Source organism: Schistocerca cancellata, chromosome 4, assembly GCF_023864275.1.
Source record: "Schistocerca cancellata isolate TAMUIC-IGC-003103 chromosome 4, iqSchCanc2.1, whole genome shotgun sequence".
Taxonomy (NCBI): Eukaryota; Metazoa; Arthropoda; class Insecta; order Orthoptera; family Acrididae; genus Schistocerca; species Schistocerca cancellata.
The window spans coordinates 429,046,232-429,190,410 of record NC_064629.1 but is presented as its reverse complement, the minus strand read 5'-3'; positions in this window follow the sequence as shown (position 1 = coordinate 429,190,410).

The following is a 144,179-nucleotide window of genomic DNA, read 5'->3' as shown; positions in this document are numbered from 1 at the left end:
TCTGTCGCCTCATGACGATAAAAGGGTCATCTGTGATTACGGCATTGAAACTCGCCCGTACTTACACTACTCACTTGTAGCGAGAGAAGGGGCGGGTGACTCTGATTGCGAGGGAGAGAGAGATAGTGAGAGAGAGAGAGAGAGAGAGAGTGAGGGAGAGAGAGAGAGAGAGAGACGGTGAGAGTGTCTGCAGAGTAGTAGTATGACGCTTTTATCATACTGTAAATACTGGATGAGAGTGTTTTGTAGTGTGTATCAGCATGCGTACTTCCGTGTATGTCTGAGTGTGTGTGAATGTGTGCCAGCCTGTGTTAAGTGTGCATGTGTTTAAATATTATTTATTCTATCAAAGAAAAAACAAAAAATCATAGAATACATAAAAAACTAAAATAAAGCCATTTATATGAAAAAAGTCTTTATATATATTTGTATATTTTTTTGCTACTATTACTAGTCAATGGCTATATGACTGAAAACAGATAAAATTTTTACAACTCTTATAATCAAATAGAAGAAGACGAAAATACAATTTTCGCAGTTCTTATCTGCTTTGATCTTAGTAGTAAATGTAAGTTTCACCTGCCGCTAGCCATCCAGTCAGAACTAGTTTTTTAAGAATGTGATTTCCATCAATTAAATTCTTTATACACTCCTGGAGATGGAAAAAAGAACACATTGACACCGGTGTGTCAGACCCACCATACTTGCTCCGGACACTGCGAGAGGGCTGTACAAGCAATGATCACATGCACGGCACAGCGGACACACCAGGAACCGCGGTGTTAGCCGTCGAATGGCGCTAGCTGCGCAGCATTTGTGCACCGCCGCCGTCAGTGTCAGCCAGTTTGCCGTGGCATACGGAGCTCCATCGCAGTCTTTAACACTGGTAGCATGCCGCGACAGCGTGGACGTGAACCGTATGTGCAGTTGACGGACTTTGAGCGAGGGCGTATAGTGGGCATGCGGGAGGCCGGGTGGACGTACCGCCGAATTGCTCAACACGTGGGGCGTGAGGTCTCCACAGTACATCGATGTTGTCGCCAGTGGTCGGCGGAAGGTGCACGTGCCCGTCGACCTGGGACCGGACCGCAGCGACGCACGGATGCACGCCAAGACCGTAGGATCCTACGCAGTGCCGTAGGGGACCGCACCGCCACTTCCCAGCAAATTAGGGACACTGTTGCTCCTGGGGTATCGGCGAGGACCATTCACAACCATCTCCATGAAGCTGGGCTACGGTCCCGCACACCGTTAGGCCGTCTTCCGCTCACCCCCCCAACATCGTGCAGCCCGCCTCCAGTGGTGTCGCGACAGGCGTGAATGGAGGGACGAATGGAGATGTGTCGTCTTCAGCGATGAGAGTCGCTTCTGCCTTGGTGCCAATGATGGTCGTATGCGTGTTTGGCGCCGTGCAGGTGAGCGCCACAATCAGGACTGCATACGACCGAGGCACACAGGGCCAACACCCGGCATCATGGTGTGGGGAGCGATCTCCTACACTGGCCGTACACCACTGGTGATCGTCGAGGGGACACTGAATAGTGCACGGTACATGCAAACCGTCATCGAACCCATCGTTCTACCATTCCTAGACCGGCAAGGGAACTTGCTGTTCCAACAGGACAATGCACATCCGCAGGTATCCCGTGCCACCCAACGTGCTCTAGAAGGTGTAAGTCAACTACCCTGGCAGCAAGATCTCCGGATCTGTCCCCCATTGAGCATGTTTGGGACTGGATGAAGCGTCGTCTCACGCGGTCTGCACGTCCAGCACGAACGCTGGTCCAACTGAGGCGCCAGGTGGAAATGGCATGGCAAGCCGTTCCACAGGACTACATCCAGCATCTCTACGATCGTCTCCATGGGAGAATAGCAGCCTGCATTGCTGCGAAAGGTGGATATACACTGTACTAGTGCCGAGATTGTGCATGCTCTGTTGCCTGTGTCTATGTGCCTGTGGTTCTGTCAGTGTGATCATGTGATGTATCTGACCCCAGGAATGTGTCAATAAAGTTTCCCCTTCCTGGGACAATGAATTCACGGTGTTCTTATTTCAATATCCAGGAGTGTATGTATACATATGTTCACTTGACTGTGGAAAAAATCTTTATACCGAGAAATATGTGTTCACCTGCTTGTTGTAGTGGAAAATGCCTAGAGCCACTTACTTCAATGAAATATAATTTAAATTGCTAGCGGAAAATGTTTTAGAGCCACTATCTTGAACTAAAAATAAGTTTGCCATTAGTTAAAAAAGTGTTTCCGGTGGAACTTCACTAGAGATATTATTTACCTTGTAAGATACTATAATTACGCTCTAGTACCTCTGCTTTAGTTTTATATATATATATATACGGCCAAAATTCAAACTTTCGTTTAGTACGACATGGATTCCCAAGGATTCACCTGTTACCAGTTGTGGAGGAGCATGTAGGAATGAGCGTCTCCCCTATTTCCGAACTTCTTATGGTCTACATGGTTGCAAGCTGTGATTTGCATAGCAAGAACGCTCTGTCCCAACATAAATTACCATTATTTTCAGTCAAATTTGCCTCTGCTTCTGGTTTTAAGATCAGTTCTGTGGCTTATTATCTTCCAGCCAGTGGGCCACATTCAGGCCAACTACCAGGTCCAAACATCCCTCCGCCATAGAAGGCAGTCACTTGAGACCATGGCCACCTGTTGCATCAGTTCTTTAACACTCTCTGTTTTCAGCACACGTTATGGAGGATGTTGCACCACAGAATGTTCTAGTTTGTTCTTCAGTAAAATGTATGACTAATAGTGAAGTTTTTGTGAGCAGCCATCTATCATCATCCCGACAACATTCCACCACCTCAACTCAGACCTCCACATGTAAAACTACATCTACATGGATACTCTTCAAATCACATTTAAGTGCCTGGCAGAGGGTTCATCGAACCACCTACACAATTCTCTAATTTTCCAATGTCGTAAGTAGGGGGACAAGGGGGGTGTCAAGTCACTCTGCATTGTTGCCAAATATATTCAAGATCGCGGTGATGACGTCATCCAAGATGGCCACATGTAGACTTGACAACAGCGCATGACGTCATCCAAGATGGCGGCTTTTGGCGGGAAAATAGACCAATTATGCTATGTCCACTAGCCTAACCTCAAGAAAAATGGCGGCAATTTTGAATTTTGGCGGGAAAATAGCCCAATTGTCCTACGTCCACTAACCCAAGCCACCAGAAGAAAAAATGGTGGGAAGTTTAATTCCAACACGATAATGCATGCAAAAACCGTACTTGTCTTTATTATTATTGATTATCATTTATTAACGTTCATTATCATTTATTATTATTTATTATTATTTATATCATGCACGTGTGAATGCAATCCAACTGTGTTACTTCATACCCTTGCCACCAGAGAGCGCCACCAAGACATTATTAAAGATGGTTGATTTTGGTGGGAAGAAAGCCAATTGTGCTACCTCCACTGAACTACCATTACCGTTCTCCTGCACATTCAGTCTTCGCTGAGCTGTCGTTGCCATGTGTTCGATCATAGATATGGATGTGGGTGATAGAGCAGCCTTCAATAACTATATTTCATGTAGACATTCTAGGGAGGACTGTACCCACAGTTCACTACATGAGGTGTGGAAGCGTATGATAATGGAGGAGTGTCGGAGCAATAAGTACAAGAATTCTGTTCAGCAGATTTCGGCATGCAGAGGGATGGGGCGAGGATGCATCCCGTAACCAGCATATGCTCATGCGCATGCGCAAACTGCAGGCTTATTTACCATCAAACATTCACTCTTCCAAAACGCAAGAGACGTTCAGTTGACACCAATTCGCTTCGGCGTAAGCATATTCGTATACTACGTATATACCATTGAAGACCATCCTGCAGAATGTGTTCAATCGATGAGATATTGGTGTTTGACCTCGATGAGCTTAACAGCAGTGTAGTTTGCAAGCATACAGCCGAGGACTGCCCCCATAACCTCCTACATGCTGAATGGAAACGTGCATTAATCCTGGAACATATGAATAAGAACAAGAACACAGTCCTCCAAATAAATTCCCTCCAACGAAATGCTTTATAAATGCATTACCCATCTCATGGAAACATCTGCTACTGTTGGAACTGTCTACCTTTTCTAAAGCCCACATATAAGCTCCCAGCCCTCGAGAGATGACTGCCTCCGATCCAGCAGAGCGACGAACTGATCTAGTTCACGAGTTCTCTGCTAGAGGGCACTTCTATAGGTCACGTGTTCACGTCATTCAACCAATAGCAGCACAGCATCATGATGACGTAGTTGGCTTCTATATAAGGAGCACTCAGCAGCTCCTTCATCTCTGTTCCAGTCGGTCAAGATGAAGCGTCAGTCACCACCACAGCAGAATAATAGGAGGAGCAAGCAGCACCAGTAAAGTAAGTCCCCAAATTATTATTATTATTATTATTGCTCTTATTATTATTTCTCTACCAACATCACATCATTTTTATGGATATTCGTCTTGGTCCTCCAGCAGCTCCACCCATGACGCTGGCATCAGCAGGTCCCAGCATGTGCCGGTCCACGCACGTGAAGGCCTCGGACTCGTCCACGCAGGATCCTGTAGCCCAGCTTCTCAGCATGCTGGAGCACGATAGCCAGGTGTTAATGTCGGTGCCAGAGGCTGTCCTTGACGGGGCTTCACAGTACTGGGCTCTTTCATACGCGCCGTCCGCTGATCATAATCTCACAATGGACATCCCACCATCAGTGCAAGAACAGCAGGCTAACAGCGTTGGTGTGGATGTCGTGGATGAGAAGATACCGACCGCCGCTTTACCTCATCCTTTACTATTCGCCTCAAGCTATATGTTAACAGTTAGTGGTTCAAAACGTATCCATGTAGGACTTGAAGTTTCACAATACGGTAGCCTCTCAACTGTTTTAGTGCTGGAAAATGTGCTCAAAAATATTAAAGTGAAATATTCTGACTACAAGTGGGATGAACTGTGTCGTTTAAAAACACACATCAAGAATCATATGACTACCGAATATTATCCATCCCACTCTTACCAGGACATGTACTGTGGCAGACTAACTATGAGTATTCTATCAATGTATGATGATGCTACACTAAAAATTAAAAGTGCTGATAGTTATAGTATTTTCATGCATCAACCTACTGTTGATAACTTGTTCAATTTAGACATGGCTCTAACTAGTACGATAGAGAGACTAAATAGATGGTGCCCATGTGTTCAGGCAGTGTACACCGACATCATTAACTGGCTTCACAAATATAGCATCCACATAGATGATATAGAACATTGTTTTAGTATGTGTATAACACCAGTGCCCAAGTCTTGTGTTATTCCTCGAATAAGTGTTGAAAATGTCGAACTCAAATTGACTGACGGAATACCGGACTATTGTAATTCACCCATAACATTACGAGATATACGTGCTGAATTTCAAGCATACAAGAAGCAGCTATTTTCCAAATACTGTACTGCTGCTACACCGCTTAAAAAATAATGTACTGATTTTTTCTCACGCTCATCATATTTGTAAATATTTTAATAAATAAATATATTATTTTATAATATAAAATTTGTCATTGCGTGTTTTTCATTTGTTAAGACAAAATGTCACCTATGTTAAACTATATGACAGCCTTCCCTTTAAATATACCACCTCTAGTTCATTCTATTGTGTAGCCGTTGTAGCTCAGTTGGTAAGGTGATTGCGCTATAGTGACTACACACAAACACATATTTTTATTCATATAAAAGCGTATTCCACACCTTGACCTACCAAAGTAGGTATCATGGCGGGCTGCGTGAAACACCCTCGCCTCAAGGGCTTTGTTGTAGGTGACTGGTCCTGTGATGATGACCAAGACTAGATGACCAACAAGAATGGACCAATCCTTCCTGTATTTCAAAACACAAGACAGCGTTCGAGAAATCGTACTTACCAAATTGGTCGGCTGAGATATTCACAGTATCCAAAGTGCAGCGAACCAACCCTAGGACATATATCTTAAAGGATGGCAAGGGCGAAGAAATTGCAGGATGCTTTTACACGGAGGAATTGCAGAAGAGTTCTGAACCAGATGTATTTCTTATCGAGCACGTGATAAGTTGTCATGGGAATAGAGCACTGGTTAAATGGCTAGGATTTCAATCATCAGAAAACAGTTGGATCGAAGCTGACATGTTAGTATGTAACAGGGAGAGTAGACCTCTATCTCCTCAGTAGTGTACCATGCACGATAGGAGGCACATCATAATAAGAGGTGGAGGTGGTGTTCTCGACAAGTTGCCTGTTGAATTGCACATTCCCGGATATAACTTCTGTGGGCCTGGAACAAAGCTTCAGAAGCGCCTGGCACGAGGCGATAAAGGTATTAACCCAATAGACGAAGCCTGCCTTGAGCACGACCTCGCATACGCAGCAAATAAGGATCTCCCAGCACGCCACGTCGCCGGCCGGATATTAGCAGATAAAGCCAAGCAAATACGGCGAAGAAAAGATCTCGGAATAGGCCAAAGCGTTGCTGCATTCGTGGTTGATAAAACCATGCATGGAAAAATTAAGTTGGGCTTGGGTGTGATGAATTTCAAACGAATTATGAAAGCAGCGCGAACAGCTTTGCGAGCGAAGAAAAACAGGAAGAAGAACAACAAACCTAGTTGTTTGAAAAACTGTATTCTCACCTCGATGTCTGCAGCTAAACATGTGTTGAATAGTGGGAACAAGAACAAAACACGGCTTCAATTAAACCACCTAGGGTCCTACCACTACCAAAGACTTCGGGGTGAATTATCCCGTTCCTCGTTCCAGCCCTAGCAGCCCTGTCCGCTGTAGGTTCACTCACAGGCGGGGCCGCAGTTGTCGCCAAAACGGTCAAAAACGCACAGAATGCACAAGCCCAACTAGAGGAAGCCAGAAGACATAATCGCGCTATGGAGGCAGCAGCTATCGGAAAAGGCCTCTACTTGAAACCATACTGGAAAGGACTAAGTCTCTTCACAAATAAAAAAAAAAGCCCGTTAGTTATCCTACCCGACCGAGCGCTCACGAATAAAGATCTAGTTAAAATTCTTAAACAAAAACTTCACCTTCGTGGATTCCGTGTCGTATTTATGCGGAATACATTACCGAAGACCATGTGGTGGACTAATGAGTGCGGAATTGTAAATTTAGATGTTGCTGGGGGTCCAGGGACCCACTGGGTTACGTATGTTAAGAAAAGTCCAAATACAGTTCAGTATTTCGATTCATTCGGCGACTTATAGCCACCTGAAGAATTAGAACGCTACTTCACCAGCAAAAGATGCGTCTTCTACAATGTCTGGCGATATCAGGACTTTAACACATATCTCTGTGGTCATCTCTGCGCTATGTTCCTCATCACAGCGACGGCGAACCCCCTCTAGAATGCGTCATCGTCAGATCATGTGCGCGAGATATAAAAGAGCTGTCATTGAACACATGACCATCATTTGATGTTTAGATGCAATGTCGTACACTCTGACTTTAAAAGAGCGAGGATCAGTTTTACGCGCAAATTACTTTCCGCCGATTGATTTAAGTGCAGGGGACTGGAGTATTGCACTGATTGGTCTAGAGACGTATAACAGCATTCCAAATATTACACAGAGCAACAATATACTACATCTTGAAATTGACGGCCGGAAGGAGATTCTACAAATACAATCTGGTGCCTACGATATTGATGATTTAAACGAACTCTTAAAACAGTCAGAAAAAGGCATTGAACTACAGGCAAACATTAATACCCTTCAATCTGAAATACGGACAGAGAGTGCTACGATTGACTTTACACAGAGACATTCAATTGGTCCACTACTAGGTTTTGCGAAGGATCGTGTTTTGGTGAAGGACGGAAGTAAATTTTGCGCATCAGATCATGCTGTAGATATACTCCCAGTGAGTACATCCACGTTGAGTGTAATATTGCCACAAACTCATACCTGAACGATAAATTGATTCACTGAATTTACGGATTCCTTCCTACAGTCGGCACAGGGTATATATATATATATATATATATATATATATACTTAAACCTAGCATTACCCACGTGTTTCCCATAATGTGTACTACAAATTGGGGGCCTAGTGTATGACTAACACAAAGATATACGGATTTCGTTAATACTACATACTTTTTAAAGATATATTTATGTGTAAGAAGGGTCCTAAACCCCAATATATAAATATGACACCCGATCCACCGACAAGACACAAATTTTTGCGCTAAGATTTAATAAATAATTTTAAACAATTACGGAATTTGTTAGAAGAAATCACTTAAAATTACAAATATATTTATTTTGAAAAATTTTATAATATGATGTACATGACAAGATACAGTATTCTGAAAAGGTAGGCAAAAAGTACCCCTTCCTTCTCCCTTGGTATTGCGAGGGTTAAATCAGGTAGTGTTAACGGAATCCGATTACGAAATGAGACACTAAAAGAACTATTGGAGCCCGCATCTCGTGGTCGTGCGGTAGCGTTCTCGCTTCCCACGCCCGGGTTCCCGGGTTCGATTCCCGGCGGGGTCAGGGATTTTCTCTGCCTCGTGATGGCTGGGTGTTGTGTGCTGTCCTTAGGTTAGTTAGGTTTAAGTAGTTCTAAGTTCTAGGGGACTTATGACCACAGCAGTTGACTCCCATAGTGCTCAGAGCCATTTGAACCATTTTTTTTTGGACTATTGGAGAGCAAAATAACTGATGATGGCCGAAGTTGAGAGGATGTAAAATGAAGACTGACTATAGCAAGACAAGTATTAATGAAAAAGAGGAATTTCCTAACATCGAATATAAATTTAAGTGTTAGGAAGTATTTCTTGAAGTTATTTGTATGGTTTCCAAGGTGCTGCTCCAGGCGGGTGTAAAAATGAATGTGCGCAATGGAAAATACTGAACCCGAAAAAAAGATTTGGCCATGTCTGACTACCCCCTGAAGCAGATCTTAGGATCTCTTAACGGTGATATTATTTCCTCCTTCTTGCTCTATAACATATAAATTAGACCATAAAAATAAATGAATGATTAAGGGAACTAGTAAGTACTAAATATTAATTGTTCCTGCTTATACATTTATTGTAGATTCAAACCCCTTAATGTATTACAAATTTTTATATATCGATATGCAATGGACATAAAGAGTTACAAACGAATTATCTGACTAATATTATTAATCAATTGCCCCAAATCTGCCCCTATTGATGGCTACGCCAACTAATATAAATAACGCGAGATGATTGATATCATCTACGTCCCAAACACTAGAAGACACTACTTTCGAAGATGATCTGCAGTGGTGTGAAACCTCAGCGGAAATGAAAGTTACGCGATCAAAGCTGTTCATCTTTATGGACGTAATAAGCTGAAGCAATTTGCAATATCACCGAATGTACTGCGTGCCGTGCGTCGGAGTGATGGTTCTCGTACATGTCTGCGAAGATGTAAGAACTCCAGCCACAAAATAAAAAACTCTTTCAAACACTAGGAGGGCAGATGGCGGTCCTTTGACTGGTATAATCTACTACTATCTTCTCCTCTCTGTATTATACAGACAAGAAACACGAAATCGCAGCCACAAGGACGGATGTCAGATAACGTCTCAACGTGAGTATAGACAGGAGAAGTGCTCTCAATCACAGAACGCAGCGTACTCAACAGCGACTCTCTACCTGGAGGCGAAGTGTAGATTAGTATAAGTTAGCAACACCTTCGGTCACCTACAGCAGCTTCTCAGTGCCTTGTGCCACTATATCACGCAAATTAAGCCTTAGTTATTTTTCCCGCATTTGTCCTATAATGATAAACGAACTTTGCTACAGTATTTGAATGGTGACACCTTCCCCCAGCTCGAACATTGTCCCCCTGAGTTCCACTGCTAGTCCTCGAAAGTCAGTTCTGTCATGATGATTGATGAGAAAGTCTAGCCCTGGGATTGCACAGCAGCCCTCGCCTTCATCACGCATTACACTGCAAGTGTTGTCACTTTGGAAATCTCCTGATCAATTGGCACAAGCTGTCAGTAGGCTATTTATGTTTTCTTATAAGAAACTAACTATGATGGATTGGAAGAAATGCATTGAGAAGCTATAAAAAAATGGTTTGGCCAAAAAAGTAGTGTACAGTGGAGAAAAACTATTTTTGAAAGAGGATATGAACAGAATACAGAAAGCATGCTTGGATAGGATTTTTTTGGTGGAAACAAATGTTGAAATAAGAAAGAAAAGATCTATGGCCTGAAGTTTTGGGTTGGACTGCAGTACCAAATGTTACACTGAAAACGAACCCTGTCCTTTCCTTTTGTGTTATCCCACTATGTGTTTGTGTACTCTTGTGTATTTGTGGTTTTCCTCTCTTTATGTGTTTAGCTAATAAGAGTTATGTTGTAGAATTTTTATGATAATATGTTATTTTCTTTGTAAAGATGTTTAGACATTTTGTATTCTGTTCTGTTTTAATGCTCATGTGTAAAGTTTATGTTTCAAAAGTTATTCTGATCTTTTATGTATGTACTCATGTCACAATTCCTGTAACACTGATGTATATGTTATTCCGATTCTTTTGTAAAGCCTGTACTAAAAATGTTATCTGTATTGCTATGTTCTTTAATGATGTATTTTGTACCTTTGTAATTGTATTCTTATGTTATAAAATTGTAATTGACACCAGTTCATCATATTATTAACTTGTAAGTTCCATTTCACTGCACACGTTTCTGCTGGTCATACTATATGGACAATATGTGAGAAGTAGGGACTGTTAGTGTTTGCATGTGTGTTAATAATTCAGCAAGGGACTGGATAACAGTATTGCTGGTTCTAAGGACAATTCCAAAAACTTTGTGAGTGCACAAGTGGTGATTGTGCACCTGCACAGTCACAACAGATGGCTGCTGACCATCTCTACAAGGACTACAGTGGGTCTGCATCTTTGATGACCCACCAATACCATTATTTCTACAAGGACTACAGTGGGTCTACACCTTTGATGATTCATCAGTACCATTATTTCTACAAGGACTGTAGTGGGTCTGCACCTTTGATGACTCACCAATACCATACTCTCTACCAGGACTACAGTGGTCTGCTCTGTGATGACCTTCCTACCAATATTCTTCAAAACTTGGACTGACTCTGCTGTGGGTTTGCTCTGTTGTGGCCCATTACCTGTCTGCATGTCAAGAGTCAGCACTGTCTTTCCGTTGGAAGGACAACACTAATTCTTCAAGACTGCATGGAAATCCACTACTTCTGTGTGCATTGTCTTTTACTGCTCAGACTTTGAGAAAAGAAACGGCAGTTTACTGTGATGAATGATCAGGACTGTCTTTATGGACTGTGAGAAAATTTTACCTTTTGACCAACATTGTATCAATAAGTGTGTGCCTTTGATTTCTTTGTTATTGTAGTTATGAAAAAAATTTTCAAATCTGTATTGGCCACTGCCCAAAACAATTTATAAAATTTTTTGTGGGGAGCATGGGGGCTATGTAAGCAGGTTGTTTATGTTTTCTTATTGGCAACGTTACGCAGCGCTCTGTATGAAAATCACTGGCTGTGCTGTGTGCAGTCTGTGGCTAGTTTGCATTGTTGTCTGCCATTGTATTGTTGGGCAGCAGCAGTTGGCTGTTAACAGTGTGTAGCGTTGCGCAGTTGGAGGTGAGCCGCCAGCAGTGGTGGATGTGGGGAGAGAGATGGCGGAGTTTTGAAATTTATAATACTGGATATCATGAACTGCTATATATATTATGACTATTAAGGCAAATACATTGTTTGTTCTCTATTAAAATCTTTCATTTGCTAACGATGCCTATCAGTAGTTAGTGCCTTCCGCAGTTTGAATCTTTTATTTAGCTGGCAGTAGTGGCGCTCGCTGTATTGCAGTAGTTCGAGTAACGAAGATTTTTGTGAGGTAAGTGATTTGTGAAAGGTATAGGTTAATGTTAGTCAGGGCCATTCTTTTGTAGGGATTTTTGTAAGTCAGATTGCGTTGCGCTAAAAATATTGTATGTCAGTTTAAGCACAGTCATGTATAATTTTACTAAGGGGACGTTTCAAAGCATTTCCTCTTTCTTCCCCTCCCACCTTCTCAGAAGGCAGGGCTGTCACAGATGGTGCCGAATTTGCGGCCTTCGGAAGTACCAAAGGCGTCTGTACCATTTCAGTACCCAAAACATCTGCAATACAGTCAGCCTTATCGATAGATTTCTGTGTCACCTCCTAAGTATCTACAACAAAATTACTGTCGGCTGTAGCACTCTGCAAGACACAAAATTCATCGGCACATGCACTTCCCTCCACATCTGGTCCAGGCTGTAGAAATTCGCAACCTCTCCGCCAGGGTATACCTCACTAATTATGCAAACAACAAACGAGGAGAACAAAGCACTATGACGACAAGGACACTTAATCTAATTCTATCCTAACACTTACTGTAACTTAACTTCTCCACTTGAGAGGCTACTCATAACTACTACTTTACAAAACTCCGATTTCTCGACAAAACACATCTTTCCCTCCTAAGAAGCTATGCATGGTTAACACCTTATACACTTCCAGACAATGAGCCACACTCATTGATGTTAACCAAAAATAACGTTCATTTTTTACATATTTTCAGAACAGAGTCTGAGTTTACTTGTCACATGTCACACACGAAAACAGAACTAAAAATCTGCTTATAGGTGCACTGACTCGACGTGATACTCGCAAGGGAAAAGAAAGAACAATCAGTGTATTCATCCACTGCATACTGATGCTGTGTGTCGACGAAACTGCAATCCTGAGGTTGTCGAAAGTCATCGTGGCTGGTAAGGTACCCCTGTCACTGAAGTATAGGGGTCACACACTCCTGACATCAAAATGTGGAGGTCCAGGATGGATGACCTCTACACAGGGCAGTCTGAGTTGAGGTGGTGGATTGTAGTCTGGTTGATGATCGATGACTGCTCATAAAAACTTCACTATTACTCACACATTGTACTGAAGAACAAACTAGAACATTCTGTGGTGCAACGTCCTCCATAGTGTGTGCTGAAGACAGCGAGTGTTAAGGAACTGACGCAACAGGTTGGCATGGCCTCAAACGACTGCCTTCTATGGCCTAAGGCTGGTTGCACCTGGTAGTTGGCCCACAGGCTGGAAAATCCTAAGCTCAGAGTACTGATCTTAAAACCAGCAGCAGGATCCCACTGTTAGTGGAGGCCAAATCCCATGGTGGATGCTTGTAGACTCATGTCGCCTCGTGGAGCGGCCTACACTTCTCCTCTTAAATAGTAGCTACTAGACTGAGACACCTTTGACTGAAAATAATGGTAATTTACGTTGGGACAGAGCATTCCTGCTTTGCAAATCACAGCTTGTACTCATGTAGACCATAAGAAGTCTGTTGATTGGGCAGCTGCATCAAACTAGTCTTCAGACTGAAGACCACAACAACAACATTGAGCAAGTGGGTGGGAGGGACAGGTAGGCTTCTGGTCCACAATTTTGCAAGTTCTTTACTCGGAGAACTCATGAGTGAAGTTGATCTCGTGTTATTCAGCGCCCTCGGCTTTTGACATGGCAAAAGACGTTTCTATATTTCTCTAAAGTAACGGCGCTGCTCATTCTCGTATAGGAAAAGTTATTTATCTCATACTACTGGCCGATGCAACGAGCTGAGTTAGCGGTTCTTGTATTATTTTGTTGTTGTAAACAGAAGTGTCTCTGGTATGACTTTAAACTGCACCCATACATGGAGTGACCACAGTATAAGTGCTCCTCAGCCAGCAATAGGAACAACCTCTCTGTTAGGTGGATGAGAGAGTAGAAGTTGTGAGCTGTAACTGTTACCTCGCCTGCTTGCGAAGGTGGAAGAAAGATAGGGAACGTAAAGAAAATAGTCGTTATCACCTACCACTTACCAGCAGGTAGTCAGCTCAGTAATGTCAACTGAAATTAACCGACCAGTGCTTATTGATTCCTATTGTGTTTTCCTATTACTCCAGGTTGGTGTTCGAGAGAAACGTGATCGGTCAATCGAATTATGCTATATAGTTAATTGAATACCAGACTTCGTTTATGAAAGACTGTAGGTTCATTCGTCCACCATAAAAGTTCTCATAAATTGCTAATCAGTGTTTGGATCGCACCTATGGCGGACGGGCTCCACGTCAGCAGTTTTGCATTTCTTTTACGAATAGCTGTATACGAAGCTGATCAAGACATTGATACAGAGAGATATGTTTAGTTTGTTCAATTAATATATCTGAAAGGTATTAATTTTAATATACTCAACTGCGAGAGGCGTTTGAAAAGTCTGTGTTAAGTCCGAGAGATGCCACCACCGGCGCCTATCGATGTCATCTTTAGTTAGTAGCATCTTTGCAAAGAACGCACTCCAAGTTTCAGCCATATTGCTCTATTTCTTTTTGTTTGGCACTCGGGTGAATCAAGGAAGTCGAGTGATTGTCAAAAAAATGGAAGAAAAAGAATTTCGTGTGGTGATTAAACTTTACTTTATGAAAGGCAAAGCGTCTCAGGAGACTAAAGAGAAGCTTAATAAAAATTACCGGGACTCTGCTCCTTCGATTAGAAAAGTTTATAAGTGATTTCAAAATTTTCGGAGTGGCCATATGGGCACAAGTGATGCTGACCGTTCTTGACACCCTGTGGATGTTACCACTCCAGAAACCACTGATAAAATCTATGATACGGTGATGGATGACAGAAGAGTTGAGGTGCGTGAGATTGATAGTGCTGTGGGCATCTCGAATAAACGGGTACATAATATTTTGCATGAACATTTGGACATGAGAAAGCTATCCGCAAGATGCATTCGGCGATTGCTCACGCTTGACCAAAAACGGAATCGTGTGTAGTGTTTCAAGGATGGTTTTCAGCTGTTCAGGAAGAATCCGCAGGAATTTGAGCGTCGTTTCGTCAATGTGGATGAAACATGGATACATTACTATACTCCTGAGACCAAACAACATTCTAAACAATGGGTTACCAAGGGAGAATTTGCACCAAAAAAGGCGAAGACCATTCCTTCCACAGGAAAGGTTATGGCCACTGTCTTTTGGGATTCGCAAGGAATAGTCCTCACCTACTGTCTGGAAAAGGTGAATATTATTAATCGTTGTTGGACCGTCCTTTTCCATCACGACAATGCACACACCTCAGCAGTTGTGGTCGCAAAATTAATGGAAATAGGATTCCAACTAGATTTACCCCCCCCCCCCCCCCCCCGGCAGTTCACCAGACTTGGCTCCCTCGAATAACTACTTGTTCCCCAATTTGAAGAAATGGCGGGTGGGACAAAGATTTTATTCAAACGTGGAGGTGATTTCAGCAACTTTAGGCTATTTTGCAGACTTGGACATTTCCTATTATTCGGAAGGGATCATCAAATTAGAACAGCATTTGACGCAGTATATAAGGCTAAAAGGAGACTATGTTGAAAAGTAAAAACGGGTTACTCCAAAAATGTAAGCAGTTTTTATTTTTGTACGACCTTTTCAAACGCCCCACGTATATTATTCAATTGATGAAAGGAGAAAAAAGAAAAATGCAGTAAATGCAGCAGGCAAAAAAGAATATAATCTCAAAAATGAGATCGACAGGAAGTGCAAAATGGCTAAGCAGGGATGGTTAGAGGACAAATATAAGGATGTAGAGGCGCATATCACTAGAGGTAAGATAGATACTGCCTACAGGAAACTTGAAAAGATCTTTGGAGAAAAGAGAACGACTTGTATGAATATCATTAGCTCAGATCCAGTAATAAGCAAAGAAGGGAACGCAGAAAGGTGGAAGGAATATGTAGAGGGTCTATATAAGGGCGATGTTCTTGAGGACATTATTATAGAAATGGAAGAGAATGTAGATGAAGATGAAATACAAGATATGATACTGCGTGAAGAGTATTACAGAGCACTCAAAGACCTAAGTCGAAGCAAGGCCCCAGGAGCAGACAACATCCAATTAGAACTAATGACAGCCTTGGGAGAGCCAGGCCTAACAAAGCTCTGCCATCTAGTGAGCAAGATATATGAGACAGGCGAAATACCCTCACACTTCAAGAAGAAAATAATAATTCCAATCCCAAAGAAAGCAGGTGTTGACAGATGTGAAAATTACCAAACTATCAGCTTAATAAGCCACGGCTGCAACATAATAACACGACTTCTTTACAGACGAATGGAAAAACTAGTAGAAGCCGACCTCGGAGCCGGCTGTAGTGGCCGAGCGGTTCTAGGCGCTACAGTCTGGAACCGCGCGACCGTTACTGTAGCAGGTTCGAATCCTGCCTCGGGCATGGATGTGTGCGATCTCCTAGGTTAGATAGGTTTAAGTAGTTCTAAGTTCTAGGGGACTGATGACCACAGATGTTAAGTCCCATAGTGCTCAGAGCCATTTTGAACGTTCATTTTGATCAGTTTGCATTCCGTAGAAATGTTGGAACACGTGAGGCAATACAGACCCTACGACGTATCTTAGAAAATAGGTTAAGGAAAGGCAAACCTACGTTTCAAGCATTTGTAGACTTAAAGAAAGTTTTTGACAATGTTCACTGGAATACTCTCTATCAAATTCTGAAGGTGGCAGGTGTAAAATACAGGGAACGAAAGGCTGATTATAATTTGTCTTGAAACCAAATGGCAGTTATAACAGTTGAGGAGCATGAAAGGGAAGCAGTGGCTGGGAAGTGAGTGAGACAGGGTTGTAGCCTATCCCTGATGTTATTCAATCTGTATATTGAGCTAGCAGTAAAGGGAACAAAAGAAAAATTCGGAGTAGGAATTAAAATCCATGGAGAAAAAAATAAAATTTGAGGATCGCCGATAAAATTATAATTCTCTCTGAGATGGCAAAGGACCTGGAAGAGCAGCTGAACAGAATGGACAGTGTCTTGAAAGGTGGATATAAAATGAACATCAACAAAAGCAAAACGAGGATATTGGAATGTAGTCGAACTAAATCGGGTGATGCTGCGGGAATTGGATTAGGAAATGAGAGACTTAAAGTAGTAAAGGAGTTTTGCTATTTAGGGAGTAAAAAAACCGATGATGGTCGAAGTAGAGAGGATATAAAATGTAGACTGGCAATGGCAAGGAAAGCGTTTCTGAAGAAGAGAAATTTGTTAACATCGAGTATATATTTAAGCGTCAGGAAGTCGTTTCTGAAAGTATTTGTGTGGAGTGTAGCCATGTATGGAAGTGAAACGTGGACGATAAATGACTTGTACAAGAAGAGAATAGCAGCTATCGAAATGTAGTGCTACAGAGGAATGCTGAAAAACGATGTGTAGATGACATAACTAATGAGGAGGTATAGAATAGAATTAGAGAGAAGAGAAATATGTGGGACAACTTGACTAGAAGAAGGGATCGGATGGTAGGGCATATTCTGAGGCATCAAGGGATCACCAGTTTAGTATTGGAGGGCAGCGTGGAGGGTAAAAATCGTAGAGGGAGACCAAGGGTTGAATACATTAAACAGATTCAGAAGGATGTAGGTTGCAGTAGGTACTGGGAGATGAAGAAGCTTGCACAAAATAGAGTAGCATGGATAGCTGCATCAAACCAGTCCCTGGACTGAAGACCACAACAAACAGCAACAAGAGCTTCAGGATAGATGCATGCATAACGAAAGCTGAACAAAAGACGATACGAAACAGGAGGGCATCTCCCAGCTGATCACAGAAAAAATGTGAAGGCTTCTTTGTTCTTCATCATCGTTGAAAGTATTACATGTAGTTATTAACATTTGTAGACTTTCTGGTACACACATATTTCATAAACATAAAGAAAGAAAAATTTTCTTGGTGTCTTACATTTTCCTACGATGCATTTGACTACGATTACATGAGTAGTAATTCAAGTCGTCAGTACAACAAAGTACAATATTGCTGTATACAAGGAAAAACAATGCACAGTTTAACATGTTTTAAATAAACAGTTTGACAAATAATTTTGATTGGCACGGGAGATATGTGTACAAGATAGTCTAACTTAAAATTTGAGAGGTATCATTGTTCTGAGGATAAGAGGTTAAGTCAGTTTAGGGACGTGTTTGCCTGTGGGAATTTATGCAGCCACTGCTGGAGTGACGTCGCAGTTGGCTTGTATGATGTCAATTGGTCGGTGACGACCGGCTGAGTGTGAGTTCTGGTTGTGCACTTGGTAGCAGAAGTGGGCATCGCGGCGCGGCCCGTCCAGGACCGTAGCCATGACAGAGGTGCGAGCCTGGCCTCGCGCTGCAGGTTCATCTGGGGCAGCCTCATCGAGATCCTGCGGGCCGCACGGTGCGGAGTCGAGCACAGAGGCCCGGCCCGCGAGCTACGGCCGCACTGTACTACAGCACTCTTGGGCAGCCGAGCGAGTCCCTGACGTCACCCCAAGGGTCGAGCAGTGCTGTTGCGAAAACACTTCTATGCCACGGGCTCAGCAGAGTTGCGAATGGAGCCGCAGCCCACGGGCCAAGGCGTCACTGCTCCACACTGAGCGAGACCGTGACGTCACTGTACTAGTGCTGTGCGCAAGCACTGGTGTGCTGCGGTCTACTGACCGTTGTTGCGAGCTACGGGCTACGAGCGGTCAGTAGAGCAGTGTTTAGTGGAGTGGTGGGATTTCTTTATTTTTTTCGTATCGCACAAAATGAGCGCAGAAACTAAATGTGGTCTGCAGAAGCAGGATCGCATGTAAAAAAAAAAGGAAGTAAAGGAAAAATCAACCAGTGATGAGTAGAGAACCACACAGCTTGAAACGAATCTTAGACGTTCAGTTTGGACTGTGTCAAAGCCTATTTTGGATGGCGTTAGGAAAAACGTTCGTTTTGTTTGCCGTTCGCTGTGTGGTGAAATTTAGTCTAATGCTGAAGGGTCAAGTGGCACTTCGCACATTTCTCGCCATCCATGCGTGTCTAATATACAAGGGTCTTGTATCGACGAGAAACGACTTCCTAAACCTGCTCAGGAGATAACTGTCGATAAATGCGCGGCTATATGTGCACGATACGTAAGGTCATACGGAGCAATAAGATGTGAAGGTCTTATGGGTCTTGTTCAGATGTTAAGCGACACTGCAAAGGCAATTACATCTCACCCCGCAGCTGAGTTGCGGTACATGGCAGGAAGTGTTAAAAGCCTACGACATATAATTATGCCTGAGGTAATTGCTCATATAACAGAAGGTGAATACTCAGCAACTACGGACATGTGGACTTCTAGCGCGAGAAGAAACTGTTAGCTGACATATACTGTCTCCTGTTTTATTGACTGGACTCTCTGATCTAGCATTTTGTTTACAACCCAGTTTCCAGATGAATCAAAACGGTCGGTAGTATTCTAAGAGAAATGTTTAGTCGATTAATGTCTCATGGTATCCACACTCTACGTGGAAAGAAATACAGCACAGGTCGGCCGGAGTGGATGAGCGGTTCTATGTGCTTCAGTCTGGAACCGTGCGACCGTTACAGTCGCTTGTTCGAATCCTGCCTCGGGCATGGATGCGTGTGATGTCCTTAGGTTAGTTAGGTTTAAGTAGTTCTACGTTCTACATTGTCGTTACACTGCGCGATATATTCACGATTGAATTGTTAATGCCATATGGTAAATACAGGCCTACGAAATAAATTTAATGCGAAATATATATGCGCCAGTTGTACATAATACATGGTTTTTGGATTGTGGCGAAAGAACGCGTCACTTACGTAACAAAAAGTAATCTACTTAATGCTCTTGATAGATAACAGAGCCACTCTAACGATACTCGCTGCAATAAGCAGCTGACAATGTTAGAATGTATTTGTGCAAGAACCTCTCTGAGACGGGAGAAATAGCCCAAAATGAAGGAACTGATATTACGCTGATGAAAGAACTTTTTACGTTATGTATGCTATTCGATTACTGTAATTCTTATACGCAATCGTTTATTTTATAGCTTTTAAAACATAAGGGTTTTTGTAGCTCTTCAAAACGGCGTCCAAGGAATTAGAACTGGGGAAAACACTTGCACTGCACCTTCTGTTGACATGCACAATGACAATGTTAAAGCATTTGAGACAGGCGCCCCACGATAGAGAAGCTTCTGAAATCGGACTTTTACATAAACGCCTAAATTATATTTAAATGAAAACGTATTTGTCGTGACATACTTTGAGGTAGCAACTTTCCTCTGGCCACCATTCGTCATTTAAAAAGGATATCTGAAGATAAGAGGCATAAAGTCAAGAAAATGATTTCCCTTTATTGCTTCTCCAACCGTCTTATCTCTTTGTTCTCGCTAGTGGGTTCGAACAGAAGTGGGTTACCTTTCGATCTAGAAATAGTTATCTCAATGTACTCTGCTCTTCTGGAAGTTACAAAAATAACATTTAATGTTCTGAAATAGGAGAGACGGTCATTCCTACATGTTCCTCCACAACTGGTAACACGTGAATCCTTGGGAATCCATGTTGTCCTAAATGAAAGTTTGAAATTTTGGAACTTATTCAAAATAAACCTAGCAGTACCAACGGATTTTCCGTAACGTGTACTACAAAAGGGGGGCGTAATATATGACCAACACAAGGATATACGGATTTCGTTAATTTTCGTTGTCTTTTACGCACACTATACTTTTTAAAGATATACTTATGTGTCAGAAGGCTGTGCATGGGATGTTAGGTCGTATGGAACTATAAGAGGTGAGGGTCTTATGGATCTTGTTCAGACATTAATAGACACTGCAAAGGCCATTATATCTCACCCCACAACTGTGTTGCAGTACATGGCAGGAAGTGTTAAAAGCCTACGACATATAATTATGACTGAGGAAATTGCTCATTTAACAGAAGGTGAATACCAGTGCGAGAAGAAATAATTACCTAACATGTACTGATTCGTTGCACTGCGAGATTATTCACTATTGAATTGTTCCTGCCATATGCTAAATAGAGGGCTATGAAAAAATTTTGATGCGGAGTATATATGCGTCAATTGTCCATAAGTTGATGGTCTTTTGACTGAAGCGAAAGAACACGTCAATAACGTAAAGAAAAGTGGTCTTCTTAATGCTCTTGTTAGATAAATGTGCCAGTCTAACGATAGTCGCTGGAATAAGCTGCTGACAATGTTAGAATGTCTTTTATGCTAAAAACTCTATGAGAAGGGAGGAATAGCCCGAATTGAAGGAACTGATATCACGCTGATGAAAGAACTTTTTACGGTGTGTATGCTATTCTATTACTGTAATTCTTATACACAATAGTCTATTTTATAGTATTTAAAACATATCATTTGGAACTGGAGAAATCACATACCTTCTATTGGCATGGACAATGACAATGTTAAAGCATTTGAGTCAGGCGCCCCAGAACAGCGAAGCTTCTGAAATCGGAATTTTACATAAACGCCTCAAATTACACTTAAATGAAAAGCTATTTGTCCAGATATACTGTGAGGTAGGAACTTTCCTCTGGACACCATTCGTCATTTAAAAATGATATTTGAAGAAAAGAGGCGTAAAATCATGAAAAGAATACAACAGTTTTCCATCCTCATACATCTCTAATCCCAGAATACACTCTAACGATATTTCCCTTTACTGCATCTCCAACCGTCTTTTCTCTTTGTTCTCGCTAGTGGGTTCGAACGGAAGTGGGTTACCTTTCGATCTATAAATAGTTATGTCAATGTACTCTGTTCTTTTGGAAGTTACAAAAAAAATTTAATATCCGGAAATAGGAGAGACGTTCATTACTACGTGTTCCTCCACAAATGGTAACACGTGAATCCTCGGGAATCCATGTTGTCGTAAATGAAAGTTTGAATTTTTGCCGTATATGCACTGAAATATCAATTTTGCTGTCCTCAGGTGAAAAGAGGAGAGGAGTAATGAGACTGCACGTGTATTCACAGCCCCACTCCATCAAAGACCAAATCTTGTTGAAGCACATAAATTCTGCTACTCCATCTGCTGGATTCCTAGTTGTGCAATTTGAAGATGGGAGTGAGACATTCGGGTAGCCTACACTCGATGTCATTCAACATCTACACCGAACAAGCAGTAAAGCATACAAGGATAAATTTGTAAACAGAATTAAATATCAGGAAGAAGCAATAAACATTCTGAAGTTTACCAGTGACACTGCAATTCTGTCAGAGACAGCAAAGAACTTGGAATAACAGTTGAGTGGAATAGATAGTGCCCTGGAAAGGGATAATAAGATAACTCTCAATGGAACAAAATGAAAGGTAATGGAACGTATTCGAATTAAACGTAGCAGTACCAACGGATTTTCCTTAACACGCACTACAAAAGGGAGGCGTAATATATGACCAACACAAAGATATTCGGATTTCGTTAATTTTCGTTGTCCTTTACTCTCAGCATACTTCTTAAAGATATATTTACGTGTAACAAGTGTCCTAAACCTGAAAATATGAATATGACACCTGTTCTGAAAATTCACATCCACTGAATAGACCTAAATTTTTGCGTTAAGTTTTACTGAAAAATTTAAAACAATTACGGAATCTTGTAGAAGAAATCATTAAAAATTACAAATATATCTTTAAAGTATAATGTATATGACTAGATTACAGTTTTCTGAAAAGGTAGGCATAAAGTACCCCTTCCCTATCCCTTGGTATTGTGAGGGTTAAATCAGATAGTGTTAAAGGAATCTGATTTCGAAATGAGACACTAAAAGGACTATTGGGCAGCAAAATAACTGATGATGGCCGAAGCAGAGAGGATACAAATATGAAGACTGAGTATAGCAAGAAAAGTATTAATGACAAAGAGAGATGTGCTAACATCGAATATAAATTTTAGTGTTCCGAAGTATTTCTTGAAAGTGTTTGTATGGTTTCCAAGATGCTGCTCCAGGCGTGTGTAAAACGGAATGTGCGGAATGGAAAATACTGGGAGGGAAAATGAAGATTTTCCACTGTCTGAGTCCCCCCTGCAGCAGATCTTAGGATCTCTTCACGGTGATATTATTTCATCCTTCTTGCTCTTTAACATATAAATAACAACATAAAAATAAGAGAATGATTAAGAGAAGAAGAAACCGTTAAGTATTAATGTTTCTGCTTATACATTCATTGTAGATTAAAACCTCTTTATATGTTACAAATGTTTACATGTCAATGTGCAAAGGACATAAACAGATATAAATGAATTTCCTGACTAATATTATTGATCAACTGCCCAAATGTGCCCCTTTTTATGGCTACACGATATAATTTAAATAACGCGAGATCACTGGTATCATCTACGTCCCAAACACTAGAAGACACTACTTTCAAAGATGATCAACAGTGGTGTGCAAAGTCAGTGGATATGACACTTAAGTGATCATAGCTCTAATAAGCCGAAGCAATCAATATCACCGAATGTACTGCGTCCCGTGCGTCGGAGTGATGGTTCTCGTACATGTCTGCGACAATGGAAGAACTCCAGCCACAAAATAAAAAACTCGTTCAAACACTAGGACAGCAGAAGGCGGTCCTCTGACTAGTATAATTTAATACTATCTTCTCCTCTCTGTTTTCTACAGAGAAGAAACGCGAACTGCCAGTTACAAGCACGGGATTTAGATGTCTCAACGTGAGTATAGACAGTGCTCACCTAAAGCAACTTCCCAGTGCCTTGTGGCACTATATCATGCAAATGAAGCCTTAGTGATTTTGCCTGCATTTATCCTTCATGACAAACGAACCTTGCGACAGTATTTCACTGGTGACAGCATCCCACAGCTTGAACATTATCCCCCTGAGTTCCAACGCACATCAGCGAAAGTCAGTTTCGGTATGATGCTTGATGAGAAACTCTAGCCCTGGGATTGCACATCAGCCTTCTCCTGCATCACGCATTAGACTGCAAGTGTTGTCGCTTCTGCCAATCTCCATATCCACTGGCGCAAGCTTTGTCGGCCCGATCATAAACCTTGCAAAAAATTTCCTCTTTCTTCTCCTCCCACCTTCTGAAGAGGCAGTGTCGTCACAGATGGTGCCGAATCTGCGGCCTTCGGAAATACTAAATGCGTCTGTACCATTTCAGTAACCAAATCATGTGCAATTCAATCAGACTTATCGATATCGTTCTGTACAACCTCCTAAGTACCTACAACAAAATTACTGTCGGCAGTAGCCCTCTGCAAGACACAAAACACATCGGCACATGTATTTCCATGCACATCTGCTCCAGGCTGCAGATATTCGCAACCTCTCCGCCAGGGTATACCTCACTAATTATGCAAACAACAAACGAGGAGAACAAAAGAGTACGATGACAAGGACACTTAATCTAGTTCTATCCTAACACTTACCGTAACTTAAGTTCTCCACTTGAACGACTACTCATGACTGCTACTTTACGTGCTTAAACGCAGTGAGCCACATTTATTGCTCAAAATGAAATAAATTGCCGATTAAAAACGGCAGAAACTACCACAAAACTCCGACCTCTCGACAAAACACATTTCCCCCTCCTAAGAAGCTACGCATGGTTAACACCTTATATACTTCCAGACAATGAGCCACACTCATTGATGACAGGCAAATATAACGTTCATATTTAAACATCCTCAGAACACAGTCTTAGTTTACTTGCCACATGTCACAGATGAAAACAGAACTGGAAAGTTGCTAAAAGGTGGGCTTACTGCATGTGATACTCGCAGGGCGAAAAAAAGAACAGACAGTGCAGTCACCCACTGCACGCTGAAGCTGTGTGTCGACGAAACTGCAACACTGATGTAGTCGACAGTCATCGTCTCCAGGGAGGGTGGCTGGTAAGGTTCCCTTGTCACTGAAATTTAGACGTGACGCATACTTCTGACATCAAAATGTGGAGGTCCAGGATGCATGATCTCTACACGTCGAAGTCTGAGTTGAGGTGGTGAATTGTCGTCGAGGTGATGATCGATGGCTGCTCATAAAAACTTCACTATTAGTCATACATTTTACTGAAGAACAAACTAGAAAATTCTGTGGTGCAATGTCCTCCATAGTGTGTGCTGAAGACAGCGAGTGTTAAGGAAGTGACGCAACAGGTAGCCATGGTGTCAAACGACTGCCTTCTATGGTTGAAGGCTGGTTGCAACTGGTAGTTGGCCCACGGGCTGAAAGATGCTAAGCTTACAGCACTGATCTTAAAACCATCAGTGGGGGCCCGCAGTTAGTGGAGGCCAAATCCCATTCTGGCTGCTTGTAGCCTCATGTCGCCTCGTGCAGCGGCAACACCTCTCTTCTTAAATAGTAGCTACCAGACTGAGACACCTTTGACTGAAAATAATGGTGATTTATGTTGGGGCAGAGCATTCCTGCTTTGCAGATCACAGCTTGTACCCATGTAGACCATAAGAAGTCTGTTGATTGGATATGTAGTTACTGGCCTACCAACACCTTTCTGTTGTGTCGTCGTTATGGCGGTGCCAGCCCTTTTCCCGGAGCACAATGTGGGAATCTGCCAGTGGAATTGCTGCACCTGACGTAATGGTGTTTGGTTCGCTCTTAGTTGGCCCACTCCCAAGATCTTTTGCAACACCCATTGCAACTATACAATTTTACTCAGTAGCGCCAAAAAATAGAGGTGGCACTGCAGATCGAACAACTGATAAGAACTGGGGTAAGCAAGAAATTTATGGCACAACTTCGTTTCATAGCGCATATCCTGAGGCATGAAGGACTTGTCAGTTTGGTAATGAAGAGAAGTGTGTATATGTGTGTGCTAAGGGAGGGAGGGGTGTTAAAACTATAGAGGGAGACAAAGTCTTGAACACAGTTAGCAGGTTCAAACTGATGCATATTGCATTAGCTATGCAGAGATGAAGAGCCTTGCTCAGAATAGACTAGCTTGGGCAGCTACATCAAACTAGTCTTCAGACTGAAGACCACAACAACAACATTGAGCAAGTGGGTGGGAGGGAGAGGTAGGCTTCTGGTCCACAATATCAGAAGTTCTTTACTGGGAGAACTCATGAGTAAGGTAGAACTAATGTGATTCAGCGCCCTCGACTATTGACATGGCAAAAGACGTTTCTATATTGCTCCAAATTACCGACGCTGCTCGTTCTCGTATGAGAAAAGGTATTTATCTCACACTATTGGCCGATGCAAACCACTGATGTAATTGTTCTTGTAGTATTTTGCTGTTCTAAACTGATGAGTCTCTGGTATGACGTTAAACTGCAACCACACATGGAGTGACCACAGTATAAGTGGTCCTTACCCAAAAATACCAACAACCTCTCTGGTAGGTGTATGAGCGAGTTGAAGTTGTGAATGTAACTGTTACCTTGCCTGCTTGCGAAGGTGGAAGGAACATAGAGAATGTAAAGAGGATAGTCGTGTTAACCTACCACTTCCCAGGAGGTAGTCAGCTCAGTAATGTCAATTGAAATTTACCGAGCAGTGCTTGTTGATCCCTGTTATGATTTCCTAATGCTCCAGGTTTGTGTTCGAGAGAAACGCAAAGTTACAGATGTGGCTCCAATGTAATTTTCCTAAGGCAAGTGCATAACGCGATTGGTCAAGCGTATTATGCTGTATAGTTAATTGAGTATCGGACTTCGTTTCTGAAAGACTGTAGGTTCTTTGGTGCACCATAAGAGATCTGATAAATTGCTAATCAGTAATTTTATCCCACCAATCTCGGACGGGCTCCACGTGAGCAGTTTTGCATTTCTTTTACGAATAGCTGTATACAAAGCTGATAAAGACATTAATACAATGTTTAGTTTGTTAAATTAAGACATCTGAAAGGTATTAATTTAAATATACTCAAATACGAGGGTCGGTTGAAAAGTCTGTGCAAAGTCCGAGAGATGGAACCACCGGCGCCTATCGAGGTCCTGTTTAGTTACTAGCATCTTTGAAAAGAACGCACACCAAGTTTCAGTCATATTGGACTATTTCTTTGTGTTTGGCATTTGTGTGAATCAAGGAAGTCGTGTGATTGTCAAAACATGGAGGAAAAAGTATTTCGTGTGTTGATTAAACTTTACTTTACGAATGGCAAAACGCCCCAGGAGACTAAAGAGAAGCTTGATAAACATTACTGTGACTCTGTGTCTTAGATTAGAACAGTTTATGAGTGACTTCAAAATTTCAGGAGTGGCCATATGGGCACAAGTGATGCTGAACGTTCTGGACGCCCTGTGGAGGTTACGACTCCAGAAATCATTGATAAAATCCATGATATGGTGATGGCTGACAGAAGAGTTAAGATGCATTAGATTGCTAGTGCTGTGGTTGTCTCGAATGAACAGGTATATAAAGTTTTGCATGAATATTTTGACACGAGAAAGGTATCCGCAAGATGCGTTCTGCGATTACTAATGCTTAACCAAAAACGGAATTATGCGAAATGTTGCAAGGATGGTTTGCAGCTGTTCAGAGGAATCCGCAGGAATTTGAGCGTCGTTTCGTCACTGTGGATGAAACATGGATACAGTACTATACTCCTGAAACCAAACAACAATCTAAACAATGGGTTACCAACGGAGTATCTGCACCAAAAAGAACGAAGACCATTCCTTCGGCCAGAAAGGTTATGACGACTGTCTTTTGAGATTCGCAAGGGATAATCCTCATCGACTATCTGGAAAATGTTAAAACTATTACAGGTGATATTATTCATCGTGAATATTATTCATTGTTACTGGACTGTCCTTTTCCATCACGACAAATCACCAGCACACACCTCAGCAGTTGTGATCGTAAAATTGATGGGAATATAATTCCAACTCGTTTCACATCCGCCCCCCCCTATTCCACAGACTTGGCTCTCTCGGACTACTGTTTGTTTCCCAATTTGAAAAGATGTCTGGTGGGGCAAAGATTGTATTCAAACGAGGAGGTGATTGCAGCAGTTATTTGCTATTTTGCAGACTCGGACAATTTGTATTGTTCGGAAGGGATCAACAAATTAGAACATCGTCGGACGAAGTGTATAAGTCTAAAAGCAGATTCTGTTGAAAAATAAAAAAGGTTTACAGCAAACATGTAAGCAGTTTTTATTTTTGCACGGACTTTTCAAAACCCCGTCGTGTATTCATAGTTCTTAAGAGCTAACGAGATAGATGCATACATAACGAAAGCTAAAGAACAAAGGACGATACGAAACAGGAAGGCATCTCCTAGCTGATCGCAGAAAAAGTGTGAAGGCTTCTCTGTTCTTCATTGTCGCAGAAAGTATTTCATATACTTATTAACATCTGTGGTTTTCTGGTATACATGTATTTCATAAACATAAAGAAATAAAATTTTCCTTGGTGTCTTACATTTTCTACGATACTGGCTGTTACATGAGTAGTCATTCAAGTTGTAAGTACAACAAAATTACAAGATTGGTGTATACAAGGAAAAACAATACTCAATTTGATATGTTTTTAATAAACAGTTTCACAAATCATTGTCATTGGCACAGGAGATACTTGTACAAGATAGAATAACTAAAAATATCAGAGGACTAATTGTTCTGAGGATAAGAGGTTAAGTCAGTTCAGGGACGTGTCTGCCTGTGGGAATTGATGCAGCCACTGCTGAAGTGACGTCGCAGTTGGCTTGTATGGTGTCAATCGGTCGGTGACAACCTGCTGAGCGCGAGCTCTAGTAGTGCACTTTGTAGCAGAGCTGGGCATCCGCCCAGGACCGTAGCCATGACAGACGTGTGAGCCTTGCCTCACGCTGCCGGTTCAGCCGGGACTGCCGCATCGAGTTCCGACGGGCATTAGGGTGCAGAGTCGTGCACAGAGGCCCGGCCTCGAGCAGCGGCCGCACTGGACTACAGCAGTCTCGGGTCGAGCGAGTCCCTGACGTCACCCCAAGGGCCGAGCAGTGCTGTTGCGAAAGAACCTGTATGCCATGGCCTCAGCAGAGTTGCGCATGGAGACGCAGCCCACGGGACGCGCCCTCACTGCTCCACACTGAGCGAGCCCGTGACGTCACTGCAACAGTGTCGTGTGCAAGCACTGGTGTGCTGCGGCCTACGGACTGTTGGTAGTACTGACCGCAGTTGCGAGCTATGGGCTATGATCGGTGAGTAGATGCATTATATCTCACCCCACAACTATGTCGCGGTACACGGCAGAAAGTGCTAAACGCCTACCACATATAATTATGCCTGAGGTAATTGCTCATATAACAGAAGGCGCATACTCTGCAACTACAGACATGTGGACATCCAGCATGAGCGCGAGAAGAAACAATTATCTGACATGCACTGTCTTCTGTTTTATTGTCTGGACTCTCAGATCTCGCATTGTCTTTACAACCCAGTTTCCAGATGAACCAGAAAACTGGCGGTAACAATCTAAGAGAATTGTTTACATGATTTATCTGAGCACTATGCGACTTAACTTCTGAGGTCATCAGTCGCCTAGAACTTAGAACTAATTAAACCTAACCAACCTTAAGACATCACACACATCCATGCCTGAGGCAGGATTCGAACCTGCGACCGTAGCGCTCGCTCGTTTCCAGACTGTAGCGCCTAGAACCGCACTGCCACTCCGGCAAGCTGTCCCTTGGTATCCAATGATTTTAATGCGCAGTATACATGCGTCAATTGTCCCACTGATCAAGGTACCAACATTGTCGCTGCACTGCGCCATTATTTACGATTGAATTGTTCCTGCTATATGCTAAATACAGTGCTACGAAATAAATTTAATGCGGCTTATATATGCGACAATTGTTCATAACTTCATGGGCTTTTGACTGCGGCGAAAGAACGTGTCACTTACGTATAGAAAAGTGGTCTTCTTAATGCTCTTGATAGATCACTGGGCCAGTCTAACGGTACTCGCTGGACTAAGCAGCTGACAATGTTAGAATGACTTTGTGTGAAAAGCTCTCTGAGAAGGGAGAAATAGCCTGAACTGAAGGAACTGATATCACGCTGATGAACGAACTTTTCATGGTATGTATGCTATTCTACTACTGTAATTCTTATACGCAATCGTTTATTTTATAGCTGTTAAAACATAAGGGTTTTTGTAGCTCTTCAAAGCGGCGTCCTAGGAATTAGAACTGGAGAAATCACCTACACTGCACCTTCTGTAGACATGGACGATGACTATGTTAAAGCAATTGAGTCAGGCGCCCCAGGACAGTGAAACTTCTGAAATCGGGCTTTTATATAAACGCTTCAAATTATACTTAGATGAAGAGCTGTTTGTCCAGAGATTCTGTGAGGTAGCAGCTTTCCTCTCGCCACCATTCGTCATTTAAAAATGATATCTGAAGGTAAGAGGCGTAAAGTAATGGCAGATGTAAGATGTAGGATCCATTTATTGCTATGGTAATAACTCATCAGTGGCCAGTTCCAAAGAGAACTGACGACTCCCGAGGTCGTTCACAGAATTAAGTTCAAGCGTCATACGTTCAGAGTCGATGTTCCTTCCCTTAAAGCATAGCCGAATACATGAGAATACTTTGTGAGATAGACCGATCGAATCTGTGAGAGACCTTGGCGGAGCCCTGAAACTGAATAAAATAGATTAAATACCTTCAACAACAGGACCTCTGGTTTTAGTTTCAATAAACTTTCATATTTAGAGTGGGGATCACACTGGTGCTGTTTGCAAAATGATGTATTAAAGAGCTTTTGTACTTTTACCATCGGATAAGCCACGAAAACGGAATTCATTCATCAAATTCCACAAGAACTCAATTATGAGAGAAAGTAAAGAAGTTTCCTTTGTGGTCAGATGTCGATGACAGTATTGCTCCAATAGACGTGTTGGAAAGATATTTAAATCAGAACTGCAAAATGGAAGAAAATGTGGCTTCTTACTGGAAAACGAGCTGCCAAAACTTTCCTACTCTTCAGAAAGTCGCCGGAGGAGTATTGTGTATACATGCATTTTGTCTGCTTCTGAGAGAAATTTTAGTTACACTGATTCTTTACTCAGCGCAAGTCGATCACTTTTAGCTACATATATGTTGATGATCTTTCTAACTGTAGTAACTCTATCGGAGACAAATGAGTGAAAAAGTATGCTGAAACTCTTTTCGAATATTAACATCCCTTCTCCGTCGTATATATTGATGGAAACATTTTCGTTTATTGCAGGTTTTTTTGCATACGTTTGATTTATGTACACTGGTTTTCAAAATAATTTTGAATTTTTAAATGACTGAACTCTAGACTCATGGGGAACATGCTCACTTCCTGACGTCTGGTTACTTTGTGCACCGCCAGTGTTATGTTTTACATGTTTCCTTTGCAATGCGACGTATGTCATTGCTTGATTATAGGTAACATCAACTGTTCCAGCGATCAGTACGACCGTTGCAAGCACACGGGTTACTGTTGCTGTTGTTGTGGTCTTCAGTCCTGAGACTGGTTTGATGCAGTTCTCTATGCTACTCTATCCTGTGCAAGCTTCTTCATCTCCCAGTACGTACTGCAGCCTACATCCTTCTGAACCTGCTTAGTGTATTCATCTCTTGGTCTCCCTCTACGATTTTTACCCTCCACGCTGCCCTCCAATACTAAATTGGTGATCCCTTGATGCCTCAGAACATGTCCTACCAACCGATCCCTTCTTCTACTCAAGATGTGCCACAAACTCCTCTTCTCCCCAATCCTATTCAGTACCTCCTCATTAGTTATGTGATCTACCCATCCAATCTTCAGCATTCTTCTGCAGGCACCACATTTCTAAAGCTTCTATTCTCTTCTTGTCCAAACTATTTATCGTCCATGTTTCACTTGCATACATGGCTACACTCCATACAAATACTTTCAGAAACGGCTTCCTCTAACCTAACCTGACCTAACCTAACCTACCCTAACCTAACCTAACCTAACCGACACTTAAATCTATATTCCATGTTAACAAATTTCTCTTCTTCAGAAACGCTTTCCTTGCCATTGCCAGTCTACATTTTATATCCTCTCTACTTCGACCATCATCAGTTATTTTGCTCCCCAAATAGCAAAACTCCTTTACTACTTTAAGTGTCTCATTTCCTAATCGAATTCTCTCAGCATCACCCGACCTAATTCGACTACCTTCCATTATCATCGTTTTACTTTTGTTGATGTTCATTTATATCTTCCCTTCAAGACATTGTCCATTGCGTTCAATTGCTCTTCCAAGTCCTTCGCTGTCTCTGACAGTATTACAATGTCATCGGCGAACCTTAAAGTTTTTATTTCTTCTCCATGGATTTTAATACCTACTCCGAATTTTTTTTTGTTTCCTTTACTGCTTGCTCAATATACAGAATGAATAACATCGGGGAGAGTCTACAACCCTGTCTCACTTCCTTCCCAACCACTGCTTCCCTTTCATGTCCCTCGACTCTTATAACTGCCATCTGGTATGCTGGTGTGTTACGTTCATGTGTGTTTCCCATGATTAATGAGATGGAGAAAATGAGCTGTAACATGGAACAAAGCGTTTCCAGATCCATGTTCATATAACATATTTTGTTCGTCTACGTGTGAGGAATGTGTCCTGCAATTTCTGCGCACGTTTTTATTACACCCTGTATATGTGTGTCTTACTAGCATTCTAAAAACCCACGAAGCCACGTAGATGACGCTGAGACAAGTAACTAAACATGAGACACATGGGTCGCAAATGTCGGAAACACCCGAAAAGTTGACGACAAATATTGAACACGTGACGTCCGCAGACGATGTACCTCGCCGCATGTGCAGTGGTTGTGCTTGTTGATCCAAATCTCGCCATTAGAGTTGAAACGTCCCCTTAGAACAATTTATGCACGACTGTGCTTAACCTGACACACAATATTATTTAGCGCAACGCAATCTGACTTTCAAAAAATCCCTACAAAAGAATGGCCCTGACTAACATTAAACTATACATTTCACAAATAACTTACCTCACAAAAATCTTCATTACTCGAATTACTGCAATACAGTGAGCGCCACTATTGCCAGCTAAATAAAAGATTCAAACTACAGAAGGCACTAACTACTGATAGGGATAGTTAGCAAATGAAAGATATTAATAGAGAACAAACAATGTATTTACCTTAATAGTCATAATATATGTATAGCAGTTCATGACAAATTACAAAACTCCGCCATCTCTCTCCCCACATCCACCACTGCTGGCGGCTCACCTCCAACTGCGCAACGCTACGCGCTGTTCACATCCAGCTGCCGCTGCCCAACACTACAATGGCAGACAACAATGCAAACTAGCCACAGACAGCACACAGCACAGCCAGTGATTTTCATATAGAGCGCTACGTAACGTTGCCAATAAGAAAACATAAACAGCCTACTTACATAAAGAAAACATAAACAGCCTACTTACATAAAGAAAACATAAACAGCCTACTTACATAAAGAAAACATAAACAGCCTACTTACAGAGTGCCTGCACATTGCACCAAGTAAAACATTGGCGTCGGTGTGGCTCCGAGCCTGCGTGTATTACTATGGCGCATGAGGCTGTATGTTCGAATCTTTCGTGTAGCAGAAGTACTTTTTTTATTTCGTTAGACAATTATATGTTTGTTCTGAGTAATATTTATTATCTCATTTACAAGTCTCGCAGTCTCCGCTGGTTTATTGCAAAGTACAGCACAACAAAAAGCTAGCGCATTGCCTCACAACTAAGAGAGTACAAGCTTCCAAATTGTCACGTTACCAGTAAATAACCTACTTTTACTTTACTAAATAAAGTCTGTAAACAAAAAAAAGAAGGGTAAAAAGGAAGAAACACAAAATAAGAACAGCTTTTGCTTGGTTGCAGAGAGGGCAATAATTTTCTAACTTCTGCGTTTACAACAGATCACATTTACAAAAGGTGTTCGAAAAAGAAGCGATGTGCAGTAGTGCCCCCGCCCCCCTCTCTCTCTCTCTCAGCAGTAGTGCCCCTAAAAGTTAGAAACACATTGCGCGTGTTACTGGATGAGGAAGGTTCAACGTGTGGCACAGCTGCAGTGCTGTTTGTAGCAACGTGGTGACTACATCACAAGAGAAATCATTTTGTGTGTTGGAATTTGCGTCAAGTCAATTCATTGTTGAAGTGCAACGTGCATTCCGCCGTCGATTCGGAAAGAAGCCGCCTCTGCACAAGCAGATTTATGACTGGTACACGAAATTCTGGGAAGGTGGTTGCATATGCAATGGGAAGAGCACTAGTCGGATACCCAGATCTGATGAAAATGTCGAGGGCATCCGAGATGCCTTTACACGGAGCCCTCGCAAGCCTACAAGACGTGCTGGTCCGGAACTTCAACTTCCTCAAACAACGTGTTCTGAAACTACGCCTGCATATGAAGCCTTCCAAGTTGCAGTTGCTGCAGCAACTGCATCCCGGCGACCGTAAGGGGAGGTACAGATTTTGCATCTTATTTCTCCAGCACATGGCAGAGGACACTTTTTCCGAACGGCTCATCTTTTCAGAGCAATCGACGTTTCATCTATATGGTAAAGTAAATCACCATAGCGTCAGAATTTGGGGTCCATAATCCTGGCCTCGTCGTCGTCGAACCCGAGAGAGACTCGCCGAAACAATGTGTTCTGTGCCGTTTCTGTTCATACGGTTTATGGACCTTTCTTTTTTGCACAGGAAACTGATTGGAATGTCATACCTGAACGTGTTGCAACATTGGTTGTTTCCTCAACTTCACGAAGATTCCAGTAATTTCATTTTTATGAATGACGGCGCCCCGCCTCACGTTCACCTTGAGGTATGGCGTTATCTTAACAACACCATCCCACGGCGTTGGATTGGAAGAGGTGGACAACGAGAGCTTGTGCGTTGCTTTTGGCCTCCCAGGTATCAATTTTTGCATCATTCCATGCGTAGTGAGTTCAGCAGAATTTTGTGCTGGTGAAATCGGCAGGTCAGCTGAAGGTGGAACCGTTGCATTTGTCATCTTTCAGTATGTAGCTGAACTATGTTACTTTCATCTGGCGTAATCATTTCACACGCTGAAGCATTAATGTCTTCCATAATAGTGTTGCTTTCAACTTCACTGCTTTCTTAGTTCGAAAATATATTACTAAGATTTGCTTCGTTCATTATTTGTTCCTGCCTCCTCTTCACCATAATGTTTAGAAATTAACAAAATTCAATGAAGCGTTTTTTGCTTTAAATAGCGTTAACTCGCAGCGGAAAATATTAATACTATCGTTGAAGGATGACTAAAGCACAACTACCTTTTGCTTCAATAATGGAACACGCTATTACGCGCGAGATGGGTATAAGTCGTACTTCTTACATCAGCTAAAATGCGTATTGTTGCGTTCGCTGTTATTAGCTGTAACTGTATAATGTGAAAATATAAGGCCACCTAAGGTAGGAAGAATAATGTACTGCTGAATTTCTGAATAAAAGCGTAAGAAAAGCATCCTAGCACTCGATAATTTTAGCAATGAAGCGCAATACTAGTTCATCTCTTACCTCAAGTATTTCCGTAATGCTAGTTGTAATCACCTACCACTTCCCAGCAGGAAGTCAACACAGTAATGTTAACTGAATTAGCCAAGTATTGCTTGTTGATTCTAAATCTACTCACATAATCCGCAAGCAAGGGTCTAGTGCGTGAGGAGGGTACCCTGTACGATTACTGGTCATTTCCTTTTCTGGTCCACTTGCAAACACAGCAAGAGAAAAACGACGATCTGTACGCCTCCGCTCGAGTCCTAATGTCTTTAATCTGATCTTCGTTGTCCTTACGCGAAATGTACGTTGGCGACAGTGGAATCGTTCTTCAGTCAGCCTCGAATTCTGGTTCTCTAAGTTTTCTGAGAAGTGCTCCTCGAAAAGAACGTCGCTTTCTGTCCAGCGATTCTCACTTGAGTCCCCGAAGCATCTCCGTAATACTTGGGTGTTTCGAACCTACCGGTAATAAATCTACACTCCTGGAAATTGAAATAAGAACACCGTGAATTCATCGTCCCAGGAAGGGGAAACTTTATTGACACATTCCTGGGGTGAGATACATCACATGATCACACTGACAGAACCACAGGCACATAGACACAGGCAACAGAGCATGCACAATGTCGGCACTAGTACAGTGTATATCCACCTTTCGCAGCAATACAGGCTGCTATTCTCCCATGGAGACGATCGTAGAGATGCTGGATGTAGTCCTGTGGAACGGCTTGCCATGCCATTTCCACCTGCCGCCTCAGTTGGACCAGCGTTCGTGCTGGACGTGCAGACCGCGTGAGACGACGCTTCATCCAGTCCCAAACATGCTCAATGGGTGACAGATCCGGAGATCTTGCTGGCCAGGGTAGTTGACTTACACCTTCTAGAGCACGTTGGGTGGCACGGGATACATGCGGACGTGCATTGTCCTGTTGGAACAGCAAGTTCCCTTGCCGGTCTAGGAATGGTAGAACGATGGGTTCGATGACGGTTTGGATGTACCGTGCACTATTCAGTGTCCCCTCGACGATCACCAGTGGTGTACGGCCAGTGTAGGAGATCGCTCCCCACACCATGATGCCGGGTGTTGGCCCTGTGTGCCTCGGTCGTATGCAGTCTTGATTGTGGCGCTCACCTGCACGGCGCCAAACACGCATACGACCATCATTGGCACCAAGGCAAAAGCGACTCTCATCGCTGAAGACGACACGTCTCCATTCGTCCCTCCATTCACGCCTGTCGCGACACCACTGGAGACGGGCTGCACGATGTTGGGGCGTGAGCGGAAGACGGCCTAACGGTGTGCGGGACCGTAGCCCAGCTTAATGGAGACGGTTGCGAATAGTCCTCGCCGATACCCCAGGAGCAACAGTGTCCCTAATTTGCTGGGAAGTGGCGGTGCGGTCCCCTACGGCACTGCGTAGGATCCTACGGTCTTGGCGTGCATCCGTGCGTCGCTGCGGTCCGGTCCCAGGTCGACGGGCACGTGCACCTTCCGCCGACCACTGGCGACAACATCGATGTACTGTGGAGACCTCACGCCCCACGTGTTGAGCAATTCGGCGGTACGTCCACCCGGCCTCCCGCATGCCCACTATACGCCCTCGCTCAAAGTCCGTCAACTGCACATACGGTTCACGTCCACGCTGTCGCGGCATGCTACCAGTGTTAAAGACTGCGATGGAGCTCCGTATGCCACGGCAAACTGGCTGACACTGACGGCGGCGGTGCACAAATGCTGCGCAGCTAGCGCCATTCGACGGCCAACACCGCGGTTCCTGGTGTGTCCGCTGTGCCGTGCGTGTGATCATTGCTTGTACAGCCCTCTCGCAGTGTCCGGAGCAAGTATGGTGGGTCTGACACACCGGTGTCAATGTGTTCTTTTTTCCATTTCCAGTAGTGTATATTAGCCCGCCTCTGAATTGTTTCGGTGTCTTCCATTAAACCGACCTCGTACAGATCCCAAACACTCGAGCAGTACTCAAGAATAGTTCGTACCAACGTCCTATTTGCGGTATTCTCCCAATGAACCGAAGTCGACTATTCGCCTTCCCTACTGCAGTATTTATGTGCTCTTTCCATTTCATACTTCTTTGCAAGTCACTCCTAGATATTTAATCGACGTTATTGTGTCAAACAGCGCCTGCTGATACTGTACTCAAACATTATGCGTTTGTTTTTACAACTCATCTGAATTAACATAATTTTTCTGTATTTAGGGTTAGAAGCTATTCATCACACTAACTAGAAATTTTTTCTAAGTCGTATTGCAGCCTCCTAGAGTCACTCAACGACGACTCCTTCCCATATACCACAGCATCATCGGCAAACAGCCACAGACTGCTGCTTACCCTGTCCACCAAATCATTTATGTATGTATAAAATAACTGCGGTACTAACACAATTCCCTGGGGCATTACTGACGATACCCTTGTCTCAGATGAACATTCGCTGTTGAGGACAACGTACTGGATTCTGTCGTTAATGGTCTTCAGTGAGATACCGTGTCAAATGCATTTCGCAAATCTAGAAGTGTGGAATATGCCTGTTTCCCTTCTTTCATAGTTCACAGTATATGACGTGAGAAAAGAGCAAGCTGAGTTTCACACGAGTGAGGCTTTCTAAAACCCTGATGATTGGTGGACATATGCTTTTCGGTCTCTAGGAAATTTATTGGATTCGAACTCAGTATATGTCCTAGATTTCTGCAGCAAATCAATAGGATTTTGCAGTTCCGTTCTTTTACCCTTCTTGTACAGAGAACTCACCTGCGTTTCTTTCAAGTCGCTTGGCACTTTGTGCTGGTTGAGAGATTCACGATAAATGTAAGTTAAGTAAGGGGCCAGTGCCGTAGAGTACTCTTTGAAAAACCGATTTGGAATTCCGTCCGGACCTGGCGACTTACTTGTTTTCAACGCTTTCATTTGTTTCTCTACGTCAGGAATTCTTGTTACCATGTCGTCCATACGGGTCTCTTTGCTGTGATCAAACGACGGAATGTTTGGCGGATTTTCGTGCGTGAACGATTTCGTGCCGAATTCAAACCTTCGGCTTTCGTTTTGCTATCTTCAACAGCCACAACAGACTGGTCAACGGGTGTCTGAATGGATGCCATAGTTACTACTAGCGATTTTACATTGGACTAGATCATTCTCGGGTTCTGGACCAGATCTTTTCTTCGGTATGACGGCGGTAGTTATAGCTAGCTCCGCGCATCGATCTTTTTACAGACACACGAATTTCTATGAACTTTTGTCTGTCATTTGCGCGTTCTCTTTTGAACCGAGAGTGCAACAGCCATTGCCTCCTCAGCATTCCTGTTGTGATTTCCTATATGTCCAGACGCAAAGTTACAGACGTGGCCACAATGCAATTTTGGAAAGGTGTGTGCATATCGCGATCGGTCAATTGCGTTATTCTGTATGGTTACTCGAGTGTCTACTTCGTTTCTTAGAGACTGAAGGTTCATTGGTGCACGATAAAATATATGACAATTTGCTAATCAGTATCTGGATAACGTCAACGGCGGATGGGCTCCACGTCAGCACTTTTGCATTTTTTTCACGAATAGCTGCAAACAAAGGTGCTAATTACAAGAGATTAATGGAAAAGGATATGTTGGGGTATTAAATAAATACATCTTAAAGATGTGAATTTAAGAAAACGTAAATGTAGCCATAGTTCTTAAGATCTAACAAGATAGATGCTTACATAGCGAAAGTTGAAGAACAAGAGACGACACGAAACAGCAAGGCATCTCCTTGCTAGGCACAGAAAAAAATGTGAAGTATTCACCTTCCTTTACTATCATAGAAATTATTACAAGTGCTTCTTAACATTTGTGGGCTCTGTGGTCCATACATTTCATATTTCATAAACATAAAGTAAGAAAAATTTTCTTGGGTCTTAAAAAGTTCAGGGCACCTTCACACCCTTGAAATGAGAAATCATTTTAAATAAGGAACAATGTATTGGAGGTCAACGGCATAGGATGCGGAAGGTAATGTGAAACCACCGCATTCAAGACCATTGTGGTATTCCGATTCACATTGGACAAAACCCTTCACTGAATGTATGTTTCCGAGAAGAAATATTCCGGAGTGATGTGCTCACAGCCAGATCCCAGTTCAGGAATCATAAACGAAGACTGTATACATTTTTTTAGTCCTAGTGATAAAGCCAGGTACCAGATAGATCACATATTAACCAATCAAAAATTTAAAAACAGCACCAGGATGTCTTAAACTTTCCCTGGAGCAGATGCCAATAGAGGTCACAACTTCCTTGCAGCAGACATAAGAACGAGACTGAAACGTATTAAAAAGAAACAACGTGTGAAGAAGTGGAGTCTAGCGAAACTGAAAAATGAAGAAGCCGTTCGATTTACCAATAGTATGGGAGAAAATATGGGAAAGATGAGTGCGAATAAGATATGTGTCTGAGATGCAATGCTGGAAACTTAAGGCAAAGAAGCTGAGCAGGACTACTGACAAAGCATGAGAACATTGGATGTAAAATCAACGTGGAGAAGTAGAAAATTAGAAAGAGAAGGAAACGTTGCTCAAATATACAGAGCTTCAAAGTGTATAAGAATGAAAATAGCGCGAAAAATTAGCAAACAAGAAATGCTAAACAAGCAGGGAAAGGTAACAACGAATACTGCAGGAAACAAATGTGTATAGAAACCATACACCGAAGATCGATATGATTCTATGGCTGATCATGAAGACTGGGAGAGGATGAAGAAGACTGTGACGAAAATTGCTGGGGACCAATAACAGTAAAATGAGAAGTGGAGAAAGCGACCCAAGTTATTAAGGAAAGGAAAAGGCTGTGATAAAATATAATCTGAGGTACAGAATGCCTTAGGGAATAATTCTATAACTAGAATCACAAATCTGATCAGTAGAATATATGACAAAGGTAGCTGGCCTGGCCGGCCGCGGTGGTCTCGCGGTTCTAGGCGCTCAGTCCGGAACCGCGCGACTGCTACGGTCACAGGTTCGAATACTGCCTCGGACATGGATGTGTGTGATGTCCTTAGGTTAGTTAGGTTTAATTAGTTCTAAGTTCTAGGGGACTGATGACCACAGATGTTAGTCCCGTAGTGCTCAGAGCCATTTGAACCATTTTGTAGCTGGCCTGAAGATCTCCTTACGACCATCGTGGTTTCTTTTTCAAACAAACTGAATGCCAATCAGTATACAAATTAAAGGACAATTAGTTTTACACTGAAGCGCGACAGAAACTGGTACAGGCAAGCGTACTCAAATACAGAGATATGCAATCAAACAGAATACGGCGATGCGGTTGGGAACTCCTATAGAAGACAAGTGTCTGGCCCAGTTGTTAGATCTTTTATTGCTGCTACGGTGGCACGTTATCAAGATTTAAGTGAGTTTGAACGTGGTGTTATAGTCGGCGTACGAGGGATGGGACACAGCCTCTCCGAGAGTGCGATGAAGTGGGGATTTTCCAAAGCGACCATTTCACGAGTGTACCGTGAATATCAGGAATCCGGTAAAACATCAAATGTCCGACCTTGCAGCGGTCGGAAAAAGATCCTGGAAGAATGGGACCAACGGCAACTGAAGAGAGTCGTTCAACGTAACAGAAATGCAATCCTTCAGCAAATCGCCGCACATTTCAATGCTGGGCCATCAAGTGTCAGCGTGTGAACCATTCACCGAAACATCATCGATATGGCTTTTGGACCCCAAGGTCCACTCGTGTAACCTTGATGACTGCACGACAGAAAGCCTTGCGCCTCGCCTGGGCCCGTCAGCACCGACATTGGACTGTTGATCACCCGAAACACGTTGCCCGGTCGGACGAGTCTCGCGTCAAATTGTATCGTGCGGATAAACATGTACGGATATGGAGACAACCTCATGAATTCATGGACCCTGCATGTCAACAGGGGACTGCTGAAGCTGGTGGAAGCCCTGTAATGGTGTGGGGCGTGTGACATGAGACCCCTGACACGTCTAGATACGACTCTGCCAAGTGACACATACGTAGGAATCCTGTCTGATCACCTGCATCCATTCATGTCCATTGTGCATTCCGACGGACTAGTGTCCCATTGTCATTCCAGCATGACAATGGGACACCCCACACTTCCAGAATTGCTACAGAGTGGCTCCAGGAACATTCCTCAGAGTTTAAACACTTCCGCTGGCCACCAAATTCCTCAGTCATGAACATTATTTAGCATATCTAGGATGCCTTGCAACATGCTGTTCAGAAGAGTTCTCCACGCCTCGTAATCTTATGGATTTATAGACAGCCCTGTAGGGTTCACTGTGTCAGTTCCCTCCAGCACTACTTCAGACAATTGTGGACTTCATGGCACGTCGTGTTGCGCTACTTCTGCGTGCTCGCGGGGGCCCTACACGATATTAGGCAGTTGTGCCAGTTTCTTTGGCTCTTCAGTGTAAGTGCAATGTAACCAAGGCTGTGACTAGCACAGTGCAGAGAGAAAAAGGAAACGAGAGGGGAATATAGGAGAAGATCAGTTCGGATGTAGGAAAGGAAGAGGGTCCAGCGATGCAATTTGGTGTCTGTTAATGATGGAAGAAATATGTTTGGAAATGAATACAGAAATTTATATTTGTTTTGTCCACTAGGAAAAAGCATTTGACAAAATTTACTAGTGTATGCTGTACAAGACTCTGAAAGACACTGTTATAAATTGGAACGACAGAAAATGATACACCAACTCTATGTGGGCCAGAGGCGGTATTTGGAATAGATGAAGATGATACTGAAGAGGTGTGAGTCAAGGTTACTATATTTCACCAACACTACATGGTCAAGAGCTAATCAATAACGCCTTGGAAAAGTCAAAAGAACTTTTATTAGGAAGATAAATAATAAAAACCCAGTATGCTGCTGATATGACTGTGCTGACAGAAACGGAGGAAGAGCTCCAAGTAATGATGAAGAGCATTGTTAGTGAGAGTAAAGAGTTTGGTATGAAGCTGAATGTTGGCAAAACCAAAATGATAAGAATCGGAAAAGGATACGGAAGATTAATATATCAGTAGGTGGAATGAGATTAGAACCGGTTCACTTATTCCAGTATATGCAGTGGAAGTCGTACAGAGAGCGTGAAACACAGAATCTCCCTGGGAAAGATTGCTTTCGGGTGAGTGAAAGATTTGCTGACTACATTTAACAAGAGATTGGCCAAATGTTTTCTGTGGAATCTGTTATATGGCTGTGAAACTTGGATAGTCAGACAGAAACAACGAAGATATTTAGAATGTATTGATATGTAATTATGGAGAAGAATGGATGAAGTGAAATAGATCTGTAGAACGAGCAACGAGGTGCTGAGCAAGGTACGAGAGGAAGTGAACTTTATGAGGATAACACAGAAGAGGAAAACATTTTGGATGGGACGCATATTGCGTAGGTATTGTCTACTACAGAGAATCATGGCGGAGGAAGCAGAAGGAAAGACAGAGTGATGGGGACAAACCTTTGGAATACTAATATGTGTGAAGAGAGGAAGAAGTTAAAAGAAAATGAAGGATGATGCTCAGGACAGAGAGGTATGGAGAACGTCCGGTTGACGTTAGTCTGACAACAGATTTACTGAAAGTAGAAGAAACTGAAATACAGGATGTTTCACAATGCTTTGACGATTTCAAATTTAAATAACACACAAAATAATCTCGAAACAAAGTTGAACATTTTACACGAGTTACAACATTTATTAAAGTTCATTTATGAAATACAACATCGGATAAATGGCGACCATCGGCTGCTACACAATACTCGAGGCGTTTCACACAATTTTTGAACACATCTTTCGCAACTTCTGGAGAAATTCTGGAAATTTCGTCGTGAATTCGATATTTGTACTGTTGCAAGCTTCTCGGCCTGTCGGAGTACGCTCTCGTCTTCAAATAACACCGTAGGTCAAGCATGGCACGGTTAAATCGCGCAATCGGGACGGCCATTCGATAAAAGCGCGTTTGGAAATTTTGTGATTACCGAACGCTTCACAGAGAATTTGCAAGGTCATCTCGAATGTGTGGCATGTCGCACCGTCGTTTTGAAAAAAAGTTTCCCTAACTAATGACGAGGGTTTGCTTGTAATCTGCTACGCAAACATTCTATGGTTCAAATGGTTCTGAGCACTATGGGACTTAACATCTGAGGTCATCAGTCCCCTGGAACTTAAAACTACTTAAACCTAACTAACCTAAGGACATGACACACATCCATGCCCGAAGCAGGATTCGAACCTGCGACCGTATCGGTCACGCGGTTCCAGACTGAAGCGCCTAGAACCGCTCGGCCACCCTGGCCGGCGCAAACATTCTATGTTCTCGGCAGTTCCGACGATTTTTCGAAGGCCAGTTGACTTTCGACACAATGCACTGGCAGTTGTACAGATGTTTCTTACCTAACTCAGTATAGTTCTACGAGCAAGGAGTAGATACCTCGGGTGAATCTTGAAATGCCGAAAAAACGCACGTTGCACGCGCACGACAGATTCGCCTTAGCGAAAATAGCACACCACTGCGAAAGCACGATGTGCTTCGACTCTTTCGACATGATTACTGATCTGTATCTCGGATGCAACTTGACTCTTCACACAACTAACAGACGGTGTTACCATCGCTGAATCCTGTTTTTAGTGTGCGGTATTCAAATCTGAAATCGTCAAAACATAGCGAAACACCCTGTAGAAGATCCAAACTTGACTATATTGTGGTATTTTGACGATATTTAGACGACATCGCCAGACTAAAACATGCTTATCTTGTGTGCAAGCATCTGGTATCGACAACTGCCACCACCCTGCATCTGATGCGAACCCCTTAATTTTCAAATCAAATACGCAGTATAGGTACTGGATGCAGAAACCCATTGTGCTTTTATGACGCTTCTCTCCGGAAGACAACAGCAGTACTTTCCGCAAGCACCGGGTTTTTACGGCAAAATGAGCGGATGCCCTGGAACGCTGCGCCAGTGAAAAGGTTAACGGTCAGCACGCAGTCCCCACGCGATTTGGTCACACGTTCCACAAACCAGTGAGCAAATTTGTTTACTTTGTGATCTGCGAGATGGAGGCATCATTCTCTGGGAATGACGGAATGTCAGTTTTCAACCACTGACGGATGACGATACACAGAAGTAGAAATGTACAACAGCTTCTTTTTCTCTGTCAGAGAAAGTAAATACTTTGTCACTGAGTATAACTGTAATCCAGGATTATATTCCAACTCAGTTTTTGTTTCGCATGTGTGGACACTTTACGAAAAAGGATTTTCGAAGGACTTGCTGTTACAGCGTCTTTCCAACCATGTTATGAAAAATATTCATATGTACACTCTGCAATCACATTTCGGTCCGTGGCGGGGGGTACCACTGATACCACTATCCTTTCATTCCTTTCTTCATCCAGTTGTGAAGGTAAACAGAAACAGGAGCATAGACTATTGGTAGGTCTCTGAAACGCTCTAATTTTCTGGTATATATATCACAGAAATAGTAGATTCTATCTATAATAAACTAAGTTCCAAATCAATTTCCAGCATAGAATTTTTATTTTGGCAAAAATTAAATAAAAAACCGAATCTTATCAACAAAAATAAATAGTATCATTAAAAATGTTAATTTTAACTGAATATAAAATCAATAAAATATCAGAAAAATCATAAATTTTAGATGAATATGAAAATGATTAATAATCAGTTAACCATAAAATTTTAATTAAAAGAACCACCTGAGGGAAAAAATCAGTAGCTTTTAGATTAAATTTTAAAAACAAATTCATCAAAAATGTAAGAAAAGAAAGACTGCTAATTACCATAAAGAAGACACATCACGTTACAAAATGGCTCTGAGCACTATGGGACTTAACATCTATGGTCGTCAGTCCCCTAGAACTTAGAACTACTTAAACCTAACTGACCTAAGGACATCACACAACACCCAGCCACCACGAGGCAGAGAAAATCCCTGATCTCGCCGGGAATCGAACCCGGGAACCTGGGAAGCGAGAACGCTACTGCACGACCACGAGCTGCGGGCACACATCACGTTATAGACAGACACAATTAATAGAATGTAGCAGTTGGCCACAGCCTTCATACACATACACACACACACACACAGAGAGAGAGAGAGAGAGAGAGAGAGAAATATAAACACACACACAGAGACATAAGCATTATGAATAGGGAAAACAAGAAACTTATGGCACAACTTCGTTTCATAGGGCAAGTCCTGAGGCATCAAGGAATTGTCAGTTTTGTAATGGAGTAGTGGAGAGAAGTGTGATTATGTAGGTGTTGGCCCGGGGAAAGGGTGTTAAAGTTGTAGAGGGAGACAAAGTCTTGAATACAGTTAGCAGGTTCAAAGTGATGTACATTGCATTAGCTGTGCAGCGCTCAAGAGGTTTGCACAGAATAGACTAGCTTGGACAGCTGCATCAAACCAGTCTTCAGACTGAAGACCACAACAACAACACTGGGGAAAGGGGCGGAAGGGAGAGGTGGGATTCTGGTTCACAATTTTGCAAGTTATTTACTGGGAGAACTCATCAGTAAGGTAGATCTCGTGTGATTCAGCGCTCTCGGCTGTTGACATGGCAACAGACGTTTCTAAATTGCTCCAAATTAACGGCGCTGTTCATTCTCGTATGAGAAAGCTATTTATCTCACACTATTAGCCAATGCAACGAACTGAGGAAGCGGTTCTTATGTTATTTTGTTCTTGTAAACAGAAGTGTCTCTGGTATGACGTTAAACTGCAACTATACACATTGATCCCAGTATAAGTGGTCCCTATCCAACAATAGGAACAACCTCTCTCGAAGGTGGATGAGCGAGTGGAAGTTGTGAGCTGTAACTGTTACCTTGCTGCTGTCTGCTTGCGAAGGTGGAAGGAAGATAGAGAATGTAAAGAAAATAGTCGTGATCACCTAGCACTTACCAGCAGGTATTCAGCTCATTAATGCCAACTGAAAGTAACCGAGCAGTGCTTGTCGATTCCTGTTGTGATTTCCTATTACTTCGAGAGAAACGCAAAGTTACAGATGTGGCTCCAATGTAATTTTCATAAGGCAAGTGCATAACGCGATCGGTCAATCGAATTATGCTGTATAGTTAATTGACTATCGGACTTCGTTTCTGAAAGACTGTACGTTCTCTGGTGCACCATAAAAGATCTGATAAATTGCTAAAAAGTATTTGGATCATACCAATGGCGGACAGGCTCCACGTCAGCAGTTTTGCATTTCTTTTACGAATAGCTGTATACAAAGCTGATAAAGACATTAACACGACGAGATATGTGTAATTTGTTAAATTAATACTTCTGAAAGGTATTAATTTAAATATACTCAAATACGAGAGGCGTTTGAGAAGTCTGTGCAAAGTCCGAGAGATACCACCGACGGCGCCTATCGAAGTAATGTTTAGTTAATAGAATCTTTGGAAAGAACGCACACCAAGTTTCAGTCATATTGGTCTATTTCTTTGTGTTTGGCATTCGTGTGAATCAAGGAAGTCGAGTGATTGTCAAAAAATGGTCGAAAAAGAATTTCGTATGGTGATTAAACGTTACTTTACGAATGGCAAACCGCCCCAGGAGACTAAAGAGAAGCTTAATAAACATTACAGTGACTCTGCGCCTTCGATTAGAACAGTTTATGAGTGATTTCAAAATTTTAGGAGTGGCCATATGGGCACAAGTGTTGCTGAACGTTCTGGACGCCCTGCGGAGGTTACGACTCCAGAAATCATTGATAAAATCCATGATATGGTGAAGGATGACAGGAGAGTCAAGGTGCGTGAGATTGATAGTGCTGTGGGCACCTCGAATGAACGGGTACATAATATTTTGCATGAACATTTTGACATGAGAAAGCTATCCGCAAGATGCGTTCCGCGATTGCTCACGCTTGACCAAAAACGGAATTGAGCGAAGTGTTGCAAGGATGGTTTGCAGCTGTTCAGAAGAATCCGCAGGACTTTGAGCGTCGTTTCGTCACTGTGGATGAAACATGGATACATTACTATAGTCCTGAGTCCAAACAACAATCTACACAATGGGTTACCAACGGAGAATCTGCACCAAAAAATCCGAAGACCATTCCTTCGGCCCGAAAGGTTATGGCGACTGTCTTTTGGGATTCGCAAGGGATAATCCTCTTCGACTATCTGGAAAAGGGTGAAACTATTACAGGTGATATTATTCGTCGTTATTGGACCGTCGTTTTCGATCACGGCAATGCACCAGCACATACCTCAGCAGTTGTGGTCGCAAAATTAATGGAAATAGGATTCCAACTGGTTTCACATCCCCCACCCCCATATTCTCCACACCTGGCTGCCTCAGGTACTATTTGTTCTCCAGTTTGAAAAAATGGCTGGAGGGACAAAGATTTTATTCAAACGAGGAGGTGATTGTAGCAACTATTGGCTACTTTGCAGACTTGGACAATTCCTACTACTCGGAAGGGATCAACAAATTACAACAGCATTGGACGAAGTGTATAAGTCTAAAAGGAGACTATGTTGAAAAATAAAAAAAAGGTTTTCGCCAAACATGTAAGCAGTTTTTATTTTTGCACTTACTTTTCAAACGACCTTCGTATATTCATGGTTCTTATGAGCTAACAAGATAGATGTATACATAGCGAAAACTGAAGAACAAAGGACGATACGAAACAGGAAGGCATCTCTTAGCTGATCGCAGAAAAAATGTGAAGGGTTCTCTGTTCTTCATTATCGGTCCGTATTACATGTACTTATTAACATTTGTGGACTTTCTGGTACACACATATTTCATAAACAGAAAGAAAGACAAATTTTCTTTGTGTCTTACATTTTCCTACATTTGACTACGATACTGGCTGTTACATGAGTAGTCATTCAAATCGTGTACAACAAGGTTAAGTCAGTTCAGGGACGTGGCTGCACATGGGAATTGATGCAGCCTCTGCTGGAGTGATGTCGCAGTTGGCATGTAAGATGTCAATCGGACGGTGACAACCGGCTGAGAGAGAGCTCTGGTTGTGCAGTTTGCAGCAGAGGTGGCCATCGAGGCGTGGCCCGTCCAGGACCGTAGCCATGACAGCCGTGCAAGCCTTGCCTAGCGCTGCCGGTTCAGCGTGGGCAGCCGCATGGACGTCCGACGGGCCGCACGGTGCTGAGTCGTGCGGCCGCACTGGGCTACAGCAGTCTCGGGCAGAGTGAGTCCCTGACGTCACCACCAAGGGCCGAGCAGTGCTGTTGCGAAACAAGTTGTATGCCACGGGCTCAGCAGAGTCGCGCATGAGGATGCAGCCCACGGGCCGCGACCTCACTGCTACGCACTGAGCGAGCCTGTGACGTCACTGCAGCAGTGCCTTGCGCAAGCAGTGGCGTGCTGCGGCCTACGGGCTGTCGGTAGTACTGACCGCAGTTGTGAGCTACGGACTGCGAGCGGTGAGTAGAGCACAGTTTAGTTAAAATGTTCAAATGTGTGTGTAATCTCATGGGACTTAACTGCTAAGGTCATCAGACTCTAAGCTTACGCACTACTTAACCTAAATTATCCTAAGGACAAACACACACACCCATGTCCGAGGGGGGTCTCGAACCTCCACCGGGACCAGCTGCACAGTCCATGACTGAAGCGCCTTACACTACCAGAGTTTAGTGGAGTGGTGGGATTTCTTCAGTTTTATCGTAACGCACAAAATGAGCGCGGTGCGCATGTCAATAAAAAGGGAAATAAAAGGAAAAGTAATCAGTGGTGAGTAGAGAACCACACAGCCTGAAGCGAATTTTAAAGGTTCACTTCGAACCGTGTTAAAGCCTATCGTGGATGACGTTAGGAAAAGCTTTCATTTCTCGTCATCCATGCTTGTCTAATAAACAAGGGTCTTATGTGGACGAGAAACGACTTTCTAAACCTGCTCAGGAGATAACTGTCGATAAATGCGTGGCTGTGTGTGCACGAGACGTAAGGTTGTACGGTACTATAAGAGGTGTAGGTCTATGGATCTTGTTCAGACGTTAATCGACACTGCAAAGGCCATTATGTCTTACCCCACAGCCGTGTCGCGGTACATGGCAGAAAGTGCTAAACGCCTAAAAGCCTAAGACATATAATTATTCCCGATGGAACTGCTCATGTAACAGAACGTGAATACTTAGCAACTACACACATGTGGACATCCAGCAGGAGAAGAAACAATTATCTGACATGTACTGTCTCCAGTTTCATTGACTGGACTCTCAGATCTCGCATTTTGTTTACAACTCAGTTTCCAGATGAACCAAAAACGGTCGCTAACATTCTAAGAGAATTGCTTAGACGGTTTATGTCTCCTGGTATCCACCACTCTGCTTTGAAAGACATGCAAAAAACTGGCTCTGAGCACTGTGGGACTTAACTTCTGAGGTCATCAGTCCCCTAGAACTTAGAACTACTTAAACCTAACTAACCTAAGGACATCACACACATCCATGCCCGAGGCATGATTCGAAACTGCGACCGTAGCGGTCGCGCGGTTCCAGACTGTAGCGCCTAGAACCGCTCGGCCACTCCGGCCGGCTACGATAGCGGAAAAGCCGATTTGTATAGCTGATGATGTAATGATAGTTTCACTTAGATCACGGCAACCATATTAAACAACAAAAACTCTAACATAGAATTTGCTAGAATGTGAACAATCTGATTTGAAAGAGGAGCAAACTCGGTTTACAGTAGGAAATACACACGAACACTTAGTTAACAATGTAGCAGTACTTTTTTCTCGTTTCTGCCACATCTGCGTATGCAGGGTTTTTCTCCTAACGAGCCGAGTGAGGCAGCGCAGTGGTTTGCACACTGGACTCGCATTCGGGAGGACGACGGTGCAAACCCGCGTCCGGTCATCCCGATTTAGATTTTCCGTGATTACCCTAAATCGCTACTGGCAAATGCCGGAATGGTTCGTTTGAAAGGGCATGGCCGATTTCCTTCCGCATATTTCCCTACATCCGTTGGGAACAATGATCTTGCTGTTTGGCCCCTCCCCCAAATTCACCAACCACCCAATCTCCTAAGGGTAGTGAGGTCAGTACTCCAGAAAGCACTGTCCTGGCTCGGGCTGACTGCTACCGCCAAGCATGCAGCGCTACTCGGCCGCTGCTGGATTATTGCTCGTTCTTGTTTTACTGTCCCATTTAATACACCTAGTAGTTATAATTAAACATTCCATATTTAACACGTTATAACACGGATTCTATCTAACGTACGAATACCAAACTTGGTACGATTAATAACCACAGTGTAGTGCATGATTTACATGAGTCACAGCACCACCGTCCAATTCCAACTATGGCCATAAGGTACAATGAGTAGTCATCGTGCTCCACAGTCTCACACACCTGACCAGTCACAGTGCACTTGTTACCGTGTCAATATGAGCTAGGACAAAAGGAGCAGGGCATTATTGGTGAACCTCTGTTATCAAAACAACAGTAATGCTGCAGCTGCACTTCGATAATATCGCCAGCTGAAAAGATTACGGAAGGGTCCTCTTTCTCCACCTGCTGTGCAGGGCATGATGAAGAAGTACGAATCAACTGCGGAACTGGGTGCCACCCCGGGACAAGGCCGACGACCGTTGCACCACAGGCGGTTGATGAAATCGCTGTTGCTATGGCAGACAACGCTGAGCGCAATTCCCGATCGTCAGGCAGTGCGCGTGCTGTGCCCCGGCAGTTGAACATCCCGTGGTCCTCTGCGCGGAAGGTGCTTCGAACCATTCTCAAGTGGTATCCGTACAAAATCCACATCATACTGCAGCTTGCACCATAGGACGCACAACGACGTGTTGATTTCGCTCTCCACTTTCTCGCCAGGATTTAAGTTGACGAGGGCAGGCCCTCGACCATCCTACGGACAGACGAAGCTCATTTTTCTATGACAGGTGGGGTGAATACACAGAATGGCCGAGTGTGGGGATCTTCACCTCCAGTCACTCCGTATGAAGTTCCTCTGTATGATCAACGTGTCACCGTATGGTACTGGCCATTTCTTTTTTGAACAGGTTGGCGCTCACGGACAGCAGCCGCCGAGCCGAAAGGACGCGCAGTAGCAGCAGCAGTAGCAGCTGTTTGATAAACAGAAAATTAATTTAGTCTTTGTTTTTTGTACGCGTTTCTGCAAAGAAGTGAATTATACGGGTGTATTTTACTGTGTAGACCAGTGGTTAGAAAATTAATCGTAGTTTTTGTTTTAGCATGAGTCTTGTGAATGTAGGGTGACTTCATCATGCCACAAAGTTTTTATTTTGTGCTAGTAGACAGCATACAGCTTAGATCAGTGCATTCTAGTATGGATATCTATATCGTGCAGTAACTTTTCGGTAAACAGGATTTCTAATAACAAGTATCCGTAAAAACATCAATTTCAGTAGAGAAATTTACTTCTGTTTAATAGCTTACAGTCCAGAGTACAGTGATAAATCTGCACAGCAACTTTTAGTGTAAATTTATTCTCCTTTGGTATATTTTGTATACAATTCAAACTCAGTAGCGCCATTTGAGACTTTATATCTGTTTTATACACAGTACGATACGGCTAGGGGCTGTGCTTGTTGTGAGAGGACATAAGGAGAGTTAGCTGCTGTCCAAAAACAGCTGGAAGCTGCGTTGGCTACCGTCGGCAAGCATCTAGCTAAAGCTCGAAGTTGCGGTGACGTCGCGGCGCCACTTGAACCCGTGGTGGCCCCGTTGGGCAAGCGGTCACTTTTCCTGCCCAGTCCGGACAAGTAGAGATTGTAGGTATGCTTGTCATTGGGAGCTCCAACGTTAGGCGGGTGATGGAGCCCCACAGCAGGCGAGGCGGGAAAGAATCCCAGAGTGCATTCTGTGTGTTTGCCTGGAGGTCTCATGCGTGATGTGGGGGAGGCCCTCCCGGCGGCTATCGAGCGCACTGGGAGCAACCGGCTGCATATAGTGGCGCATGTCGGCACGAATGACGCCTGCTGCTTGGGTTGTGAGGCCATCCACGGCTCCTTTCGGTGGATGGTTGATTTGGTGAAGGCAACTAGCAACGCACGCGGGGTGCAGGCTTAGTTGTCTGTTTGTAGCGTCGTATCCAGGGTTGATCGCGGTCCTCTGGTTTGGAGCAGAGGGGAAGGTCTAAACTAGAGGCTCAGACGACTCTGCGACGGTTTAGGATGCGAATTTCTCGACCTCTGCTGTATGGTGCAGAACTGTAGGGCACCCGTAACAGGTTAGGCGTGCATTACACACAGGAAGCAGCGACTGGGGTAGCGGAGTACGTGTGGCGTGCACATCGAGATTTTTTAGGTTAGAGAACCCCTCCCTTATGACCAAAGACGATGTGCCTGCTAAATCAGCCACAGTCACCTCAGAGAATCTTGGTCCTCGTAAATCAGAGATAGAAAATATTAATATGATTTCAATAAACTGCAGGAACATCCATGAAAAGGTCCCAGAATTAGTATTATTTACTGAAAGTTATAATGCACAGATAGTATTGAGAACAGCAAGCTGCTTGAAACCAGACGTCAGTGAGAACGAAATCCTGAGTTCAGATTGTACTGTTTGTCGTAAAGACGGGTCAGTCGCCAACGGTGACGGTGTGTTCATTGCAGTAAAAAATTCGATAAAATATAGCAAGTTATCACGGATTCCTAATGTGAATTAATGTGGGTAAAATTGAGTATCAATGAACGGTCACAAATTGTGATCGGGTGCCTCTATAGACCACGTGGGTCAGGATCTGTAGTTGTGGAGCGCTTCAGACAAAACTTGCAGAATACCATTCGTAACTTTCCTGATCATGCCGTTGTAATAGGGGGTGACTTCAACTTACCAGGTATAAATTGGGAGTGTTATGCCATCAAAACAAGTGCCAGAGGAAGGGACGGATTCGTGTGGAATTGTTCAGGATGTCTTGTCCGAAAATTACTTTGAGCAGATAGTTAGCGAACCAACTCGTGAGGGTAACGTCTTAGACCTATTGGCAACAAACAGACCTGACCTTATTGAATGAGTTAACGAAGAGCAAGGTATCAGTGATCATAAGGGTGTGACAGCATCTATGACGACCGATCCTACAAGGAATGTTAAGAAATGTAGGAAGATGTATTTGCTCAGCAAGGGTGACAGGATACAAATCTCAGACTATCTCAGCAGTCAGCATCAAGTATTCGGTCATGAGAACTAAGATGTGGAGAACAAATGGAAAACAATTCAAAGGCATAGTTCAATATCCCCTACACAATTATGTTCCAAGAAAGGCTGTAAGGGATGGGAAAGATCCACCATAGTTTAATAGCCATGTTAGAAAAGCGCTACGTAAACAAAGAGCACTTCATCTCAGATTCAAGATAAGTAAAAAACTAGCTGACAAACACAAGATGAACGAAGCGAAAATGAGCGTGAGGAGAGCAATGACAGAAGCGTTCAATGATTTTGAAAGTAAGACGTTGTCAACCGACCAGAGTAAAAACCCGAAGATGCAAAATCAGTAAATGGGTCAAAATCATCTGTTCATTCTCTCAGCGACCACATCGGCACCAAAACGGAAGATAACAGAGAGAAGGCCGAAATACTGAATTCGGTCTTCCGAAGCTGTTTCACCGCGGAAGATCGTAACATTGTCCCTCCTTTCAATCGTCGTGCGAACTTCGAAATGGCAGATATTGAGATAACCGACAGTGGAATTGAAAAGCAGCGACAATCACTTAATAGTGGAAAGGCGTCAGGACCAGATGGGATACCTATAAGATTCTATAAAGATTATGCGAAATAACTTGCTCTCTTTCCAGCAGTAAGTTATCGCATATCGCTTGAGGAACGAAAGGAACCTAAGGACTACCGCGCGACTGCTACGGTCGCAGGTTCGAATCCTGCCTCGGGCATGGATGTGTGTGATGTCCATAGGTTAGTTAGGTTTAAGTAGTTCTAAGTTCTAGGGGACTGATGACCGCAGATGTTAAGTCCCATAGTGCTCAGAGCCATTTGAACCATTTTTTGAACCTAAGGACTGGAAAAAAGCGCAGGTCATTTCCGTTTTTAAGTAATGTCGTAAGACAGATCCTCACAGTTACAGACCTATATCGTTGACGTTGACGTGTTGTAGAATTATGGAACATGTTTTATGCTCAAGAATTATGAAGTTTTCGGAAAAAGAACTCCTCTATAAAAATCAACATGGATTTCGCAAACAGACGTCCTGCGAAACTCAGCTCGCTCTGTTCCTCCATCAGATCCACAGTGCAGTTGACAACGGCACTCAGGTTGATGCCGTGTCCTTGATTTCAGTAAGGCATTTGACACCGTCCCACATTGCAATTTAATGAAAAAAATACCAGCTTACGGAGTATCGGAGCAGACTTGCGATTGGATTCAAGACATTCTTGCAGATAGAACTTAACACGTCGCTCTTAACGGAACAAAATCGACAGCCGGAGTACCAGAGGGAAGTGTGACAGGACCGTTACTGTTTACAATATATATAAATGATCTAGTAGAAAGCGTCGGATGGTCTTTAAGGCTATTCGCAGAAGATGCAGTTGCCTATACCAAAGTATCAACGCCAGAAGATAGTAAGAATTTGCAGAACGACCTGCAGAAAATTGATGATTGGTGCAAGCTCTGTCAGTTGACCCTGAACGTAAATAAATGTAACATGTTGCACATACATAGGGAAAAAAATCCACTACTGTACAGCTACACTATTGATAACAAACAGCTGGAGACAGCGTCTGCCGTAAAATATCTAGGTGTAACTATCCAGGGCGACCTTAAGTGGAATGACCATATAAAACAGATAATGGGAAAAGCAGTAACCAGACTCAGATTCACCGGAAGAGTCTTGAGGAAATGTAACTCATCCACGAAAGAAGTGGCTTATAAGACGCTTGTTCGCCCGATTCTTGAGTATTGTTCAGCCATCTGGGATCATTATCAGGTTGAACTGATAGAGGGGATAGAGAAGATCCGACGAAGAGCGGTGCGTTTCGTCACGGGATCGTTTTGCTGGCGAGAAAGCGTTACAGAGATGCTGGACAAACTTCACTGGCAGACGTTACGAGACAGGCATTGTGCATCACGGAGAGAGTTACTATTGAAATTTCGGGACAGAACTTTACAGGAGTCGGACAACGTATTACTACCTCCCACATACATCTCACGTATTGACCACGAGGAGGAAATTCGAGAAATTAGAGCCAATACAAAGGCTTACCTACAATCATTCTTCCCAAGCACTATTCGTGAGTGGAATTGGGTTGGAGGGATCAGACAGTGGTAACAAAAGTACCCTTCGCCACATACCATTAGGTGGCTTGTGGAGTATAATGTAAATGTATATGTAGATGAGAATGACATGCAGTGTGACTGGCCAGCGTTACTGCGATATGCTTGGCCAGCATGTCATACCCGCACTACAGGAGAGAGACGCATTGAACTCAACAGTTTTCATGCAAGATGGGACGCCACCGCACGTCACTCGTGAAGCTCTCCTGCTTCTCCGAAACACATTTGGAAACGATCGAATTATCAGCCGATCGTTCCCAAATACTTGGAAACGATCACCTGATCTCACTCCTTGTGATTTCTGATTATGGGGATACCTGAAAGAGAGGGTTAAACAGGGGACATTCATACATGTGCTGATCGAAGGTGCAGCATACCTACGGATGTGCTTCGTCCTGCTGTGCAGAACGGAATCCTGCGCTTTCAGATTCTCCTGGACACTGATGGGCGCCATATTGAGCCCATTTTGTGCCAGTAATGGTATCGCTATGTAATGGTATAATGTATCGTAGCAGCACATTAAAAGTGTTTCGGCGGAACTGATTCTGCATTATTTATCTTCCCCATGCCCTTGACATTAACGCTGTTAAGTTTGGTCCCGTACGGCAGTTAGTTTCCGTGTTATAACGTATTAAATAGGGAAAGTTTAATTGTAAATAACCGGTACATCGATAAAACCAATATCGCACAAGACTAATTCGGGAGCGCTTTATCTAATGAGTATGTAAATTTCCGATTTAAAAATAATTTAATTTTAATGGGAAACAAATCGATGCTTTCTGTTGACGCTGGGCTTTGCATGAAAGCCGTGACGGACAGTAATTATTAGAGCTGAGTCCAGCTACACAGTGCTAACACGAAATTGCAAATATCGGCCGAAACACCAGAGAAAATGCGCCTGACGACTCTTAGGAGAGAGACCCGTTATATGTAGGGTTATTTCGTGATGATCTTATAAACATTCTGGGATGATGGAGAATGATGAGTATATCAATTTGAGTAAGGGGCCGTGCTTCATAAAGGACCGAGCTGAAAATTATAAGCGAAAATCGTTCTGGTACCTCTGACAGTGGAATACATGTACCGGTATTGTTGTTGCCGAGATTGTAGAGTAGGCAACGTTGAAAGGTAGTAGTATGGACCAAAACAAGAAAAAAAGTAGCCATTAAGAACGGGCTCTAATTTTAAGAGATATCGACACTTGTTCACAGAAGACATGTGTTTCATAGTAGCGAAGATGAACAAGTGCTGATAGTTCTTAAGCAGTGCCGGATTAGTCACGTAGCAGGAGTTAGACAATGATACGTGTCCCGAGCATTAGGAGGCGCCGCTCCAGCGTGTACAAACATCTGTCGCTAGGTGTGATTGGTCTTCTACCTACCGTTCAATGGAAAGACGCTGGCGTCCAAAGCTACAATGAGCAATAACAATGTTAACTGGCCGAACCATAGATTAAGTGTCGTAATTGACAACACTGAAAAACCTGCAGGGGAATTCCCTAATGTAGCTCGAGGTAGTCGTAAGAACCCGATCAATAAGAGAGGGCTCTATTGATGACAAATAAGGAAGTAACTAATCATACCGTATTTATTTTTGTAAGTGTATCATTACAGTCGTTAATCATTTCTACAGTGTAGTTATTACCTGTCTTACAGTACCTTTGATACGAGCTGTCTAGAGTGAAGGTGAACTATTGTCGTATAACGTGTTGTAGCTTAACGGTTCCTGCGTTACTTTTGTGTCTTCGTTTCTCTGCCGATCCAGTGGACAATACGATACAATACTGCGGTTAGACAGTAGGCGATATTAAAAGAATGAAATATAATTTCATCGAGTGATAGCGAAATTTGCTGACAGGCAAATGGGAAGCATTGAAGAATAAAATAAGCTTATTTGTTTTGTTGATCTACGCTACCAAATTTTAAAAAACCAAGTAGGTTCTATGTGCAACGTATAGAACAGTGGTTCCCAAACTAGGGGTAATTACCACCTTAGGGGTAAAACGAAATTTTCTGAGAGGTAAAAATTAAACAATTCGATTCCGTTTCAGTCACGAAACTAAGTTATTTTTAAAAGATCATTACTATTATCACAATTTTGTAAGACTTTAATATTGATTATATAAGTTGTCAATAACTACTTTTCCTCAATTAGTGTCATTAATGCGGTGGAGGTTTCAGGTTCGTCACATAGTCCACGCACTACACACTCATGCTGTGCTTTGTCTCGCACATCGCTGATGATGAAAGTGAAACGTGTACGTAACAAATGCTAAATATATCAAGGAAATGTCTTCTCCAAGTTGTAGATAATAACTGCAGTCGTCCAGAAATTGCTTCATTATTCTCGTTGAGACACATACATGAATTAATTGGCAGTATGACACAGCACTAACTACATACGGGTTACTATAGTGCTGCAAACAGTGATATTATTATTACTATTATTATTATTGTTATTATTTTTAGAGCGGTTAGACACAAAGCATTAACGGCGTGAAGTCGTCCAATATCTACCGGTTCAGAAGTAAGGAGTGCAGCAATTAAATGATTCGCAAAAAGTAAGTATAGTGCACACATTTGAACCTGTTTCATTTTAAATAGGGTTGCAGTGAGCACGTCAGGTGGAGGGGTAATTCAGGGGAAGTATTCATTGTAACAAGTGTCTATCCTCACTGTGGATAGTTAGCTTACTTATCTGAGAAGGAGTTGTGGGCAGCACTTGCGATGTACCACGAATTTGTTTATCATTCATTCTAACACCTCTTCTCCTCCTCCCCCGCCCGCCCCCTCTCACACACATACGCAAACTAAATACCATTCATCTTTCACAATTTAAAAAGAAAAGTTTTCCAAGAAAAGTCTTTCATTCTACAGTTTAGTTAGTTGCTTAAGTTTGTGATAATGTGGGGGAGGGGATAACAGATGGCAGACGGGGAGGGGTGAGGACGTGGGTACTAGCTAAGGTCTGATTGCACTAAGGGGTAATGGTCTAAGAGAGCTTGGGAACCACTGGTTTAGAGCGATGTAGGTATCAATTATCGGTTTTTGATCTGATGAATAACTGCTTTAATAATTCAAACGAACTTTGAAATGATAAAAATGCACAGAACTCGTAGCTAATACTCAACCACATGGTACAGTAGGTCAACAAAGAAATCGGATAAGGAACAAATTTGAGATAATCGGCCGTAGGTAAATTTACTGTCCACAAAGCATGTTAGCTAACACAGTGTATTGAACCCTAAAAACAAATTTGAAGACTGGCCCGTGCATTACAATATTAAATTAGCAACGATATGAAACTTCCTGGCAGATTAAAACTCTGTGCCGGACCGAGACTCGAACTCGGGACCTTTGCCTTTCGCGGGCGAGCGCTCTACCGACTGAGCTACCCAAGCACGACTTACGCCCCCTCCTCACAGCTTTAATTCCGCCAGTACCTCGTCTCCTACCTTCCAAACTTCACAGAAGCTCTCCTGCGAAACCTTGCAGAACTAGCACTCCTGCACGTCATCTTCGTGGTGTATCAATTTTAATGGCCAGTAATGTATTAGTCCTAGAGAAAAAAATGAACGGTATGTTTTCGCAGGAAATGCAATGTAGTTAAATTTTGTTCTGGGTATGTGTTTTTGATTGGCACAGTTTCAGTTATTCAAGTACAAAAGTGACCTTCAACACCCCTCCACCCCCACACCCATCTGTCAACTAGTCAGCATTTCTAGTATGTTGTTTGTGAGACTCCCATCAGTCTAGAAATCATTCCGAACACACTAATTATCCTTTTATTCGCCCTTTCTTGTTCTCCATTGATGTATTTTAACATTTCTGATTGTTGATTCCTTTACGTGGACGAGTAGTACTCCAGTATACAACAAAAACTGCACACTACTTATAAATAACAGCGTAATTAGTTTACAAAAGCCACCAGTAAAAAAAAAACAATCAAGCATACGTCGATAAAAGTATTGCTTATGCACTATCGAATGCAGTATGTGACGTAATGTATCAATGTGTCGTACCTTCAACCTAGATCCGAGGTTGCGCTACAGATCAGTCTGTCGCCACAGACTAGCTTCCGCCTTTGAGATGCAATCGTTAATAATATTTCAACATACACCAGTTGTAGAAGAACGAAACCGGAATTTCCCTATAATGGTGCTAGTCGTCAGTGTAGGGCCCGTGAGACCGCGTCTGCGACGAATGTCAACACACAGTAATCCAAGTTCAACACATCGGTATCTGTTTCAAACCCATAAACATGCCGAGTTTTGTGCCTACGAACTACGACTTGCGGGCAGCATTGGTTTTCTGATATCATTTGAAGAAAACTGCTGCAGAATATCATCGAATGCTTGTCGAAGCTTTCGGCGAAGATGCACTTGGGAAAATACATTGTTCCGAGGGGTTAAAAAAATCTGAAGTGGTTTTGACGTGAGAAACGACGAGCGCGGGAAACTACCGAAAAAATTCGAAGACAACGAACTGCAGGCCTTATTGGATGAAGATTATACTCAAACTCAACAGGAACTCGCGGAACAATTGAGTGTGACGCAGAAAGCCGTTTCTCTTCGGTTGAAAGCTATGGGAAAGGTGCAGAAAGTGGGAAAAATGGGTTCCGCATGAACTGAAAGAAAGACAGAAGGCAAATCGGAAGACCACTTGTGAAATGCTACTCGCCAGATAGAAAAGAAACTCATTTCTCCATCGAACAGTGACAGGTGACGAATAATGGATCCTAAGCGTCGTATATCATGGTTGAATCCAGGCAAACCATTGACATCCACGGCAAGACCAAATCGTTTTTGAAATAAAATGGTTCAAATGGCTCTGAGCACTATGGGACTTAACATTTGAGGTCATCAGTCTCCTAGAACTTAGAACTACTTAAACCTAACTAACCTAAGGATATCAGTCTCATCCATGCCCCAGGCAAGATTCGAACCTGCGACCGGAGCGGTCGCGCGGTTCCAGATTAAAGCGCCTAGAACCGCTCGGCCACGCCGGCTGGCGCTTTGGATAGAAGACAATGCTCTCTGGTGGGGTTAGAAGGGTACCATCTATTAAGAGCTGCTAAAACCTGATGAAACCGTTAACACTGATCGCTACCAACAGCAAATGACCGATTTAAATCGACCATTACGTGAAAACGACAGGAATATGGAAAAAGCCAACACAGAGTCTTATTGCTCCATGATAACGTCCCATCGCGCACAGCAAAACGGGTTAGGGAAACGACCGAAGCGTTCAGTTGGGTAATACTAGAGCATGCGGCTTACTCTCCAGACTTGTCCGTCTATTTGCACCACCGGGACACTCTCTCGCTGAACAACGCTTCAATTCGTATGAAAATGTAGAAAATGGCTCGCTGAGTGGTTCACTTCAAAAGAAGAACTGTTTATTTTTCTTTTTTTTTCATACCCTGCTGGAGAGGTGGGAGAATTGTATAAACAGCAATGAAGATTATTTTGAGTAAAATATTAAAATATTGTTTGTCAGTTTCAAACAACAGACGTGTAATTATTGCAACCAAATTCCGGTTTCATACTTCTGCACCAGGTGTAGCAGGCAAGTTTCGAATATATCAATAAAAGAAAGGTTTGTGAGCGGGAAAACCAGAAAACGAAGAAAGGGCCGTTCACACAACGCGAGTGGTTCTTATCGTTTTGTTATAACAATAAAGATTCGAATTTCAGACGAAATTATTAACAGCATTTCAACATAAAAGGTGCAAATACGATATATATATATATATATATATATATATATATATATATATATATATATACACTCCTGGAAATTGAAATAAGAACACCGTGAATTCATTGTCCCAGGAAGGGGAAACTTTATTGACACATTTCTGGGGTCAGATACATCACATGATCACACTGACAGAACCACAGGCACATAGACACAGGCAACAGAGCATGCACAATGTCGGCACTAGTACAGTGTATATCCACCTTTCGCAGCAATGCAGGCTGCTATTCTCCCATGGAGACGATCGTAGAGATGCTGGATGTAGTCCTGTGGAATGGCTTGCCATGCCATTTCCACCTGGCGCCTCAGTTGGACCTGCGTTCGTGCTGGACGTGCAGACCGCGTGAGACGACGCTTCATCCAGTCCCAAACATGCTCAATGGGGGACAGATCCAGAGATCTTGCTGGCCAGGGTAGTTGACTTACACCTTCTAGAGCACGTTGGGTGGCACGGGATACATGCGGACGTGCATTGTCCTGTTGGAACAGCAAGTTCCCTTGCCGGTCTAGGAATGGTAGAACGATGGGTTCGATGACGGTTTGGATGTACCGTGCACTATTCAGTGTCCCCTCGACGATCACCAGTGGTGTACGGCCAGTGTAGAAAATCGCTCCCCACACCATGATGCCGGGTGTTGGCCCTGTGTGCCTCGGTCGTATGCAGTCCTGATTGTGGCGCTCACCTGCACGGCGCCAAACACGCATACGACCATCATTGGCACCAAGGCAGAAGCGACTCTCATCGCTGAAGACGACACGTCTCCATTCGTCCCTCCATTCACGCCTGTCGCGACACCACTGGAGGCGGGCTGCACGATGTTGGGGCGTGAGCGGAAGACGGCCTAACGGTGTGCGGGACCGTAGCCCAGCTTCATGGAGACAGTTGCGAATGGTCCTCGCCGATACCCCAGAAGCAAGAGTGTCCCTAATTTGCTGGGAAGTGGCGGTGCGGTCCCCTACGGCACTGCATAGGATCCTACGGTCTTGGCGTGCATCCGTGCGTCGCTGCGGTCCGGTCCCAGGTCGACGGGCACGTGCACCTTCCGCCGACCACTGGCGACAACATCGATGTACTGTGGAGACCTCACGCCCCACGTGTTGAGCAATTCGGCGGTACGTCCACCCGGCCTCCCGCATGCCCACTATACGCCCTCGCTCAAAGTCCGTCAACTGCACATACGGTTCACGCGCACGCTGTCGCGGCATGCTACCAGTGTTAAAGACTGCGATGGAGCTCCGTATGCCACGGCAAACTGGCTGACACTGACGGCGGCGGTGCACAAATGCTGTGGAGCTAGCGCCATTCGACGGCCAACACGGCGGTTCCTGGTGTGTCCGCTGTGCCGTGCGTGTGATCATTGCTTGTACAGCCCTCTCGCAGTGTCCGGAGCAAGTATGGTGGGTCTGACACACCGGTGTCAATGTGTTCTTTTTTCCATTTCCAGGAGTGTCCCGCACACCGTTAGGCCGTCTTCCGCTCACGCCCCAACATCGTGCAGCCCGCCTCCAGTGGTGTCGCGACAGGCGTGAATGGAGGGACGAATGGAGACGTGTCGTCTTCAGCGATGAGAGTCGCTTCTGCCTTGGTGCCAATGATGGTCGTATGCGTGTTTGGCGCCGTGCAGGTGAGCGCCACAATCAGGACTGCATACGACCGAGGCACACAGGGCCAACACCCGGCATCATGGTGTGGGGAGCGATCTCCTACACTGGCCGTACACCACTGGTGATCGTCGAGGGGACACAGAATAGTGCACGGTACATCCAAACCGTCATCGAACCCATCGTTCTACCATTCCTAGACCGGCAAGGGAACTTGCTGTTCCAACAGGACAATGAACGTCCGCATGTATCCCGTGCCACCCAACGTGCTCTAGAAGGTGTAAGTCAACTACCCTGGCCAGCAAGATCTCCGGATCTGTCCCCCATTGAGCATGTTTGGGACTGGATGAAGCGTCGTCTCACGCGGTCTGCACGTCCATCACGAACGCTGGTCCAACTGTGGCGCCAGGTGGAAATGGCATGGCAAGCCGTTCCACAGGACTACATCCAGCATCTCTACGATCGTCTCCATGGGAGAATAGCAGCCTGCATTGCTGCGAAAGGTGGATATACACTGTACTAGTGCCGACATTGTGCATGCTCTGTTGCCTGTGTCTATGTGCCTATGGTTCTGTCAGTGTGATCATGTGATGTATCTGACCCCAGGAATGTGTCAATAAGGTTTCCCCTTCCTGGGACAATGAATTCACGGTGTTCTTATTTCAATTTCCAGGAGTGTATATATATATATATAGCAAAACCTGAATGTGAAGGGAAGTCTGTCAACCAAATGTGACCAGTTTCTATGTTAGCGGCATAAAGACGTATTTGGTTAACAGCTGCCCATTGGCTACCACATACTGTCCTGCCAATGGCTGTCTCTAGTTCGACACAGTGACACAGAAAGGTTTGTGAGCGGGAAGACCAGAAAACGAAGAAAGGGTCGTTCACACAACGCGAGTGGTTCTTATCGTTTTGTTATAACAATAAAGATTCGAATTTCAGACGAAATTATTAATAGCATTTCAACATAAAAGGTGAAAATACGATATATATATATATATATATATATATATATATATATATATATATATATATATATATATATATAGCAAAACCTGAATGTGAAGGGAAGTCTGTCAACCAAATGTGACCAATTTCTATGTTAGCGGCATAAGGACGTATTTGGTTAACAGCTGCCCATTGGCTACCACATACTGTCCTGCCAATGGCTGTCTCTAGTTCGACACAGTGACACAGTTTACACCGCCAAAAACCAAAGCGCATGGATGACCTTTTGTAAAGTTTACCCGAAAATCCAATTCACTTGATTGACCCTTACTGATGCAGATTTCACAACGTGAGAGCGATGCCGACATGTCAACTTTATAGTTTTTATATATTTACGGTTAACATCGCTTCGACAGAGCGACAATTACTCTGCATTTAGTGCCATTTAGCATGGCAGACTTTGTGTCGAGATGCAGTCAGCTGAAGGGTTTCGCTTTACAGTGAATTTACACGTCCTTTCCAAACGGAAAACAGGGCTTCGTCTTTGGCTTATTGCAAATATAGACGCCCTGTAGCTTGTCACGTGAGAGTAAACTGTTCGCCGCTAGTCTTGAGCGTCAGTACTTATCGCTCAGTGTTGTTAGGAAAACACTGAAAACGGATCTTAAAACCCAGAGGCGTGCACCGAGACTGCACGGCCCTCCCGGGACCCGTGACAAGCGGACGAGCCTCGACTCGCACTGCCCATTCAGCTGGTGGAGGTCCACCGAGGCACACAGTTCGAGTCCAGCCGTGCGGCTCGGCTGCTCAAGTCGCGCGCCTTCCAGGCATCACACTGTTGCGGGCGCTGAAAAAAATCTCTGGGCACGTTTGCAGGCAATGTTTCACTTCGCACAGCATTTACCACAAGAGTACCTCACCTCGGGTATTGCAATGAAATAACTGGTGGCTGCAACATCATGAGCAAGATGGTTATTTTAATGTCGAACGTTGCTTGTACTTGTTGAATCAACTTACTGTTACGTGCATGTGAAAAAAGCTCTGTATCCTACGATGCAGTGAAAATAGTTCAAATGGCTCTGAGCACTATGTGACTTAACTTCTGAGGTCATCAGTCGCCTAGAACTTAGAACTAATTAAACCTAACTAACATAAGGACATCACACACATCCATGCCCGAGGCAGGATTCGAACCTGGGACCGTAGCGGTCACGCGGTTCCAGACTGAAACGCCTTTAACCGGACGGCCACACCGGCCGGCTGTGAAAATAGTTGATTTTATAAAGTTCACCCTAGTAATTATCGAATTTCTATAGTACTGTATGAGGAAATGGTAAGTATTTAAAAGTTTCTATTGATACACATCGAAGTTAGATGGTTATACCACAGCAGACCCGTTGTAATATTGAGTGAAATTTAACTTCTTCTCATCAGGTGCACCCTTCCCAAGGAAAAGTCTAGCTTTAGACTGTGGCTTATTTCGCAGATATTTTATTAAAAATTAACAGTTTAAATTTATTACTTCTGCACTTCTGGGACCAAACACAAAACCGTGTAACGTGCAATACCATAGAGAATCGTTCATTAAAAATTTTACTGTTTGAGAAATCTGTTTAAAATCCAGTCGAGTTGAGTGCTTCGATACCCTTGACTATTTCATAGTAGAAATTGAGTTGACTTCGGACGAAAATGTCAAGAACATAACTAGGAAACATTTGAATGGATTTGGAAAGGCTTTCAGAGACTGTTTCCGCACTCTGTCAAGTAACAACAATTGGATTCGCAATCACTCGGAACAGACATTAAGTGGAGTAAATTAAAACGAGCAAATACACGAAACTTCCAGTGACTAAGTTACAGAAAAAAAAATCTTTGTCACCGGTAAGTTTCTGGTAAAACCGAAAAATGTAGTTTCCAATGTTTTCAAATATAGCGTTAACAAATTTATTACCTATATCGTCCACATACTCGTGTGAAAAGCCTTTTCATTCTTACACTAATATAAAAAATAAATGCAGACACAAACTTCTCAGCAAAAGTAATTTGAGACCTTCTTTAACTTCTGTGGGTCCTTATTTCAAAGCTATGCGATGTGCAAAGCAGGCGGATCCCGCTCACCGCATTCCAAGGAAGGATTGAACCAGTTCACTCCACGATCAAAACTTGTACGTTAACATAAATGTGTAAAATGCTTAAATATTGCATAGTACACCAAGCCATTGTCGAAAAGTCTTCATTAGCCCTTTTAATGTGGTACAACTGAAATGTAAAGCGATATAAAAGCATTATGGCTATTAAACAATTTGATGTTACAGTAAGTATCTTTTCCTTTTGTAAGGCGGGGTCCACATACATCAGATTTTCATGAAAGCTTTAGGAAACACCGTTCTTTGGTATATGCAAAAATATCTACATGGCAGCACACTTGTACGACACAGCACTAAACTGTTCGTTGGGTGCAAACATAATTTTTAAAATTAAAAACAAAGTTATGGTTCAAATGGTTCTAAGCACTATGGGACTTAACATCTATGGTCATCAGTCCCCTAGGACTTAGAACTACTTAAACCTAACTAACCTAAGGACAGCACACAACACCCAGTCCTCACGAGACAACAAAGTAATCAAGGAACACAAATTTCAGACAATAAGGACATATGTAGTTTACTGAAAACTTTCTTGCTTCAAGTAAATAGAGGAATATCCTTCATCTCGTAGTGCTGTAACGAACTTCTGGATAAATTTATACCTGAAACAGGAAATTGAGACGTTAGAGATTTATGATAACAAAATAGGACGTTATGCGAATGTATCTGAAACTTACAATAGTATTGGAGTGCGCCAAAAGTAGGTCATTCACATTTTCTGTAGTTACTCAGTTTCGTTTGACCACAGTGAGAAGTTTAGCTACACTAAATACCCTTTTGCTAGCAGCACTACACTCAGGTGTACATAGAACTTCTGTTTCCACTTGCTGCAGTCTGCGACAAGTATTCCTCTCGACTTCCACCATTTCAGAACCCACTGTCCCCCATCTGGTTTTCCCATCAGCAGGTACATGGGAACTTTATCGACTGTTTCCTCCTCCTCCACCCACGATGTAAAGACACACTTTGCACGTTTTTAAGGTGTCCATGCTGAGGCTTCGTTCTCTGTATGACATTCTGCATATAATACAACATGCCTGAATGAAGAACGAATATGTTATATCGCATAGTTACATATAAATCTCTTGCATTGTTCACATGAATATACACTATGTGATCAAAAGTACCCACACAACCGCAAAACATACGTTTTTCATATCAGGTGCATTGTGCTGCCACCTGCTGACAGGTACGCCATATCACTGACCTCAGTAGTCATTAGACATCGTGAGAGCAGAATGGGGCGCTCTGCCGAACTCACGGACTACGAACGTGCTCAGGTGATTGGGTGTCACTTGTCTCATACACCTGTTTGCGAGATTTCCACACCCATAAACACCTCTAGGTCCACTGTTTCCGATGTGATAGTGAAGGGGAAACATGAAAGGACACATACAACACAAAAGTGTGCAGGCCGACTTCGTCTGTTAATTGACAGACAGCCGACAGTTGAAGACGGTCGTATTGTGTTATAGGCAGACATCTGTCCAGACCATCACACAAGAATTCCAAACTGCATCAGGATCCGCTGGAAGTACTATGACAGTTAGGTGGGAGGTGAGAAAACTTATATTTCATGCTCGAGGGGCCGCTTATAAGCCACACATCACGTCAGTAAATGCCAAACGACGCCTCGCTTAGAGTGAGGAGCGTAAACATTGGACGATGAACAGTGGAAAAACGTTGTGTGGAGTGATGAATGATGGTACACAATGTGGCTATCCAATGGCAGGCTGTGGGTATGATGAATGATCAGTAAAAGGCATTTACCAACATGAGCAGATTGTTTCTGTAGGTTCTGGCACACTAACTCAATGTTAAAGTAAATTCTGCATTTTATATATAAAGCAACTGATTTTTAAAATTCAGTATATTTAATTAAATCAACAGATTTTATTAATGTTAACTAAATAAAGAAGTAAATAAATAATTAATTAAGCAAGTAAATAAATAAGTAAGTAAATTTATTAAAATGTATTAGTTAAAAAAGTACATTATATTAAAAATCAAGTTTATGACAGTAAGTAAATTAATAAAAAATTGTATTAGTTAACAAGGTACACTATTAATAAAAAAATTACACTGTGAATATAAGTAAATTAATTAAAATATATAAGTTAAAAAAATACAAAATTTTAAAAAATGTTTAACACAAACTATAAATTTATGTTTGTAAATCTAATAAAAATCTTTCCTGTATCAATGGTAACTACTTTAATCAAGAAGCTAAATAATTTAAGTATTTCTAAAGGAATTAGAAAAATAATGAGCTAGAGATAAATGTTTTATATAATATTACAAACTGTGAATATTTAAATACTAATTTGGAGAACAATTTATTCTACAACTTAATAGTGATTTTAAAACTATTTTACCAAATAGATTTTCTAAATTAATTGATGACCATTTTGAAATAATTATGAAAGGACAAATCAAATTGCTATGTAAAGGAATGAAGAATCTTAAAAATAGAATAATGAATTTCATGATACAGAGTTCACAATGTGTTTATTTAAAATAGTGTACTTTTAATAAATAATACATTATAATTATTTATTTACGTTCTGAAAGTAAAATTATTTAAAGTAATAAATTTTATTAACTTACAGCTAGCTCACTAATTGAAAATATCCATTTTTAAATTTTTTATAAATATAATAAAAAATTATTTCTTACAAATGGAGAACAGAAAAGAAATGCAAACTAAACAAAAAGATACTTATGAAATAATTGAGCTATGTGAAAACGATATTGACTGTCCTATTTGTTGAAGTGATGAAAATAATAATCAATTTGTTAAAACATATTGTAATCATATATTTCATAAAGAATGTATTGATAAGTGGTTAAAGGAAAAAGAAAATTGTCCACATTTCTAGAATTATTATTAATTATAAAGAACCAGAAGAAATTGAGATAATTGATATTAATGCTATCTTTGAAGCATTATCTTTTGATGAACCAGCATATAATTATGGATATAATTCTGATTAATTATATATTTAACTTGTAAAAATTCTAAAAATTGTAGAAATTATGAAAAAAATTAAAATTTATTATTTCACGAAGCTAATAAATTTTTTATATATAAATTAAATAAGTTCAAGAATAATGTAGTGTGAAAACTTAATTTTGAAAATATTGTAATACAGAGAAATCAGTTGATAATTTTACTTTACAAAATACACAAAAGATGGTTATAGAACTATATGTAGGTAATGTATAAATAAAAATCATGTGAAATTTTACAACAAAAATCGAATTCCTTGTGTATGTGGAAAAAGTGTTGCTAAATATTATTTCGAAGAACATTTAGGTCGAAATTCAAGTGAAGAACATACAAAAATAATTTTAACAATGAATAATGAAGAAGCTGTAACTAAACAAACATCTACTTCTACAAAGAAATTTAATAGTTGTCAAGAAATTAAAGATTTAAATTACTTTTACACAAATCAATCATATAAAGATAAACCTAATAATTAATGTAATAAATAAACTTTAGAATATATTAAGAATAAGAAAGCTAAAGAAGAAGAAGCATCTTGAATTTTATGAACAATTATCTATTAAACAAGAACAATCCTTTCTGATTAATTAAATAAGTCATTAAACTAATCCTTTAAATACTAATTGATTGTTAAATGAAATTGATTGTTAAATTAAGTAGTAAACTAATTCTTTTAAAAAGTATTTATTAAAAAAATTATAAACTAGTTCGCTTTTTGTTAATTAACTATTAAATAATAAATCTTATCCATCTATTAAATAATTATTTTTTTTAAGAAATACTTTTTTCTGTAATAGATAAAAGAGCAAAATGGAGAGGTATATTGCCACTCAGCTAGAACAATTCGCTAACAAGATACTACATGCAATTTGTAAAATAATTTATTTACAAGGATAATCAAACTTTGTCAAGACTATTTAATTAAATTTATTATTACAAATAATAGAAATAATACACCTGAAGTACGTGAAAATTATGAGAATTATATAACTGAAGTAATAAAATTAAACAAATATTCTTAAAATTTATATACCTGAAGTAGTACATGAAAATCAAATAAATATGTTATAATTAATAAGAAATGTGAATGCTCTTCTAAGACCCACTACAGGTCTTGCAGAAGTAAGAGAAATATTTTTGAAAAAAGTTACCATATTATGATATTTTTATGTTTTTTGCATCTAAGGAACATAAACCATCAAAAAGAATATTTCTATTTTCTACAAATATAATTGTAAAACTGAAACCAAAAGATAGAGGAACAAATGAATATTACTGTGTTGAAAAATCATTTGAAAATATATTATAAACTTTAAATTTGGAAAATAGTATAGCTATACATGATCCTAAACATTTTTTATCTGTAGTAAACACAAAAATATTAAATATTGTAAAACACAGTTTAAAAGTACATAATGATTTAAAGATATTTTTTTATTTATTTTGTGAATATAAACTACAAACAAAGGAAGTAAATGAAAAAGTATAAGAATCTGGACAACAAACACGAAATATTCTACTTTAACAGACAAAAAAATTATAGTAAAATATTTGATAAAGCTAAAAGAGATATTTTATAAAAAAATCTCGAAATTTCAAGCACATGGATCAGGATGAAAATTAAATACAATTATTGGTTTACAACTAGCAATTAATAAATATATTCTACGAAAAGGATCATGTTATATTGATTTAGCTGAAGTAATGAAAAACAAAAAAGCTTCTATTAATGTACATTTCGAATCACCAAACATGGAACATTAAAATTTATTTCTGATTTATGTTCACTACATTTCAATAGTAAAGAAAAGTTAGATAAACATACATCAAATTGTTTAACAAAAAAACGACTAAAAGTTGAAATGCCAAATAAAGGAGAATGTATATATTTAAAAAATTATCAATATACTCAAAAAGTTCCATTTTTTATTGATGCTGATTTTGAAAGTTTACTTTTAAAAATAGATAACTGTGAACCACATCCAGAAAAACCATTACTTTTACATATTAAAAACAGGAACAAAGTGGATTTTCTTATTATATTAAATATATAAAAGGAAATTATAAGGGTCCTGTTGTACATAGAGGACCAAATTGCCATAAAAATTTATTGAATGGACAAAACAAGAAGTTGAATAATTTGGAAAAATTTATTCTGAAGTTGAAGGAAAGGAACCACTTACAACTGAAGAAAATAAAATACATAATAATTCAAAGTTTTGTACATTACATAAATATAACTATACAAAATATATTAAGACATATATCGTCATCATGAACATGTAACTGAAAAATATATTGCTCCATTGAGCAATAATTGTAATAAATATAATCATTGTACATAATCTGTCTGGTAATGATTCTCATCTGTTTGTATAAGAACTTTGTTATGATAATAAATTAATAGAAATAATACCAAACAATGAAAATAAATACATAATTTTTTGTAAACATACGAAAAAAATTGAAAGTCAGATTTCTTGACACATTTAAATTTATAGCTTCTTCACTTGATACTTTCAGGAAATTTATAGTAAAAGCAGTAAAAACATATAAAAAACTATTTTTCTCCATAATTATTTAATTTAGTATTTAGAAATGGTGTTTATCCAAATGATTACATGGATTCTAATAAAAAATTTGAAGAAACAAATTACCAAAAAAAGATAAATTTTAAACTAAATTAAATGATTGTAATGTAACTGGTGAAGATTATGAACATGAAAAATAAGTTTGGAAACAATTTAATATAAAAAACCTGGTGAATCTCATGATTTATAAATTAAAACTAATCCACTATTGGCTACAAATATTTTAAAATTTATAGAAAAACATGTATAAATACATAAAATCTGGATCCGTCATGGTATTACACAGCTCCAAGTTTAACTTGGAATGCAATGATAAAAATTACTTAACAAGAAATTTATTTATTAAATGATTATGATATAGTGGAGAAATTTAACAATGTTGTCACAGACATGATAAAGCAGATAATAAATATTTAAAAGATTTTAGTAATAAAGAAATATCAAATTATATAACATATCTAGATGTAAATAATTTAAATGGTTGTGCTATAATCTAATATTTAGCATTGGTGCATTTAAATAGGATGAACCAAATAATTTTAATTGTACAAAAATAAATGATATTTCAAAGAATTGTGAAAATCAATATATATATTTGAAGTAGATTCAGAACATCAAAAAGAATTACATGATTTACATAGAGAATTAACACTAGCTCGTGAATCAAAACTTGTTCCAGGTAGAAATGAAAGTAAATTAATAAGTACTTTAGGTAGAAACCATAATTATTTAGTACAATATAGAAATCTTAAAATATACTTATCTGTAGGTATGCAACTTAAAAAAGATACAAAAAATACATATAGTTTTCAGTGGTTAAAAATGTATATAGATTTAAACACAGTAAAGAACAAAAGCCACAAACAATTTTGAAAAATATTTCTACAATTTAATGAATAATACTGTATTTGGTGAAACAATGGAAAATATAAGAATTGAACATTATAAAAAATTAGTTTCAAACATAAAATATGTTATAAACTTATAGGTAAATTAGACTTTAAATTTAGAAATAAATTTAATGAAAATCTGTATGCTATTAACATGAATAAAAGTAATATAGCATTTGATTAACCTATTTATGTAGGACTAAGTAACTTGATTTATCTAAGGAATTAATGTATGATTTTTCTCTATCGAACTATGAAACCTAGATATAATGAAAATTTAATTATGTGATCAAGATACAGATATTTATAATTATAATATTAAAATTGAACATTCCTATGAAGATAAAAAATTAATTATTGATTATTAAAATACAAATGATTATCCAACTGATAACATATATATTATAATCTATATATAAAGAAAAAGTTGTTTGTAAAATGAAAGATGGATGTAATGGATAAGTATTTCAAGAATTTTGTGGTTTAAGAGCAAAAATGTATGCCTATAAAGTTGGTGATAAAATATAGAAAAAATTTAAAGGACTTAAAAAAATGTGTTGTTAAAAACTAAATAATATTAGCGGATTACAAAGATAGATTGTTAAACAATATAGAACAATACAGAAAAATTAATTTACTTAAAAGTAAAGAACATGATATAAGTACAATTCAAATAAACAAAAAAGACAAAATACCTCTTGATAATACAAGATATGTATTTGAAAATAAAATAGATACATTATGATATAGTCATAAATTTATAAAATTATTTCTATAACTATTAATAATACAATTTCGTATAAAATTACTAAAATTATTTCTAAACAAAACTATTTAAAATTTTTTTAAATATAAAACTATCTATATAATTGGAAACTTTTAACAAAGATTAAATTTAATTTTACTAAAGTCAGATTAAAGACATAAATTTTTGTATACAAAAACGAGAAAGATTGTATAACATAAAAAATTAAATAATTAAAATAAAATATGATAGGATTAAAATGAAAACTGGAAGTATTAAACTAAAGGAGGAAAGAATTAAACTAAAATATGACATAATTAAAGTACAAGATGTTCAAAGTCAAAATTTGATGGAAATACTTGATACTTATATAAAAACTCATTGATTGTTAAAATAAATATTAAACTAATTTTTCTAACACACATATTGTTTAAAAACTAACTTATTGTTAAACCAAATTGTTAACTATTTCATCAGAAAATTACTTTGTCTTTATAACATCTATGTATCTTTATTTAACGGACTGTTATGTGAATTATCAAAATCTATTCATTTAACATAAACTTCATTATCTTTGCTGTTCAAACTTTTTCGACTAAGTATGAATCAGAATATTTTGTTTTGAGTAGTTCTTAAAAATTTCCTAATTATATTTTTTTATTTATATGTATTTGGATTAGAATAAATAACTTAAATCTGAAATATCTCTATTGACCAATTATCTGTATATCAGTTTTCAAAAAGATTTTTAAGTTCACTAATTCTAACTTTATTACCTTTTTTACTTAGTTTCTTGATTAGATACATTATTACTTATTTTAAATTTTTTTTTACTTCTATTCGTTTCATTGTTATTGTAGATTATTTTGTATTATTGTATTAATCAACTAGATGTTTAAACATTTATAATTTCCTTTTAAAGCAAATTATTCCACATTTTTTCTTAAGTGTTGCATTAAATTGTTCAACAACAGATGCTTTAAGTTTTTATTATTCAATCATTCTTTCAATTCTATGTTATAAAATTGTTTACCATTATCCATTTGTGAATTATTTTGTTTTCTAACTACAAATTTTTTTCAATAGCATCCATTATATGTTTAGCTGTTTTATCTTTAATAGGAACAGCAAAGGCAAATTTCGAAAAATCATCAATTTTTTTAATAAATTATTTTATAATCTTTGTTTCTATATCAAATTCCTTTTAAATTACCAGAATAGTATTATTTAAATTTCATCATTTACAATTTTTTAACTAATTTACGTTTTTTTATTAAAATTGTGCAAATAGCTTCAATTCTTTGTCTTCCAATTTTTTTATATCTTATAAGCATTATGTGTTTCAGTAAAGTTTTTACACTTTGTCCATTATGTATGACAGTCATGTGAAGTATGATTTTCCCTTTATATATATTAAAGTATTAAATATTAATTATTTCACCAAATTGAATTATATTTACATATACAGGAAGAGTGTCAACAGAATCTTTCAATATTACAGTCATAAAATTGATTTGTGTACCATTATTGAGTGATTAATATTGTACCATTGATATAGCTTATCAGCTACAATTACTGTTATATCAAAATCATCAAAGTTTAAATCTCTATATGTATTTTTACCAACATCAATAATACTATTAAGTTTGAAATCACATACAAAATTTTACATTTTTTGTTCACCACCTGTTATAATTCAATTATTTGTTTAACATTTATTTTTTCTTCAAGATTCTTACATCAATCAAAAATGGAGTTATACTTGTAAAATAATTATTAAAATGTGTTAAAATGGTTTTGTATTTTGGATTTTCAACAAAATTTCATAATGAACTATCAAAATAATTTTTGTTAATTTTATATTTTCATCAATAGGATTATTTACATAACCTAGTCATATATTTTTAAAACCAATATAACTTTACCTTCTTTTAAAAATATTTTTAAAATCTTTTTTAAATTGTTTAATTGCATTAGTTATCTTTCCATATGACTGCAGTTGATTATTACTATTGTCAATTTTTCATTTGTAAATTAAATGTAGGTATATTAACTACTTGTTAATTTTCTTTAGTTAGATGTATCTCATTTATGATATCTAAAATACCATTAAAACTATAATTCCCACATAGCAATTGTCAAACAAATAAACGTAAATGACCACATAGTGGTCAGTACTGTACTGTAGTATAGTTCATTTTATCCCAAATAGTTAACAAATTGTTTTGGTGTATTACAACCAAACAAATCAAAAACATCATTTTTATCATAATGCAATAATAACAAATCCAATGAATACCAGGGTTATCAGATGTAACTAAATTTACTATACCATGTTCAATTTCTAGTGGTATATTTACTAATTGGAAAATCATGTATACACCATGATAGTTTTAATTTTTAATTATATAGTCAGTTTTTCTGTATCAAAATTACTTAATGCTTTAGGATATTTGTCAATTACTTTTTGAATTTTTTTTTGTTTTCCTTATTCCATTACCAACTTCTACTTCCATTCCAAACTCATGTCATTTTGAACACTGTATTTTCAATTGCTGCAGATCCACCAATTAATGAACCATTATTTGCTGAATATGGTAAAGCACCTATTAAATATGGAAAAAATCCACCTTCATTTTGTGTTAATCCCTCATCTTCTTTCTTTTTTGATAAATATTCAATAATTTTCTTAACAATGGGAATAGCTAATGAATAAGTAAATTCCCAACATTTTTATCTTTTTATGATTTTGTCCTTCACTTAAAAATGGTTCAATTGCATTTAATTGGTCATTATTTAACTGTAATTTATTTTTGGTTTTGTTTTGCCACTAGATACCAACCCACACTCAATTGTAAAGTTATTCATTTATGTAGTTAAAAAATTTAATAAATATTTTTTATATATGTTAAAAATGTATAAAGATATTTATATAGATTAAAAATGTATAAAGACTTTTTTATAGTTTAAAACTTATAATGATTTTTTATATAGATTAAAAATTATTATGAACATTTTTTATATACTTAAAAATCTATTTAAGAATTTTATAATCCCAAACATTTTCATCAATATGAACATTCATTTCCATATATTTTTTTTTCCATACATTATTCCTCTAACAGCTGTTGCTACACCTTTTTCACCAATTGAAGCAACATTTGCATACATTCTTTCTTTGGCAGCTTATTGAATTTCCTTATAAACTATATGTCTCTTTTTTAAATCTTTATTATCTCTATAAACAATATCATGTTTTTTTTACAAGCTTCATTTAATGGATTTATACCTTTATCACCTTTAGCTAATCTTTCTTCTAATATTGTACCTGGGCAGCAATAATTATAACCTGGCAGATGCTTTTCAATACTAATTCGTTAATTAAAATATTTACTAATCCTTTACTATAGTTGTCACTTTTCCTAAATGTATGTGGAAAATTATATAAAAGTATAATTAGATATGGAATTCCTTTTGGATTACCAACTATAAAATCACTAAATTTATTTGTTAACAATTGTGCTTTACTGAATTTTTTGTTATAATAATTTTTTCAGCTAATATTTCACCTACAATTACTGCTAATCAATCAATTAAAGGTCTAACATTATTTAACCAAACATATTCAGTTGATTTATCTGTATATTTTGTAACTAAAACTTCAGCTATTTTTTGTTTTTCAGGACAACTAAAATCTGAAGAACCTATGGTTTGTCTCCTTAAATTTGGAAAATAATCATTAACAATAGGTTTTAAAATATAAATACTTATTACCTTCACTTGATCTTAGTTTATTTGGATTATTATCATTACATAACATTCCTGAATTTAATAATACATCTGCACAATTTGATATATCTACACCATCAATCTTTTCATTTAAATCATCAGTACTTTGTTTTTTAGTTAAAACTCCCTTTAATTTATGTGTACCGCCATATGTTTTTTCACCGATTTTTAATTTATCACCATTAAATACTACAGGTATATTACCAACATATTTAAACATATCAACTGATTTTAAACCAAATTCTTTATCTTCAGTATGATTAATATATTTTAACAATTTTTTACAAACTTCTATTTTTTAGTTTCATTTACATTTTTACTTTTATTTTTAATTATATTTCTACTTTTATTTTGATTTATATTTTTACTTTTATTTTGTCTTCATATCTATTAAATATATCATTAATTTCTGTTTTGCTTTATGTATATTTGCATTCTCCAGGAATATCATTACACTGATCTGTAAATTTTTAATTTGGTGATATGTCTTCAAAATCTTCTGTATGATGACTATATGGAGTTATTTGTTTTTTCAGCCTCCCTATTTTCTTCAACTGCTTTTATAACAGTATCACCTAAGGCTTAAATACCTTGTTTTACTTTCTCAATAGCATCGTTTTTTATATTTTTCATATTCTGTTCTTGGTTGCTTTTTCCGGAGTTTAAGTTTTTCTTTTAGTTCTTAATTTTTTAGTGTTTTGTTTAGCTTTTTCAACAACTTTTTCTTCATACTTTGCAAACATATATTAATCGAGAAAACTATGAACTATGTTTATGTTTGTGTTGATGTTTGTGTTAATGTTTATGTGAAAGTTAATGTTTAATGTTTCTATTTAGTGTTTAAGTTGTTAAGAAATGTTGTATTTTATTTCTAAACTTACCTTCATTTAGTTTTCTAGAAATATCTATTGTTAAAAAACCAAATTCCTCATTCCACCATTTACTACACATTTTCTAAAAAATTACTATACTTTAATCCTCCACCAAAAAATTAATGATAAATATGATTTAACTTTATATCATCTTGTCTAAAAATAATTTAAAAAATTAAATTGTCTCTATGTGTTTCGATCTTTTTGAATAAGACTGAGCTAAATAAAAGCAAAATTTTCTAGTAAAATATTCTGAAATATTATCTTGATTTTCCAATACAAAATCATCAAATACAACAACTGAATTATCTTCACATTCATCTAAAGTACTAATTTCTTCATTATTTTCAATGAAACTAACAATGTTGTCGTAAAGTTTATCTTAAATTTCTTTTACATTGTTCTATATATTCTTGATACTTTTGTTATCCAAAGATTTTGAATAAACATACAAATGTTTAAGTTTATTCCAATTAAACTATCCTTGACCTACAATATAATTATCAATCATTAATTTCCTTTTTCCACAACGACTTGGTCCAATTATTGCACATCTTATAGAATTTGGTAAAAGTTTCAAATGTCTGTCTTTTAAATTAATTTCTGAAATTCTAACTTTGGGTTCTAATTCTGTTTTGCTCATTTATTAATAATTTTTCAATTAATTATAGTTTGGCATTTATTTCTATTTGTAAATATTATGTATATTTTTTCATTTATTAATAATTTTTTCATATATTAGAAATTTTTCATTAGTAAATGATTAGATTATTTCAACTTAGTGATAAATCTCCTATATTTAGAAAAAGATTAACTGTTTCAATATGTGATAATTATACTAATATTTCATTAGTTGGTTTTTATTCAACTTCTTTAACACCAAATAATACAACAAAAAATGATGAACTTTACTGTGATGCAGAAACAATACAACTTCCTTTAGGTCAATATAGATTAAAAATTAAAAAAATATACATTTGACAAAAACCCAATGTACATATATAAGCAGATGAAATTATTAACAGAAGTGATATTAAGGTGATGTAAAATTATACATAGGCATAGAAGATAATATTGGAAATTTAGTTGGATTTAATAATTAAATTGTGCAAGCTAATGATAAAGCTATAGCAAAAGATTTTCCAAAGACAATTCCTTTTGAATTACAAAATTTGAATTTTAATCTTGCTGATGGAATGTATGTAAAATATAATGATCATTTTCATAAGGAAAGTGTTATTATTAATTCATTTTAACAAAATGCAGAATTTGGTGGACCAATAATTTATGAACAAAATTACCCTGTAAATGCTCCCTTTTTTGGTACAATTCAAGATTTAGAAGTTAATATAACAGTTGAAAATGATAATATAATTGACTTAAATGGTGCTACTGCAATAGCTATTTTAAAAATATCTTATTAAATTTTTCCTTAATAAGCAAGTAATTGCTATAGCAATCGTGAGTAAAATTGAAAGATTTCAGCTTTTCAATTCCTGTTAATGATAATACTGAAAATAACTAAAATTTTCCTAACAAAGATACAGAAATTTCGCACCAATGACGACCTCATAAACCGTGACTGTGGCTATAATCTTAGCAAGGCTTGGGAACCAGCGATTGGGTTAATCAAGAGTACATCGAGCAAACGTATAGTTGTGACGACCACGGCGGACAGAGCCATCACTCCGACGTCATCTCAGACGCCGTCGCAATCTGTTCCACCGCGCGACCGTGGCGCGGGCGCGGACGGCGGAGGGAGCGCGCCGCGGGCGGAGGGTATTTAAATCGGCCGCCGCCGCGACCGAACCCAGTTCCCTCTGAGCAGCCATAGCGTACGGATCTCCGTGCCGGCACGTTCACAGGAGCTCAGTCCGTCAGTTCACCTGATGATGGCGACATGTATGATCGCCGAAATATTGTGCCCGTTGGACACTATAGACCGGCAGCACACCCGTGGATATTTTGATTATGAAATAAATATTAATGACAGTTGGCTTCATCCAAATCATGCACAATTGTACATGAATTTTAGTATTATTGGAAATGATGGTACAGATTATGGAAAATTAAATAAAAAATTAATTGTTAATTATGTAAATAAATTGTTTGTTTTTCAGTTTTACTACATTTAACTTCATTTGTTACTGACAAAATAAGTTTAATAGGACATATTCTTAATACAGGAAAGATAAATATTAAAAAACAAAAAATTAACTACTTTATCCATTATCATAATTTGGTGGATTTTATTATGTGTGAAGGAAACTTAACTGTAATTTTTACATTTAGTTCATCTTCATGAGATGCAATTTTATGTTGATTTGATACAAATGATGCTGGTGTTGAAATAGAAGATACCCTACCAAAAGAAGGAAAAATTATTATAGAATGTATGGAAATTCGTGTACCTGTTGTTAAATATAAATCAAATTATGAACTTGAACAACATGAAAATATAATAAATCCTAAAATTCCAATTACTTTTTATGAACTTCCAACTGAAGAAATTGCTGCTAAAAATAATTTTGAACTAGATATTACACTACTCGCCATTAAAATTGCTACACCACGAAGATGACGTTCTACAGACGTGAAATTCAAACAAGAGGAAGAAGATGCTGTGATATGCAAACGATTAGATTTTCAGAGCATTCACACAAGGTTGGCGCCAGTGGCGACACCTACAACGTGCTGACATGAGGAAAGTTTCCAACTGATTTCTCATACACAAACAACTGTTGACCAGTGTTGCCTGGTGAAAAGTTGTTACACCTTGTGTAAGGAAGAGAAATGCATACCATCACGTTTCTGACTTTGATTAAGGTCAGATTGTAGCCTATCGCGATCGCGGTTTATCGTGTCCCGACTTTGCTGTTCACATTGGTCGAGATCCAATGACTGTTAGCAGAATATGGAATCAGCGGGTTCAGGAGGGTAATATGGAACGCCGTGCTGGATCCCAACAGCCTCGTTTCACTAGAAGTCGAGATGACAGGCATCTTATCCGCATGGCTGTAATGGATAGTCCAGCCACGTCTCGATCCCTGAGTCAATAGATGGGGTTATTTGAAGGACAACAGTCATTTGCACAAACAGTTCGACGACATTTGCACCAGCATTTGTTATTTATGATGATTTTTAAAGTTTACTTTTAAAAATGGATAATTGTGAACCACATCAAGAAAAACCATATACATTGTAATATAGCCGGTCGGTGTGGCCAAGCAGTTGTAGGCGCTTCAGTCTGGTACTGCACAATCGCTACAGTTGCAGGTTCAAATCCTGCCTTGGGTGTGGATGTGTGTGATGTCCTTAGGTTAGTTAGGTTTATGTAATTCTAAGTCTAGGGTACTGATGACCTAGGATGTTAAGTCCCATAGTGCTCAGAGCCATTTGAAACATTTTTTGAAATAGCAAAACCATGAACAAAGTAGATTTTCTTGTTATATTAAATATATAAAAGGAAATTATAAAGATCCTGTAGTATATAGAGGACCAAATTGACATAAAAAATTATTGAATGTATAAAACAAGAAGTTGAAGAAATTGGAAAGACTTGCTGCACACAAGTGATCAAGTTACCAACATTGTCGTTGCACTGCGCGATACATCACGATTGAATTGTTCCTGTCATATGCTAAATACAATGCTACAACTTAATGTTAATGCGGAGTAAATATGCGGCAGTTATCTATAAGTTCATGGTCTTTTGACTGCGGTGGAAAAACGCATCACTTACATAAAGAAAAGTGGTCTTCTTAATGCTCTTAATAGACAATTGAGTCAGTCTAAAGATAATCGCTGGAATAAGCAGCTGACAATATTAGAATGTCTTTGTGCGAAAAGCTCTTTGAGAAGGGAGAAACAGCCCAAAATAAAGGATATGATATCACACTGATATGTATACTATTCTATTACTGTAACTCTTATTCACACTCGTTTATTTTATAGCTTTGAAACATTAGGGTTTTTATAGCTATTCAAAGCGGCATCCAAGGAACTAGAACTGGAAAAATCCCCTGCACTTCAACTTCTGTTGACATGGACAATGACAATGTTAAGGCATTTGAGACAGGCGCCCCAGGACAAAGAAGCTTCTGAAATCGGACTTTTACATTAATGCCTCAAATTATACTTAGATGAAGAGCGATTTGTCCAGAGATACTGTGAGGTAGCAAATTTCCTCTGCCCACCATTCGTCATTTAAAAATTATATCTGAAGATAAGAGGTGTACAGTCATGAAAAGGATACAATAGTTTTCCTTCCTAATACTTCTCCAATCCCACATACACTCTAACGACATTTCCCTTTACTGCATCTCCAACTGTCTTTTCTCCTTGTTCTCGCTAGTAGGCTCAAACGGAACTGGCTTACCTTTCGATCTAGAAACAGTTATCTCAATGTAATCTTCTCTTCTGGAAGTTACAAAAATAACAATTAATGTTCGGAAATAAGAGAGGCGCTCATTCCTACATGTTCCTCCAAAACTTGTAACATGTGAATCCTTGGTATTCCATGTTGTCCTATATCAAAGTCTGAATTTTTTCCTTATATGCACTCAAATATGAATTTTGCTGTTCTCCAGTTAAAATAAGGGAGGACTAATGGGCTGGACATGTATTTCACTGCCCTACCCCATCAAAGAACTAATCTTGTTGAAGCACATACATTCTGCTACTCCATCCGTTGGTTTTCTGGTTGTGCAATGTGTAGATGGGAGTGAGACATTCAGGTAGCCTAGACTCGATGTCATTAACCATCTACACCGAACAAGCAGTAAAGCATTTAAGGATACATTTGTAAACGGAATTAAATATCAGGGAGAAGCAATGAACATATTGAATTTTACTGGAGACACTGCAATACTGTCAGAGACAGCAAAGGACTTGGAATATCAATTAAATGGAATAGAAAGTGGCCTGGCAAGGGATTATAAGGTAACCCTCAATGGAACTAAATGAAACGTAATGGAACGTATTCGAATTAAACCTAGTGGTACCAACGGATTTTCCATAGCATGTACTACAAAAGGGGGGCGTACTAAATGACCAACACAAAGAAATAGGGATTTCATTAATTTTCGTTGTCTCTTATGCACAACATACTATTTAATGATATATTTGTGTTTAAGAAGGCTCTTAAACCTGGAAATATGAATAAGATCTGTTGTGAAAATTTACATCAACTGACAAGACCTAAACTTCTGTCGTTAAGTTTTACTGAAAAATTTAAAACAATTACAGAATCTGGTAGAAAAAAATCTATAAAATTTCCATCTATTTTTTTCAAAAATTAAAATACAATGTCTAGATTACAGTATTCTGAAAAGGTAGCCTTAAGTACCCCTCCGATCTCCCTTGGTATTGCTAGGGGTAAATCAGGTAGTGTTAAGGTATCTGATTATGAAATGAGAAACTAAATGGACTATTGGCAGCAAAATAACTGATGATGGCGGTAGTAGAGAGGATATAAAATGAAGACTGACTGTAGCTTCAAGAGTATTAATGAAAACGAGGCATTTGCTAACATCGAATATAAATTTAAGTGTTAAGAAGTATTTCTTGATTGTATTTGTATAGTTTCCAAGATGCTACTCCAGGACGGTGTAAAAATGAATGTGTGCAATGGAAAATACTGAACGCGAAAGTAAAGATTTGACCCTTTCTGACTACCCCCTGAAGATATTAGGATTTCTTAATGGTGGTATTATTTCCTCCTTCTTGCTCGTTAACATATAAAGTACAACATAAAATTAAATGTATGATTAAGGGAACTAGAAACTATTAAATGTTAATGTTTCTGCTTTTACATTTATTGTAGATTAAACTTCTTTCTATATTACAAATGTCTATATGTCGATGTGAAATGGACATAAAGAGATACAAATGAATTTCCTAACTAATATAATTGATTAACTGCCCAAATCTGCCCCTTTTCATGGGCAACCTCAGTGGCAATGAAACTTACATGATCACAGCTGTTTAGCTTTATAGCTCTAAAAGCCGAAGCAATTAGTAATATCACCGAATGTACTGCATCCCGTGCGTCGGAGTGATGGTTCTCGAACACGTATGTGATGATGGCAGAAATCCATCCGCAAAATAAAAAACTCATTAAACACTAGGTCGGCAGAAGGTGGTCCTCTGACTAGTAAAAACTAATACTATCTTCTCCTCTCTGTATTCTACAGACAACAAAAGCGAACTCCCAGCCACAATACGGAATTCAGATAACGTTTATTTCCATTATAGACAGGAGAAGTGCTCTCAATCACTGAACGCTATGTACTCAACGACGATTCCCTACCCGGACGCGACGACCAGAATCGTATAAGTTAGCAAGTTCCCAGTGCCTTGTGGCACTATATCATTCAAATTAAGCCTTAATGATTTAGCCTGCATTTGTCCTTCATGACAAACGAAGCTTGCCAGTGTATTTCACTGGTAACAGCTCCCCCCAGCTCTAACATTATCCCCCTGAGTTCCATCGCTCGTCATCGAAACTCAGTTTCAGCATGATGCTTGATGAGAAAGTCCAGCCCTGGGATTACACAGCAGCCTTCACCTGCATCACGCGTTACACTGCAAGTGGCGTCACTTTTGTCAATCTCCTGATCCACTGGCCTTGCCGTCCCGATCATAAACCATACAAACACATTTCCTCTTTTTTCTCCTCCAAACTTCTGAGGAGGCAGTGCTGTCACAGATATTGCCCAATCAGCGTTCTTCGGAAATATCAATGCGTTTGTACCATTTCAGTACCCAAAACATCTGCAATACATTCAGCCCTATTGATAGCTCTCTGTGTCACCGAAGTATCTACAACAAAGTTACTGTCGGCAGTTGCACTCTGCACGACACAAAAATCATCGGCACATGCACTTCCGTCCACATCTGGTCCAGGCTGCAGATATTCGCAACCTCTCCGCCAGAGTATACATCACTAATCATGCAAACAACAAACGAGGAGAACAAAAAAGTATGACGACAAGGACACTTAATCTAATTCTATCCTAACACTTACTGTAACTTCCCTACGTGAGCGGCTACTGATGACTACTACTTTACGTACTTAAACGCAGTCAGCCACATTTATTGCTCAAAATGAAATACATTGCCTATTCAAAATGGCGAAAACTACCACAAACCTCCGACTTCACGACAAAACTCATCTTTTCCTCCTAAGAAGCTACGCATAGTTAACACCTTACACACTTACAGACAATGAGCAACACTCTTTCAGGATAGGCAAAAATATTGCTCATATATACGCATCCTCAGAACACAGTCTGAGTTTACGTGCCACATGCCACACATGAAAACAGAACTGGAAAGCTTCCAAAAATTGCACTTACTGGATGTGATACTCGCAAGGAGAAAAATGGAACTGTCAGTGCACTCACCCACTGCACACTAATGATGTGTGTCGACGAAACTGCAACCCTGAGGTAGTCGAGAGTCATCGTCTCCAGGGAGGGTGGCTGGTAAGGTTGCCTTATCAATGAAATTTAGACGTGACACACTCTTCTCACATCAAAATGTGGAGGTCCAGGATGGATGACATCTTCACGTGGAAATCAAAGTTGAGGTGGTGGATTGTTCTCGGGTTGTTGATCGATGGCTGCTCATATAAACTTCACTATCAGTTATACATTTTAATGAAGAACGAACAAGAACATTCTGTGGTGCAACGTCCTCCATAGTGTGTGCTGAAGACAGTGAGTGTTAAGGAACTGACGCAGCAGGTGGACATGGCCTCAAACGACTGCCTTCTATGGCTGAAGGCTAGTTGCACCTGGTAGTTGGCCCACACCCTATAAGGTGCTAAGCTCACAGCACTGATCTTAAGACCAGCAGCGGGAGCCCACAGTTAGTGGAGGCTAAATCCCATGGTTGCTGTTTGTAGCCTCATATCGCCTCCTGGAGCGTCAACACCCCTCCTCTTAAATCGTAGCTACCAGACTGAGACACATGAGACTGAAAATAATGGTAATTTATGTTGGGACTGAGCGTTATTTTTTTGCAAATTACACCTTGTATCCATGTAGACCATAAGAAGTCTGTTGATTGGATGTGTAGTTACTGGCCTACCAACGCCTTTCAGCTGTGTCGTCGTGATGGCGGTGCCAGCCCCTTTCCTGGAGCACCATGTAGGAATCTGCCATTGGCATTGTTGCATTTGACGTAATGGTGTTTGGTCGGCTCTGAGCTGTCCCATTCCCAAGACATTTTGCAACATCACAGTTTTACACAGCAGCGCCGAAAAAAAGAGAAGGCACTGCAGATCGAATAACTGATAAGATACTGAGTCGAACTGGGGAAAACAATAAGTTTATGGCACAACTTCGTTTCATAGGGCATATCCTAAGGCATCAAGGACTTGTCAGTTTGGTACTGGAGAGATGTGTGTATATGTGCGTCTTGGGAGTGGGGGTGTTAAAATTGTAGAGGTAGACAAAGTCTTGAATACAGTTAGCAGGTTCAAACTGATGCACATTGTATTAGCTGTGCAGCGCTGAAGAGGCTTGCACAGAATAGGCTAGTTTGGACATCTGCATCAAACCAGTCTTCAGACTGAAGACCACAACAACAACATTGAAGAAGGGGGAGGGAGGGATAAGTAGGCTTCTGGTCCACAAGTATGCAAGTTCTTTACTGGGAGAACTCATGAGTAAAGTAGATATCGTGTGATTCAGCGCCCTCGGCTGTAGACATGGCAAAAGACGTTTCTCTATTGCTTTAAATTAACGGCGCTGCTCTTTCTCGTATGAGAAATGGTATTTATCTCACACTTTTTTATGATGCAACGAACTGATGTAGCGGTTCTTGAATATTTTGTTGTTGTAAACAGATGTGTGTCTGGTATGACGTCAAACTACAACCACACATGGAGTGACTACAGTATAAGTGGCCCCTATTCAACAATAAGAACAACCTCTCTGGCAGGTGGATGAGCGAGTGGAAGTTGTGAGCTGTAACTGTTACCTTGCATGCTTGCGAAGGTGGAAGGAAGATAGAGAATGTAAAGCAAATAGTCATGATCACCTACCACTTACCAGCTCAGTAATGTCATTAAAAATTAACCGAGCAGTCCTTGTTGATTCCTGTTGTGATTTCCTATTACTCCAGGTTGGTGTTCGAGAGAAACGAAAAGTTACAGATATGGCTCCAATGTAATTTTCATAAGGGAAGTGCATAACGCGATCGGTAAATCGAATTATGCTGTATAGTTAATTGAGTGTCGGACTTCGTTCCTGAAAGACTAGGTTCTTTGGTGCACCACGAAAGATGAAATAAATTGCTAATCAGTATTTGGATCACACCAATGGCGGACGGGCTCCACTTTAGCATTGCCTATCGAGGTAATATTTATTTAGTAGAATCTTTGGAAAGAACGCACAAAAAGTTTGTTATATTGATCTATTTCTTTGTGACTGGCAATCAAGGAAGTCGAGTGATTGTCAAAAAATGGACAAAAAAGAATCTCGTGTGATCATTAAACTTTACTTTATGAAAGGAAAACGCCTCAGGAGACTAAACAGAAGGTAGATAAACATTACAGTGACTCTGCGCCTTCGATTAGGACAGTTTATAAGTAATTTCAAAACTTTAGGAGTGGCCATATGATCACACGTGAGGATGAACGAGTCAGCCGGGGTGGCCGAGCTGTTCTAGGCGCTACAGTCTGGAACCGCGCGACCGCTATGGTCGCAGGTTCTAATCGTGCTTCGGGCATGGATGTGTGTGATGTCCTTAGGTTAGTTATGTTTAAGTAGTTCTAAGTTCTAGGGGACTGATGACCTCAGCAGGTAAGTGCTCTGAGCCATTTGATACTGAACGTTGTGGACACCCTTGGAGGTTACGACTCCGAAAATCATTGATAAAATCCATGACGTGGTGATGGATGACAGAAGAGCTAGGGTGCGTGGGATTGTTTGTGCTGCGGGCATCTCGAATGAACGGGTACGTAATATTTTGCTTGAACATTTGGACATGAGAAAGCTATCTGCAAGATGTTTTCCGCGATTGCTCATGCTTGACCAAAAACGGAATTGTGCGAAGTGTTGCAAGGATGGTTTCCAGCTGTTCAGAAGAATCCGCACGACTTTGAGTGTCGTTTCGTCACTGCGGATGAAACATGGATACATTAATATACTCCTGAGGCCAAACAATAATCTAATCAGTGGGTTACCAAGGAAGAATCTGCACTACAAGAGGCGAAGACCATTCCTTCGGCCGGAAAGGTTATGGCGACTGCCTTTTGGGAAGGCTTCTCTGTTATTCTTTGTCGTAGAAAGTGTTATACGTACTTATTAACATTTGTGGACTTTCTATTACACACATATTTCATAAACACAAAGAAATAAAATTTTTCTTGGTGTCTTACATTTTCTACGATACTGGCTGTTACATGAGTAGTCATTCAAGTCGTCAGTACAACAAAATTACAAGATTGGTGTATACAAGAAAAAACAATACACAATTTGACATGTTTTAAATAAACAGTTTGACAAATCATTTTCATTGGCACAGGAGATATTTGTTCAAGACAGAGTAACTTAAAATTTCCGAGGAATCAATGTTCTGAGGATAAGAGGTCATGTCAGTTCAGGGACGTGTCTGCCCATGGGAATTGATGCAGCTACTGCTGAAGTGATGTCGCAGTTGGCTTGTATGATGTCAATTAGTCAATGATACCTGGCAGAGCGCGAACTCAGGTTGTGCACTTTGTAGCAGAGGTGGGCATTGAGGCGCGGTCCGTCCAGGACAGTAGCCATGACAGACGTGCGAGCCTTGCCTCGCGCTGCCGGTTAAACAGGTACAGTCGCATCGAGGTCCGACGGGCAGCAAGGTGCAGAGTTGTGCACAGACGCCCGGCCCGCGAAGTGCGGCCGCACTGTACTTTAGCACTCTTGGGCGGCCGAGCGAGTCCCTGACGTCACCCCAAGGGCCGAGCAGTGCTGTTGTTGCGAAAGAACCTGTATGCCACGGGCTCAGCAGAGTCGCGCAAGGAGACGCAGCCCACGGGCCGCGGCCTCACTGCTCCGCACTGAGCGAGCCTGTGACGTCACTGCACCAGTGCCGTGCGCGAGCGCTGGTGTCCTGCGGCCTACGGGCTGTTGGTAGCACCGACCGAAGTTGTGAGCTACGGGCTACGAGCGGTTAGTAGAGCAGAGTTTAGTTCAAATGTTCAAATGCGTGTGATATCTTATGGGACTTAACTGCTAAGGTCATCAGTCCCTACGCTTACACACTACTTAAACCAAATTATCCTACAGACAAACACACACACACACCCATGCCCGAGGGAGGACTACCACCTCCGCCGGGACCAACCGCTCAGTCCATGACTGCAGCGCCTTAGACCGCCAGAGTTTTGTGATGTGGTGGGATTTTTTCATTTATTTCGTAACGCACAAAATGAGCGCGAAAACTAAACTTGGTTTGCAGAAGAAGATGCGCATGTCGAGGCGAAGGGAAGTAAAAGAAAAACTAATCCGTGGTGAGTAGAGAGCCACAGAGCCTGAAGTGAATCTTAAAAGTTTAGTTTGGACCATGTTAAAGCCTATTGTGTATGGCGTTAGGAAAAACATTCATTTTGTTTACTGTTCGCTCTGCGCTGAAATTTACTCTCATCCTGAAGGGTCAAGTGGCACTTCGCACATTTCTCGCCAGCCATGCGTGTCTAATAAACAAGGGTTTTGTGTGGACGAGAAACGACTTCCTGAACCTGCTCAGGAGATAACTGTCGATAAATGCGTGCCTATGTGTGCTTAAGACATAAGGTCATACGGAGCTATAAGATGTGAAGGTCTTATGGATGTTGTTCAGACGTTTATTGACACTGCAAAGGCCATTGTGTCTCACCCCACAACTGTGTCGCGGTACATGGCATAAAGTGCTAAAAGCCTACGACGTATAATTATGCCTGAGGTAACTGCTCATACAACAGAAGTTGAATACTCAGCAACTACAGACATGTGGACATCCAGTGCGAGAAGCATGCAATTATCAGGAATGTACTGTCTCCTGTTTTATTGACTCGACTCTCAGTTTCCAGATGAACCAAAAACGGGCGCAAGCTTTCAAACAGAATTGTCTGGATGATTTATGTCTCTTGGTATCCATCACTCTACTTTGAAAGACATGCAGTACGCAACTGATCAAGGTACCAACATTGTCGTTGCACTGCGCGATTATTCACGATTGAATTGTTTCTGCCATATGCTAAATACAGGGCTATGAAAAAATTTTAATGTGGAGGATATATGCGTAAATTGTCCATAAGTTCATGGTCTTTTGAGTCCTGATGTGGGTTACCAACACAAGTACAATGATAGCGTATCAATAGGGACAAGAAAGGAAGCATGAAGGGCGCCAAAACAGAAATAATATTCATCGGTTTTACCAATGTAAAAAAATAATACTAACATAAAATTAACTAAAATGCCTTGAAGGAAATGTTTGTGAGAAGAACGCGAAGGGGCGGTAAGGGAGGTGGTAACAATACTTAACTCAGTTGCACCAAAGCAAACAACGGACACCAGGCTGCGCCAACAATGGACACGTAAGGCACGCAACTACTCTCTCTGTTGCGGTTCCGCACGTTCCACACTAGTAATAGCTACCTGAAACATTTTAATACTTGGAACAGTACACCAGTGATCAGCAAATTAATAAAAAAAAACAATTGCATGGCATAAAAATACAATAATTTAAGAAACTCACATCATATGACTGTGAGCTTAAGGTCTTTCGGTAATTAACAGATTACGAAACAGGTAAAGGACATGTGCCACTATTAAATCTTCCGTAAGTACACCACTACATTTCTCAGTGCCCAAGTGCAATTAACGCAACAAGAATTAAATCATTTAAGTGATAATGTTACTTTCAAAATGGTTCAAATGGCTCTGAGCACTATGGGACTTAACATCTCAAGTCATCAGTCCCCTAGACTTAGAACTACTTAAACCTAACTAACCTAAGGACATCACACACATCCATGCCCGAGGCAGGACTCGAACCTGCGACCGTAGCAGTCACGCGGTTCCAAACTGAAGTGCCTAGAACCGCTCGGCCACAGAGGGAGGCAATGTTACTTTAAAATAATAATAAAATAATTTAATACAGCAGAGGAACAAGAATGGCCCGATCAGTACTCCACAGTGAAGCAGTTCACACAAATGGTTCTCCATGGCTCCGAGCAGACAGCCCCGTACAAAATGCAACACAACCACAGCCACCCGGCGTACTACCAGAACCACCAGGCGGTAAAACAAAATCGTACTAAGCCAAAACAAGGACCGACTTTTAAAATAACGAGACCTAGCCCGCACCGGACAACAGACCCAATGCTGGGAATTCCATAAGAAAGCTAAGCCAGCTTAACACCAAAACAACAATTTATGAACAATAAAAAACACAAGCCCTCCCAGTCCAAAGGCCTCCGATTAGTCGCGGAGGTGCTCCAACCCGCCTGCTGAAGTGCCAAGCGTCGTACGGAGTGCCGAATCAAGCTTAACCTTCGTTAACGGAAAGCGGAAGCACCGCAAGACAAAATAAACTCAAATCTAACTGCGCAAGGCACACTCTAAGGAGTGCCACTCGACGACTATGCACTTGAAGATCAAACATAAAGCACCCAGACTAACGTGCCGCTGACCGACGCACTTCCATCACCAGCGTCTAGCAGAGTACGGAGAGCAGCGTACCCCATCGATATACATCCATGGGACGGTAAACGAGGATAGCAATCCCAGCGACGGAGAGACAGGAGGACGAAATGGCATCCCGCTGCACATGGAAGGTATATAAAACTCAGGCTCGACAAACTACAACAAGCGAGATTTTGCTCCCCTTGCGAATCAAGTTAAATGGCACACCACGCCGCTGTCTACACTATTAGCCATAAAATCACGGTCCGGTCTTCGCATCGGGCCCCACTCGGCGTCCGGACACAAACAACCCCTGCCGAGCCGAACTATCTCCACGCCAAGGCAGCTCTCTTTCCTCCTCACACGCCTCTAGCGAAGCTCCGGCCAACGATCACACACGTAAAAGAACCGGCTAACGCCAAAGCGCCGTCTGAGTGCAAACTCAGCACTAACATCGATACGGACTTGGAAATAAACGAGCACTGTAACAACCTCCCCATCGCAAAGCACACCCATGGGATTTCTGCAGAAAAGGAGAAACGGAGAGAGAGAGAGAGAGACTCAGAAAGAGGAACAGGGATATCAGCACCCTCCCTCTGGTTCAACATTAGGAGCAAACTTAATTTGAGAGACGTGGACACGACGAGTCTTCCCCGATCCCGGCTGTTTAACGAGGAGGTTGACTGGACCCAACAACCTCACAATACGGAAGGGGCCTTCATAAGGTGGTCTCGACTTCCCTTTACCAGCACTCGCCCCTGAGTACCCAAAATGACGTACAAAAACCACATCTCCCACTTTGCCCCTGAAGGGGCGCCTAACCCGATTATAGTAACGGGCTTCCCTCTGATGCGCCTGTAAGATATTGCGACGCGCCTGTTGCCAATTCTCGCGTAGGCTAGCCGGATCAATTTGCTGGGGAAGAAGATCATTAATACTCCACAGGTTGGACAAGGGAGAATTCACCGAGTACCCAAACAGAAGAGGATTAGGGGTGCTACCCGTTGCCTCATGACGCGCCGAAATAAACTCTTGGTTTAACCAGGGCCGGCTCAAATCTCAACTCTTGGGAGAGCGGGCATGAAAAATACAGAGGGCCGCCTTAAGATTCCGATTAACACGTGCAGCAAAGGATGACTTGGGGTAATAGGGAGTAGTAGTGACGTGGCGAATCCCTTGAGAAAAGAGAAATCCCTTAAAAGCTGCGGAAAGGAAAGCGGGAGCATTGTCAGTAACAAGTGGACGGGGTGGACCAAACGAAAAAAAAATCGAGGTCAGCAGTTTAATCGTGATATCAGCAGTGACTACCCTGGTGGACAGGAGCCAGGTGAACCGAGAAAAGGCATCAACAACTACCAATATATATGTACGTCCTCGCTTGGCACGGGGAAGGGGACCCAAATAATCAATGAACAATCGCTCAAGAGGCGCGAAACATCTCTCTGACTCCAACAACCCCACACGCCCTCCGACATCCGGCTTTGCCCACTTACAAGCCTCACACGATGCCACATAACGTTTGACATCAGCATACATTCCTGGCCAAAACATCTTTTCCCGTACCCGATTCAAGATTTTATTAAACCCGAAATGCCCACTAACGGCCGAATCATGGAAATATTTGATTATCATATCTACTAGAGCCTTAGGGATACACAAACAACTACGAGCATCACTCTTCCTTTTACACAAAACCCCACGACATCTCATAATCGGGAACCATTTCACCTCCTTTAACACGTTGATAAATGGGTCCCCAATATTGATCTTCAACCTGTTTCTTAGAGAGATTGCAAAACAACTCGTGGACATCAGTCAAGATGGAACCTACTTGCACCTCCTGCTCCTGCTCAGTAAACATACTGCTCAGAGCATCGGCCACGCAGTTATCAGATCCTCTGATGTGTCTGACGTGAAAATGGAAGGATGAAATTCGTACTGCCCAACGGGCAATGCGTCCCGTTTTGCGGGGACGGGCTAGGACCCAACTGAGCGCCTGATTATCCGTCTCCAAAATAAAGGTGGAATGTTCTAAATAAAAGGCGAATTTCTCCAACGCTAATAATACCGCGAGGTCCTCACATTCATATATCGAATAGTTACGTTCAGCCTGAGATAAACGTCGTGACACAAATGCCAGCAGACGTCGCTCGCCTTCCTCGTCTTGGAGAAGCACAGCAGCCACCCCACCTCGAGAAGCATCGGTGTGAACAATAAACTGCCGGCTAAAATCCGGTAAAGCTAACACCGGCGGATTAGCAATGGCAGTCTTCAAGGCCTGAAAGGCACTCTGTTGCTCTTCGCCCCAACGAAACTCGACATCCTTCCCACGCAAACTATTAAGAGGTGCGGCTAATTCAGCGAACTGCGGCACAAATTTCCTATAAAAACTGCACATGCCAATGAAACGTGCTATCCCCTGTTTGTCATTAGGAGGGGGAAAATCCCTACTAGCGTGTCCTCTCTTGATCAATCTCGACTCCCTGATCCGAGACAATGTGCCCCAGAAAGGACATAGCTCTCTTACACAAACTAATTTTAGACGGCCTAACCGTGAGTCCCGCCAGTCGCAGCCACTCTAACACCAACCTAAGATGCTGCCAATGGTCCTCGAATGATTTACTATAAATAACAAGATCATCTAAATAGTTGTACACATAAACTTCAAGTCACCAAGCACTCGATCTTACAATCTACTCAAAAGCGCGGCTCCCGTCGCCAAACCAAATGGGACCCGGTTAAATTCAAACAGATTCCAATCTGCAGTAAATGCCGTTACTCGCTTGGAACTCTCCACAAGAGGCATTTGGAAATAGGCCTGATTCAAATCCAATACGGTGAAATAGCTCGCAACCTTAAACCAGGTAAAACAATTATGCAGGTCGGGGAGCGGGGCCGATTCCAACACCACTTTCTGATTAAGCAGCCGGTAATGGACTACAAGCCGATAGTCATTCTTGCCTGCCTTAGGGACGAGGAAAACAGAAGAAGCGTACGGCGAGGTGGAATAGCGGATTACCCCATCCTTCAACATCTTCTCAATTTTGGCCTGCAGCACCCGCATTTTAGGAGGTGACAACCTATACGGAGCCTTACGCACCGGGATCTGATCGGTAAGAAGAATTTCATACTCGATCTGATTGGTTACTCCTAATCTATCCGTAATAACTTGCGGGTACTCAGACAACAGCTCCTTTAACCTTGCTTCTTGGTCGGAAGGGACATGTGATACATCCGGATAATCCTGTGTTACCGCCTAAACAGTACTTCCTCCTCCCCTGCCACACTCATAAAAGGCAATTCTATTAGTAGGTCGGAATAGAAAATAGAAGATACCCCTTGAAGGATCAACAATTAGACCCGACTTACTAATAAAGTCCCAACCCTAAATGAAAGGCGTGCTTAAATTCTTCGCAACCAACAACTGGTTAACAACTGGTTAGGGACGTTCCGGGGAACAACAGTCGCCGGTGTTTCCGAAGGCATACTATTATGAGAACGCTGCTGTATAACTTCCGGATATTGGCGGACATCTAATTTGTCAACAACCGCCAACAACTCGGCATACGTTCGCGGTCTCTCAACAAAGATAAATTTTCCCTTCTCGGATGTAGAAAGACCAAGGATATGGGTGACACAATCCCGTTCTGAAATTTGTATGTCGAGAGCTTCTACCGCAAGCCTAACACGTTCCACAAATTGCATTAGTGGTTCCCTATCTCCTTACACCCGACAAAATTGTTCCTGTTCCAACGCTTTTAGCGCGGTCAGTGAGCTTAATATTCAAAATCTTATCCCTCAGGTGCGTGAGCGAACCGCCTTCTTGCAACGTTTCGGCTATTATCAAAGCTAAACTGCCGCGGGCCACTGAATACAACGCCGTCATTACCATAGCATGTGGGAGAGATAGAGCCTCCGTATGTCACCGAAAACGAACAATTAATTCCAACACCTTTATAACTTTATCTACCTACTCAATGGTAATGTCAGTGACATCATGCAACAATTTCAATAAAGGGTGGGGCAATTTCGCAAAGGAATTACACTGTTCTAATTCGACTCGCTGGGACGCACGCTCCCTTACACCATGACGACCCTCAATATCGATATTACTCTCCTCTCCCCCCAAGGCAAGCGCCAGGAGGCGCCAATTCAGGCCCTCCACCCCCGCCAAGGCCTGATTAAGAGCTGATTCTTTGCGCGTCTTGGACCCCAACTAATTTTAAACTTAACAAACATTGATGTGAATGAGCCAGTTGAGATTGTGCTCGACGAAGCTGTTTTAACGTGGGAGACTTACGCTCAAAGACTGACACGGTAGCACTCCAAGTAGCTATAAATGTGGGAACTGATGATATCCACTTACCCTGATCGGGGAAAAGATCTGGAGGCAACGTCACTGGAGCTAACAACGCCGCCCGGAACCGTGGAACCAACTCATTCACCGTACCGTCAAAACTTTGACTTCTGATTCTAAGCTCATATTGCAGCTAGGCTTTCATAAGTAAGACTAAATCTGGTACTGATCGTGCCATGATCGCTCGGTGATCCTGTATAACACACAAAGGAAACTATAAGCAAAAAACGTTCTCAACAAACAAGGGCATAAAAATACAAAAAACAAAAAATATCACATTCACATTCCATCTACACAAATTAAGGAATCCAAGGTCCGGGAAGGAAGGTGCGCTGTTAAAACTGATGTGGGTTACCAACACGAGTGCAAGGATAGCGTACCAATAGGGACAAGATAGGAAGCATGAAGGGCGCCAAAACAGAAATAACAATCATCCATTAATTGCACCATTACACACGCACATCCTGATATATGAGACATTACCATTGGCATACTCAAATCTATTAAGACAAACGATATGTACCACGAAGGGCACACACAATGGAGTTTAAGAAATTACAATGGCACATCAACTCCGCTATGACAAACAGTGTGCATAATGAAGGCCGTACAAATTTACCAATGTAAAAAATTAAAATAATGCTAACATAAAATTAACTAAAATGCCTTGAAGGAAATGTTTATGAGCAGAACACGACGGGCGGCAAGGGAGGACGCAACACAATACTTACCTCGGGTGCACCAAAACAAACAACGGACCCCCGGCCGCGCCAACAATGGACACGTAAGGCACGCAACTACTCTCTCCGTTGCGGTTCCGCGCGTTCCACCCAAGTAATAGCTACCTGAAACATTTTAATACTTGGAAAAGTACACCAGTGATAAGCAAATTAAAAAAAAAACAATAACAAGACATAAAAATACAATAATTTAAGAAAATCACATCATATGACGATGAGCTTAAGGTCTTTCGGTAATTAACAGATTATGAAACAGGTAAAGGACGTCTGACACTACTAAATCTTCCGTAAGTACACAACTACATTTCTCAGTGCCCAAGTGCAATTTACGCAACAAGAATTAAATCAGTTAAGTGATAATGTTACTTTAAAATAATATTAAAATAATTTAATACAGCAGAGGACCAAGGATGACCCGATCAGTACTCCCCAGCGAAGCAGTTCACACAAATGGTACTCCACGGCACCGAGCACACAGCCCCGTACAAAATGCAACACAACCACAGCGACCCGGCGTACTACCAGAACCACCAGGCACTAAACCAAAATCGTACAAAGCCAAAACAAGGACCGACTTTTAAAATAACGAGACCTAGCCCGCACCGGACAACAGACCAAATGCCGGGAAATCCAAAAGAAAGCTAAGCCAGCTTAATACCAAAACAACAATTTATGAACAATATGCGAAACAAGACCTCTTAGTCCAAAGGCTTCCGTTTAGTCACGAAGGGAGCTCCGACCCGCTTGCTGAGGTGACAAGATTCGTACAGAGTGTCGAATCAAGCTTAACCTTCGTTAACGGAAAGCGGAAGCACCGCAAGACAAAATAAACTCCAATCTAACTGCTCAAGGCACACTCTAAGGAGTGCCACTCGAAGACTATGCATTTGAAGATCAATCATAAAGCACCCAGACTAACGTGCCGCTAACCGACGCGCTTCCATCACCAGCGTCTAGTAGAGGACGGAGAGCAGCGTACCCCATCGATATACATCCATGGGACGGTAAACGAGGACAGCAATCCCAGCGACGGAGAGACAGGAGGACGAAATGGCATCCCGCCGCACATAGAAGGTATTTCATTCTCAGGCTCGACAAAGAACAACAGGCGAAATATTGCTCCCCTTGCCAGTCAAGTTAAACGGCACACCACGCCGCTGTCCACACTATTAACCGTAAAATCACGGTCCGGTCTTTGCATCGGGAACCACTCGGCGTCCAGACGCAAACAACCCCAGCAGAGCCAAACTGTCTCCAAGACAAGGCAGCCCTCTTTCCTCAAAAATGGTTCAAATGGCTCTGAGCGCTATCGGACTTAACATCTGAGGTCATCAGTCCGCTACAACTCTGAACTACTTAAACCTAACTAACCTAAGGAAATCGCACATATCCATGCCCAAGGCAAGGTTAGAACCTGAGACCGTAGCGGTCGCGCGGTTCCAGACTGAAGCGCCTAGAACCGCTCGGCCACTACGGCCGGCCCTCTTTCCTTCTCTCACGCCTCCAGCTAAGATCTGGCCAGCGATCACACACGGAAAACAACCGGCTAATGCCAAAGCGCCTTCTGAGTTAAAACTCAGCACTAATATCGATACAGACTTGGAAATAAGGGAGCACCATAACATCTGCGGTGAAAGAATGCGTCACTTACGTAAAGAAAACTGGTCTTCTTAATGCTCTTGATAGATCACTGAGCCAGTCTAACGATACTCGCTGCAATAAGCAGCTGACAATGTTAGAATGTCTTTGTGCTGAAAGCTATCTGAGAAGCGAGCTGCTTCATACTTCTTCAGTCCCACAATACACTAACGACATTTCCCTTTACTGCACCTCCAACCGACTTTTCTCTTTGTTCTCGCATGTGGGTTCGAACGGAACTGGCTTACCTTTCGATCTAGAAATAGTTATCTCAATGTACTCTGCTCTTCTGGAAGTTACAAAAATAACATTTAACGTTTGGAAATAGGAGACACGCTCATCCCTACATTTCCTCCACAACTGGTAACACGTGAATCCTTGGGAATCCATGTTGTCCTAAATGAAAGTTTGAATTTTTGCCGTATATGTACTGAAATATGAATTTTGCTGTCCTCAGGTAAAAAGAAGAGAGGATTAATGAGGCTGGACATGTATTTCACAGCCCCATCCCATCAAAGAACAAATCTTTTTGAAGCACATAAATTCTGTTACTCCATCTGCTGGATGTCTAGTTGTGCAATTTGTAGATGGGAATGAGAGATTCGGGTAGCCTACACTCGATGTCATTCAACTTCTACACCGAACAAGCAGTAAAGCATACAAGGATAAATTTGTAAACAGAATTAAATATCAGTGAGAAGCGAAAAACATTTTGTAGTTTACCAGTGACACTGCAATTCTGTCAGAGTCAGCAAAGAACTTGGAATAACAGTTGAATGGAATAGACAGTGCCCTGAAAAGATTATAAGATAACCCTCAATGGAACTAAATGAAAGGTAATGGAACGTATTCGAAAAAACCTAGCATTACCAACGGATTTTCCATAACGTGTACTACAAAAAGGGGGACGTAATATATGACCAACACAACGATATACGGATTTCGTTATTTTCGTTGTCTTTTACCCAAAGCATACTTTTAAAGATATATTTATGTGTAAGAAGTGTCCTAAACCTGAAAATGTGAATATGACACCTGTTCTGAAAATTCACATCCACTGACTAGACCTAAATTTTTGCGTTAAGTTTTACTGAAAAATTAAAAAAAATTACGGAATCTGGTAGAAGAAATCATTAAATTCACAAATACACCATTTTCAAAATTTTAAAATATAATGGATATGACTAGATTACAGTTTTCTGAAGAGGTAGGCATAAAGTACCCATTCCCTATCCCTTGGTATTGCGAGGGTTAAATCAGGTAGTGTTAAGGGAAGCTGATAACGAAAAAAGAAATGGTTCAAATGGCTCTGAGCACTATGCGACGTAACTTCTGAGGTCATCTGTCGCCTAGAACTTAGAACTAATTAAACCTAGCTAACCTAAGGACATCACACACATCCATGCCCGAGGCAGTATTCGAACCTGCGGCCGTAGCGGTCGCTCGGTTCCAGACTGCAGCGCCTAGAACCGCACGGCCACGAAGGCCGGCCTGATAACGAAACAGACACTAAAAGGACTATTGGGCAGCAAAATAACTGATGAAGGCCGAAGCAGAGAGGATATAAAATGAAGACTGACTATAGCAAGAAAAGTATTAATGAAAAAGAGGGATTTGCTAACATCGAATATATATTTAAGTGTCCTTGAAAGTATTTGTATGGTTTCCAAGATGCTGCTCCAGTCGTGTGTGAAAAGGAATGTGCGGAATGGAAAATACTGAAAGTGAAAATGAAGGTTTTCCACTGTCTGACTACCCCCTGAAGCAGATCTTAGGGTCTCTTAACGGTGATATTTTCTCCTTCTTGCTCTTTGACATATAAATTACAACATAAAAATTAATGAATGATTACGGGAACTAGTAACTACTAAATATTAATGTTGTTTCTGCTTATACATTTGTTGTAGGTTAAAACTCCTTTATATATTAAAAACGTTTATATGTCGATGTGCAATGAACATACAGTGTTACAAATGAATTTCCTGACTAATATTATTGACCAGCTGCCCAAATCTGCCCCTTTTTATGGCTACGCGATCTAATATAAACAACGCGAGATGACTGATATCATCTACGTCCCAAACACTAGAAGACACTACTTTAAAAGATTATCTACAGTGGTGCGCAACCTCAGTGGAAATGAAACTTACGTGATCACAGCTGATCAGCTTTATAGCCCTAATAAGCCGAAGCAATTAGCAATATCACCGAATTTACGGCGTCTCGTGCATCGTAGTGATGGCTCTAGTACCCGTCTGCGACGATGGAAGAACTCCAGCCACAAAATAAAAACCTCAAACACTAGGACTGCAGAAGGCTGTCCTCTGACTAGTATAATCTATGACTATCTTCTCCTCTCTGTGTACTACAGACAAGAAACGCGAACTCCCAGCCACAAGGACGGAATTCAGATAACGTCTAAACGTGGGTATAGGCAGGAGAAGTGCTCTCAATCACTGAACGCTGCGCACTCAACGACGTCCAGAATCGTGTAAATTAGCAACACCTTCTGTCACCTAAAACAACTTCCCATTGCCTTGTGACACTATATCATGCAAATCAAGCCTTAGTGATTTTGCCCGCATTTGTCCTTCATGACAAACGAACCTTGCGACACTATTTCACTGGTGACAGCTACCACCAGCTTGAACATTATCCCCCTGAGTACCACGGCGCTTCATCGAAAGTCAGTTTCGACATGATGCTTAATCAGAAAGTCTAACCCTAGAATTGCGCAGTAGCCTACGCCTGCATCACGCATTACACTGCAAGTGTCCTCACTTTTGTCAACCCCCTGATCCACTGGCACAAGCCTTTTCGGCCCGATCATAAACCTTACAAACACATTCGTCTTTCTTCTCCTCCCACCTTCTGAGGAGGCAGTGCCGCCACATATGGTGCCGAATCTGTTTTCTTCGGAAATACTAAATGCGTCCTTACCATTTCAGTACCTAAAACATCTGCAATACAATCAGCCTTATTGATAGCTTTCTGTGTAACCTCCTAAGTATCTACAACAAAATTACTGTCGGCAGTTGAAGTCTGCAAAAAAAATCATCGTTATATGCACTTTCCTCCACATATGGTCCAGGCTGCAGAAATTTGCAACCTCTCCGCCAGGGTATCCCCCACTAATTAAATAAACAATAAAAGAGGAGAACAAAACAGTACGACGACAAGGATACTTAATCTAATTCTATCCTAACACTTACTGTAACTTAACTTCTCCGCTTGAGCTTCTACTCATGTCTACTACTCAACGTGCTTAAACGTAGTGAGCCACACTTATTGCTCTAAATGAAATACATTCCCCATTCAAAACCTCGTAAACTACCACAAAACTCCGACTTCTGAACAAAACTCATCTTCCTCTCCTGAGAAGCTACACATGGTTATTACCTTATGCCCTTCCAGACAATGAGCCACACCCATTGATGATAGAGAAAAATAACGTTCATATTTACACATCCTCAGAACACAGTCTGAGTTTTCTTGACACATGTCACATGAAAACATAACTGAAAAGCTGGTAAAAGGTGGACTGACTCAACATGATACTCGCAGGGGAAAAATAGAACAATCAGTGCACTCACCCACTACACACTGATGCTGTGTGTCAATGGAACTGTGTCCCTCAGGTATCCGACAGTCGTCGTCTCCAGGGAGGGTGACTGATACGGTTCCTCTGTCACTGAAAGTTAGTGGTGACACACACTTCTGACATCAAAATGTAGAGGTCGCCCCAGGGTGAAGCAGGCGGCAAAAGACTTCCCAAGCGGCCGCACGTAAGGCCCCCCCGGTTTGTCTGATAAACAGGTTCCAGCCACTGTCTGGGGCTAACGCTGTCACTGAGCCAGATGCTGTCGCCTGTTCTGTTTCAGAGGAAACCACTCAGCCTGCAAGATCCAGGCAATAGCAGAGGGTGGGATTATTGGTAGCTGGGAGCTCCAACATTAGGTGCGTTATGGGGCCCCTTAGAGCCTTGCTGACAAGGAGGGTAAGAAAACCAATGTGCATTCCGTGTGCATACCGGGTGGAGTCACTCCAGACCTGGAAAGTGTCCTCCTGGATGCCACGAAGAGCACAGGGTGCAGCCAACTGCAGGTGGTTGCTCACGTAGGTACCAATGGTGTGTGTCACTTGCGATCAGAAGAGATTCTCTCTGGTTTAGAGCGGCTAACAGAAGTGGTAAAGACTGTCAGTCTTGCTTGCAAGATGAAAGCAGAGCTGACCATTTGCAGCATAGTCGACAGGACCGATTGCGGACCGCTTTCAGAGAGCCGAGTGGAGGGTCTGAATCAGAGGCTCAGACGGTTCTGCGACCGAGTAGGCTGCAGATTCCTCGACTTGCGCCAACGGGTGGTTGGGTTTTGGGTTGCGCTGAATAGGTCAGGTGTCCACTATACGCAGGAGGCGGCTACACGGGTAGCAGGGGCTGTGTGGCGTGGATTGGGCGGTTTTTTTTAGGTTAGAGGGTCTCGGGAAAACACAAGAAGGGCTTCAGTCACAAAGGGTGCAAGCTGAACACAGGAAGAACGTAGATACAGGAATCATTGGTATAACAGTCGTAAATTGTCGTAGCTGTGTTGGAAGAGTACCAGAGCTCCAGGCGCTACTAGAAAGCACTGATGCTAAATTCATTGTAGACACTGGAAGCTGGCTGAAATCGGATATAAGCTCGGCTGATATTTTTGCGAAGAACCTAACGGTGTGCCGGTCGTGTGGCCGAGCGGTTCTAGGCGTTTCAATCCGGAAGTGCGAGACTGCTACGGGCGCAGTTTCGAATCCTGCCCCGGTCATGGATGTGTGTGATGTCCTTAGGTTGGTTAGGTTTAAGTAGTTCTAGGGGACTGATGACCTCTGATGTTAAGTTCCATAGTGCTTAGAGCCATTTTTGAACCTAACGGTGTTCCGAAGAGATGGGCTAAACACTGTTGGCGGTGGCGTGTTTGTTGCTGTCAGAAGTAGTTTAACTTGTCGCGAAATTGAAGTAGATACTTCCTGTGAGTTAGTGTGGGCAGAGGTCATTGTTGGCAACCGGAATAAAATAATAATGGGATCCTTTTACTGACCTCCCAGTTCAGGTGATACAGTTGCTGAAAGGTTAAAAAAAACTTGAGTTTCATTTCAAACACGGACCCGACTCATACGATAATAGTTGGTGGTGACTTTAATTTACCCTCGATATGTTAGCGAAAATACATCTTTAATTCCGGAAGTATGCATAAAATAACATCCGAAATTTTGCTAAACGCATTCTCTGAAAATTATTTCGAGCAGTTAGTTCATGAGCCCACGCGTATAGTAAACGGTTGTGAAAACACATTTTACCTCTTAGCAACAAATAATCCTGAGTTACTAACGAGCATCAAAACCGATATAGGGATTAGTGAACACAGGGTTGTCGTAGTGAGAATGAATATTGTAATCCCCAAATCCTCGAAAAATGAGCAGAAAATAAACCTATTCAAAAAAGCAGATAAATATTCACTTGACACCTACCCGAGAGACAATCTCCACTCATTCCAAATTAATAATATAAGTGTAGACCACATGTGGCTTAAATTCAAAGAAATAGTATCGGTAGCAATTGAGAGATTTATACCAAATAAACAAACAAACGGAGCTGATCCTCCTTGGTACACAAAACGAGTTAGAACACTGCTGCAGAAACTACGAAACAAACTACGAACGATAATCACGATAAAATAAGGGAAATCAGAGCTCATACGAAAAGATATAGGTGTTCATTCTTTCAGCACGCTATACGACATTGGAATGATAGAGAATTGTGAAGGTGGATCGATGAACCCTCTGCCAGGCACTTAAATGTGATTTGAAGAGTATCCATGTAGATGTAGATGTACATGTGGAGGTCTTACTTGAGGTGGTGGACTGTTGTCGGGATGATGATAGATGGCAGCTCGTAAATACTTCACTATTAGTCATACATTTTACTGTAGAACAAACTAGAACATTCTGTGCTGCAACGTCCTCCATAACGTGTGCTGAAGACAGCGAGTGTTAAGGAACTGACACAACACGTGGCCATGGTCTCAAGTGACTGTTTGCACCTGGCCTGAAGGTGGCCCACTGGCTGGAATATGCTAAGCCACAGAATTGATCTTAAAACCAGAAGCAGGGGGCCACAGTTAGTGGACGCCAAATCTCGTGGTGCCTGCTTGTATCATCATGACGCCTCGAGTAGCGGCATACACCTCTCCTCGTAAATAGTAGCTACCAGACTGAGACACTGTTGACTGAAAATAATGGTAATTTATGTTGGGACAGAGCGTTCTTGCTTTGCAAATCACAGCTCGCAACCATGTAGACCATAAGAAGTCTGTTGATTGGATGTGTAGTAACTGGCCTACAAACGCCTTACTGCTGTATCTTCATTATGGCAGTGCCAGCCCCTATCCTGGAGCACAATGTGGAAATCTGCCAGTGCATTGCTGCATCTGACGTAATGGTGTTTGGTTGGCTCTGAGCTGGCCCACTAACTAAGTCTTTTGCAACAGCCATGGCAATATCACTTTTGTATAACGCCTGGAAGGCAGCACGTGGGTGTGTTCCTATAAACTGAAAGGTTGGTTGAATGAAGGAAGTGAGTAGGAGCAGGGAAAGGTGGAAATCTCTCGGTAGTGTTCTTAGAAATGGTTTTACTATATCACAATATTAAGTGAATACATAACTTTGCACTGAGGTGCGAAGCCTTAGACCCATCGTAAGTAGTACATAGTCACAATAGCAAGCAAAGTCACCCGGCCGTCTGCTCTTGATCAAGATGGGCAGAATCTACATCTACATCTACATCTACATTTATACTCCGCAAGCCACCCAACGGTGTGTGGCGGAGGGCACTTTACGTGCCACTGTCATTACCTCCCTTTCCTGTTCCAGTCGCGTATGGTTCGCGGGAAGAACGACTGTCTGAAAGCCTCTGTGCGCGCTCTAATCTCTCTAATTTTACATTCGTGATCTCCTCGGGAGGTATAAGTAGGGGGAAGCAATATATTCGATACCTCATCCAGAAACGCACCCTCTCGAAACCTGGCGAGCAAGCTACACCGCGAAGCAGAGCGCCTCTCTTGCAGAGTCCGCCACTTGAGTTTGTTAAACATCTGCGTAACGCTATCACGGTTACCAAATAACCCTGTGACGAAACGCGCCGCTCTTCTTTGAATCTTCTCTATCTCCTCCGTCAACCCGATCTGGTACGGATCCCACACTGATGAGCAATACTCAAGTATAGGTCGAACGAGTGTTTTGTAAGCCACCTCCTTTGTTGATGGACTACATTTTCTAAGGACTCTCCCAATGAATCTCAACCTGGTACCCGCCTTACCAACAATTAATTTTATATGATCATTCCACTTCAAATCGTTCCGCACGCATACTCCCAGATATTTTACAGAAGTAACTGCTACCAGTGTTTGTTCCGCTATCATATAATCATACAATAAAGGATCCTTCTTTCTATGTATTCGCAATACATTACATTTGTCTATGTTAAGGGTCAGTTGCCACTCCCTGCACCAAGTGCCTATCCGCTGCAGATCTTCCTGCATTTCGCTACAATTTTCTAATGCTGTAACTTCTCTGTATACTACAGCATCATCCGCGAAAAGCCGCATGGAACTTCCGACTCTATCTACTAGGTCATTTATATATATTGTGAAAAGCAATGGTCCCATAACACTCCCCTGTGGCACACCAGAGGTTACTTTAACGTCTGTAGACGTCTCTCCGTTGATAACAACATGCTGCGTTCTGTTTGCTAAAAACTCTTCAATCCAGCCACACAGCTGGTCTGATATTCCGTAGGCTCTTACTTTGTTTATCAGGCGACAGTGCGGAACTGTATCGAACGCCTTCCGGAAGTCAAGAAAAATAGCATCTACCTGGGAGCCTGTATCTAATATTTTCTGGGTCTCATGAACAAATAAAGCGAGTTGGGTCTCACACGATCGCTGTTTCCGGAATCCATGTTGATTCCTACATAGTAGATTCTGAGTTTCCAAAAACGACATGATATTCGAGCAAAAAACATGTTCTAAAATTCTACAACAGATCGACGTCAGAGATATAGGTCTATAGTTTTGCGCATCTGCTCGACGACCCTTCTTGAAGACTGGGACTACCTGTGCTCTTTTCCAATCATTTGGAACCTTCCGTTCCTCTAGAGACTTGCGGTACACGGCTGTTAGAAGGGGGGCAAGTTCTTTCGCGTACTCTGTGTAGAATCGAATTGGTATCCCGTCAGGTCCAGTGGACTTTCCTCTGTTGAGTGATTCCAGTTGCTTTTCTATTCCTTGGACATTTATTTCGATGTCAGCCATTTTTTCGTTTGTGCGAGGATTTAGAGAAGGAACTGCAGTGCGGTCTTCCTCTGTGAAACAGCTTTGGAAAAAGGTGTTTAGTATTTCAGCTTTACGCTTGTCATCCTCTGTTTCAATGCCATCATCATCCCGGAGTGTCTGGATATGCTGTTTCGAGCCACTTACTGATTTAACGTAAGACCAGAACTTCCTAGGATTTTCTGTCAAGTCGGTACATAGAATTTTACTTTCGAATTCACCGAACGCTTCACGCATAGCCCTCCTTACGCTAACTTTGACATCGTTTAGCTTCTGTTTGTCTGAGAGGTTTTGGCTGCGTTTAAACTTGCAGTGAAGCTCTCTTTGCTTTCGCAGTAGTTTCCTAACTTTGTTGTTGTACCACGGTGGGTTTTTCCCGTCCCTCACAGTTTTACTCGGCACGTACCTGTCTAAAACGCATTTTACGATTGCCTTGAACTTTTTCCATAAACACTCAACATTGTCAGTGTCGGAACAGAAATTTTCGTTTTGATCTGTTAGGTAGTCTGAAATCTGCCTTCTATTACTCTTGCTAAACAGATAAACCTTCCGCCCTTTTTTTATATTCCTATTAACTTCCAAATTCAGGGATGCTGCAACGGCCTTATGATCACTGATTCCCTGTTCTGCACTTACAGAGTCGAAAAGTTCGGGTCTGTTTGTTACCAGTAGGTCCAAGATGTTATCTCCACGAGTCGGTTCTCTGTTTAATTGCTCGAGGTAATTTTCGGATAGTGCACTCAGTATAATGTCACTCGATGCTCTGTCCCTACCACCCGTCCTAAACATCTGAGTGTCCCAGTCTATATCTGGTAAATTGAAATCTCCACCTAAGACTATAACATGCTGAGAAAATTTATGTGAAATGTATTCCAAATTTTCTCTCAGTTGTTCTGCCACTAATGCTGCTGAGTCGGGGGGTCGGTAAAAGGAGCCAATTATTAACCTAGCTCGGTTGTTGAGTGTAACCTCCACCCATAATAATTCACAGGAACTATCCACTTCTACTTCACTACAGGATAAACTACTACTAACAGCGACGAACACTCCACCACCGGTTGCATGCAATCTATCCTTTCTAAACACCGTCTGTACCTTTGTAAAAATTTCGGCAGAATTTATCTCTGGCTTCAGCCAGCTTTCTGTACCTATAACGATTTCAGCTTCAGTGCTTTCTATCAGCGCTTGAAGTTCCGGTACTTTACCAACGCAGCTTCGACAGTTTACAACTACAATACCGATTGCTGCTTGGTCCCCGCATGTTCTGACTTTGCCCCGCACCCGTTGAGGCTGTTGCCCTTTCTGTACTTGCCCGAGGCCATCTAACCTAAAAAACCGCCCAGCCCACGCCACACAACCCCTGCTACCCGTGTAGCCGCTTGTTGCGTGTAGTGGACTCCTGACCTATCCAGCGGAACCCGAAACCCCACCACCCTATGGCGCAAGTCGAGGAATCTGCAGCCCACAAGGTCGCAGAACCGTCTCAGCCTCTGATTCAGACCCTCCACTCGGCTCTGTACCAAAGGTCCGCAGTCAGTCCTGTCGACGATGCTGCAGATGGTGAGCTCTGCTTTCATCCCGTTAGCGAGACTGGCAGTCTTCACCAAATCAGATAGCCGCCGGAAGCCAGAGAGGATTTCCTCCGATCCATAGCGACACACATCATTGGTGCCGACATGAGCGACCACCTGCAGATGGGTGCACCCTGTACCCTTCATGGCATCCGGAAGGACCCTTTCCACATCTGGAATGACTCCCCCCGGTATGCACACGGAGTGCACTTTGGTCTTCTTCCCCTCCCTTGCTGCCATATCCCTAAGGGGCCCCATTACGCGCCTGACGTTGGAGCTCCCAACTACCAGTAAGCCCACCCTCTGCGACCGCCCGGATCTTGCAGACTGAGGGGCAACCTCTGGAACAGGACAGGCAGCCATGTCAGGCCGAAGATCAGTATCAGCCTGAGTATCAGCCAGAGACAGAGCCTGAAACCGGTTCGTCAGACAAACTGGAGAGGCCTTCCGTTCAGCCCTCCGGAATGTCTTTCGCCCCCTGCCACACCTTGAGACGACCTCCCACTCTACCACAGGTGAGGGATCAGCCTCAATGCGGGCAGTATCCCGGGCAACCACAGTCGTAGCCCGATCGGGGGATGCGTGGGACGAGCTGGCCGTCCCCGACAAGCTCCCATCCGGACCCCCACAGTGATGCCCATTGGCAACAGCCTCAAGCTGTGTGACCGAAGCCAACACTGCCTGAAGCTGGGAGCGAAGGGATGCCAACTCAGCCTGCATCCGAACACAGCAGTTGCAGTCCCTATCCATGCTAAAAACTTGTGCAAAGAACGTCTGAACTAATCTACACAGAGCGCAAACAAATCGACACAAAATTTAAGCGGTTATTAAAATACGAGATTGCCTAGTAAATGCAGTAACTTGTGCACTGCTGACACACTGCTCGGCGGCGGAAGGAGACTACGCGAATTTACACTATTCAGGTACTAAAACGCGATGCTACAACTCTCAAATACTATAATACGCACGAAATTTATGAATTTAACAATGCAAGTACCAAAAACACGCAAAGAAATTAATAATTAAACTATGTAACAAATGAGTGAGCTAGGAGTATACGACTTGCTGCTGCAGCTGCTTATCCAACTCTGTCACAGAGTTGGTATACATCCACAGCACTGGCTAGAGGGCACTGGCGTCGGTGTCTGTTGTCGTACCAACATAAGAACTTTCACCTACGACGTAGCATCGTAGCTATCGATACCACATACCTCCCCCCTGAAACGATGCACCGTCATTGAGTGTGGCTTCCGACGACAGGTGGAGGCAGCCAGGAGGGCGCAGCTGAGGGGGCGGACAGCGGAACTGCTGAGCAGTGCTGTCCACTCGCGACCCCGAATTGCTCGTGGAAAACTTGCCCAGGCCGCGCACCGCCACTGGGTATGCTCGTATGAGCAGTCGGAGCAACGACCTCCATGGGCGACGGCGGTGGCGGCATGACGGCAGCCTCAGCGTCCATCGGTACCAGCAAAACCGAGGAACATGGCGGCGGCGGCGGCGGCGGCGGCGGCAGCAGCTGGCGGAGGTGGGGCCGTGGTGGCAGCGGGAGGCACCTGTCCCATGCAGGTAACCGGACTGGCAGCGGCGACTTCAACGAAGGCTGGGGGCGTCGCCCGTGGCGGGGTTGCGATTGGCGGAGGGGCCATTGGTGGGCTGAGGCGGCGGAATCCGTGAAGCCTCCAGTTCTACCAGAAAACAACCAGCGGCAGAAAACCGAAGACGGCACTGGTTTCGGTGTCTCTTGTCAACGCCAGAGCTTTCAGAAATGACATACGATGTGCATTCAAGTTCTAAGGCCGCCGATTTTTTTTTCTCCGGACTGGAAAGAGATAGAAACATGCGCATTGTTTTAAAATGAGGCCGCGTTCATTGTTAATACGTCCCAGAGATGGCAGCACCATACGGCACATGGAATTTTACCGCCAGCGGCGAGAATGAGAACTGTTTTAAATACTTAAAATGGCGACGTTTTCCTTACTTGAACAGTGTGCAATCATTCGTTTTCTGAATTTGCGTGGTGTGAAACCAATTGAAATTCATCGACAGTTGAAGGAGACATGTGGTGATGGAGTTATGGATGAGTCGAAAGTGCGTTCGTGGGTGCGACAGTTTAATGAAGGCAGAACATCGTGTGACAACAAACTGAAACAACCTCGGACTCGCACAAGCCGGTCTGACGACATGATCGAGAAAGTGGAGAGAATTGTTTTGGGGGATCGCCGAATGACTGTTGAACAGATCACCTCCAGAGTTGGCATTTCTGGGGTTCTGTGTACACAATCCTGCATGACGACCTGAAAATGCGAAAAGTGTCATCCAGGCGGGTGCCACGAATGCTGACGGACGACCACATGGCTGCCTGTGTGGCATATTGCCAAGCAATGTTGACACGCAACGACAGCATGAATGGGACCTTCTTTTCGTCGGTTGTGACAATGGATGAGACGTGGATGCCATTTCTCAATCCAGAAACAAAGCGCCAGTCAGCTCAATGGAAGCACACAGATTCAGCGCCACCAAAAAAATTTCGGGTAACCGCCAGTGCTGAAAAAATTATGGTGTCCATGTTCTGGGACAGCGAGGGCGTAATCCTTACCCATTGCGTTCCAAAGGGCACTACGGTAACAGGTGCATCCTACGAAAATGTTTTGAAGAACAAATTCCTTCCTGCACTGCAACAAAAACGTCTGGGGAAGGGCTGCGCGTGTGCTGTTTCACCAAGACAACGCACCCGCACATCGAGCTAACGTTACGCAACAGTTTCTTCGTGATAACAACTTTGAAGTGATTCCTCATGCTCCCTACTCACCTGACCTGGCTCCTAGTGACTTTTGGCTTTTTCCAACAATGAAAGACACTCTCCGTGGCCGCACATTCACCAGCCGTGCTGCTATTGCCTCAGCGATTTTCCAGTGGTGAAAACAGACTCATAAAGAAGCCTTCGCCGCTGCCATGGAATCATGGCGTCAGCGTTGTGAAAAATGTGTACGTCTGCAGGGCGATTACGTCAAGAAGTAACGCCAGTTTCATCGATTTCGGGTGAGTAGTTAATTAGAAAAAAAATCGGAGGCCTTAGAACTTGAATGCACCTCGTATAAGGCGCGGCCAAGCTGGTGAAGAATGAGTCCCTGCTCCCAGCGGTGCCTGCCAGAGTAAACGCAATAGAACACTAAATCATGGGGCGCCAAGCCAGAACGAGGCGAAGCAGCGGGAGCGCGCGCCGGCGGTTGCAATAGCTGCAGGAGCGACCGATGGGCGCGGCAATGTAGCAATTCCGCTGGGGAACCGGTGCCGAGCGGCTGCGAGCAATATGAAGCAAGGAAAAGTCCAGAGCGCGTGCTCGCGAGAGTGCGTGGCGCGAAACTTGCTCATCTGCGACTTAAACATACGCAAAAAAATGTTCAGCCTCGCAGTTCGCCAGGAGATGGAATAGGGCTGAGGTCAGATGGCGAATGCCATTAGCAGCACAGAACGCTTCACACTCTGAGAACAGGAATTGGGGACCATTGTCGGAGACAATAACTTCAGGAAAGCCCTCAATGCAGGAAATAGACGTCAAAGCCTGATTAGTAATGGCAGATATAGAAGAAGACATAGGTGCAACAAAAGGAAAGTGACTATTAACCAGCAGGTGTCCCAGAAAGGATCCGAAAAATCAATATGAAAGCGTTGCCAAAGCCCAGTAGGAGTCGGCCACGTAAATAAGCGGTCCCAGGGAGCAGATTGATGCTCCACACAAGAGCGACAATTAGCAAGCATACTCTCAATATGTTTATCAATGCTGACCCAAGTGCAGTGACGATGCGCTAATTGATTCATCCGCACTATACCCCAATGACCAGCGTGCAGCAAGCAGAGAATTTCCGACAGCAACGAACGAGGTACAACCACACGAGACTGATCACTGTCAGCTCGTAACAAGATAACACCATGGTGTGCAGACAAGCTGTGACGTTGCACAAAGTAACGTCGAGCAATGGTTCAAATGGCTCTGAGCACTATTGGACTTAACATCTATGGTCAGCAGTCCCCTAGAACTTAGAACTATTTGAACCTAACTAACCTAAGGACAGCACACAACACCCAGCCATCACGAGGCAGAGAAAATCCCTGACCCCGCCGGGAATCGAACCCGAGAACCCGGGCGTGGGAAGCGAGAACGCTACCGCACGACCACGAGATGCGGGTAACGTCGAGCAAGTGGATCACGAATCTGCGTAGCAGATGGAGGCCATTGAGTACGAATATACTGCAAAAGAATCTTCAAAGACGTATCGACGGCTGTCGCGGAAGCAATGCGTCGAAAATCCACAGGAAAACCATCAGCTAATTCCTTATCTCGTGATCAATAAACATGCAGGACAATTCGGAACAATCAGACACTTCGTCAGGACCGGTAGGCAGACGAGGCAAAGCACCAGCATTGCCATACTGGGCTGTGGGCCGAAACAAGATATCGTAATATGTAGTTAGACAAAAACAAAGACCAACATTGCAACTTTTGTGCAGTATTCGCTGGAACTGGCTTTGACGGGTGGAACAACGGCATCAAAGGCTTATGCTCGGTGACCAAATAGAACTTGCGACCGTACAAAAAAAAATCATGAAACTTCTCACACCATATACAATAGCTAAGAGCTTCTTTCTCGATTTGAGAATAGTTTTGCTGAGCAGAATTGAGCAACGTATACGCAAAAGCTATCGGGCGATCGACAGACTTAATGCGGTGTGAGAGAACCGCTCCGATGCCGTGAGAAGATTCATCGACAGCCAAAACATCTGGTTTGGAGGGATCGAAAGGAATCAAACAGCGATCACACAACAAAGCAGATTTGAGCTTGTGGAAAGCAGCCTCACATTCCGAAGATCAAACAAAAGGAACATTCTTACGTAAAAGGCGATGCAAAAGCGCTGCAATCTGCGCTCCATTTGGTATATACCGAATATAATATGATATTTTGCCCAACACAGACTGAAGTTCTTTCAGGTTCCTGGGTGTTGGCACGTCTCTAATTGCACTGAGATGTGAGGGCGAGGGGTGGATACCCTGTTCGTTAATCATATGTCCTAAATACTGTATCTCAGTTTTAAAAAAATTGCACTTACCCCTGCCTTACCCTGCCTGCAAAAGTACAATAAATAAGGCATGCAAATTCTGCAAATTTTCGTCAGGGGTGCGACCTGATACCACTATGTCGTCCAGATAATTTGAGCAACCAGGGACAATGGCCCACAACTGCTGCAAATAAGACTGAAAAATAACAGGAGCCCAAGTAAAACCGAAAGGAAGGCGGCGAAACTTGAACAATGCAATGTGGGTGTTGATCACAAAATAGCACTGCGACTGTTCGTCGAGCGGAATCTGAAAGTATGCGTCCCGCAAATCAGTCGTGGAAAAGAATTATCCCGCACCAAGCTTATCAAAAATGTCTTCAGGACGCAGTAAGGGAAATGTAGCTACCACTGTCTGGGAATTCACTGTAAACTTAAAGTCAGCACAAATACGGAGACGACCGTTTGGTTTCTTCACACACATTATAGGCGAAGCAAAAACAGGTTCAATGACACCAATGTCTTGCAAATGTTGAAGTTCAGAAGCTACGGCGTCGCGCAGTGCGTGCAGTACCGGGCGTTCACGCCGGAAAATAGGCATGGCATTGTCTTCAACTACAACATGCGCTGCAATGTCTGTGGCACAACCAAGGCCATCAGAAAAGAGCTCAGCAAAATCATCGCATAGTGTGGCAACACTGCCTGCGTGGTCAATAGCGTTAATGCAAAGTACATTGTCCTGAATTGTGAGGCCAGAAAATTCAAATGCGTCCATGCCAAAAATATTCGTAGTATCACTACAGCAAAGCACATGGAAAGACACTGTACGGCTCGTGGCACCATGAATGGCTAGCAAGCTACACTCGCCAGGCACTGAGATTTTCTGCCCAGTAAATGCAGTCAGCTGGAATGTGAACGATGAAGCGGGAGTGAATAAAGCAAGTCATACGTCGATTTGTTCAGTAAAGAAACTGACGCACCAGTGTCCAGCTGCATGTGAATAGAACGTCCACAAATGAGCAAAGTCACAAAACGTTTCCTCGCATCGTGCTGAATGCGAGAGGAAGTGTCTGGCAAAACTTGATTCACACGACGAGCTGTAAACGTACGTGAGGAATAAATGGCATTAAAATCCATAGGCTGATGTGAATCATGATCGTGGCGGTTGCCGTTGCGGTGACGCCCACGCGAGTCACGCGAACGGGAGACAATTCGTGAATTAGAGTTTCTCTTACTACACACAGCTTGCACATGTCCTTTATTATTACAAATATAACGCAGTGCTTGACGGGATGGGTAAGTGTCCCGTGGGTGGGCACGAAAGCAGTTCGGACATGATTTCAGTTTCTTAGTGGGTGCCTGGTGTGAAATTTGTTTACTTGCGCACGAGCGACGCATCGTGGTTGGCCGTGCTGGCGGGTGGGAGGGCACGTGTTGTGCCGCGCTAACAGTACACACTCCCGGGGTCACGTCGAACGCGGAAGTAGCCATGTCTAATGCATCTTGTCTGCCTAGCAAGTCCACTACTTTCAGCAAAGACGGCTTTTGAAATCTGAGGATTTGTTCGCGGATGCAGTGATGCTCCAAATTCTGCGCAATAGCGTCTCTAATCATTACATCTGCATATGAGTGGCCACACGAGTAATTAAAGTCACGCCGGCCGGTGTGGCCGTGCGGTTCTAAGCGCGTCAGTTTGGAACCGCGTGACCGCTACGGTCGCAGGTTCGAATCCTGCCTCGGGCATGGATGTGTGTGATGTCCTTAGGTTAGTTAGGTTTAAGTAGTTCTAAGTTCTAGGGGACTGATGACCTCAGTAGTTAAGTACCATAGTGCTCAGAGCCATTTGAACCATTTGAATTAAAGTCACAATCAGAAGTTAGTCCCTGAAGGCCAGCTAACCAAGCTTTACCTGATTGAGTAGAGCCACGCCTGAGGCGAAAGAATTTTCAGCGTGCAGCTACCACATTTACAGTATCACGAAAGTGGGAGTTCAAAGCATCAATCACTCCATCGTAAGTTTTAGTTTCTGGGCAGGTGGTGGGAAACAATTTCACGAGCACACGGTACAACACAACACACGCATTGGCAATGAAAAAAGCAAGCCGCTCTGTACCTGGTATGTTGTAAGCTACGAAATGTGCCTCGAGCTGTGCGATGTATTCTGGCCAGCGTTCAACGTCAGGATTGAAGGCGTTGGCGTCGGAGGCGCCGAAGTAGCTGCAATTTGTAGCATGACCAGTCCATTTATGGAAGCAAGCAGCTGCGTCATTTACTGAGCCCGAAGACGTACAAGATCGGACAGCGAAGCCTGTTCCTGTGGCGAAGGCATGGTTTACACAAATGAAAGTCTTAATAGAGAATGGTGGGAACACTTAAAGACAGTCACTCAGCCACACGGGCATATCGCAAAAAAGCTTAAGTAATACCGAGCAAAAAAGGAAATGAGAGGAGAGGAAAAAAAAATTTAATCCCTGTTCGTCGCCAAGTTTTGTACCCCGACTGGAAGGCAGCGCGTGGGTCTGCTCCTGAAAACTGAAGGGTTGGCTGAATGAAGGAAGTGAGTAAGAGCAGGAAAGATGAAAATCTATCGGTACTGCTATTAGAAATGGCTTTACGATATCACAATATTAACTGAATACATAAAGTTGCACTGACGTGCGAAGCCTTAGACCCGTCGTAAGTAGTACATAGTCTCAATAGCAAACGAAGTGTCCTGGCCGTCTGCTCTTGATCAAAATGGGCAGAATCTGTCGCGGAGCTCGTAGAACTCCATAGCACCGGCTAGAGGGCGCTGTCGCCGGTGTCTGTCGTAGTGCCAACTTAGGAACTTTCACCTACACCGTGGCATCGTAGCTATCGATAACACAATCACCATTTTACGCAGTAGCGCCGAAAATTAGTGGTGGCGCTGCAGATCGAATAACTGATATGAAGATAGTGAGTCTAACTGGGGAAAACAAGAAACTTATGGCACGACTTCGTTTCATAGGGAATATCCTGAGGCACCAAGGAATTGCCAATTTGGTAATGGAGAGAAGTGTGTATGTGTGGGTGTTGCGGCGAGGGGGGTATTAAAATTGTAGAGGGAGACAAAGTCTTGAATACAGGTAGCAGGTTCAAACTGATGCACATTGCAGTAGCTGTGCAGCGCTGAAGAGGCTTGCAGTGAATAGACTAGCTTGGGCAGCTGCATCAAACCAGTCTTCAGACTGAACACCACAACAAAAAAATTGGAGACGGGGGCGGGTAGGAGAGGTAGGCTTCCTGGTTCACAATTTTGCAAATTTTTCACTGGGAGAACTCTTGAGTAAGGTAGATCTCGTGTGATTCAGCACCCTCGGCTGTTGAAATGGCAAAAGACGTTTCCGTATTGCTCTAAATTAACGACGCTGCTCATTGTCGTACGAGAAAAGCTATTTATCTCACACTATTGACCTATGCAACGAACTCAGGAATTAGTTCTTGTATTTTGTTGTTGTTGTAAACAGAAGTGTCCCTGGTATGAAGTAAACCTGCAACCACACACGGAGTGACGACAGTATAAGTGCTCCATAGCCAGCAATAGGTGGATGAGCGAGTGAAAGCAGTGAGCTGTAACTGTTACCTTGCCTGCTTGCGAAGGTGGAAGGAAGATAGAGAATGTAAAGAAGATAGTCGTGATCACCTACCACTTACCAGCAGGTAGTCAGCTCAGTAATGTCAATTGACATTAGCCGAGCAGTGCTTGGTGATTCCTGTTGTGATTTCCTATTACTCCAGGTTGGTGTTCGAGAGATACGCGAAGTTACAGATGTGGCTCCAATATAATTTTCATAAGGCAAGTGCATAACGCGAATGATCAATCGCGTTATGCTGTATAGATAAATGAGTATCGGCTCCGTTTCTGAAAGACTGCAGTTTCGTTGGTGCACCATAGATGATCTGATAAATTGCTAATCAGTATTTGGATCACACCGATGACGGACGGGCTCCACGTCAGCAGTTTTGCATTTCTTTCATGAATAGATGTACACAAGGCTGATAAAGACATTAATACAAAGAGATATGTTTAGTTTGTTAAGTTAATACATCTGAAAGGTATTAATTTAAATATACTTAAATATATTCGTGGCAATACAGAACTAACAAGATAGATACTTACATAGCGAAAGCTGATGAACAAAGGACGATGCGAAACAGGAAGGCATCTCCTAGCTGATCGCGCAAAAAAAGGAGTATGCTCCTCTGTTCTATATTATCATAGAAAATATTAAGACGTATTTATTAACATTTGTGCAATTTCTGGTACACACATATTTCTTAAACACAAAGAAAGAAAAATTTTCTTGGTGTCTCACATTTGCCCCCTTGAGTTACTACGATACTGGCTGTTATATGAGCGTTCTCGCTTCCCACGCCCGGGTTCCCGGGTTCGATTCCCGGCGGGGTCAGGGATTTTCTCTGCCTCGTGATGGCTGTCCTTAGGTTAGTTAGGTTTAAGTCGTTCTAAGTTCTAGGGGACTGATGACCATAGATGTTAAGTCCCATAGTGCTCAGAGCCATTTGAACCATTTTTTTTTTTTTTGAAGCTGTTACATGAGCAGTCATTCAAGTCGATTAAGTACAACAAAATTACAACATTGGTGTATACAAGAAAAAACAATACACAATTTGACATGTTTTAAATAAACAGTTTGACAAATCATTTTATTGGCGTGGGAGACATTTGTACAAGATACACTAACATAAAATTTGAGAGGTATCATTGTTTTGAGGATAAGAGGTTAAGTCTGTTCAGTGATGTGTCTGCCTGCGGGAATTGATGCAGTCACTGCTGGAGTGACGTCGCAGTTGGCTAGTATGATGTCAATCAAAAGAATGGTTCAAATGTCTCTGAACACTATGGGACTTAACCTCTGAGGTCATCAGTCCCTAGCGCTTAGAACTACTTAAACCTAACTAACCTAACAACACACTCACACCCATGCCCGAGGCAGGATTCTAACCTGTGGCCGTAGCGGTCTCATGGTTCCAGACTGTATCGCCTAGAACCGCTCGGCCACTCCGGCCGGCTGATGTCATCCGGTCGGTGACGACCCGCTGAGTGCGAGCTCTGGTTGTACACATAGCAGCAGAGGAGGGCATCGAGGTGTAGTACGTCCAGGACCGTGAGCATGACAGCCATGCGAGCGTTGCCTCGCGCTGCTGGTTAAGCCGGGCAGCCGCATCGATGTCCGATGCGCCGCACGGTGCAGAGTCGTGCACAGAGGCTCGGCCCGCGAGCAGCGGCTGCACTGGACTGCAGCAGTTTCGGGCCGAGCGAGTCCCTGACGTCACCCCAAGGGCCGGGCAGTGCTGATGCGAAAGAACCTGTATGCCACGGCCTCAGAAAAGTTGCGTTTGGAGACGCAGCACACGGGCTGCGCCCTCACTGCTCCGCACTGAGCGAGCCCGTTACGTCACTGTACCAGTGCCCTGCGCAAGCACTGGCGTGCTGCGGCCTACGGGCTGTTGGTAGTTCAAATGGTTCAAATGGCTCTGAGCACTATGGGACTCAACTGCTGTGGTCATAAGTCCCCTAGAACTTAGAACTACTTAAACCTAACTAACCTAAGGACATCAGAAACATCCATGCCCGAGGCAGGATTCGAACCTGCGACCGTAGCGGTTGCGCGGTTCCAGACTGTAGCGCCTTTAACCGCGCGTCCACTCCGGCCGGCTGCTGTTGGTAGTGCTGACCGCAGTTGCGAGCTACGGGCTACGAGTGGTCAGTAGAGCAGTGTTTAGTGGGATGGTGGGATTTCTTCATTTATGTCGTAACGCACAAAATGAGATAGGAAACTAAACGTGGTCTGCAGAGGAAGGAGCGAATGCCAAGAAAAAGTGTAGTGAAAGAAAAAATAATCAGTGATGAGTAGAGAACCACACAGCTTGAAGCGAATCTTAAATAATCAGTTTGGACCATTTTAAAGCCTATTGTGGATGGCGTTAGGAAAAGCGTTAATTTTGTTTGGTGTTAGCTGTGCTGTGAAATTTACTTACATGCTGAAGGGTCAAGCGGCACTTCGCATATTTCTCGCCATCCATGAGTGTCTAATAAACAAGGGTCTTATTTGGACGAGAAACTAATTCCTAAACCTGCTCAAGAGATAACTGGAGGTAACTGTCGATAAATGCATGGCTATATGAGCATGAGACGCAAGGTCGTATGGAACTAAAAGAGGTGAAGGTCTTATGGATCTTGTTAATTGACACTGCAAAGACCATTGTGTCTCAAGCCACAACTGTGTCGTGGTACACGGCATAATGTGCTAAAAGCTTATGACATATAAATATAATTGAGGTAATTGGTCATATAACAGAAGGTGAATACTCAGCAACTACACACATGTGGACATCCAGTCCGAGAAGAAACAATTATCTGACATGTACTGAATCTTGTTTTATTGACTAGACTCTCATATCTCTCATTCTGTTTACAACCCAGTTTGCAGATGAACCACAAACGGTCGGTAATATTCGAAGAGATTTGTTTAGACGACTAATTTCTCTTGGTATCCACAACTCTAGTTTGAAACGTACAGCACACGTTGGCCCGAGTGGCCGAGCGGTTCAAGGCGCTTCACTCTGGAACCGCGCGACCGCTACCGTCGCAGATTCGAATCCTGCCTCGGGCATGGATATGTGTGATGTCCTTAGGTTAGTTAGGTTTACGTAGTTCTAAGTTCTAGGGGACTTATGACCTCAGAAGTTCAGTCCCATAGTGCTCAGAGCCATTTGAACCATACAGCGGCGAAAGAAGGTGTCAAATACGTGAAGAAAAGTGGCCTTCTTAATGTTCTTGATAGATAACTGAGACACTCTAACGATACTCGCTGGAATAAGCAGCCTACAATGTTAGAATGTCTTTGTGCGAAAAGCTCTCTGAGAAGTGAGAAATAGCCCGAAATGAAGGAACTGATATCACGTTGATGAAAGAGGGTTTTACGGTATGTATGCCATTCTATTACTGTAATTCTTATACGGAATAGTTTTAAAACATAATCGTATTTGTAGCTCTTCAAAGCGGCGTCCAAGGAATTAGAACTGGAGAATCACCTATACTGCACCATCTGTTGGAATGAACAATGAGTCAGTCGCCCCAGGACAGAGAAGCTTCTGAAATCGGACTTTTACATAAACACCTCAAATTATACTTAGATGAAAATCTATTTATCCTTAGATACTGTGAGGTAGCAACTTTCCTCTGGCCGCCATTCGTCAGTTAAAAATGATATCTGAAGATAAGAGCCGGCCGGGGTGGCCGTGTGGTTCTAGGCGCTACAGTCTGGATCCGAGCGACCACTACGGTTGCAGGTTCTTATCCTGCCTCGGGCATGGATGTGTGTGATGTCCTTAGGTTAGTTAGGTTTAATTAGTTCTAAGATCTAGGCGACTGATGACCTCAGAAGTGAAGTCGCATAGTGGTCAGAGCCAGAGCCCCTGAAGATAAGAGGCGTACAGTCATGAGAAGGATACAATAGTTTTCCTTCCTCATACTTCTCCAATGCCACAATACACTCTAAGGACATTTCCCTTTACTGCATCTCCAACCGTCTTTTGTCTTTGTTCTCGCTAGTGGGTTCCAACGGAACTGGCTTACCTTTCGATCTAGTAATAGTTATCTCTGCTATTCTGGAAGTTACAATGATAACATTCAATGTTCCGAAATAGGAGAGACGCCCATTCCTACATGTTCATCCACAACTGGTAGCACGTGATTCCTTGGGAATCCATATTCTCCTAAATGAATGTTTCAATTTTTGCCATATATGCACTGAAATATGAATTTTGCTGTCCTCAGTTAAAAAGAAGAGAGGTATAATGAGGCTGGACATGTATTTCAGAGCCCCACCCCATCAAAAAACAAATCTTGATGTAGCTCATAAATTCTGCTACTCCATCCGCTGGATTTCTAGTAGCCGGTCGTTGTGGGCGAGCTGTTTCAGGCGCTACAACCTGGAACCGCGCGACCGCTACGGCCGCAGGGTGGAATCCTGCCTCGGGCATGGATGTGTGTGATGTCCTTAGGTTAGTTAGGTTTAAGTAGTTCTAAGTTCTAGGGGACTGATGACCTCAGATGTTAAGTCCCATAGTGCTCAGAGCCATTTGAACCATTTTTGGATTTCTAGTTGCGCAATTTGAAGATGGGAGTGAGACATTCGGGTAGCCTACACTCCATGTTATTTAACATCTACACCTAACAAGCGGTAAAGCATACAAAGATAAATTTGTAAACAGAATTAAATATTAGGGAGAAGCAAAAACGTTTTGAAGTTACCCGTGACACTGCCGTTCTGTCAGAGAGAGCAAAGAACGTGGACTAACTATTGTGTGGAATAGATAGTGCCCTGGAAAGGTATTATAAAATAACCCTCAATGGGACAGACACATCTGTTTACAACAACAAAATAATACAAGAACCGCTACGTCAGTTCGTTACAGCGGCCAACAGTGTTAGATAAATAACTGTTCTCATACGAGAATATAGATTAAAACCTCTTTATATGTTACATATGTTTATATGTCGATGTGCAGTGGACATAAAGAGGTACAAATGAATCTCCTGACTAATATTACTGATCAACTGCCCAACTCTGCCCCTTTTTATGTCTACGCGATCTAATAAAAATGACATGAGATGACTGATATCATCTACGACAAAAACATTAGAAGACGCTACTTTCAAAGATGATCTACAGTGGTCTGCAACCTCTGTGGAAGTGAAACTTACATGATTACAGCTGTTTAGCTTTGTAGCCCTAAAATCCGAAGCAATTAGCAATATCACCGAATGTACTGCATCCCGTGCGTCGGAGTGATGCTTCTCGTACACGTCTGCGACGATGGAAGAACTCCAGCCACAAAATAAAAAAAACTCATTAACCACTAGGACGGCAGAAGGCGGTCCTATGACTAGTATTCTACAGACAAGAAACGCGAACTCCCAGTCACAAGGACGGGATTTATATGTCTCTGTTTGAGTATAGACAGAGAAGTACTCACAATCACTGAACGTTTCGTACTCAACAACGACTCTCTACCCGGATGCGTAGTCCAGAATCGTATAAGTTAGCAACAGCTTCGGTCACCTAAAGTAACTTCCCAGTGCCTTGTGGCACTATATCATGGAAATTAAAGCCTTAGTGATTTTTCCGACAGTGTTTCACTGGTGACCGCTTCCCCCAAATTGAACATTACCCCCCTGAGTTCCACCGCGCGTCATCGAAAGTCAGTTTCAGCATGATGCTTGATGGGAAAGTGTAGCCCTGGGATTGCACACCAGCCTTCTCCTGCATCACGCATTACCCTGCAAGTATTGTCACTTTTGTCAATCTGCTGATCCACTGGCACAAGACTTGTCAGCCCGATCATAAACTTTGCAGACAAATTTTCTCTCTGGTTAGATAGAGCAGCAATCAGTCATAGAATTAAGTTGCTTTAATATGACATTTATAGTCACAACGCAGATCAGATTTCGACCTGTGTCAGGTCATTATCAATGCAGGGCAGAATTGTAGCAGTTGTTAGTGCTCAAGTGAATGCCTACACAGAGCTTCTCCTCCCACTTTCTGAGGAGGCACTGCCGTCACAGATGGTGCCGAATCTGCGTCTTTCGGAAATACTAAATGCGTCTGTACCATTTCAGTACCCTAAACATCTGCAATATTATCAACCTTATAGATAGCTATTCCCTTAAGTATCTAAAACAAAATTACTGTTGCTAATTGCACTCTGCAAGACACAAAAATCATCGGCATGTGCACTTCCCTCCTCATCTGGTCCATGCTGCAGAAAGTTACAACCTTTCCGCCAGGGTAACCCTCACTAATTATGCAAACAACAAACGAGGAGAACAAAATAGTATGACGACAAGGACACTTAATCTAATTCTATCCTAACACTTACTGTAACTTAACTTCTCCACTTGAGCGGCTACTCATGACTACTACTTTACAAGACTCTGATGTCTCGACAAAACTCATCTTCCCCTCCTAAGAAGCTATCAAAGGTTAACACCTTATACACTTCCAGACCATGAGCCTCACATATTGATCATAGCCAAAAATAACGCTCATATTTACACATCCTCAGAACACAGTCTGAGTTTACTTGTCACACGTTACACATGAAAACAGAACTGAAAAGCTGGTGTAAGGTACACTGACTCGACGTGATACTCGCAGGGGGGGGGGGGGGGGATAGCACAGTTAGTGCACTCACCCACTGCATACTGATACTGTATATTTACGAAAGTGCCACCCTGAGGTAGTCAAGAGTCATCGTCTCCAGGGAGGGTGGCTGGTAAGGTTCCCCTGTCACTGAAATATAGAGGTGACACACACTTCTGACATCAAAATGTGGAAGTCCAGGATGGATGACCTCTACATGTGTAGGTCTGATTTGTGGTGGTGGATTGTAGTCGGGATGACGATCGATGGCTGCTTATAAATACTTTACTATTAGTCATACATTTTACTGAATAACAGAGTAGAACATTCTGTGGTGCAGCGTCCTCCATAGTGTGTGCTGAAGACAGCGAGTGTAAAGGAACTGACGCAACAGGTGGGCATGGCCTCAAACGACTGCCTTCTATGGCCGAAGGCTGGTTGCACCTGGTAGTTGGCCCACAGGCTGGAAGATGCTAAGCTCACAGCACTGATCTTAAAACCAGTACCAGGGGCCCACAGTTAGTAGAGGCCAAATCCCATGGTGGCTGCTTGTAGCGTCATGTCTCGTCGTGGAGCGGCAACACCTCTCCTCTTAAATAGCAGCTACCAGACTGAGACACAGTTGACTGAAAATAATGGTAATTTATGTTGGGACAGAGCGTTCTTGCTTTGCAAATCACAACTTGTAACCATGTAGACCATAAGAAGTCTGTTGATTTGATGTGTAGTCAATGGCCTACCAACGCCTTTCTGCTGTGTCGTCGTTATGGCGCAGACAGCCCCTTTCCTGGAGCACAATGTGGGAATCTGCCAGTGGCATTGCCGCGTCGGACGAAATGGTATTTGGTCGGCTCTGAGCTGGCCGACTCACAAGATCTTTTGCAACATCCATGGCAACATTACAATTTTACTCAGCAGCGCCGAAAAATAGTGGTGACACTGCAGATCGATAACTGATACGAGGATACTGAGTCGAACTGGGGAAAACAAGAAATTTATGGCACAAATTCGTTTCATGGGGCATATCCTGAGGCATCAAAGACTTGTCAGTTTGGTAATGGAGAGAAGTGTGTATATGTGGGTATTGCGGAGGGAGGGCGTGTTAAAATTGTAGAAGGATGCAATGTTTTGAATACAGTTAGGAGATTCCAACTGATGCACATTGCATTACCTGTGCAGCGCTGAGGAGGCTTGCACCGAATAGACTATCTTGGGCAGCTACATCAAACCAGTCTTCAGACTGAAGACCACAACAACAACATTGTGGAAGAGGGCTGGAGGTAGAGGTAGGCTTCTGGTCCACAAATTTCAAGTTCTTTACTGGGAGAACTCATGAGTAGAATGTAGCAGTTGGCCACAGCCTTCATACACATACACACACACACACACACACAGACAGAGAGAGAGAGAGAGAGAGAGAGAAATATAAACACACACACAGAGACATAAGCATTATGAATAGGGAAAACAAGAAACTTATGGCACAACTTCGTTTCATAGGGCAAGTCCTGAGGCATCAAGGAATTGTCAGTTTTGTAATGGAGTAGTGGAGAGAAGTGTGATTATGTAGGTGTTGGCCCGGGGAAAGGGTGTTAAAGTTGTAGAGGGAGACAAAGTCTTGAATACAGTTAGCAGGTTCAAAGTGATGTACATTGCATTAGCTGTGCAGCGCTCAAGAGGTTTGCACAGAATAGACTAGCTTGGACAGCTGCATCAAACCAGTCTTCAGACTGAAGACCACAACAACAACACTGGGGAAAGGGGCGGAAGGGAGAGGTGGGATTCTGGTTCACAATTTTGCAAGTTATTTACTGGGAGAACTCATCAGTAAGGTAGATCTCGTGGGATTCAGCGCCCTCGACTGTTAACATGGCCAAAGACGTTTCTATATTGCTCTAAATTAACGGCACTGTTCATACTGGTATAAGAAAAGCTATTTATCTCACACTGTTGGCCGATGCAACCAACTGATGTAGAGGTTCTTGTATTATTTTGTTGTTGTAAACAGAATTGTCTCTTGTATGACGTTAAAATTCAACCATACAGTAGAAGTGGTCCCTATCCAACAATAGCAACTACCTCTCTCAAAGCTCAAAGGCGGATGAGCGAGTGGAAGTTGTGAGCTGTAACCGTCACCTTGCCTGCTTGCGAAGGTGGAAGGAAGATAGAGAATGATAAAAAAATAGTCGTGATCACCTACCACTTACCAGCAGGTAGTCAGCTCAGTAATGTCAATTGAAATTAACCGAGCAGTGCTTGTTGATTCCAGCTGTGATTTCCTATTACTCCAGGTTGGTGTTCGAGAGAAACGCAAAGCAACAGATGTTACTCAAAATGGCTCTCAGCACTATGGTGCTTAACTGCTGAGGTCAACGGTTGCCTAGAACTTAGAACTACTTAAACCTAACTAACCTAAGGACATCACACACATCCATGCCCGAGGCAGGATTCGAACCTGCGACCGTAGCGGTCGCGCGGTTCCAAATGTAGCGCCCAGAACCGCTCGGTCACCGCCGCCGGCTACAGATGTGGCTCCAATGTAATTTTCATTAGGGAAGTGCATAACGCGATCGGTCAATCGAATTATACTATACAGTTAATTGAGTATCGGACTTCGTTTCTGAAAGTCTCTAGCTTCTTTGGTGTACAATAAAAGATCTCGTAAACTCTAATCAGTATTTGGATCACACCAATGGCGGACGGGCTTCACGTCATCAATTTTGCATTTCTTTCACGAATAGCTGTATACAAAGCTGATAAAGACATTAATACAAAGAGATATGTTTAGTTTGTTAAATTAATACATCTGAAAGGTATTAATTTAAATATACTCAAATACGAAAGGCGTTTGAAAAGTCCGTGTAAAGTCCGAGAGATGATACCACTGGAGCCTATCGAAGTTAGTAGCATCTTTGGAAAGAACGCACACCAAGTATCAGTCATATTGGTCTATTTCTTTGTGTTTGGCATTCGTGTGAATCAAGGAAGTCGAGTGATTGGCTAAAAATCGACGAAAAAGAATTTCCTGTGGTGAATAAACAATACTTTATGAAAGGCAAAACGCCTCAGAAGGCAAAAGAGAAGCTTAATCATGATTACGGAGACTCTGCGCCTTCGATTAGAACAGTTTATAAGTGATTTCAAACTTTTAGGTCTGGCCATATGGGCACAAGTGGTGCTGAACTTTCTTGACGCCCTGTGGATGTTGCGACTCCAGAAATAATTGATAAAATCCATAATATGGTGATGGATGACAGAACAGTTAAGGCGCGTGAGATTGCTAGTGCTGTGGGCATCTCGAATGAAGGGGTACATAATATTTTGCATGAACAATTGGACATGAGAAAGCTATCCGCGATTGCTCACGCTTGACCAAAAACGATTTCGTGTGTAGTGTTTCATGGATGGTTTGCACTGTTCAGGGGGAATCCGCAGGACTTGGAGCATCGTTTCGTCACTGTGGATGAAACATGGATACTTTACTATACTCCGGAGACCAAACAACATTCTAAACAATGGGTTACCAAGGGAGAATCTGCACCAAAAAAGGCGAAGACCATTCCTTCCACAGGCAAGGTTATGGCGACTGTCTTTTGGGATTCGCGAGGTATAATCCACACGACTGTTTGGAAAAGGGTAAAACTATGACAGGTGAATATTATTCGTCGTTGTTGGACCGTCCTTTTCCATCACGACAATGCACTAGCACACACCTCAGCAGTTGTGGTCGCAAAATTAATGGAAATAGGATTCCAATTCGTTTCACATCCCCCCACCAATTCTCCAAACTTGGCTCCCTCAAACAACTATTTGCTCCCCAATTTGATGAAATGGCTGGTGGGTCAAAGATTTTATTCAAACGAGGAGGTGATTTTAGCAACTATTAGCTATTTTGCAGACTTAGACAATTCCTATTATTCGGAAGGGATCAACAAATTAGAACAGCATTGGACGAAGTGTATAAGTCTAAAAGGAGACTATGTTGAAAAATAAAAACGGTTTACCCCAAACATGTAAGCAGTTTTTATTTTTGAACGGACTTTTCAAACGCCCCTCGTATATTATTTAATTGATGAAAAGAGAAAATACAAAAATGCAGTAAATGCAGCAGGCAAAAAATAATGCAAACGTCTCAAAAATGAGATCGACAGGAAGAGCAAAATGGCTAAGCACGAATGGCTAGAGGACAAATGTAAGAATGTAGAGACGCATATCACTAGGTGTAAGATAGATACTGCCTACAGGAAAATTAGAAAGATCTTTAGAGAAAAGAGAACGACTTGCATGAATATCAAGAACTCAGATGTAAATCCAGTAATAAGCAAAGAAGGGAAAGCAGAAATGTGGAAGGAGTATATAGAGGGTCTATACAAATGCGATGTTCTTGAGGACAATATTAGAGAAATGGAAGAGTATGTAGATGAACATGGAATAGGAGATATGATACTGCGTGAAGAGTTTGACAGAGCACTGAAAGACCTAAGTCGAGACAAGGCCCCAGGAGTAGACAACATCCAATTATAACTAATGACAGCCTTGGGAGAGCCTGGCCTAACAAAACTCTACCATATAATGAGCAAGATGTATGAGACAGCGAAATACTATCAGACTTCAATGAGAATAAAATAATTCCAATCTCAAAGAAAGCAGGTGTTGATAGATGTGAAAATTACCTAACTATCAGTTTAATAAGCCACGGCTGCAAAATACTAACGCGAATTCTTTACAGACGAATGGAAAAACTACTAGAAGCCGACATTGGGGAAAATCAGTTTGGATTCCGTAGAAATGTTGGAACACCTGAGGCAATACTGACCCTACGACTTATCCTAGAAAATAGATTAAGGAAAGGCAAACCTACGTTTCCAGCATTTGTAGACTTCGAGAAAGTTTTTGACAATATTGACTGGAATACTCTCTTTCAAATTCTGAAGGTGGCAGGTGTAAAATGAAGGGAGCGAAAGGCTATTTACAATTTGTACAGAAACCAGATGGCAGTTATAAGAGTCGAGGGACATGAAAGGGAAGCAGTGGTTGGGAAGGGAGTGAGTCAGGGTTGTAGCCTCTCCCCAATGTTATTCAATCTGTAAATTGAGCAAGCAGTAAAGGAAACAAAAGAAAAATTCGGAGTAGGAATTAAAATCCATGGAGAAGAAATAAAAACTTTGAGGTTCGCCGATGACATTGTAATTCTGTCAGAGGCAGCAAATGACCTGGAAGAGCATCTGATCAGAATGGACAGTGTCTTGAAAGGTATATATAAGATGAACATCAACAAAAGCAAAACGAGGATAATGGAATGTAGTCGAATTAAATCGGGAATTAGATTACGAAATGAGAGGCTTTAAGTGGTAAATGAGTTTTGCTATCTGGGGAGCAAAAAACTCATGATGGTCGAGGTAGAGAGGCATCACAAATTTAGTACTGGAGGGCAGCGTGGAGGGTAAAAATCGTAGAGGGAGACCAAGAGATGAATACACTAAACAGATTCAGAAGGATGTCGGTTGCAGTAGGTACTGGGAGATGAAGAAGCTTGCACAGGATAGAGTAGCATGTAGACTGGCAATGGCAAGGAAAGCGTTTCTGAAGAAGAGAAATTTGTTAACATCGAGTATAGATTTAAGTGTCAGGAAGTCGTTTCTGAAAGTATTAACATAGAGTGTAGCCATGAATGGAAGTGAAACGTGGACAATACATAGTTTGGACAAGAAGAGAATAGAAGCTTTCGAAATGTGGTGCTACAGAAGAATGCTGAAGATTTAATGGGTAGATGTTATAACTAATGAGGAGGTATTGAATAGAATTAGAGAGATGAGAAATATGTGGCACAACTTGACTAGAAGAAGGGATCGGTTGGTAGGGCATATTCTGAGGCATCAAGGCATCACAAATTTAGTACTGGAGGGCAGCGTGGAGGGTAAAAATCGTAGAGGGAGACCAAGAGAAGAATACACTAAACAGATTCAGAAGGATGTAGGTTGCAGTAGGTACTGGGAGATGAAGAAGCTTGCACAGGATAGAGTAGCATGGAGAGCTGCATCAAAGCAGTCTCTGGACTGAAGACCACAACAGCAACAACAAGACCTAACAAGATAGATAAATACATAGCGAAAGCTGAAGAACAAAGGACAATACGAAACAGGAAGGCGTCTCCTAGCAGATCATAGAAAAAATGTGAAGTCTTCTCTGTTCTTCATTATCGTAGAAAGTATTACATGTACTTATTAACATTTGTGGACTTTCTGGCACAAACGTATTTCATAAACATAAAGAAAGAAACATTTTCTTGGTGTCTTACATTTTCCTACGATCCATTTGACTACGATACTGGCTGTTACATGTGTAGTAATTCAAGTCGTCAGTACAACAAAATTACAAGATTGGTGTGTACAAGAAAAAACAATGAACCGTTTAACATGTTTTAAATAAAGAGTTTGACAAATAATTTTCATTGGCATGGGAGATATGTGTCCAAGATAGACTAACTTAAAATTTGAGTGGTACCATTGTTGTGAGGTTCAGAGTTTAAGTCAGTTCAGGGACGTGTCTGCCTGTGGGAATTGATGCAGCCACTGCTGAAGTGACGTCGCAGTTGGGTTGTATGATGTCAATCGGTCGGTGACGACTGGCTAAGTGTCAGCTCTGGTTGCGCACTTTGTAACAGAAATGGGCATCGAGGCACGGCCGGTCCAGGACCGTGGCCGTGCGAGCCTTGCCTCACGCTGCAGGTTCATTGGGGCAACAGCATGGTGCAGAGTCGTGCACAGCGGCCCCGCCCGCGAGCTGCGGCGGCTCTGGACTGCTGCAGTCTCGGGCCGAGCGAGTCTCTGACGTCACCCCAAGGGCCGAGCAATGCTGTTGCGAAAGAACCTGTATGCCACGGGCTCAGCAGAGTTGAGCAAGGAGACGCAGCCCACAGGCCGCGGCCTCACTGCTCCAACTAAGAGAGCCCGTGACGTCACTGCACTAGTGTTATGCGCAGTCAATGGTTTGCTGCGGTCTACTGCCTGTTGGTAGCCCTGACCGTTGTTGCGAGCTACGGCCTACGAGCGGTCTGTAAAGCAATGTTAGTGGAGTGGTGGGACATCATAATTTTTTTTTCGTAACGCACAAAATGAGCGCGGAAACTAAATGTCGTCTGCAGATGAAGGATCGCAGGTCAAAAAAGGGAAGTGAAAGAAGAACTTATCAGTGGTGAGTAGAGAACCACACAAATTGAAAAGAATCTTAAAAGTTCAGATTGAACAGTGTTAAAGCATAATTTGGATGGCGTAAGGAAAAACGTTCGTTTTGTTTGCTGTTCGTTGTACGGTGAAATTTACTCTCTTTCTGAAGGGTCAAGTGGCACTTAGCACATTTCTCGCCATCCATGCGTGTCGAATAAACAAGGATCTTGTGTGGACGAGAAATGACTTCCTAAACCTGCTCAGGAGATAACTGTCGGTAAATGCATGGCTATATGTGCACCAAACGTAATGTCATACGGAGCTATAAAATGTGAAGTTCTTATGGATCTTGTTCAGACTTTAATCGACACTGCAAAGCCTATTATATCTCACCACACAGCTGATTCGTAGTACATGGCAGAGAGTGTTAAAAGCCTACGAAATATAATTATGCCTGAGGTAATTGCTCATATAACAGAAGGTGAATACTCACTTGGTACGAACATTTGGACGGCCAGCGCGAGAAGAAACCATTAGCTGACATGTACTGTCTCCTATTTTATTGACTGGACTCTCAGATCTAACATTTTTTTACAACCCAGTTTCCAGATGAACCAAAAGCCGTCGAAAACATTCTAAGAGAATTGTTTAGTGGATTAATGTCTATTTGTATCCACGACTCTACTTTGAAAGCCATATAGCACACGTTGGCCGGAGTGGATGAGCGGTTCTATGTGCTACAGTCTGGAACCGCGCGACTGTTATGGTCGCAAGTTCGAATCCTGTCTTGGGCATGGATGTGTGTGATGTCCTTAAGTTAGTTAGGTTTAAGTAGTTCTAAGTTCTAGGAGACTGATAACCTCAGAAGTCCCATAGTGCTCAGAGCCATTTGAACCATTCGGCAAACGACTGATCAAGGTACCAACATTGTCGTTGCACTGCGCGATATATTCACGATTCAATTGTTCCTGCCATATGGTAAATACAGGGCTATGAAATAAATTTAATGCGGACTATGTATGCGTTAATTGTCCATAAGTCATGGACTTTTGACTGTGGCGAAAGAACGCGTCACTTACGTAAAGGAAAGTAATCTTCTTAATGCTATTGATAACGGAGCCAGTGTAACGATAGTCGCTGGAATATGCAGTTGACAATGTTAGAATGTCTTTGTGCGAAAAGCTCTCTGAGAAGGGAGAAATAGCCCAAAATGAAGGAACAGATAATACGCTGATGAAAGAACTTTTTACGTTATGTATGCTATTCGATTACTGTAATTCTTATACGCAGTCGTTTATTTTATAGCTTTTAAAACATAATGGTTTTTGCAGGTCTTCAAAACAGCGTCCAGGGAATTAGAACTTGAGATAACACCTGCACTGCGCCTTATGTTGAAATAGACAATGACAATGTAAAAGCATTTGAGTCAGGCGCCCCAGGACAGAGAAGTTTCTGAAATCGGACGTTTACATAAACGCCTCAAATTATTATTAGATGAAAATCTATTTGTCCTGAGATAATTTGAGGTAGCAACTTCCCTCTGGCCATCATTCGTAATTTAAAAATGATATCTGAAGATAAGAGGCGTAAAGTCATGAAAAGGATACAATAATTTTCCTTCCTCATAGTTCGCTAATCCCAGAATGCACTCTAACGACATTTCCCTTTACTGCATCTCCAACCGTCTTATCTCTTTGTTCTCGCTTGTGGGTCTAGTCTAGAAATAGTTATCTCAATGTACTCTGCTCTTCTGGAAGTTACAAAAAAAACATTTAATGTTCTGAAATATGAGAGACGCACATTCATTTATGTTCCTCCACAACTGGTATCACGTGAATCATTGGGAATCCATGTTGCAAGTTTGAAATTTTGGAACGTATTCGAAATAAACCTAGCAGTATCAACAGATTTTCCATAACGTGTACAAAAAAAAGGCGGGCGTAATATATGACCAACACAAAGACAGATGGAATTCGTTAATTTTCGTTGTCTTTTACGCAGAACATACTTTTTAACTCGTATTTATGTGTAAGAAGCGTGCTATACCTGAAAATATGAATATGACACCTGTTCTGAAAATTCACATCCACTGACAAGACCTAAATTTTTGCGTTACGCTTTACTGAAAAATTTAAAATAATTACGGAACCTGGTAGACGAAATCATTAAAAACACAAATATATTTTTTCAAAATTTTAAAATATAATGTACATAACTAGATTACAGTATTCTGAAAAGATAGGCATAAAGTACCCTTCCCACTCCCTTAGTATTGCGGTGGTTAAATCAGGAAGTGTCAAGGCAATCTAATTACGGAATGAGGCACTAAAAGGACTACTGGGCAGGAAAATAAATGATGATGGCCGAAGTAGAGAGGATATAAAATGAAGACTGACTATAGCATGAAAAGTATTAATAAAAAGACAAATTTGGTAACATAGAATGTAAATTTAAGTGTTACGAAGTATTTCTTGAGGGTATTTGTATGGTTTCCAAGATGCTACTCCCGACGGGTGCAAAAATGAATGTGCGCAATGGAAGATACTGAACGCGAAAATGAAGATTTGGACAACTACGACTAACCCCTGAAGCAGATCTTAGGAACACTTAGCGGTGATATTACTTCCTCCTTCTTGCACTTTATCATATAAATTACAACATAAAAATAAATAAATGATTAAGGGAACTAGTAACTACTAAATATTAATGTGGCTTCTGCTTATAAATTTATTGTAGATTAAAACCCCTTTATTTATTTCAGATGTTTATATGTCGATGTGAAATGGACATAAAGGATAAAAATGAATTTCCTGACTAATATTATTGATCAACTGCCCAAATCTGCCCCTTCTTATGGTGATCTAATATACATAACGAGAGATGACTGGTATCATCTACGTCCCAAACACTAGAAGCCACTACTTTCAAAGATGATATACAGTGGTGTGCAACCTCAGCGGAAATGAAACTTACGTGATCACAGCTGTTTAGCTTTATAGCCCTAAAACCCGAAGCAATTAGTAATATCACCGAATGTACTTCATCCCGTGCGTCGTAGTGATGGTTCTCGTACACGTCTGCGACGATGGAAAAATTCCACCCACAAAATGAAAAACTCATTGAAACACTAGGATGGCAGAATGCGGTCATCTGACTAGTATAATCTAATACTATCTTCTCCTCTCTGTGTTCTACAGACAAGAAACACAAACTCCCAGTACAAGGACGGAATTTAGATGGCTCAACGTGAGTATTGTCAGAAGAAGTGCTCCCAATCACCGAACGCTGCATACTCAACGACGACTCCCCACCCAGAGGCGAAATCCAGAATCGTATAAGTTAGCGGTCATCTGACTAGTATAATCTAATACTATCTTCTCCTCTCTGTGTTCGACAGACAAGAAACACAAACTCCCAGTACAAGGACGGAATTTAGATGGCTCAACGTGAGTATTGTCAGAAGAAGTGCTCCCAATCACCGAACGCTGCATACTCAACGACGACTCCCCACCCAGAGGCGAAATCCAGAATCCTATAAGTTAGCAACACCTTCTGTCATCTAAAGCAACTTCTCAGTTCCTTGTGGAACTATATCATGCAAATCAAGTGTTAGTGATTTTGCGTGCATGTGTCCTTCATGACAAACGAACCTTGCGACAATATTTCATTGGTGACAGCTTCCACGGCGCTTCATGAGAAGTCAGTTTCGGCATGATGCTTGATCAGAAAGTCTAGCCCTAGAATTGCGCAGCAGCCTTCGCCTGCATCACACATTTTAGTGCAAGTGTCGTCTCTTTTGTCAATCTCCTGATCCAATGGCACAAGCCCAGTCGGCCCGGTCATTAACCATACAAACGAATTTCCTCTTTCTTCTCCTTCCACGTTCTGAGGAGACAGTGCCGTCACAGATGGTGCAGAATCTGCATCTTTCGAAAATACTAAATGCGCCTGTACCATTTCTGTACCCGCAACATCTGCAATACAATCAGCCTTATAGATAGCTTTCTGTGCAACCTCCTTAAGTATCTACAATAAAATAACTGTCGGCACTCTGCAAGACACAGAAATCATCGGCACAAGCACTTCCCTCCACATCTCGTCCAGGCTGTAGAAATTCGCAACCAGTCAGGGTACCCCGCACTAATTATGCAAACAACAAACGAGGAGAACAAAACAGTACGACGACAAGGACACATAATCTAATTCTACTTACTGTAACTGAACTTCTGTGCTTGGGCGTCTACTTGTAACCTCCCCCTCACTTATCGACCTTAATGACAGTGAAAAATTAAACCACGTGTACCTAATGGAAATTTGGGAAAAGCAATCGTCACCGAAGTTGATTTGTCGGTAAAGAGGGAGGAAAGGGTTACATCTAAATGAAAGGAAAAATGCTTATGAAACTGGTGGAAATTAATTTTGAAAAGGTGTAAAGTTAATAAAGAAAGTAAATGTGCGGCCGTTACGTTAACAATTAACTAGCGGTAATTAGATATTTGAGATTTGGGGGAAATTATGGTCGCCAGTCCTAAGGACAATTACTATAGTAACTGAAAAAGAAAGGTTATTACATATATAATTAGCACTAGAAGGGTGGCAACTGAAGGTTGGCATGCACAGTGTGAAAACTGAAAGTTTGTCAGAAGTAATAAATTTCGCTACACTCTGACTTAATTTAGCAAAAGAAGTAATAAAACAGGAAAATCGAAAGTTAATTTAGTGACTGAAGTTAATAGTGAGCTTTCTTTCTGAAGCACATCGAAATTCAGTAAAATACGGTTAGTCTTGGACTACCTCAACAATCATTTCAAAAGCTACTTGAATCTGCGCAATTTAGAAATAAGAGATTTAACATTGAACTTGAATTAAATGATTCTGAACAATTAACAACAGTCTAATTTAGTACGTACCAAGCTAAGCTGCAGTCACAGGTAAGCTAAAATACCGTAACGAAACTCGCACTCTTAATTTGTGCTTGTGTAATCTAAATATTGTAGCCAGCTATGAATGCCTTAACTGAACTTTGAAATTAAAGCAATGAAATCGAAATATATTACTTTAATGCTGGCGTTTGAGTTTCAACGACACTCGAGTTCATTTAGGAAAAGGAAGGGACCCTGCTTGGTAATGCAATTGGGACAATGAGCCACAAACGTTCATGCTAAGTTGCTGTAATTTTGTGATGCAACAATTTTAAAAGTTTGAAAAGTTGAGGTCTGCCATACAGTTCTAAAACTTTACGTGCTTCCAGTCTTCCTTGTTGGTTGATTGAAGGTTTGAAGCCGTCGATCGAGGAGGTGGCGACAGTCACTCATTGACGGCCGTCGCTGTTGCTGAAGCTGGATGTTGGTGCGCCTTCTTCTCGACACGGTCACCAGACGAAATGGGCTCTTGATGTGCGCCAGCTAATGCTTCCCGTCCGCGACACCATGTCAGAGACTATCATAGCAAGTCGAGCGCAATTACATGCTGCCCAACCCCGAAAGCGCAGTAACTCGCGGGAGTGTCACACAACACACCTGCTCCACTGCACCACCCCAGCCACACTCTCTCTGCTCAGCCCGCGCTCCACGCGGCAGAGTTACCACAACCAAAGATCCTAAACACTTTCGTTCTCCACACGACCTATCGATGTATTCGTTCGATAGTATAGTTTTGCCTAGGCCAGACCCAGCGTATAAATACAAATAATATTCACAAAACAAACCAATTATACATCGACATAAATGCATATATATACAAATAGTAAAACAATTACAATATACAAAGACACGGAAATGTTATATCTTCAGGTAACAAAACAAGGAAAAAAATTATAGTACAATAGATGGAAATAGGAGGCTATGCATTTCCGGCGTTACACGTGCCCCACATTGTCTGAGGATGTTCGTATAATGTAAACAGACTCAGAAAATGTCCCAAAAAAGAAACAGCGGAAATGCAAATGCTCAAAACATCAACAAAATTTATCATTCGTCTAATTAACCATAAATCAATTTTTAGACCATAATAATTGAGTGGAGACACTCCTAATCTTATTCCACTCTGTCATCTTGCACAAAATACAACAGGTTGACAACATATTATAATTCATAGCAAATACAGGAAATGGTTTACCTATATCAAAATCGTCAAAATTCGTAACACTATCAAGAAATGGAATACTATTTACAAAATTAATCAGAGTACATGGTTATAAAAACAGGTAGATCAAAATACGCAAATTAATTATTAATTACATATTATACACATTTTTATGTAACCTTTTCATAATTAATATTCTCGTCATGAGAGTCCAATTATCGCTAAACAAGAAAATAATATTCAGCAGATCGAAAAAACCATAAATATTGACAGCAAAATTCTTTCACATCAGCTGTCCTGGAAGAAAAACAACTCCGCCATCTGTACTCGCAAGTACAAAGAATGCCGACAGCGGCACAAGAGCCGACAGCGGCTCCGCCTCGCCAGTATTGTTGCGCCCGCCTGTGCGGCAGGCTTGATCTCACTCGCCTGTGTAACGGCATTTCCAGAACGTCCGTTTCACTGAATTCTTTAGGAAGAACTCACTCCCGAGTAATCTCAAGGAGTCCCTTAATACAATCACAGTGGATAACTCAACACTGTCCATCATCACACGCATGTACTAGCCTGAAACTTAAAACAGCGTCTAAGTACATCGGCAATGACTAGTAAAACACACATTCATGAAATCTGACAGCTAGTTACAAAAGCATATTTACATTCCTTAATCTACTGTGACTCAGCTGAAAACTTAAACTAGCAGCTTGGATTTTTCAGATGATTACTAATCAGTTACTCTTAAATCATTTAGTCAAAATTAATTTCTTATTAATTACAACTTCTTTAATGTCCTCTTGGTCAGGCAAAGGCATGGATATCTAGCAAATCGTGAAATATTACACTCTATATTTACATACTGTACAAATTACCCATTCTGTGGTATTAATCAATCCTAGGTTGGTACAATTTCAGGTCTACAATGTTACGTATACCTAATAGTTTTCCAGAGCTTGGACACTCTAAGCAATAAGCATTTGTGTGAGGTACACCAATGACTGTATATGGTTCATTATAAACAAACTTAAATTTAGAGATTTCATGGTCTATCTCGCTCGATTTCTCATGAGCTTTTACAAGTACTAAGTCTCTGATTGCAAACTTAGCAAAACGCACTTTAGCGTCATGACGACGTATGGGAGCATCGGCTTTTAGCTTCATTATTTCTCGCAAACGATCTTTTTTCACAACAATACTAATGTCAATCCGTGGAGGGAATTTGATTATCTCTTCCACTAAACTTTTACTTCTGTCATCCAACAGTATTTCCTCTGGAGAAAATCCCATCGATTCATGTCTCAAGGTGTTCATAATTCTCTCAAATACTGCTACATATTTGCCCCATGCCCTATGGTTGTGATGGCAATAGGTACGGCAAATTCGGCCTAGATCGCGCATATACCGCTCAGCGGGATTCCCAGCCGGACAATAAGCTGAAATATGGATCACCTCGACCCCATTACTTTCCATGCCTTCCTTCCACAACTTAGAAGTAAATTGTGCCCCACTGTCTGATAGAATCGCCTTGGGCTTACCAATATGAACAAAATAATCGTTCACAAGCTTGCTATAGACCGCTTTGGCTGTAGCTTTCCTAATCGGGTATAGCTTGATGAACTTGGAAAAAGCTTCTAGCACTACTAAAATGTAGGCAAAGTTTCCTGATGACTTGGGCAAAAGTCCGTACAAGTCCACGCACGGTAATTGAAAGGTGTCGTTAGGCCTTATACTTTGTTTGCATAGGACCACGACACGTACAGTTGGTAACCTTCACCTTCTGACATAAATCGCAAGTTTTCACTCTGTCAGTAACGCGTTTTAACATGTTGTTAAAATGCACTACTTCACTCAGCTTTTCCGTACATTTGTTTGGTCCACAGTGACCATACGCCAAATGGTAGTAGTCTATTATTTCCGTGACGTATTTGGTGGGCCAGCATATCCGCCAAATATTACTATCTTCACCCTTACGTATGTACAAGATATGATCGTATATCTTGTAATACTTTCTTAATTTCTCTCCTTCTGGACTCCTTTCGTCATATCGGGTTTTCACCATATTTAAACAACCGTCCTCGTTCTGATGACGAGGCAGATTCTTACAGATGTTCACCACTAATTTACGTCCCTCAACTTCTTTAAAATAGTATAATTTGACCACTCCATCTGACTCATCTTTCAATACATCTTGATTAGACTCGGGCAACCGCGACAGCGCATCCGCTACGCAATTATCGGTCCCTTTTACGTAACAAATGTCATAGTTAAATTGCTGTAAATACAGCGACCACCTAGTCAGTTTTTCGTGAAGTAGCTTACAATCCTTCAGATAAGTGAGCGCCTTATGGTCCGTATGAATAATCACCTTACGGTCCCATAGGTATCCCTTGAACTTCTTGAATCCCCACACGATAGCGAGACACTCTTTCTCAGAAATCGTGTAGTTTCGCTCACTTTTTGATAAAGTTCGACTCGCGAACGCAATCGTCCGGTGTTCCTTATCCTCTCCTTTAAAAACTTCTTGGAACAGTTCTACCCCCACCCCGTAATTCGACGAATCTGTTCCCAGATGGAAGGGTACAGATAAATCAGGATGAAATAGTATGTTAGATCTTAACAACTCGTCTTTTAATCTCTCAAAAGCGGCCTGACACACGTCAGTCCACACAAACGGAACATTTTTGCGTAAGAGGTTATTCAAATTTTCATCATTAAACACTTGTCCTTTTACAAATTTACGGTAAAATCCTGTTAGCCCTAGAAAACTTTTTAACTGTTTCCTAGACTTGGGTGGAGGACAATTCCTTATTGCCTCTAGTTTCTCTGGGTCCTTCGTAATACCAGCAGTGGTAATTACATGCCCTAAAAATTTCAGTTCCTGCTTCACAAATTCGCATTTCTTTAGCTTTAGAGTCATTCCGCCACGGCGCAATGCTCTAAAAACTTCATTTAACAGATCACTGTGGTCATGCCAAGTGGCATTGGCCAACAATACGTCGTCAACATATACAGTTAATCTGGAACTCAAAGCCGGTCCTAGCACTTTATCTAGGGCCCTGATGAATACGGACAGAGATATATTAAGTCCAAACGGCAGTACTCTATACTGATAGCACCTGCCCGCAAACAAGAAGACGGTGTATGGCCTAGATTCTTCTTCGAGTTCTATTTGCCAGTAACTAGCCGTCAGATCGAGGCGAGTCATGAACTTAACGTCATGAAAACGTTGCAAAATCTCCTCCATACTCTCTGGCCTGTCTGTTTCGCGTTGAACGACCCTATTCAACGTGCGTCCATCAATCACAATACGCACACTACCATCCCGTTTTGCTACAATGACCAAACCGTTATTGTATGGACTCTTACTTCTTTCAATCACTCCCCATTCGATCATCTTATCTATCTCCCGTTGCACTGCTTCCTTTTTGGACAGCGATATAGCATACGGTCTCACGAAGAATGGTTCGTGCGGAATTACATGCAACTTGCATTTATATCCTTCCACAAGTCCCGGTTTGTCTGAAAACACACTCTTATTCCTCATTATCACTTCATACAGGCCTCGTCTTTGTTCGTGTGTTACGTTTTTCACATCGTCTACAATACTTTCCAATTCACTTTCTACACTATTGTCAATGCCGAGATTTCTCACGTTACAGTAGTTCAAATTCATACCTACATCAATACCATCCGGCCAGTTAACAATGTGTATAGGCTGGTATTGCCTATGCACACCGTCTCCTGCCTCGTCAAAGCTAACTACTATTGTTTTGTCTTGTGACGTACATGTCAAAGTTTTGCTTTCACAATTAATCATTGCGCGGTACTTTAATAGTCAATCTAACCCGATAATTACTTTCGTAGTCTGGCACGACGACAAACTCTTGTTCAAATCGTGCCCCACATATCTCGAAGTTGACCAAAATCTGTTTTGTGACCGGTTTACCGGCCTTCCCAGTAGCACCGATAATTTTCACTCCTGTTACTGGCATAACTACGATGCCGGGTCTGTCTTTCAGTAACTCAAATATTTTCCCAGATACAGCACTCAATTCTGCACCGGTGTCAATCAACACGTTTAGTTGTAGGTCATGCATAATAACAGACACTACTATCTGTCTACACTTGTCCTCGACTGTTTCTTTATTTTCCCACAGTAAATCCTCGTCTATATCCAGGTCATTCCAGAAAAAGCCATCCGGCTTTGATCCTAAATCCGGCTTATCTGGCGGTCTTTTCAGCCTCTGTTCACATACAGTTTTAATTTCAACACGTTTGTCCTGAGGCTTAGTCTGTAGCTTCGCCTCCAATAACGAAACCTTTTCCTGTAACTCGTCAACTAGTGAGTGTTGCTTTGCTATCAATTCTATATTGTCACCTTCGTTCACTCCTCTTCGGTCAGATTGATCTCATCTGCCAATCTACCTCGAGGAATGTGCCCAGTAGTATCTGCAATTACTTCCTCTGGATCTGCGCAGCCCACACTGCTACCGTCTGACCGTATAACGTCAGCTCTAACCTCATACACGCTGTAATCTACGTGCTTTTCTACCAATCGTGTCCGGCTATCACTAAAATTTTCGCAATCTTTCTCCTTAATACTCTCGCAATGTTTAAACTGGAGGTTTGCGTCAGATGGGTCGGCTACTTCTACCACTATAACTTTCGGTAAATTCTGCCGGTTAGGGCCAGAACTTTCCGTTACTACTTCAACATCCAACTCCTGCGGGATGAAACACGACGAATCTTGCTCGTGCTCCCCATTAACATCAACTATTTATGGTAAAGTCTGCCGGTTAGGGCCAGAACTTTCTATCATTTCATAAACACAAGACGCGGAAAATCCTGCACGCGCTCCCCATAAACACTTCTCCCATACAGGCCCCTATAATCTCTTAGTTCGTCGTATAAGCGACCGAACTGCCTTAACCAGACCTCATCCCTCTCTGCATCCCCTCGCTCGATGACGGACGTTTTATCCGACATGTGATCTTCTCTCAACACTTGCGAATCATTCTTAAACTCAATCTCCAGTTCCGCTGTGGGTATTACAGCTGCCACTTTATAATCGATTTCCGGAACACTACTTAAATTGTTCTCACTGACAGTGAATGTACTTCCTACTGCCGTGTATACAGCTGATCTACTACTTGTGGGCGCACTCCTGTCTCCTAACACTGGCACACTCCCCGCCGTTGATTATTCCACACGGAATTTCCATAACGACGACACCTGGGTTTTCTCCTGTTATTGGGCCGCCAAAATTTCTCCACGCCCGGTCGGCCCCTCACCGGCGCGGCTAATGGTTTCCCTGTCTCGTCCCAGCAGATACGCTCCCCGGATGCTGCTGAGGCGGCTGATCACACCCTCTGGCGTTATTAATATTCTGCGAAGCCCGTATCACGCTAGTATGATACTGGTTTCCGTCATTCCTGTTATTATTTGCAGTGTCCGATTGTCATTACGGCCCGAAACACTATTGTTATTGCTGCCATGGTTGCGGTATGCATTATTCCCATGGTTATCGTTGTTGTGGTTCCCGTTGTTGTTACCACGGCCTCTACCACTGTCGCGATTATTGCACCATTTGTCCTCGTCCTCAACTCTTTCCAGGAAATCATTGATTGTCCTGTAATTGCTTCCTACGTAGCGTTTTGTATCATCTGGAAGCTTCTTGTAGAGTTCCCAGAATATTTCGGATTCCGTGCGGCGATCACGCAAATATTCCAACTTGCGGATCCAGCCCTCGCAAAACTCCTTCATCGAGCCGCGCGAATTCGCATCGAAAGGCCTCGATACGACAAATTCGCGCCAGACACTTTGCTGTTTTTGCTCTGACCAGTATTCAGCCAGAAACAAACTTTTAAACTCGTTAAAAGTCAGGTTCGTAATGTTGAGGTTTAAGCCCCAACGCTTGGCATCACCAGCCAGCACATCAATAACCGCATTAATTTTTCTCTCATTAGTCCATGATCTGGGTAAAACTCTTTCACAATTTTTGATGAAATCCGTCGGGTGTATACCGCCATTTTTCAAGGGGTCGAACCGCTCCTCTTTCGCCAACAATTCCGGACTGTGTGCACAGATTGGCACATAGCTCTGTTTTTCGTCAAGTTTCTTTTCTAATTCCGACACTCTCGTAATTACTTGGCAAGTGGTTGTCGCAAGCGTTTCTACTTCCCTTTTTTCCTCTTCGCAGGTATTAGCCTGCTTCGTCACTTTGGTATCTACTTCGGATACTAAAGCCTTTAAAGTTTCCACCTTCTTTTGATCCTCTTTTTTCACTAATTGAATTTGTTCCGTCACCTTATTCTCGATGATCGGAGCAACTGCTTCTCCTATACTTTTCTCGATTCTGCTAATTTTGGATTAAAAACGAGTATTTATGCTCGCAATTTCCGCCTGAACGCCTATCATTTCCTGTTTAAGATTACCGATTTCGGTATTAATTACAACAATACCTTCTTTGATTTTATCAACTTTTGTGTTAACAACTCCAACATTGTTGTTAACAGCATTAATAGCTTTGTTCTGATTGTCTAGCTTTCGTTCAATTTTTTCAGACTGAGCTTCTTGCTTGGCAGACTGAGCTTCTTGTTTGGCAGACAGAACTTTAATTTCTGCCGATTGACTCTTGATTTCATTAATCAAAACATTCAATAAATCAATTAAATTCCCGGAAACTACCTGTTTTACTTCCGTAGCTGGTTCCTCTATATACACTCCTGGAAATGGAAAAAAGAACACATTTACACCGGTGTGTCAGACCCACCATACTTGCTCCGGACACTGCGAGAGGGCTGTACAAGCAATGATCACACGCACGGCACAGCGGACACACCAGGAACCGCGGTGTTGGCCGTCAAATGGCGCTAGCTGCACAGCATTTGTGCACCGCCGCTGTCAGTGTCAGCCAGTTTGCCGTGGCATACGGAGCTCCATCGCAGTCTTTAACACTGGTAGCATGCCGCGACAGCGTGGACGTGAACCGTATGTGCAGTTGACGGACTTTGAGCGAGGGCGTATAGTGGGCATGCGGGAGGCCGGGTGGACGTACCGCCGAATTGCTCAACACGTGGGGCGTGAGGTCTCCACAGTACATCGATGTTGTCGCCAGTGGTCGGCGGAAGGTGCACGTGCCCGTCGACCTGGGACCGGACCACAGCGACGCACGGATGCACGCCAAGACCGTGGGATCCTACGCAGTGTCGTAGGGGACCGCACCGCCACTTCCAAGCAAATTAGGGACACTGTTGCTGCTGGGGTATCGGCGAGGACCATTCGCAACCGTCTCCATGAAGCTGGGCTACGGTCCCGCACACCG